Here is a 144,179-nt window from a genome sequence, read left to right as displayed (position 1 = left end):
GAAGGCAGGAGAGACTCTGCCTAGCCTGAAACTCTGACAGGCCTTGGACTCACAGAAGGGGTGAGATCGGAATAGGAACAGGGTAGTATCTAAGGACTTTTGTTATTCCTCAAAATCTGTAACTCTTTAATACTTTTTAAAAGTAAAGTGACTGTGGCTCAAAAATTCCTTGGCTAAGCCTTTCCTGTCACATTGTCCCCAAAGGGGTTAAACTAGAAGCCAGAATACTCACAGGTAGGTAGAACTCTAAGGGAGCATGTGAAAGCAAACGGGGGCTCAGGAGGTCTGAGCCACTGATTCCAGGGTCTAGGGAGGCTGGACTGCAGAGTCTTACTTCCCAAGAAATGGTACCGACACAGGGTCTGAGCCTGAGGGTACGTCTACACTACCCACCGGATCAGCGGGTAGTGATCGATCTATCGGGGATCGATTTATTTAGTGTAGACGGCAAGAGGCAGAGGCAGAAGTGGCAAGAGGCAGAAGTGGAGTTGACGGGGGAGCAGCAGTGGTTGACTCACTGCCGTCCTCATGGCCACGTAAATCGACCTAAGATACTCCGACTTCAGCTACACTATTTGCGTCGCTGAAGTTGCGTATCTTAGGTTGACCCCTGCCCCAGTGTAGACCTAGCCTGAGTGTGTGTCTTACAGACCCAAAGCTAGGAACAGTGACCAGACTAAGTCACCCAAGTCTGAGCTGAGAAACACGTGGGCATGAGAGCTGGTGGGTAGGTCCATTTACAACAGACTGGTGACTGTTCAGAGGGGAACTGGACCAGACTGTAACAAAGATATTGAATAGCATTGGGCTAAAAATGGATCCCTGAGGGACCCACAAGAAACACCTCCACAGGAAGATTATTCCCCTCTTACAAATACTTTGAGATCTGTCAGTTAACCAGTTTTTAATCCAGATTGAGACCAGGAGCTAGTGGAAACTGGCCAGTATGCTCTGGCTGCTTTGCATTGCTCCAGATTGGGGTGAAGCAGCCAGAGTGTACTGGAGAATCTAACACTAAAGTTACAATTAAAAAAATAAAAATAAAATTAAGACTGATAGCACCTATCTTCAGATCATTCTAAATATCAGAGTAACATTCTTTTGGGGTTTCTTGTTTAGCATTCATGTATGAAATTTGTACTTCCAACAACAAGGAAATTCCCACATTAAAGTTAGGTTAAAATGGAGTTATGGTTAAGAGTATATCAGAAATTCAGCATAAATGCACTACAGAGATACTATAATTATCCCAAAAATACATATTATGAAGCCAAGAAATGTAGAGATAAGGTAAGTTAGCTTTAAAAGAAATCCAGAGGTGTTGAGGTATGAAAATACAGTTAATACACAAAAACAACCTTAGTGATACTAGGAGGGCGGGGGAGAAAACAATCAAACTGTAATGTGTTTTAACAATCCATTTAATCTAAAGTGGCACCTCAATCTCTATTATACACTATCATAATTCTCTTGCTATTTCATGGTATTCCTACAGGGTGGAGTCAGTATTGTGTGAACACACCCACTGTGTATTTATCCCTTAACATGTTTGGATTTCATTTAATGTTGACCTTAACTCAGAATTTCCTGGGCTTATAACACTTGTTTTCAGGATAATTACAACATTCCTGTAATGTATTTTACCCTAAAGTATCGATACATACTCTCATTCTTAACTCCATCTTAACCTAGTTTTTATCTGGGAACTGTACTTGTATTTTTTGTAGTCTTATACATTGGGAAGCAACAAATAGTGATAATGAGTTAACACAACAATCTTCATCAACATCAGGTGCTTGCTAAATGCTGGAGCTTTGTCCCTCAAAGGGATTCTTCAACTCAGATGATTTAAGGAGAAACTGAGATGGATGAAATCCCCACTGCCACCACCCAAGTTGAAGTACTATTAAATACACAGCTCTGGCTACGCTAACTGAAAAACACATGCATTAAAACATTGTTTTGTCTGTTGGAAAACAAACAAACAAACAAACAAAAAAGCTCTGCTATGGAGGAGTGGAAAGCCATTGCTTAGATGTGATTGCAAATGCTGGAGCTGACCCATAGAACATTAATGGAGGGAGCATTATTTAAACCACTTTGGTAATAATAATTCACAAAAATATTTGAAGAAAAATAATACCTCTCTAATGACAGGGCTTTCTATTTACCCTAATAATAACGGAATATGAGATTTCACAGAGCTGGGTATCAGAGGAAAAACTACAAGAACTTTCAGTGGTAATGCTGCATATGTGTGAGGTCAAAAGTTTTTCAAAAGACTTCTGAAATACTCTCTTGTACAGAGGTGGAGTGGAAATGTGATCCCTCCTCTATGGGTGGTAAATAGGAGGTACAGGAAATTCTGGGGGAAATAAACGTTTGTTTAGGCCTCAACACTGCTTTCAGCAGCCAGAATTCCAGAGCATAAACTGAACATGTTTTGAAATTACTGTATGCACCCTCTATTTTTAATGACAAGGATGATGTCAGTTACTTTGGTCTAAATCAGTGTTTCCCAAACTTGGGACGCCGCTTGTATAGGGAAAGTCCCTGGCGGGCCAGACCGGTTTGCTTACCTGCCACGTCCGCAGGTCAGGCCGATCGCAGGTCCCTTTGGCCTGGAGCAGCGAACCCCGGCCAGTGGCAGCCGTGATCGGCCGGACCTGCGGACGCAGCAGGTAAACAAACTGGCTCAGCCCACCAGGGGCTTTCCCTACACAAGCGGCATCCCAAATTTGGGAAACACTGGTCGAAATAATGTTGATGGAAGAAATCCTGTCCTCACTGAAGTCAGTGCAAGTTTTGCCATTCACTGCAATGGGGCCAGTATATTACCCCATATTGATATGGTACAGTATTTTTTTTCCATTTAATAGGATACTAACATCCAGTAATAGTGGTGTACATCAGAGATAGATAAATTATACTTCAAAACATAGATAGAGGTTCATAGAACTTGAAAACTACATTCACTTTTGTCCTGGACAATTTAAATTATTGACATTAACCCTTTGGTGTCACCACAAATTGCTATGGCATAACTCCTGTATACCACCAGCATTTATTTCTTATGGCTTGTTTCTTCCTGTGTCTCTCTCCCCATTACATTTAAATTTTCTCTTCTAATTTTTTGGCTATACCAGTAATTATGATGGAGTTCTGGTGGAACCACACAAAAGGAATAAAAGGGACTTGTTTTGTCCAGACTAACTCCCAAATTTGTCTCAACCCTGAGCTGGAGAAATCACTTGTAACACTAAAAGAGTGTCACATTCTCCATGCTATTTTGTGTGATGCAGACATATATCCACTATGAAATGGCTCAGGCATCAGTTCCTCTCATATGGGTCACCAAAAATTTTAGTCACTACAAATCTGCCCTGTGGGTGCTCAGCATATTTGAAAATCAAGCCACTTTTAAGTACCTAAATATGAAATTAGGTTTCTAACTTAAATTTAGGGATGGCAGCATGGCCCAGTGGCTAGCACCCTGGACTGGTAGGCAACTAGGGTTCTAATCCTATTTCTACAACTCACTCATTGTTATACTTTGGACAAATGACTTCACTTCACCTCTCTATACCAGTTTCCCCTCCCATGCTTTCTCTTGTCCATTTAGACCAGTGGTTCTCAATCTGCAGCCCATGGGCCGCTTGCCATCCAATCAGCACACAGCTGCAGCCCATGTAACATCCTCAGGGCCATACAGGTAGTATATCTATTGCAGGGGTGGCCAACCTGAGCCTGAGAAGGAGCCAGAATTTACCAGTGTACATTGCCAAAGAGCCACAGTAATACGTCAGCTCCGCCCCCCCGCCCCGCTCCCAGCACCTCCTGTCCACTGGAAGCCCTGCTGATCAGCGCCTCCCCCTCCCTCCCTGCACCTCCAGATCAGCTGTTTGATGGCATGCAGGAGGCTCAGAGGGGGAGGAGCGAGGGCATAGCAGGCTCAGGGGAGGGGGTGGGAAGGGATGGAGTGGGGGAAAGGCCTGTGGCACAGCCAGGGGTTGAGCAGTGAGCAGCCCCCGGCACATTGGAAAGTTGGCGCCTGTAGCTCCAGTCCCGGAGTCGGTGCCCTGACAAGGAGCCACATATTAACTTATAAAGAGCCGCATGTGGCTCCGGAGCCGCAGGTTGGCCACCCCTGATCTATTGTATAGGTGCGGCCCACATAACGCATAGAGAGCTGCATATGCGCCCCACAATGATAAATAGGTTGACAACCACTGATTTAGACAAAGCTCTTCAGGACAGGGCGTGTCTCTCAGTGCATGATTGTACAGAGTCTAGCACAATGTAGCCCCAATAGGGCATCCTGTTGCACAAAGAACAACTTTACAAACAACATTTGAAAATGTTACCCTAGTTTAAGAGAGATTTTGTACAGCTTTTTCTAGAATAGTTTAATATTTTTGTATTGCTCAGATTCTTTTATAGTTTTCAAATCCGATTTCTTCTGTGAATGTTTTAATAAGGATTTTGAACAAGTATTTTTCCAAGAGCATTTCACACCACATACCACTGGAGGGCAGTGAAGCTTAAACAAAACTTCAAAGCTACAAAGTTACCGTGGCCAACAGAATCATTTTAAAAGAGGATGCGACATTTTGCAAAAATTCTGAAAGAGATTTCAGTGGTCAATTTCTATGACAAGGATAAGATAATTATATAAATAGGGATGTCATATAGTTGCTTACAAATCAGGCACTGCAGAATCCACTCACTGCTGAATCACTGTAGTAACAACAGGGTTTTTTTATGATTCAATGGACATGGAACCATTATCAACAGAATTTATTTAATCTTTCCTATATGCTAAGTATATGTGCAGACCAATAAGGAAACATTAAAAAACAAAAATTCTCTGAATGCAAAACCCACATGTAACAGGTCGGACTCACCCCCACGGCCAGGCCCTTCTTCCTCTTCAGGCAGAGGAAGACTGTCTTGGCTTCTGGCTTCCCTGGCCTTCTTATAAGGCCCTTGGCTCAGTTTGGGGCGTGGCCCCAGCTGCAGCCACTTCCCCCAATCAGCCCAGCCTAGAGGCTGTTTTCTCCTGCCACAGCCCTATCCCAGGGCTGTTTTTAACCCCTTTAGGGCAGGAGCAGGGTCCACCCTGCTACACCACAAAATAAATGTTTCTGAACCAAACTGTGTCCAGAAAGAGTTTAAAAAGTATGATCAGCTCCATTTAAAATGGAGGCAGCATTTTAAACTCAGAATGCTGATTCCCTTTCATGTCTATTCACATTATACTGGAATTTGATGTCAGCATTGTAACCACTCGTTGCCATTCCAGCAGGAAATACGAAATTACCCATCAACAGAGAACAAAAGGAGAGTGCTGTTTATTATAATCCTTTTAAGTAACATTAAAATAGTACAGGTTATAGTTCTTAACAAGAATGCTACCCTAGGATGTAATATGAAGACGTGAGGCTTCCTTAGCAAACGTACTGCCTTCAAGCAAACCAGTCAAAACGGAGGTGTAATGGCTCTATAACTGGCCGAAATGAAAGCTGACTGGTATTTGTTTAGGTTAAATTGTCAACTCTCTTTTGTTTCTGTTTTCTGCTGTCTCTGCTTAAAGAAATATTTGAAATCTAAAACCAAGAAGCTCTACTGTGGCTTTGATGAACACAAAACCCTTTTATGCAAAATATTTCAAATAGCTTAACTGCAATATACCGCTGGGATTGCATAGTGATTAGCACCAGGGATTGGGATATACCCAGAAGTCTTTTTGTGGCTCTACCACTGAAACGTGCATGATATTGAGCAAAGCGCTAGCCCAAACATTGTCCAATGTGGATCTCTAAAGTTAAACATACCACTGTATATTTGGATACCTACATTAAAAAAAAATGTATGGGCCAAGATTTTCAAGTGACTACTGATTTTGCATGCCTAAATTTGTATGCGCTCAATTTAACACAACTTTAAAAGAGTCTGATTTTCAGAAACTGCTGAGCATTCTTCCTACTCTAGTTATTCTATTTACTTTAATCTATTTAAGTATTTTCATAAAGCTCCCACAGTGTGTCATCTGGGCAATACTCCAACAGTTAAAACAACATAAATGTGCTGTTGACATGACCTTACAGTTGAATACATGTCAGGCACATACTCTTTCTGTTGCTCCAGCTGGCATGAAAGTTCTGAGTTATTCATCTTTTGAGTGAATCATGTATAATAGAATCTGGCTGGATAGATCTAAAACCTAGTTCAATAATTGAGCTTTTTATACACATTATAGACATGATTTCTTTGCAATCACATGATGGTTGATAGATTTGTGAAAAATAATATATGAACGAACACCAACAAGGTAGAGAAATGTTGGTGGGTGTTAAAAGAGGGCTATAACTAATAGTGGAGTGTAACCTTGTGTATCGACCCTTTAAGGCTGGTGAGGGAAGCCTCTGTGGCTAGCAGTACCCCATTGGTGGGTTTTACTTGGGGGACATAGCTGTGGGATATGGGACACAGCAATTGAAGGAGAGGAAGGTGTCTCAGTGTGATAACTTGTGATTAGGGAGGAACCCAGACTGCTGACTCTGATTAAAGCCAGACACTAGAGTTCCAGGTACAGTATAGGGTAGTCTGGGACTCTCCTCAATACTGAGGCATTTCTGCGGAATGTAGTTTGCTGTCAGACAGCTGTAGACTTGGTTTAGAACAAGGCATGTTAGTACATGAGGCTACATAAACCTGCCTTCTCTAAGAAGAGAGAATGAGACTAGGAAACAGCCTGAAGGGCTGAGACATCTCTCCTCAAAAAAAGGGCAAGTAACTCACTGTTTTGTTTGATTTTTGCTCGTTTGGATGCATGGAGGCTCATGGATTGCTCTGGTAGGTGGAGTTTTATGGCCAGGTATTTCTGGAGCAGTGAGTTCTAATGCAGAAATACCAGCACACACAGCATTGGTGAGGAAGATGGCTCCTGCCTGAGGAGAAAAGACATTAGCATCCATCAGTCAATTAGACAAGTCTGTTACATGATGGGCTTGACTTGAAGATGGAGAGGTTAGGTGTGGCTATTAATCGGGAAGGTGCCTTGGTGCCAGGTATAGTCAGAAGAAATGTTAAATGGGAAACAGATAATGGGCTGCCAGCAAAGACAACGATTGTAGATTTCCCGTTAGCATAGGGACAATTCTTTTCAGTTTGATGCAATGAAAGGTGCTATAGAGTTTACTGAGTTTACTCTTGCTGCCATGGTTGGTAATAGGGGAGAGAAGAGGTGGTTGAGGCTGCTCTGCCCTGTGGGCCCTAGGATGGGGGATGCACAGGGCCATGAAGGGCACAGGCATGGCCCCAATGGACACTGTTGGTACAAAAGATTCTGTTGGAACACATATGATGCACAAGCACACAAATAGAACTGACATGGACAAAGACTTGAAGAACTGGTAGTTCACAGAGTCTCTTTAATACAGGTTATGTCAGTCACCAACTAGAGGAAAAAAAAGGTATGTCCTACGTATTGTCATTGGTCTATTGGATGTATGATAATGCTGTACATTTTCTGACAAATTTATAAATGAGTAATGGTGAGAACTCCTAGATTTCAGTATAGTCTTATAGTAGTCATGGCCTAAACTCCATTGATATAGACTTTTAAAAGTGGATAGGACAAAGCAGCAGACCGCATATTGTAGGCAACAATCCTGTGTTGGCAACGGAGTGGATCAGAATACTTAGGAAGGCTTTTTTAATCTTTAAATTTGTAACTACAAAAACCTTTCTGAATTTAACTTCATCTCAAAAATAATTCCTCACAGCCTGGTATCTAAACAATAAAGTTAGCTAAGACATAGACCATGATCCAATAATGGATTTAAAGCACATGTAACTTTAAGCAAGTGAATCTATGGGGCTACCTGCATGCTTTACATTTCACTCTTTTTTACATGCTTTACTGGGTTAGGGCCTCTTAAACTTACTACATCAGAGACTAGAACAAACTACCTCAAAGCTATTCAAGGAGCAAAATAAATACCAGTGGAAAAGGTCAAAACCTAGGCAACAGCAGCTAGGAAGCTAACCATTATTATCTTTAACACTGCTGGAAAAACTCATTCCAGACTGGTATCTGGATTTTTACTTACATGAGGAGAATGATTACATTAAATTGTTTCTTAATATTGTAGTCTTTGTCTAAATGAAATGCAATGTTAAAATGTCACCTATATGAAAAAAAAAAGTGTAAGTGTATGTTAGGGGAACACATTGACAGAATGATATTTCCTGTCTGAAATCCCATGGGAATTCTATTATAACTGAAAGAAAATAAATAGGCAATTGTATGTTGGAAAAAACTCTTCAGTGTTTTTATTATTTTTAGGTGAGCTATTTTAATGGATAAAAGCGTATTAAAGGCTTTGATTGGCATAGAAAAGTGAGTCATTAGCTTATGTATTAGGTGTTTCTAGATTAAGAAACAACCAAACACTTAACACTCATTCTGTACACACTGCATTTATTTGTTTAAGAATTTGAGTGGTTTTAGGACGGTTAAAAAATGGGGCTGTGCTCCATGAAGTAATCTCCATTTTCCCATTGGGATTGGATGGTTTCCTTTGGATGCCCAGAGAAAAACCCCTAGTTCTGCCTACTACCCAAACTAGTTCTGCCTCACTTCCCAAGGTAAATTAAGTTCTCTACAATATGTCTATATAAAACAGGTTGAGTCTACATAGCTTCTAGACCCTTCTAGTGCCAGCAGTCCTGCTTCCTGTGTTGTTCCCAGTCAGCAAATTCTGCCAAATTCTCCCCTGGGACAACTCCACTGACATTAATGAGATGAGTCACCAGAGATTAATTTGGCCCACTGCTCCTACAATCTATGTGCTGCTGGCATTGAATAAATTGATAGCAGAGTAAGGAAAGCCGACACAAGGACAACTGGGAGTCAGACTGGTTATAACTGCTGGAGTCTAGGGATGATGTGGTTCATGCCAGTGGAACACTGCCTAGTTCTATTTGTGTATGAAGTAGTGCCAAGTCATCTTGATGGTATAATAAGGTACTGCTGCCATTAACAGAAGGCTGCCTTTTAGAGCTGGGAGTACCTGCAGAAACAGAACATGCTATTATGAAACAAGTGCTGTTGACCAGAAATCTATGGCAGGCTTTTCAGGAAAGTTTGCTAGAGTTTGAATGGGCGACAGCTGAAATATAAGGCTGCTTTAGCTTCTGGGGGTTGGTGAAAGCTTCCCAGGGAGGGTTATGTCAGCTAGAGATTCCTGGAGCACAACAGCACTCTTGGTGGAGTGAAAGAGAATTGGACTGGGATGAGGAGCCAGGGGTGGGAAAGACACAGGATTGGGAACAAGTTGAAGGGAACAAGAGAAGGGTATGTGTCCAGTTGGGCATACTCCCCTCTAGAGCCTGAAATGGAACCCAAGATTCCGAAGTTTCACCATTCCTTCTTCTGCTGCCAGCAGATACCTGTGAAACCCACTGAAAAATTATTTTATCCCCCTCGAGTGCTGTCCACATACTGTCTGCTGCTGTTAGTTACTCCCATTAGCTCAAATGGCAGATGTCTATGTGGTGGATCTGAAGGTTCCACCCTGCTGATGACTCACAGGGGTTTCAATATAATGCCACATGATGGAATTTCTACTTCTTCAGCTTGCTTGTAAAAAGCCTAGGAAATTACACATAAAATAACTGCCTTAAAAGAACTTGGTTGGACCTATTCTGGGGATGAATCAGGGCTGTGTCGTGAAGGAGGCTGTTGTCATTAGCACCCCTGCCTCATTTACTAGAGAAGTTGGAAGGTATGTAGTCAATGAGGCAGGGAATTGTAGAATGAGAAAGGAGGGCCTCATGGTTAAGGCAGTTGAATGCTGCCCAGGAGAACTGGATTCTACCCTGCCTCAGCCACACAATCCTATGTGATGCTGGACAATTAATTTAACCCGAACTTTTCACAAGTGGTCACTATTGTGTGTTCATCATTTTCTGGGTGCCTAAATTGAGACTCTGGGATCTGGTTGCAGAACTGGTGAGCATTGAACTGCAACTGAAAGTCAATGGGAGCTGTGTTTTGTACATATAACGTACTATATAGTGCTACAGACTCTGAAAAATCAAGTCCAAGGCATCACAAATTGGGCACCCAAAATAAGAGAATACTTGACCATGATCGCTCGCTCGCTCTCTCTCTCAGTTCTCCTTCTGTAGAATGGGGATAATACCCATTCATCCCACAGAGGTATTTTGAAAATAAATTCATTATTTTTTATGAAACACCAAGTGCTACAGTAGAAAAGCCCATGAGGAAATTAATAATTCTGTACTCACAGCAGCGTTTGAATATTGTGCAGACAATAAGGCATGGGGCTGCAGGCTGAACAATGAAAAGACAAAATACCAAATAACTGCTTGTTAAGTGAGCACTGTGGGAAAAATAGTATGCAATCATGTCATTAATGGTTGTTTAATAATAAATACACACAAAGCAGTGGAAGGGGGGTGGAGTCAAGTTTGCACAGGGAATCTTAATTCTGGCTTTTTCTAAATTTTGAGTGATTGACATTGCAACTGTAATTTGTTTTCATGCAGTTTTGTGTGTGTTTTATATATAAGGTTCATGAAGTGATAACAAAGGTGGGGAAACAATCAGCAATCTACAAATAGTTGAAGGATGTTATTAGCAAGTGGGAAAGGGAACAATCTATTGTAATACCTGGGGTATTGTAATGAGACTTAATGGAACAAAATCAAGAAAAGGAAAATTAGACTGAAGCTCTGCAGAACACCCTGAAATTGAGAATAGTCTCTTGAGAGAAGTGGTAGAAACCCAAAACTAACAGTGATCATATTTCCTAGTGTGTGTCCAGAAGTTAACTCAGAGAAGAACTCTTCTCTCTTAAGGGAACATTTAATTGTTTAGGAAGTAATAACATCCACTGCAAGGTCACAGTCTTTAAAAAAAAATCAGGATATTTTTAAAGAAAAAAAACTTTTGCTTTTTCCCCCCCAATTAAAAGGAAAAAACTTCAATGCAGTTAAAATGGTTGTTACAAGATCCTATTTCTATACACATCATGGTAAGCAAAATATGTACATAAAAAACCTAAACCACTACCACCAGTACATAAACATACAACAGTTCTGATCTCCGGTCATTAACAATCCATGCTGCCAGATGTATAGATGATAGTCATTAGATATAACCATGATCACTCAGTCCAGTTTGGAAAGTGATTAATGTGCATACCTCATCATATTCCCTCCCTCCATCCAAATTAGGGTGTTCAATTCTGTATTATTTCTTCTGCCCCATCTTCGTTTTTTTTTGTTTGTTTGTTTTTACAATGAGGGGCAGCGGTGAAGAGGGGAGGAGGGGAGCAGGAGGGGAGAAGATATGAAAGAGCAGGTAGAAAAAAAATTAAGCCTGCATGACAGTTTCTCTTTTAACATCTGGCTCTGTGGTTGTTCTTGAGAGGTGTCACTTCAGGATTCAGTATGGAGCTAAGTGGCTCCAAGGCTCAGAATTTCAGGGATCTCCAGTGCTTAATTTGTGCTTGGGCTGAGCCCCGGCACCTCTAGGCTTGATAGTTCATAGCCCCGGCACCTCTGGGCTCCTGGCCAGTAGCGATGCTGATGGTGGACGTGTCAAAGCTGGGTGGCCGGAGAGCAGTGACTGCTGGCTGGGCTTCCTGCTTTGAAGGTAGCATCACCGCCAGCAGCAGCAAAGAAGTAAGGGTGTGACCTTGTATGTACAGCATGTGAGAGGTCATGCTGTGTGGAGGATGCCATTTTGTTTTACCTGAGCCCAGCACCTCTTTTTATACAAATTAAGCACTGAGGATCTCTCAGCAGAAGGCATAAACATATGATAGCCCAGCCAAACTCTTAGATAGTATCCCAGCCAGTTTGCTTGTAGACAAGTAAGATAATATTGTGGATATCTGCAACCTCTCAGTCAAGTTGGATTTCAGGCCGGGCTTTTTTTTTCCTTTTTTTGTTTTTTAAACTAAAAAACGTGATTTGTAGGGGACAAACGTCTAAGTTCTCCTCTCATTTACATTTTTGGAGCCAATGTCCTTACACTGGTGTAAATCTGGCCCCAGGCACTCAAAACTGAAGTTTCAAGCTTCAGTAGCTGTGCAATAAACTTAAAATATTGCAAACATGTTACTGCAGATACAGAAAGTGATGCCTGTCTTTGGAGCAATTGCTATTTTTGGACTTTAACCAAGCAAGATATTGCATTTTGGAATTTGAATTACTGGAGAAAAGAAAAACAAAACAAAACCACTTTCCTTATATACACATGGCTTAATTCTGTTGTCATTTTCACCCATGCAACTTGTACTGAAGTCAGTAGGATTGAATAGGTATCAGCCAGCAGAAGTTGGCTCTTGGGGCTAATTAGTAGGCTAGATAGTTTAAAAGAACATCAGTTTTCCTTATTTCCACCTTCAGCCCTTAAAACTGGAAGCAATGACAGGCTGGCTGGCACCATCCCAGAGTACATTATGGTTGGTTTCCTCAATACGGAAATATGTGGCTAACTTTGCATTTTGTTTTTGCTTTTCAACATTGTCTTATTGTTCTCTCCCCTTACACTGAACCACATCTTGTTCAAACAAAATACATACAGTTTCCCAGTAGAAATAAACCCAAGCACACTCATGAAGAGAACTATTCATAGTATAGGCTTAGAAGTAATCAAAAAAAATGTCCATGTGTGTAACAGCAGTGACCCCTGAGTCATGAAATTACTGAAGGCTGATACTCCTTTCTTAAAGAGCTATACTTTTAGAGCTACATGGTTTAGCCCTGTGTTTCCCAGACTTGGGATGCCGCTTGTTGTAGGGAAAGCCCCTGGTGGGCCGGGCCAGTTTGTTTACCTGCTGCGTCCGCAGGTCCGGCTGATCGCGGCTCCCACTGGCCACAGTTCGCTGCTCCAGGCCAATGGGAGCTGCTGGAAGCGGCTCTCGGCCCGCACCATTTCCAGCCGCTCCCATTGGCCTGGAGCAGTGAACCGCAGCCAATGGGAGACACAATCGGCCAGACCTGCGGATGCGGCAGGTAAACAAGACTGACCCAGCCAGCCAGAGGCTTTCCCTGAACAAGCGGCATCCCAAGTTTGGGAAAAACTGGTTTAGACAATTAATTTTTCCCTTTAAATATTGACATGGACATTTATTTTTGCTCAGTTTGTTGCAATCCACAGAAACAAACTCACATGCTTCCACTGTTTTCATACTGACAGTCCAGCTATGTGTAGTTGGCTACTTGCTTTGAGAAGAGTAGTGGAAATATCCACTGATGGAGATGATGCCTGTGCTAATGTGTATTTTTTCACAGCATCGAGGTTTTGAGAAAGTACCACTAACAACAGGACTAAAACTGTGAAAAATACCCATATGTGGAAGCTACCAAAGTACTGATCAGTAATTCCTTTGACTATGTTAGCCTCAATGTCAGTGAAATGAAGCCATCCTTACACTGCCTAGTGTTCTACCTGGATTTCTGTCCTTTTGGTGAGGAACTTAAAACAAACAAAAAAAATCTGACTTATCCAAAACCTCAAACTGGGTTGTCTGACAAAAGAAAAAGGGGGGGGGGTCAACTATATATTTCAGTCAAATAATTAGCCCTGTGTACAATTCCCAAACTGATTTCTCATAATGGCTGAATGTAGGCTATGGAGCCAAAGAAGGCATTTATCTAAATAGCAGGAAAGCCATACGATTCATTAATTTCTGCTGCCATATAGCAGCAGTTCTCATTTTCAACCAGTTCAGACACTCTGGTCAAAAGGATTTTTACACGGGCAGTCATCAGCTTGTTTCAGGGGGTAATAAGTAATTCAAGTTTACCCTTCTGGACTGGATTGGTTGTGTGAGGCTTCCAGACACAAGTATTTTCCTGCCCAGATATCATTTCCAGCAGGCCACCCCATATGATTAAAGAAGTATGGCACCTGATAAAGAGGGCCCATTTAGAAGAACTGATGCAAAGATCACAATAATATGGACAAAAATGTGCCAGAACAGTAGGTGGTAGTGCAGAATGAAGCGTGAGATGGTAACAGCAGCTACTCAGCATGAGATCATTCAAACACATGCAGTCAAAGTGTGGAATTTGTGTTGGGCCAGATATCAGTGTTGAATTGAGTGACATCTGCAATAACCTCCTTGAGAAATTTAGAAGCTCATTTTCAGAATCTGATAAATCCCAGGTAGTATCAGTCTGAAAAAGCGGCTCAAAGAGATCTCAGACATCTAAAAAAATCATGACTCAATCACCAGAAAACATGCCTCACTACTGGGAGATACAGCAGATTCCAGAGTCACTCTCTCCTCACTTAGCTTTGTACGTACTTTGCCCTGCGGTTAGAAATGTACTTCGTTTTTTCCTGAAACAACTGTATGATGGAATTAGTTCCAAATATTGCTACTACAGCTGCGTGAAGAACAGGGACATTTTCCCATGAAATATATACATTTATAAATACGGCTGAGGCATGATGGTGATGGGTAATATCCTAGATCAGTGTTTCCCAAACTTGGGACACCACTTGTGTAGGGAAAGCCCCTGGCAGGCCGGGCCGGTTTGTTTACCTGCCGCGTGCGCAGGTCTGGCCAATCGCAGCTCCCACTGGCTGCGGTTCGCTGCTCCAGGCCAATGGGAGCTGCTGGAAGTGGCGGCCAGTATGTCCCTCGGCCCATGCCACTTCCAGCAGCTTCCATTGGCCTGGAGCAGCGAACCGCGGCCAGTGGGAGCCGCGATCGGCCTGATCTGCGGACGCGGCAGGTAAACAAACCGGCCCGACCCGCCAGGGGCTTTCCCTGAACAAGCGGCATCCCAAGTTTGGGAAACGCTGTCCTAGATCATGAATAATTGACATTTTGTTTGCATGAATGTTCATGAACAAATACAACAAGCAATCTGAAATTAATTTCAGGTTGAACAAAATTAGCTTTGGAATGAAAGCAGGCATCCCGTCGGAGTGCAAGTGATAGCAATCACATTATACAGCAATGGAATAATAAATAATGAAAAAAGTGAAACAACCAAAAGACTAAAAAAATTTTATATAGTTTTCCAGAAAAATTATGAAACTAAACCACCCCAAAAATAAAAATCGCAAATAACAGAATATTTTTCATGAACAGAAAAAGATGTGTTCTGAAAATTCTCCAAATCCTGATAGTTTACTCCAGCTTAATCTACTGAGCTGTGTTTGCTTTTTCTTTCTCCAAGTGACTGTGGCAGAGAGAAAAAGGGATTTGGTGGTGGTACTAATAAGGGACCAGAAGTAAGAATGTGGACTAGATTAACCTCCATTGCCTTTAATGGAATTACACGAGAAATGAATTTGACTTTGGTACATTTTCAATCAATGTGTACCAACAACAAATTTCTCAGTTGGAAAACATTGAAAGGAGTGGGGGGACTTTGCTACAAACAGAAGCTCTACACAAAAGACTGATGACCCATCCCAGCTGTGGATGTTCTCCAGAGATTTAATTTGAAACTGCAGTTTATTCTATCACTGCTACAAGCCTAAAGACAGAATAGCAAGTCATCCAACTCCCTCTGACTTTCAGTGACAACTGGCTGCTTGACTATCCTTTGTGCCTTTGAAAAATCTCTCTCAATGAAAGGAATAGAGTTGGTTGAGTATTTTTGTTTTCAAATAAATGTTCATTGAGAATGTCGGCATTTTTCACTGAATTGGCACTGAATAAGACTATTATTTGACTAACTTGTAGTGAAAAGTGGGTTTTTTGTCTTTCAAACTACTGGTAATAAAATTGGTTGGTTTTCTTTGAGAAAAAGTAGGGTACTAAAATAATGCAGGTAGAATTTCTTCATACAGAAAATAGTTAATGTATTAAAATGTGGCATCTATGGCTGCTGTAGCAACAACTAGCATAGCTTAAAAAAAGATCAGACAAATATTTGCAGGAAATACTCTTTCAGGATGCAGGCATTTACTCAAAAAGGTGAATCAGTCTAGACAGGTTCTGTGCCTCTTTCCACCAATAGGTTGGATTCCAGTGCCTCTTTTCTACAGCAAGAGTGAATCTAAGACAACAAATTTATAGAGTTTTCTTTTGAACTGAATGTGTGGGGAAATAGCGCATATGGACGAAAGTCTAAGATTAAAGCATGAATCTCATTCCACTTCAGTTGTGACTACGAGCAGGAGTTGAAATGAACTGAAGTCTCTAGACCACAGTGCCTTAATGCAATCATCCATATAGCAAATTACCTGGAATGATTAGATTGCTGAAGTGTACCCATGGGTCCCAACCATTATGTATGGAGGTACTGGAATCTCTGTTTCAGATCGGGATGAAAAGAGGAGCTAAAATTAGATAGGATATTACTATTGTGAAGAAAGCACCATGAACACTGCAGTATCTAATCCATGCTCTGCCGTTCCTCTGTTCCTTTTTTTTTTTTTTTAAGTGCTATGTGTCTGAAAGCCTTTTACTCATTCGTTGCACCGAAAGTAAACACAGCTGTAAGATTTTAATGGCCTGGAGATAAGCGCACATTTTTGTTGTTTTGGTATCACAGTCTGTTGACTGAATTTCAAAGAGAGCAACAGCAGCAAAACAGTGAGCAAATGTTCTGATGCAGGATGTACACTAATGCCCGGACCATTTTAGCAAACATACTGGTAGCATATTAAAGGGTACAATCTTCTGGATAATAAATTTATCACAATTTTTTTAACTATCTATGTACCACACACTCCTGTAGGCAGATGCCAATACCTAAAGTAAATGACCAAGGGCACAGGCACAGATTATACACATGCTTCGGGCCTTGAATATCCATTTACCAAATCAGATATTGCAGCTAGGTATAAAATGATTAGAGTAACAATAACCTCTGTTAAAGCTATATAAATGAATGTAATCATGACATGCTTATGCATGTGATTTTAGTGAGCACACACTATGTACTTTGCATTAATACTTTGTGTGTTGTAGAATGTTAACAATAGAAGGATAGAGACACCAGGTAGAGTTTGGACCCATGCAATCGAACTATTGAAGAGACAGTCATGTTGGTCCAGCTGCATTCCTTCTCTGCCATTGGACACCTGGTATGTGTAAAATGCAGGTCTAATTTCTGCACCAAATTGCTGAAAAGTTGTACATAAAACTGCGTAAGTGCTCCAACGATATAGTTGTGTGCCATAATTACTAGCTTAAGTGAGCTCAGAGTAGATGTGCAGTTGTCCAGGCATTTCATACTAGTAATTGCACAACAAACTTGATTGAAATTCAGGCCCATATAACAAATACAAGTTTAAAACATCAAACCAGAAAGGAGAAAGAGAACAGTTTGAACATATGAACACACCGTCATGGGTCTGGGATTCAGGACGGCCATGCCCTAGAATATTTTGTTGAGGAATATTGGAAATATCTCACCATGGATATTATTTGACTCACACTCCTATGACATGTTTACGAAAAAGGTTAAAAAACCTGAAGACTCAAATGTATATTCCGACCTATTTTTAAACAAATATTTCACAAGTTACCTTTATACTACAAATATCTTGCAAATTAGAGTTCCTTCAAAACTAATCCTTATATTTCGGGTTTTATCATTCTCAAAAGATTAGCATGTAGCAATTCATTGTCTTGTGAAGTTGGAAAGCCTGAGTCAACTTTAATTATGGTTTCACGACTGCTCCACTGTAATACAGAGGCCAATCCACCCAGAATACACTGAAACAAGTCAGCTCTTGATTGCAGTCTCTGTTTCTGCAGCCCTCATTCAGCTCTCCAGGTCCAGGCAGCTGCACTTACAGGAAAACCTCTCTTTGATGACTGAGCCATTGTCTTGACATACTTTTCCTGCCAAACGCTACCTCGAACTTCTTTGAAATGAAAAATTCATTATTCAAATTAGCTGAACTGAATCAAATTAATTTAATTGTTTTCCTAATAGGTAATATTCAGACATCGTGTAATTCCATACCCACAAATAATCCAATAGTCTGCATTCCCAGTGTTATTCTTGATATGGATTTTAGCATTAGCCCCAGGCAGGAGATATTCCTGACTGTTAACTTAAACATGCCAAAACTTTGAGGGAATTTGGATCTGGGAATAAATATCTGGTCCCTGTCTCCATACTGGGCTCAGCCAAACCCTGACCTGACCATATCTGAACTTTGGAGAAGTTCAGAACTGTGTCTGAGAGCCTCAGCTCTGGTCTTTCTCTAGATTAATCCTTCCCACTGAAATGTAACATGGTGGTTGAAGTCCTAGTTCTTGATAATTCACTGAATGTCAGGCCCAGCCAACCAGGGCCGCCCAGAGGATTCAGGGAGCCTGGGGCAAAGCAATTTCAGGGTCCCCTTCCATAAAAAAAGTTGCAATACCATAGAATACTGTATTCTCGTGGGGGCCCCTGCGGGGCCTGGGGCAAATTGCCCCACTTGCCCCCCCCTCTGGGCAGCTCTGCAGCCAACATTGACTTTAGTGGGAATTATGTAGATGTGAAGTCTGCAGTCTCAGTCCAAGTCCATAGCCAGGAATACTACCTATCCTAGAGAAATGATTTCCTGCGAGTTAATTTGTCGGAAGAAAATTAGAAAAACCAAATGCATTGACATCAATGCACAAACCACCTGAATGACAGTTAGAGAGACTAATAATAATCATGACCATTCCCTTTGAAAACCATTTCCATAACATCAAGATGAAGTAATTAGTTAATACAGTTGTAATTTCCTACAAACAATTTGAATAATCCCTTTTTGTTCTCCATGTCTAGAGTAACTAGAATGTGTTCTGAAGCATTTTATGGGTCTATAGAAGATTTTATAAAACAGACTTCTTATTACACATTATAAGATTCTCATTCAAATATTAAGGTGCACAGTATCTAGCTGGAGTCCTATCTTACTTAGCAATTCTCCTACTGGAGGGGCAAACATAATAATAGCAATTCAAGTGAGCAAACAGCAGGAACACTGAGCACACCAATCTGATTACAATAGAATTCCTGCTGGCAGGACAAAAGGAACACAACAAACAAGGCAGCAAAAAATAATGAGCTTTTAAATTATAAACAGACTGACAACGTTCTTCTTTAAACAATGTAAAAAGGTGGATATAGAAATTCAGTTATATACATTTTGAAAAAAGCTATGAATAAAAACACCTTAGACAAGTTATTATAAAATGAGAGCTGTTTGCTGCACGGTTGTCAATGAAAATGTATTGCTCTTATATTTTTTCCAAAATTCAAATGCTGCATCTGGAGACAGCTGTTGACTGATAAGGAGGGACTGCCTGGATTTCAGTAACGTTATTTCCTTGCAACGGCACGTAGAAATTAATTTGGTTAAAAGGAAAGACATCAACACAAAATGGAAATAGAATGAATTAAAAGATGTTTCCTCCAAAAACACAGGTTTTTCCATTATGTTTTATCCTTTATTTCCCTGCAGTTTCTGAGGCTGAAATGTGTATCTTTTAGACAATTCCCTCCTGTTGCAAATTCAGATAACTCAGATGTAATGACAGTTGGAGGCACTGGGAGAAATATTCTATATGTGTTTTGATGGAACATTTCACATTCTGCATCCTATCTTTAAAGGGTTTATATAAGTTGAGTGAATATCAGCCAATACAAGATTTGTCTGGAAATGGACCAATAGCCACACCTTTGCTGTCATTTGTGCACAATGCCTAGGGATTTAATGGAATGGAATACCTGCCGTATATAAAAATATCTCATTTTAAAACAAAATGAGATTTGGCTATTTTTGGCCACCTGGAATCAGAAAGCAAATCATAAACAAAACAATTTCCCTTATGTTACATCTGAGATAGCTCCTCAAATCTAGATTTGTTTTTTTCTGGGAAGAGAGTGTAGTTTTGTTTTGCTTTTGCTTTGATTTAACTCACTGAAACTCAATATCATTTATTTGAAATAGTCTCCTCATTAAACATTGCCTAAAATTCTGTGAGAACAGGGATTCATTCCCACCATTCCCAGAGGAAATCATAATTATATGTTGCCATGACAAGTTGAATTATTAAGACACTCATCACTTTATAATTCTACAACTTTCTGACTTCAGTTATACTGAATATAAAAAGCTTTGAGATTTGGCAAAGATCTGAAAAAAATATATATCAGGCATATAATAATTAACAAAAAACAATACATGTCTTTCCCATTCAGGAAGAGATCCCCAACTGTGATGGCTTTCATGAATTGTGACATTTGAGACTACCATACTCTAACTTGATCCAATTTCTAGACCTATGAAATGGCATTTATTATTAATTATAAATTATTTTATCTATAAAGCTCACCCCCATGCATCAAGGGGCTCAGGGGTTGACCCAAACCATTTCAAATGAGATTGTAACAATAAATATTTATAAACATGAGTTAAAACATTATACAATCTCTCACAGAAAAACTACTGTGACAAAGCTCCAAGCCTGTATTGGTGGGTCCCGCACTTCCTGGCGGATACAGTGGCCTCAGAAGCTCACTAAGGCCCTCAGTATGACTTCCCTTTCCCAGTATGGTGGCAAAGGTTACAGCTTATTGAGCTATTTTCATCACAGGCCGTTATGGGAGGTGGGAAGGTGGAATACCCACAGTCTCTATTGCTCCTTAGAGCTCCGTAGGCACCATTTGGTCTCTCACCTGGACCAAAGTCTGTTTCCCCTTTCAAAGGGATCTCTATAGATCATGCGGTGGGGAAGGGGGAAACCCGGGCCCGCCCTCTACTCCGAGTTCCAGCTCAGGGACCTTAATGACAGCAGCTATTAGCGGCTTCCCTCCTCCACTGACGCTGCTTTGATTCCCTGGGCCACTTCCCCGTGCTCCCCTTTTTCAAGCGTCACCCTTACCTCAGGGTTCAGTAATGCTTCCTCTCCTCCAGCTCCTTTCATCTGGGCTCCTCTGAGAGAACTGGAAGGGAGATCTTTTAAAGCAGTATAAGTGGGACCTTAATTGGTTCCAGCTGTCTCCATTAGCCTAACAGCCTTAACTGACCCTTTGTCAGTTAATTGAGGTCAGGTGCCGGCATTAGCCTAACGACCTTCACTGGTTAAATTGGCGTCAGGTGTCTTGATTGGCCTGGAGTAGCCCTTGTTTGGCTATCCAGGACCTGCTCATTCTGAGGCTAATATACCTGCCTTCCACTACCCTCTTATATCCTTCTGGCCTGAGTCTGTCACACTACATTAAAGGAACAATAAGATAGCAAACTGAAGCATTCACAAAGAATGATAGGAAATGACAAAGTTAAGGCATGGCCATGCTACTGTGACTACACTTTAGGGCACTAGGTCTCTGAGACCTAGTTGGACTATGTCTACTTGATCTGGGAATCACACCCTCAGCTCCAAGTGTAGACATAACCTAAGTGTATATTTCAGTTTTGTGTTTTTAAAGAAAAAACACTAATGCTACCACATGTGATTATTTGTTTGACAGCACAGAATGCTCTGATCAGCACAATATCTGCCATTAATAAAGCTGGGGCCTTTCCTTTCTATACATACAACCTGTAATGGTGCATAAAGAGGTAGGATGAGTCCTGCCTTCTTATCTAGCATCATGTACACACCTATGTGCAGCTTCAGTAGAATGTTGGCAAACTGCATAACTGTACAACAAAAACCAATGTGTGTGTGTGTGTGCATGCGTGCGCGTGTGCCTGTTTTAAACCACTGTAACTCAGATAAATCAAAATAGATTTTCATCAGACCACTAAAAAACTCACATCTATGATGTAAAATGTAGGTCCAAATTTCAATAATCTCTTCTTCTAAGAAGTTGCAAAAAATTTTACTTCAGCAAAAAGACATTTTTGCCCTCTCTTTCTGCAGCTGAAAGCAACTCAGCCATTTTTGGTAAAGCTTTCAGAATAAAACTTGCTCTCCAATCGACAGCAATCATGCCAAAACTCTGAGAAAGTTATAAGCAAGTGAAAGTGACACATTAGAAAGGAAAAGTGAAAAAGCTTGAGCAATCTGAACTAGAACATAAGAACGGCCATATTGGCTCAGAACAATGGTCCATGTGGCCCAGTATCCTGTCTTCTGACAGTAGTCAATGCCAGGTGCTTCAAAGGGAATGAGCAGAACAAGGCAATCATCAAGTGATCCATCCCCTGTCATTCAGTCCTTGCATGTGTCAGTCAGAGGCTCAGGAACACCCAGAGCATGGTGTTGCATCCCTGACCATTTTGGCTAATAACCACTAATGGACATATCCTCCATGAATTTATCCAATTCTTTTTTAATCCAGTTACAGTTTTGGCCTTCACAACATCCCCTGGCAATGAGTTCCACAGGTTGACTGTGCATTGTGTGAAGAAATATTTCCTTTTTTTGTTTTAAACCTGCTGCTTATTAATTTAATTGGGTGACCCCGGTTCTAATGTTACATGAAAGAGTAAATAACACTTCATTATTCACTTTCTCCACACCATTCATGATTTTATAGACTTCTATCATATCTCCCGTTAGTCACCTCTTTTTCCAAGCTGAATAGTCCCAGTCTTTTAAATCTCTCCTCATATGATAGTTTTTTCCACATTCGTAATAATTTGTGTTGTCCTTCTCTGTACTTTTTCCATTTCTAATAGATCTCCTTTTGAGATGGGGCAACCAGAACTGCACATAGTATTCAAGGTGTGGGCATACCATGGATTTATATAGTGGCATTATATTTCCTGTTTTATTACTTATCCCTTTTCTAATGGTTCCTAACATTCTGCTTGAACCCTGCTGCATGTGGAGTGGATGTTTTTAGAGAATTATCCACAATGATGCCAAGATCTTTCTTGAGTGGTAACTAATTTAGAACTAGTCATTTTCTACGTACAGTTGGGATTATGTATTCCAATATACATTACTTTGCATTTATCAACATTAAATTTCATCGGCCATTTTGTTGCCCAGTCACTTCGTTTTGTGAGATCCCTTTATACCTCTTCGCAGTCAGCTTTGGACTTAACTATTTTAATTATTTTAGTTTTGTCTGCAAACTTTGCTACCTCATTGTTCATCCCTTTTTCCAGATCATTTATATGTTGAACAACACTGGTCTCAGTACAGATCCCTGGGGAACATCACTATTTCCTTCTCTCCACTGTGAAAACTGACCAAATATTCCTATCCTTTGTTTCCTGTCTTTAACCAGTTACTGATCCATGAGAGGACCTTCCTTCTTATATCGACTGCTTAGTTTGCTTAAGAGCCTTTGGTGAGGGACCATGTCAAGGCTCTCTACAAGTACAAGTCCAGCTATAGGCATCACTTTACATTCTGCCTGTAACAGAAAACATAACATGTCAGATGCTAAGGTATTCACTGAAGGCCTGATTCCACACATACTTCCACAATAAGTTCTCTTATATGTTTAAGAGTTTTTGGACAGTAGGACTCCAGTCATGCAAAGAAATCTGCACAGTGGATCACCACACCCTCTGAAGTCAGTTGGGGTAGCCTACATAAATCCCTTTCAAGATTTGAACCTCAGTTTTACTCAACCCATGGAAACTTGCATCAGGATCAATGGGAGTCTATGGGGGTACAGGCTGAGTAAAAACCATCATTTGGCCCCACAAAGAGTAAAACCCAACTCTACCAGCATCACTGAGCAAAGCCAGAGAATCCTATAGGGCCAGATCCAAAGTCTACCATATTAACCTTGATTTAAAAACCACTTTCAAATAGGGGGTGCAGGTGTTATTTGGGATTGAGTAGGTGTGATGGGATGTTCACCCCATGCTAGCCCAAAAAGGGTTAATATAGTCCAAGCAGGGTTAAGTAACTTCATAGGACATACCTGAGAGAATTAGGCTTGATGACCAAGCACTGATTGAGCAGGCAGGACTAGTATAAAGCCAGAAAGTTTGCAGCAGAAAGGGGGGCTGCAGTCAGAAGCCTGTAGTCACTCTGGGTTGAGAGAAGGAAAGGAGGAAATCCACGGGGGAGCAGAAGCCCTGGGATCCTGGCCTGAGGGAAGGTTTTATCCAGAGGGGTGGTGGAGCAGAAGCCTGAAAGAGGCGGAATAGGAAAAGACTCAGAGAAACATCAGCAAGGGGCAGACGTTGGCCACTGATTCAACTGAACTGGAACCCAGAAGTGGGCAGGCCTGGGTTCTCCTACCAGCATTTGGGGAAGTGGCATTGCCTTGGATTGGAGGACTGCTGGGAATTATATATGGTCACCTGAGTGAGACTTTGGTACACCAGAAGGGGAAGATACAGTAACCTGGCCAGAGGGCCAAGCCATGAAGATGGATCTCCTTGGGTCACAAAGTGGAAGCACTGCAACTCCTGGAGCATGAGAGGGGTCGCAGTGCAAAGGAGACAGAAGGGGGCACCAGACTGGGCGGAGCTATTCCTCAGATGTAGTTACAAGGAGGTGCCCCAACGGTGAGCACAGGGCCCTGCAAGAGAAGGGATTGCCAGCAGCAGATGCCCAGAAGGATTGCATTCCACAGCATATATAAGAAAGTTTAGGCCATATCCTTGTCCCATAAAATCAATGAGGGCTTTGCCTTTGACTGCAGTGGGACAGGGACTTGTCTCTGTTTTTTAGGGGCAGGCTCAAAGTATAGTTTCTGGCCAAAACTGAAACACCAGAACTGCTATGAAGTGGCAGTGAGCTAACAGGGCATTTTGGGCAATGACTAGCATATCAAGCATCCTGCATGTCCATTACTTCAGAATCCCTATACACAGCTTTGGTTTTACATACTGCTTCAACATATTAGCTTCTTTGTAGTTCATTCTGACCAAAGTGTCAGTCAGCCCCTTCTTCACACATTGTCCTTGCAGAAATCTGTGCAGTAGAAGTACAGTTAGAGGTTTTTTTCCCCCAGTACTGCAGCTTTATGATCAAGAATAACTTTCACAACCATCTCAAACACAAATATTTAAATCCTGGGACATTTTCCTTTCTGCACAGAGAACAAAGTTAGCAAAATTATATATTCCATGACACACTCCCTACATACCAATATTGAAACACAGGAAAAGGAACGACTTCAGGACTTGACAGTTATTTCTTAACCTACTGTGCCACCGTGAGGCCAGAAAACAAAAATACAACTATAAAACACTAATTTTTGAGGCAGTGTTCTGTGGAAAAAATAAATATTTGTAGGTATGAGATTGTAAAAGTGCTTTCAATTTTCCAGAAGATAATATCTCAAATTCAAATATTTATAAAACAGAAGGAAAGAAATACTGTGACTGAAATCTCCCAACCAGCAGATTTCTGTGAAAAACACAATGTACATTTCAAACCGATTGCAAATATTGGCAAAATACATAAAGTTGTAGTGGCTTACAAATCTGCAAGGAAATGCAGCTAAGGAATGCCATAGAACTATAATCACCATGGGTTAAGTTTAGAAGTATATGTAAGTTAGACCCAGAACGAATTTAGATTCCCTTCAATTTACTTACACCCATTTACTGATATGTAAGGGAGTCTAAGTACCTACACACTGAGAAGCCAGTGAAAAGGTATAAGGAATAAATTAATGGAATAGGGGCTATATTAACTTGCAGCTCCTTCTAGTTCCCCTGAGAACACATTACACAAATGTAGACTCCTTTGCACGTAGCGCCTAAATAGGTCTAAACATTAACAAACAATAAACCAGTCATCTAAGACAATCCACACTGGAGCACTCATCTGATTCACGAAAACCTCCAAAACAGTGATTAGTGTTCCTCACATGCCCATTAATGCTCAGATTCAGATGAAAATGAGACCCTTTTCATTTCTTCTTTAAAGTGAAGAATCAATACTGCATGTGATGGTTAACCTGTGATCCACCACTCTGTTAATGTATAACGTTGAAGCCACAGTGGAACTGATAATGTTAATGATTCTGTGGCATTCCTTCAACACTGAGAAAGAAAACTTTGAAAAGAATACGAAATTTTCATTAGCAAATGCAGAGAATGAGCAAAGTGATGGTCAGGAACAAGAAAATATATACTGGCAGTACTGACAACCAGCAGGCACTGTGAGACTAGGGGAGGGATAGCTCAGTGGTTTGAGCATTAGCCTGCTAAACCCAGGGTGATGAGCCCTAATCCTTGAGGGGGCCACTTAGGGATCTGGGGCAAAAATCCATCTGGGGATTGGTCCTGCTTTGAGCAGGGGGTTGAACTAGGTGACCTCCTGAGATCCCTTCCAATTCTATGAACAGAAAGGAAAGAACCTTTGATGATACCACCTTACCTGTCAGTGCCCCATCATCTCAGCTAGATAATCAAATATATCTAGTTGCCATGGACTATAATTTGGATATTGCATGTTTGCCATAAGGATGAACCAATTGTTCTGTTACTCATCATGGAAGTCCAGAGTAACTATGTTTTACAGGACAAGACTCAAACTTCAAAGAAAGATATGGCCCAGATCTGAAAAGAGTATATTTATATTGACATCAATGGGATTATACCAGTTTACAGCAGCTGAGAACCTGGTCCACAGATTCCATCATATCAATATTAGCCCTCAATATACTCAGAAATGGAGAAGCTGGAAGAGCTGTGTAGACAGGAATCATACATCAGGAAGACCCATTTTTAATAGGGCTGACTGGAAATTTTCCATTGAAACTGTTCATCCAAAACAAACAAACAAACAAAAACCTGAAACAAAAATATTTTTATTTGGAAAGAATGCTGCAGGGCCTCATAGGAGTAAAGGTTTGGTTGCTTCATCAGATACTATGGTGATAAAGTGCAGCATAAGAACTTATACATAATTTAATAGTGTGTTTTGAGAAGACATTTCTCTCTTTCCTCTTATGCTTATTTGCAGTACATCATTCACAGCCAGTAGATGTTTCACTGTGCTGTTTTGAATTCCAGACAGAGTGTAGTCCCTTGTAAACAAAGGAAAGAAAGCTGGAATTCAAGCTGTGTGATAGTCTATTTGTTTATGTCTATAGTTGCAGCTGCTTTCTTTAAATGTCTCCAGTTTCAGATGGACTCTAATTCCTTGTATTATGACAACTACACTTCAAGGTGTAGCGTGAACTGTGAAGAGAGATGCCTTCCCCTGGAAACATTAAGACCTATGTACTATTCCTCCTCCCAGCAATGAAATGGCCTTTGAGAAAGAAGCCGAAAGGGCCATTTGCCAAATCCACTTACAATAAGTGGAAATTGGCTTTGTTTTAAGTGGAGTTGGCCTGTATTTCCCACCGGAGAGCATGAGTGGCTCCCAGGCCCCGAGCCCGGCCAATCAGTGATTGGCTCCCAGTTGCACAATCAGTTAAAAAAAACCTAAAAGCTTTATAAGCTGCTGCCGCAGCTGCGTAAAATTCATCACTGAGTGCCAGTCCTTGCTTGATGTCAGACTGTTTTCTGCAGTTTTCACACCGAACAGTCTCCCCCCTGTACTGATTGGCTAATTCTTCCAAGCCTCCTGCCCCATCCTCACTTATTTCAACCCCATCCTGCTGAAGTAACAGTAGCCAAAGGAGTCAACACTACCACATGTTTCTAACGCGCCGGGGGGGATCCAGACAGAGCCTGAGTGGTCTTTTTTGTGGTAGAGCTCATCTTGCCACCACGGTCTCCTGTCGGTATCAATGGTCTCTTGGAGCCCAATATTTTAGGGTCTCTACGCTTAGGGTCTCAGTGTCTGAGTCACCAGCGGCCTCACGGGTACCATGTCAGAGATCGAAGGGAGCTGGGGGAGCTGACATCTTTGACTTTTTTGAGGTAGATTCCCTAACCTGGAGAACTCAGGGCAGAGTCTTTGGAAGACTTATGAGGAGAATCTCGGGTCTTCCTTTTAGATGCCCCTGCAGATTGTGGTTCAGAGATAACAGAAACAGACAATTTACTTGGAGACCAGCGAACGGGGTGCTGGGTCAGAAGCTAGACACAGCGAGCTCTCCATCATAAGGAATCAAAGTTTTATCTCCCTGTTCTTTCTGGCTCTAGATTTTAACAACAGACAGAAGTTGCACTTTGGGAAAATATGAGATTCTCCAAAGTTGCAGCTGCAACAGGCATGGCCGTCGCTTACTGAGATCACCTCCCAGCACAACAGGCAACACTTAAATCCAGGAGAACCAGGCATACCCTCAGAGAGGGCAATACCTCCCTAGAGTGGTGTGAGGGGGAGGGGAGGAGGGGACTAAAAGCTATGTCTGTAAACCCTTTTTTTAAAGAAGAAAACCTAACACAGCTAATGCTTACGAACTACAATAATATATCAGAGGGGTAGCTGTGTTAGTCTATAAGGTGCCACAGGACTCTCTGTTGCTTTTTACAATAATATACTAACTACAAAAGCTAAGAACACAACTGAGGCAAAAAACTCATCTCGAACTAAGCGGAGGCTCTGTCTCTAGCCAGGGTGGTTGAGAAGGAAGTGAGGATGGTTAGCTCACACAGTGCTATACAGCAATGGCCTGGGGCAAGAGGCAGAGTAACACGCGTGCACAGGCTGAACGACACTGCTGTGCAAAATCTCCAACTGAAGGCACAGGGAGCACATGCACAAGTAGAATGGAGCACCCACGGGGACACTACTTGAAGATCACAATGTTACTACCTATCACTTTCCGAATGGTTCCTAAAACAGAAAAGATCATATTGCCACTACATAAATCCCTGGTACACCCACACATTGAATACTGCATGCAGTTCCTGTCACTCTATTTCAAAAGGGATATTAGAATTGGAGAAAAGTTGTAAAGAAGGGCAACAAAAGTGATTAGGGACATGGAACAGCTTTCATATGAGAGGAAATTAAAAGACCAGGACTGGTCAGCTTTGAAAAGAGACGACCGAGGGGCGATATGATAGAGGTCTAAAATCATGACTGGTGTGGAGAAAGTGAACAGGGAAATGTTATTTACTCATTCACAAAAACTAAGGGTCATCTGAAGAAATTAATAGGCAGCAGGTTTTTTTTAAAAAAAAAAGAAGTACTTCTTCACACAACGCACAACCAACCCATGCAACTCATTCCTACAAGATGTTGTGAAGGCCAAAAGTATAACTATGTTCAAAAAAGAATACGATAAGTCCATGGAGAATAGATCCATCAATGGCTATTAGCCAAGATGATCAGGGACACAGCCCCATACTCTGGATATCCCTAAATCTCCAACTGCCTGAAGCTGGGACTGGAGGCCAGGGATGGATCACTTGAAGTTATCCTGTTCTGTTCATTCCCTCTGAAACATCCAACACTGGCTACTGTCAAAAGACAGGATACTGGGCTAGATGGATCACTGGTCTGACCCAGTATGGCCATTCTTATTTTCTTATGTAAATTGTGGTCCAGTGATGGACTCTCTGTGATAAGGCAGCCTGATACAGCAGGTGGAGGAACATGAAAATGAGTGCAGATGCTATTTTAAAAAATTCTGAAGTATTTCTAGCTTAGTTTTCCTGTATATGATAGTGGGCTGTGGTATTACATTTGTTCTTACACCCATTTGGGATGACCTGCACTTTTGGATTTACAGCTGCAGAGTCATCCCAGACAAATGCTGATAAGATACCAAACCATCCTGCAGTCACACGTTCATACATACATACACACTTAGTTGTTCAGCTGTTAAGGACATGCTCTCTTCTCCTCCACTTGCAGGCCCTCTAGGTATTACTACCACAATAACTCTATTCAACATATCAGAACCTTAACTCTGTCTCTCTTTCCTGCCTTTCTATACTTGTTGCCCCCTTTTCAAGCTACCCCTCCCACCACTATTAGCAGTGGGTGATGGATGCAGCAGTTGTAAGAGGAGGGGGATCATTTGGTACAGGGGGTGACAAAGTTAGTATCCTGGAAAGGTTCTTTTGTTTAACGTTTGAAACCTTCAACCCCACTGTATGAATGCTGTGTTTTGGTTCCAAGAGGTCTATCCTTAACGTGCAGCTACTGACAGAAAAGACTTCATCAGCAACTGCATATAAAACTTTGTTGCTGTAGGATAAAAATCTAACAAAAATGTGCAGCCATTGATGAAGATTTTATCTGTTGACTGCCTGCTACACAAACTCTCAGTTATTAGGATTAATGGATAAAAGGATGATATATATAAGATATACATTTAGGATTTATTTGTTGCATCAGACCTCCTCAAGAGTCTCCTCTCTCACTTTTGGAGTAGTTAGACAATTTTTTAAAACGGTATCAACTGACAGAAAAAGGTCTGATTGCCACAGTTAAATTTAATCTCCCAATACATCAGCTTATTTTCAAACACCTGTTATTAAACATTTACATAAAGAAATCCAATTTGAACAGAAAATTCAAAGGAGAGAACAAATACTGTATGAAATTTCAGATTGAAAAGCTACCTACCTTAGGGAAATCCAACCTCCCTCCCCCTCCCCCCAAAAATATGTCCATTTTAAGTCCATTTCAGAGCTATATATGGAGCTGCAACCTGCACCCTCTATAAGATCACAAAAAGATAACTGAAAAAAGTTGCTTTCAAATGTACTCAGATTTATCTATACCAGCAGCATTGTTAGAGAAAACATTTCACCACATGAGGGCAGTGGCTACAAATTAAAACACTGAAGTTTAGAAGTCATTTTGTACAGTTGCTCTGAGTTACACAGAGTCTTTCAATGTCATACATAAAAAGAATAATTAAACAAATGGACAAATATTTGTCCTGGAGGGAGCCTGATTCAAAGCCCATCAAAATCAACATTAGGAGTCTGCCCATTGACTAATGAAGTTAGATCAGACCCAGAATCCAGATTAATATTCTTGACTTGCATTTTTTTCTGAGCAGCAGTAGTTTTCATTATTGAGCTGAAATAAAGAATATAAACATATTACTTAAGCTCTAGAACATCATGAATCCTTAGCTTGAAAGTAGGCAAGCCAATATGAAATTCAGAAAACCCAGATAAAGCCAGGGTTATTGGAGTGTCCTGTGTGGGGCTGACGAATGAAATCCACTCCATCTCCAGTTTGCTGCAGGCATTTCCTCTTGGCATTCCCAGTGAAAATGTTCTTTTTGAAAGATTTGTATATCTCAGTCAAACTCCTTCAAGCAGGGCCCTGGCTCCAGCTTTTCTGCTGCCCCAAGCAGGAAAAAAAGAGCGGTGGCACTTCACATTTCTTCTGCAGCAGTTTAGCGGCGGGTCCTCCCTCTCTTCCTGTTCAGTGGCAATTCGGCGGTAGCTCAAAGAGGAAGAGAGGGAATGAGGGTCCCGCCGCCGAATTCCCGCCGAAGACCCAGACGTGCCGCCCCTTTGAATTGGCCGCCCCAAGCACCTGCTTCCTATGCTGGTGCCTGGAGCCAATCCTGCCTTCCAGGCACCATATTAATCTGCCCCTTCCTTGTCAAGTTTCACATTGCCCCTACTACCTCTGCTTTACTTACGTTCCTACCTTCACTGCCCGTTCAATTCTCTCCAGCAGTGGCCTCCAAGATTTCATAGCTTGCACAGAGGCCATCTGGATGATCTCCCTGAACTCACCCCAAGATCTCTACCATCTCCACTGTTAAGTTCCTCTTAAAATCTCATGTCTGACCCTAGATTCGCCTAGAGTGAATCTATTTGTTGCCCCCTTTTCCTCGACCATTTTGTTGATCCTTATTAGATTGTGAGCACCTCAGGGCATGGATCATTGCTTCTTGTATGTCTGGATAGTGCCTAGCTAATTGCAGGTGCTACTGTAACAAATAGTTAATTATAATTAAATATTGGTTTGGCCCCAGCTTCTACCCCATGACTTTTCTTAACAAAAATTAAATCTTATCTCAAGTATCCATTTGTACTTTTACATAGGAAGCCATACAAATATTTTTTTCAGGTTATCCTTATTTTACTCATAATTTGATGATATACTGCCACAGTTGCAGTGAGTGGGGGCATGGATGTTAGATCCCCCTTGATACAATGAGAAGTTGCCTGGCAGCTTGTTCTCCATATGGCTCCAGGGCTCTTGAATGCCTTCCTGCCTCTGATCTGAAATAACCCAGACTTGTTGACACTAGAGGCCCACTTTTTTTTCTTCCCACCTGGCCTTTGAGGAGAATTTCAGAGGCTGAAGTATTGGCCAGTGTGCTAGGTTTTATTTGTATTTAGAGCTACTGTGTAGTAGGATATGGTGAGATGATTAAAATTTGCATTTGGATTTGCTATTTTAAGTAATTGGCAGGGTGCCCAGAACCTCTGTACAAGGGATTTTTGTTGTCCTGAATCAAAATAAAATGTAAAAATACTTACAGGTTATCTAGTCCAAAGGCTAAGTGATAAATTAGGGCTCTTCAGCCATTGCCATGGTAGGAGGCCAAAGAGGTCAATCATCCCAACAAGCTCTTTTGCACCAGCCAGCAAGGTTGCTGCCACCATATTTTGAAAGAGCAGAGTGTGCCCCTGTCTCTATATTGACCCAGCTGTCCAGGCTATTGCAAACAGAATATATGGCCATAGTCCCACTCTTTGGTTGAACTAGCTTCCAGCATTCCTTGTGACCAGAGAAAGTAAGGGCAGGTCTACACTACGGGGGAAAATCGATATAAGATACGCAACTTCAGCTACGTGAATAACGTAGCTGAAGTCGAAGTATCTTATATCGAATTACTTACCGTCCTCACGGCGCAGGATTGATGTCCGCGGCTCCCCATGTCGACTCCGCTACCGCCGTTCGCGTTGGTGGAGTTACGGAGTCGACATGAGCGCGTTCGGGGATCGATATATCGCGTCTAATCGATTGCTACCTGCCGATATGGCGGGTAGTGAAGACGTACCCTAAGTGATGCAATTTTGACTGACCCCATGGCAAGCACTCAGAGGGAAGGCTTTTTGAACATAGCTCTGTAGACTAGTCACAATCTAGCCCTTATTCCTCAGACTGTCCCAATTTAATGATACAGTTGAGTAATGCAGCAGTGATGTGTCCTTATGTGTTTTTGTGCAACACTGAGCACAATGGGTGAGATCCATGAATATAAACAAGTAGCATTTGCCAATAATTATTCTAACAGTATCTTACATTAAACATAGCATCTTTTATCCCAAAATATTCCCAGTCATGTTACAAATTATAGTCTGATCCATTAGCTCTTTGCACCAACAATTTTTCATGTCTCATTTTGCCCTAGTATGCATATCCATACAAATTTCACTTGCCACTGAGGTGGAACATGTTGGCTGTCCACTGCAAACCTAATTCACAACAGGTGATAAGAGCCTTCTCACCCTGAAAACGGGGAAATGGATGTGATGGGACCTTACAACAACTATGACTATTTTGAAAGATGATACACACACACACACACATATCACAATTTTGGGGGATACAATGTGGTTGATTCACATTCCCAGCTGATGTACGTTTATCCCAATTGATGATCTGGCCCACTAATTCTCTGAGGTATGCATACATGATTTCAATATTAAACAAACCCAACTACTGAATAAAGTAATTCTAAATTGCTTAAAGAAGGTTCTAGCTTTAGCTATCGGCACATGATTATATGTTTCTTTATAAAAGGCAAGCAAAAACACTGATTTCAACAAGAAAAATAATGGTTATAACAATAAACCTAATGGTTCACAAATGAAGAACCTACTATGAAAGAACAAGAAAGGAAATAAATTATAACATTCATTATGTTGAGGTGAAAGGAAAATTACAGGTCATCATATACTATAAAAGACTAATCAGTTTCTAACTTTAAATCCCACTCCAAAAGTAGAATTTGAAGTTGGGACACACACAAAAAAATAAAAACAAAAAAAAACAAAACAAAACAAAAAAAACCCTGCAAGGTTCTATATCATATTTCATACATTTGTCAGTCATCCTGCTTGTTTTAGCAAAGCCTAGCTATTTAATGAGAGTAATGGCGATATTTATAAGTGAATTTGCATTGTATAGAGGAAATTAACTGATTTTTAAAAGATCCCATTGGTGTTAAGCCCATAGTTCTTTTATGGATTTGGTGGTTGAAATCACAAGTATTTAATCTTTCCAAATTTTAACCCAATTTTCATAATTAACACAATTTACTAGAGATCTGTAATCAGTTCTGGGGACAAAAAGAAACTGGCCGAACAGAAAAGAAAGGGAAAGAAATTAAATCAACTCAGTCTCAGAAAGGTGAATGAACAACAACTCTGTCCTTCTCCTCTTGGGTTTCTGATGACTAGACAACAGCTTTCGCAGATATTGACCAGCAGATTCCTATTAGGCTTTAGCAACACTGTGAAACATCTACCATGCTGTTGGCTCTTGCTACAACATGACATGCAGCTTGGTTAAGACATTTCACACTTACCAAGTGGACAAACAACTGTATTATCACATGAGTTCCTGGAATATGCTTCAGCCTTTCATCTTTGATGGAACTATGTATATATATATTTTGGACGTTTTTCTACATTTTCAGATATATTGATTTCAATTACAACACAATATAAAGTGTACATTGCTCACTTTATATTATTTTTATTACAAATGTAACTTTAGCGCCCTCGTGGCCAAGATGGAGTCTGCTCTGCAGGCAGCTCTGGCGAAGAGAAAGTGCGCGTAGGAATGCAGCAGGAAAAATCCCTTCCACCCCAGGGGCACCTGTTCCAAACCCCCCAGAGTGAACACACACACCCACAGGAAAAGTACAATGGATATAAGAAAGAGAAATATTTATTTACAGAGGGATGAGAGGAGAGAAACAACAAGGGGAAATACAGGGGGAGCAGTAAAACAGGGCTGCATCCAAGCCAAGGCCCCACGGGCCCAGTGGTAGCACAGTCTGGAAGGGCAGACACTGAGCAATGTGTCTGCACACAGAGTTCAGGAGTGATGAGCAAAGTTCCAGTCCAGTGGTGAGTCTTGGGTACTCCTGGTCGTCTTTGGCACTAGTGAACTTTCCCCCAACAAACTCCTGCGGTGCCCTCTTCTGCCGCTCTCTGCAAAGCCACACAGAGCGACCACGGTCTAGCAACCTCCCTCCTTGTTCCCATTATGCAGAGTCACAAGCCCCAGTACTCACAGCTCCATGCAGCTCTGGGCAGCCGTGATACTGGGTCCAGATCCGGCCTGTCCTTCTCGGGCGATTCCTCCCTGGCACAGTGCTCCTCCTGGCTCCTGTCCTGGGGTGTCCCCGATTGGCTGCCCTGTCCTTCCCAGGCTTCAGGCAAGTTCTCTGCTGCTTCCTTTGCAAGGGCCTGCGGACTGCTGCCTCTCTCTCTCTTTGAGCTTCAGAGCACCCCCTGGAGTTTCCCTCCTTTTTCCTCACTCTCCCCCTTCCCCCTAGGAAAAAGATTTAAAGGGGCCATTCTCTCTAAACCCCAAAGGGTTTACACAAATATTTGCACTGTAAAAATGATAACCAAAAGAAAAAGTATTTTTCCAATTCACCTCATACAAGTACTGTAGTGCAATCTCTTTATCGTGAAAGTGCAACTTACAAATGTAGATTTGGTTTGTTACAGAACTGCACTCAAAAACAAAACAATGCAAATCTTTAGAACATACAAGTCCACTCAATCCTATTTCTTATTCAGCCAATCATTCAGACAAACAAGTTTGTTTACATTTACAATAGATAATGCTGTCTACTTCTTATTTACAATGTCACCAGAAAGAGAGAACAGGTGTTTGCATGGTGAGTTTTGTAGCCAGCATCATAAGGTATCTATGTGCCAGATATGCTAAACATTTGTATGCCTCTTCATTCTTTGGCCACCATTCTTGAGGACATGCTTCCATGCTGATGATGCTCATTAAAAATTGTGTTAATTAAATTTGTGACTGAACTCTTTGGGGGAGAATTGCATGTCTCCAGCTCTATTTTACCCTCATTCTGTCATATATTTCATGTTATAGCAGTCTCGGATGATGACTCAGCACATGTTGTTCATTTTAAGAACATTTTCACTGCAGATCTGACAAAACGCAAAGAAGGTACCAATTTGAAATTTCTAAAGATAGCTACAGCACTCAACCCAAGGTTTAAGAATCTGAAGTGCCCTCCAATATCTGAGAGGGTTGAGGTGTGGAGCATGCTTTCAGAAGTCTTAAAAGAGCAAGTATCAGAGGGGTAGCCGTGTTAGTCTGGATCTGTAAAAGCAGCAAAGAATCCTGTGGCATCTTATAGACTAACAGACGTTTTGCAGCATGAGCTTTTGTGGGTGAATACCCACTTCGTCAGATGCAAGAGTCAGATTAAAAGAGCAACACTCCAATGTGGAAACTAGAGAATCCAAACCACCATAAAGAAAATCAACCTTCTGTTGATAGCATTTGACTAGGATGATGAAAATGAACATGTGTCAGTCCACACTGCTTTGGATTGTTATCAAGCAGAACCCATTGTCAGCATGGACACATGTCTTCTGGAATGGTGGATGAAGCATGAAGGGACATATGAATCTTTAGCGCATCTGGCATGTAAATATCTTGCAACGCTGACTACAACAATGCCATGCGTACACCTATTCTCACTTTTAGGTGACATTGGAAACAAGAAGCGGGCAGTATTATCTCCTGCAAATGTAAACAAACTTGCTTGTCTGAGCGATTGGCTGAATAAAAAATAGGACTGAGTGGACTTGTAGGCGCTAAAGTTGTGCATTGTTATTTGCACTTATTTTTGTACATAATTCTACATTTGTTAGTTCAACTTTGATGATAAAGAGATTGTATTACAGTACTTGTATGAGGTGAAATGAAAAATACAATTCTTTTGTTTTTTACAGCACAACTATTTGTAATCAAAAATATAAAGTGAGCACAGTACACTTTGTATTCTGTGTTGTAATTTAAATCAATATATTTGAAAACTCCCAAAAATATTTAAATAAATGGTAATCTATTATTGTTTAGCAGTGTGATTAATCACACAATTAATTTTTTTAATCACTTGCCAGCCCTACTTGAAACTGATGCAGTGTAAGAGGGATTCAAAGCACCATGGGAGTGTGACATGCTCAGGATGGCAAAAACATGATCATAGAATCTGTGCTTTGTATGAACTGGAAATGACACCATCAGGTAAGTCAGAGAGGACGACATTGAAATGATCAGGACCTGAAGATTTTTAGCTGAAGGGGTAGAGAGAAAAGTGTGGAGCTTAGATGTTGAGGAGAAAAAGTCTGGATAGAATTAGTACATGTGAGAGATACAGAGGAGTCAAAGATAACTCCCAAGTTATAGTACTTGTGGTTATCATGTGTGATCAGCATTGATGGGAAATGGAGAGTTTCAAAAGAATAATCAGAAATTGAGTTTTGGCCACGTTAAAATAAACTGTGGCAAACCATCCAGATCTTGTGAGTATATCATACATTTTACCTTTCCTTAGACTAAAGGAAAATATTGTCTGAAATTTTAAGTGACTTTGGCACTTGTGGAAGATTTCAGACTGACAACCCAAAAGACTAAAGTAGTATTTTTAGCCACAAAAGAAATTCAGTTTTAGCAGCAAAAATGTAAACTTGCCCTTCCAGTTCAGCGTTGGAGCTTGTCTAGGTGTCAAAGGCTAGCTCAGGCTTTGTATCCATTTAGGACTTTTTGCTGAAACTGTGAACAGGAATATAATTTATTGCTATTTACTGTTTGAATGGTCTTGTGGTTAAAGTGTTAGATAGAGATTTAGCAGATCTGGGTTCAGATCTCAACTCTACCACAGACTTCCTATGTGAACTTGGGCAAGTCACTTACTCTCTCTGACTCAACTGCCCATCGATAAAATGGGGATAATACTTCCATTACCTAACCATTGCTTATCTTAGCTATTTAGACTGTAATCTCTTTGAGTCAAGAACTCTCCCTTGCTATGTGTTTATAGCATGTCCAATCTTTGTTGGGGCCTTTGGATACTACTGTAACATGTACATAATTACAGCCCTATGTAATTTACAATATTGCAGAAATTATGATCCCTCAACATTAGGCTTCCACGGCAGTTTTGATATTAGCTTGCTTTGCACAGTCCCCAATTTTGCATACATTTTGAGGTTTGCAACATACTTTTTTCACCATTAGTACAGTAGAATCCCAATTATCCAAGCTGATAAAGGCTGGGGCTTGGACTGTCAGCGCCACGCACGGCAGGGCTCTCGCTAGCAGCCCCATGCATAACTGTAATATACTTGCAGCAAAAGTTAGCATGCATTACATAATACTTGAGTGTTTATATTGTTCAAGCATTTTTTTCTTAAACAAATAGGTCTTCTCTGGCTTTTCCAAATTACTTCAATTGATAAAGGTCCACTATTACTTTTCCACAAATTTTCCATGTCTTGTCCGCAACTCAGATGCAATTATTTGACAATCATCCTGCAATTCAAGTAGGGCCTTTATATATAATAAAATCTTAACGGTAGCAAAAAGCTCTGCCTATAATATTAATTTGTGATGGTGGTTTTATGATGTAGACTTCTGTCCACTAGGAAATGGCCTGAGACAACCAAGTCATTTCACATAGGTCATGGAACAGACCTGAAATATTAAAGTTAATGCTTTGCTGTAACTTTCTTATGACCAATTACATTTCACTCAGTATTATGATAGTCAAGAGTTCTGACATTCCTTTAAATAGAGAAACAAGGTGGGTGCACCAACTTCTGTTAGTATGAGAGAAAAGCTTTCAAGCTTACACACAGCTCTTCAGTTGGTCCAATAAAATGTGTTACCTCACCCACCTTGTCGCTCAAATATTGTCTGGACCTACCCAGCAAGAACACTGCATTGCTTTAAATTGTAATACAAAAAACTAATGTATTGTTCATGTTTTTTTTCTTACACAACATTTTTCATAGCCTACTACTAGGCCAGCCAAATCAATCTTAGTTATCCTGTAACTAGTAGGCAATTAATAGGCTATGATTACTGCTGCATATTATACAAAGTATCTCACAGTTACCTTGTTCTTCCCTTATTTGTTTATTGCACCTAGTTGTGGTCTTTCATCATGTGCTAAGATTGTAAGGCAGGGATCAGAGCTTGGTAAAACTGGGGGGGTGCAGTGGTCGGTCATGAAATCTTTGGTTTTCAGCTTATTCTTAAAAAAAAAAATCCCCCCCCCCCAGATGATTTTGTTTTTTAAAATATTTGGTTTGAATTTCAGGGGTTGTCATCCTTTCCCCCTATTAATTCCCCTCCCCCAGAGTGAAAAAAAACCAGATTTTAAGAAGTGAGAGGGGTCACTTTCTCTCGTTTCTTTTTGTTTTAAAAAAGAAACAAAAAACCACTTCCAATAGAAATATGGGCAGGAAAGTAAAAACAGTTGAGAATGTTTTTTCCCCTCCAACAGTACCTTTTAATTACCCCTTGAAGAAAGATTCCAGTGGGTAAAAAATGTCCCCCACCTTTTCTTTATTTTTTGCCTTCTCCCCGTCCCTCCCCCCCCCCCTTTCAAGCGGACGAAGGGTGAGGGGACAGAAGAGGGAAAAAAAGGAAAAAGAAAACACCGAGAAAGTAGAATTTCCCCATAATTTCAAAACAAAAAAGTTGCTTTGTCTCCCATGAATAATTTTGTTTTCAACAAAGTCCTGTTTTTGCCTAAAAAGATTTCTACCAGAACTATCAAGAACTGTTTATTGCATGTCTGTACAGAACACAGCACAATGGGACCTTGATGAAAACCTCCAGCTGCTACTACAACACCAGTACATAATACTCATAATTTTCTCTGCTTGATTATAAGAGATTATTACAAAAGACTGTATTGCACATCAGTCCTTTAATTTTATTTTCCCCACATACGCGTGCAATAATGTTATTTGAGTTGCTCTGGTGTTTGGATTCTACAAAATAGAGATTTCATTTAATTTTGGCTACACCCATTTTTAATTACTAGTATAGTTAATAGCACTTTGATTCATGGATATGTTGTAATCCCAGAGGCGAGAGAAAACGTTGGTTGGAGAAGATACACCAGTTTGGTAAATCCTACCTATCTAGCATTGGCTTTAAATGTGAAAGGAGGTCCAGAAAGGTTGACATCTGCCTCATTTCTCTGCTGTTCACATAGCAGGAGATTGGGAAATGGGGGCACTGTGAAATGAGTTTATTAAATATACCTATATTTGAAATTGTATTGTGACATTGGTAGGGAGATATAAAGACAGCAATAGAAAACCAGGCATAAATCAGAAGTTTATCCAGTGGACTTCACTGTTTACGAAAGAATTGCAATTTTCCATTTACTTTACACAGAGATCTTGCTTACAGTCAATGGCCCTGGTCATGTACATCTGGAGGCATTTCTTCAGCAGAGATTTACTGTCTTGATTATGCAAAGCTGTCTTGCAGTTAAGGATGGTCAAACTCACTTAGCTTGATTTTCAAGCCCATTCTAAAATCTTGGATTTGAAACTAAGAACAGAATTCAAACATTTTGATGTGCCAATCCCATATGGAGCTAGCAAAATACCAGCTGCTATGTGTGCCTGCCAGTGCTCTCTGCACCTGCACTTAGCAAGTAAAGGCAGCATTTAGGCTCCTCCATTAGCAGTGTTTTATTTAATATTTATTTTAGAGGAAAAAGCAGCTTGAACAGTGGGGGAAGAGCTGACTTGAAATATCGTAGCAGGTCTTGCACTCCTCACTCACTCCCACTATCTCTACTGTATTCCATTCTTTACTCCTAATTCCTCCCCTATGCTGTCTTTTCTCATTTCAGGCCTCTCAGAATAATCTTAAGCAATGGATATTCTCCCTCTATCACAACTGACAGGGTAGGAAGTGAGGCTGCAGAAGCAGATCTTGCCAGGACTTGGAGGGATTGTCAAGAGTGGATTTTAATTCTACATTCTTCAGAAGAGAAAAAGGTGGCTCTGCAGTGCTCCATCATTTACATTACACCCTTTAAAAAACCTTATTGGTTGCTCATGCCCCAATTCTGTTACTGCATCTAAAAAAAATGAATAAAACACATTAGTTGGATGGTTCTGCTACAGTGATCAGAAGCTGTCATATAAATTTAGCTTCTTTTCATATGTCTCAGAGAAGTAGTCCAGAAGAGATGACAATTACTCCCAGCTAGGGAAATCACGCTTAATTACCAGGTAGTATTAACTAGCTACCCTCCTTTGAAGCTTGGATGATCCACGGGAGGAAGTCCTGTGTAACTCCAACAATGAAACCCAGACTACTGAGACATCTCGTAGCAGGAAAAACTACAAGAAAGTCTGGAATTGGGTGTGCATAGAAATATTCATATCCCTTTTCAGGGACTTTGCTGGATCAAAAATCCTCTCCTCTATTGGAAGGCCACTCTGCCATTGTGCTTTGTGTAAAAGATGCACTCAAATAACGGACCTTCCTTAAAAGCAGAAGGAAAGAAGGTACAAGGAGATTTATTAGTTCCTGGAAATTTATTTTATGAGGGTTTTGGTTCTTTTTTTAAGCCACTTCGTTTATTTGGTGTAAAATTGGTGAATCCCTCCCACCCTCCGCCAACTCATTTTCATTTAAAAACCTTTTAAAAGCAGATTCTCAAAATGTGTCCCAGACTTTTTCTCATATTGTGTATTATTTTGGGTTATGTCACTTTGACATTTTCCTGTTTTATTGCTGAAATTTCTGACTGGGCTTCCAGTTTAAACAACTGACAGACCAACATTGTTCCTGATTTATCCTTCTTGCTCTTCCTGAATCACATAACTCCCACCCAATAACATTTCCATGGTGTACAGCTCACAATACAACTTTGGAGTAAGTACATTTCAATTCAGACTGGAAGGCAGACTAAAGCAAGGTTCCTTAAAAACAATTAATGACATCAGTAAGTTAGCCACTGCTCTCCCCAGATACAATATCTGAATATGGTTGGTTTCTCAGAAACTGCTACATACCAAAAACATTAAGTAGCATGATTATTGTGCTGCTTCTGATCTCATTCTTGTTTTAAAATCTTGGTGCTCCAGAAAAAAAAAAAAAAAAAAGATAAATTCCTTCCCAAAATAGGTCTTCTAACCTGCCGATTTTGTAGAGTCTCTACAAATGGGATTTGATTTCAAAATATAATCTGCTCATTTTAATGAACTTTTTTATAATGAACCGGTAACAAAAATATATATAGATGGTGGTACAAGTCAGTCCTTTACAATGGAAAACATTGGATCTACAGAGTTCAAGACAATACGTGTACTGTAAGGACATTCACGCAGTGTCTTGACAATATACACATTGTAAAGAAAACAAAGGAGAAAAGAAATAGAGCTCCTCAGCCCACTTTAAAAAGGAAACAAACTGAAAGCTGTTGGGTTTATATAGCTTTGCTGAGACAAGGAATGCTGAGTAAGTAATAAACTTAGTCTTGGAGTAACTAAGTGCTTCAGCTGTATTCCCAAATTTAGAGTCATTGGCTGATTTTCAGTACCTTTGAATAAAATATTTGCCATAATTGGTGTTTTCCCACATTGTGATGATTCAAATATCTGAAGATAACAGCTGTCTAACCTATAATGAGTGTTTTTTCATATCACACTGAACATGAGAGAACATGAGTCACCAAAATGTTACTGACAACACATCATAAACACAACACAAAACATCCATAAAAGATGTAAGTGCTCTCCAAGTGCTGTTATTTATTTCTGGAACTGCCCATAATGTTCTGGGACTTTCCAGACATAAAAAGGAGATATAGGCCACTGAAATGACAAACAAAACAAACAGATAAACGGTAGGACAAAAAGGGATACACACAGCCAATTCTTATCAACTAAACTAAAATTTATTAAAAAAGAAAAGAGAGTTGGTTAAAAGATCAGCATACATACAGACATGAGCACAATTCTTGAGGTTCGGATTCATAGCAGAAACGGTGAGCTTTGTAGTTGCAAAGAGTTCTTGCAGAAATAGTTCACAGGTTATAGTCCAATGTTTATATTCAGGGTGGTCCAGTCAGGACTGGGATCTCAATCCTTATGGCTTAGGCTTTCCCTGCATGAAGCCTCAAGGAGATCTGAGATGACAGGACAGGACCTCGAGGTCTTTTATACAGTTTTCTAGCAGCCACTTGACCATACAGCCCTGGGGAAACAATTGGCTTCTGATGTAATCTTCTGTTTCCTAACTAACTACATGGATTAACATAAGATAATTTATCCACTAAGCAATTTATCACAAACCTTAAAAAGACATATAGACAATGACATTATTGCATTCAAGATTCATCTAAATGTTAATATTCCCTTTTGATCTCTGAATTAATAGCTTTAGTGTCTACATGGCTAGTATCTATAAATAAACACACACAATTAGTATCACCTCTAATTCTCTAACAATACAGGATTGCACTTCAAAGTTCTAGCCTATCTAGCATCGAATAGCCCTAATTGTCATTCACATACTTTCTTACAGCTCTTTAAAGGTTGGCTTTGGGTTAGTTAACCTGCAAGCTGTTTAACCCTTTCTGGCCATGTGTTACACTTTGAATAAGGTTTGTTGCAATTATATATCAGTGGTAGCAACACTGGTTTGCATGGTTATATTTTAATTAGACAAATGTCACAGGCACCTGCAGAAAGAGTTAAGAACAGCCAGGCTCGGGTTTATGTTTGGTTGTTACCACTTGAGTTAGCAATAAAACCAAACCCCAGAAACTGGGTAAATTTGGATTATATACATTGAGTATATTCTGTTTAGAGCATCATGAAAACTGTAGGTGCCCAATGAGAACAAAACAGTAGGTTTGGGATAACAGCCTCAGTTGTCTGAATTATCAAAATTAATGGTCCAGTACACTTAGCTCAGAATTGGGGGTTCCAAATCTATTTCTCTACCACTTAATGAATCCTTTATTGCCTTAGGATAGTTAGCATAGGCTATTCTATGGCCTTTAGAAATACTGTACACTCTCTGCCCTGCAGCTCCACTGACATGCAATGAAAAGTAAAAGGCTCACCTTTAGAGGACATGCCCTGGATGTGCACATAGATAAGAGCCACAAGGGGCTTAATTGTACATACTCTTGCCTTTTAGAATGTGTGGTATGACAGCTCTAATTGTGTATTTGAATGTGATATTTTATATGACCTACATTAAGAAAACACTGAAGTTGTACACATCACAAGTTGTCAAAGTTCTGTCTGTCTTAGGATTTCATATTTCTGCCCACCCTTGTAGTACAAGAACTTTCCACATTTTAAAAAAAAGCCTTCATAGATTCTCTGGCATTTTTCCCTCTCTGGGTTCTAAAAATTGTTCAGGGTAGGATTTTCTTTAGGGTTAGGTGAGGGGGGTTGAGCTGAGGGAAAGGTTTGTATAGGGGTAGGTGTTGGTGTTGTGGCTATCATGGTTATGCTAGGAAAGCTTTATAAAAAGGAGGAAGGCTTAATTATATGATCACAGACTGGTTCTTAATTATACACACAATAGCACATCACACAGTGTTTTCTATAATCTTAGATATGCATTAATGTGTAGGCCAGGTAGAATCAATGAAAGTCCTTTAACATAGCAAGCAGCCATCTCACAGAACTTACCTTGCCTATAAAAGGCTTGACAACGATCACTGCTTTTTGGGCTGACCAGTATCACCTCATTGTTTCCTTGTGCTTCCCCCTTCTCCATCTCTCTACTGCATCCGCTTATATCAGTTTATCCTTAGACTGTAAACTCTTTGGGGTAGGGACTGTCATTTGTTCTGTGTTTGTATAGCACCTAGAACAATAAGGCCCTAATCCATTACTAGGGCTCCTAGGCACTAATGGGATACAAATAACATTGATGAACTAACAATGTAGAGCAGTGGTTCCCAAACTTTAACAACCTGTGACCCCCTTTCACTAAAACATCAAGTCTTACAAACCCCCTCCTAAAAATGAATATTTCAAGGGATTTTCTTCACCTGAGTATAAATTATAAAAGCAGTGAACTTGGAAACATAAAATTTGTTTTTATGACATGCTTATTGCACACTATTTATTATTATTATTAATCATTACAGTATTTTTTATTACATTGTGAAAACGGCGACACTTCCAAGATCTCACATTCGTAGCTTGTATCATTTTGAATAAGCCTGTTATAAGATAAGGCTCCTAAGTTTCATCAAGGGGTATCAAATGTGAAACATGAAGGTATTTAAGAAGCCAATTCAAAGAGTTCCTCCTATACAAACATTCAAGTCTTGAGCAGTCCAGGCAAACAACGCACATTACAACAAAGCTTAAACTTGTTCTTCATAATAATTTTAAAAACAATACTAGCTGCCTGTTTAATTTCAAAAACAGCAAAAAATATCCACTTCCCTTCCCATTTCTTATAAGGAGTCTTGAAGTTTAAATCTTGAAGTGTGATAGATCTGCTTGCTTTGATCTGCTTAGCTCTTGGAAGTCCAGAGGCTGCTGGCCCAGTGCTGCCCTGGGTTTCTAGGGACAGCTCTGTCTGCCATTAGGGAATCCCGAACCCCCTGTAACATTTCACAAAAACCCAGGGGTTCACAAACCCCATCCTGGGAATCACTGATGTAGAGCAATAATGAAAGTGTTGAAGTATTTCCTGCAGAGGAAATAAAAGCATGGATCCAAAACTTCTGCATCACAAAAAGAACAAGATGAATTGTGAAATGTTTCACAAGACATCTAGAAGGTTGACTTTCCACTGAAGAAACAAGCCTCAAAAAAACACCCCAAAAAACAAACAAACAAACAAACAAACCCCCCTAGGAATTCCATTAGAATTGTAATGGCTCTGTTCTGCCCTCACTTGCTCAGGTATAACATCAACTGACTTCAGTAGGGGTTGAACCTTTATAACTAGGCTTGGAAGGATTTAATTTTTAATCCGTAAATGTCAGTGAACACTAATTACACTGTACACACAAAGTATTTCTATAGATGATAATCAAAATTTACATATAGGCAAAGTAGGAAAAATATTACTTGATAACTTAGAGCTTGATTTAAGGATATTTGCTTTATACATTTTGATGTGATTCTGATCATTTGTATTTTAACAGCTATAAAACTTTAAATTTTTTAATCTTAAATTTGTGATTTAAATAATTATTTTTGGACCTGGCTCCCATAATTTCCTGCAACTGTGAAAATTTAAAGATAAAAAAAAGTATTTAAAAATAAATATCTAAATAAAATCAAATTCTGCCAAGCTTATTTATAAGAGAGGGGAGGACTGAGTACTAAGGCCAAAATACTCAGTTGGGTGCCCAAAGCTAGGCTACCAAATCTATATTTGGACACCGAAATAAGACTTTTGAAAATCAAAGAATCCACCAATCCCAGTGAAATCAGTGGGAGCTGCATGTGCTCAGTACTTTTAAAAAAGCCATATTTATTTAGGAGCCTAACTTAAACGACCACTCCTGTGTGAAAGTTTTGGCCTTTAAATCTTAACTATAGTAGATTTGTTGTTCTGGAATACATGACGAAAGAAAAAAGGATAAAAAGGTAACATCTAGAACCAAATATTTAAATAAAGTATGTCATCCACGCCTCAGCATTAAGATAAGCAGAGAAAAAAAAGACAAAAACTAAACTTAAAATAAATCTGTGCTATCTGCATAAGAATAGAAATCGAATCCTAAGAACAATGTACAGTAAATGCTGACTCATCACAGAGCTCTAGAGAATACCAGAGAACATGACAGAAAGGGAACATTTAAAGAGCAAAAGAAGCTAACTGCACACAAATGTATTTTAGGGTAGGCTGGTAAGGATGCCCAACATTTCCCATTAAAACACTCGGTTTTCAATTTCTTGTAACTTTGCAAACTTCAACCTTTTGGGCTGAAACTTTCCATGCTGGGTATCTGCCTCAGACTGAATATTTTGGGAAAAATTCATTCAAAATGGTCTACCCATTTCTGAGAATGAGGAGGAAATATGTTGCTTACTCATGTTAAAATAATTCTAGTGTGGCCTTATCTTTAGCGTTTTGGAGTAGGGACTTGAAATTTGGCAGAGGGAGACCTTTGTATCAATGATGTGCCTTTTACAGTCCCAGAGAAAATTTAGCCATGTTATGAGCCTTCCAAAAAAAACCCAACAAACAAACAAACAAACAAACCCATTTGCACATGCTCAGTAGAGACTGATTTTAATCAACTAAATTCCCCTAAAATGCCATCTGCACTGGGCATGCTGAAGCCAGGGTGAACTGTGAGAAGGAAAACTCTTCTTCCCTGTGCAATCAATAACACCCTGCTGGGAGACTCAGGCAACTGGGAGAAGGAAGCTGCCTGATTTGACTGCAGGGGAGCCAAGAGGCTGCTGGGGGCAGAATGGGTTGCGGGGGGGAGGGGAGGAAAGAGGACTGACAGCCTTAATTCTGGCATTTCCTACCTTTCAGGGTTCAACATCACAACCTCCATAATGTCCTTTTAATGTAGTTTGCAGGTGTAATACAAGGAGTACACTTCCTGTAAAGCTTAGTGTGTACCACTCTGTGATGAAGCAAGCAGCTGCTGGGGGTGAGAGAGCCCAAGGAGTATAGCCATTAAAGGATTAATAACTAAGTCTGATTTTTATTAAAATTGAACAATTTATAAAGTCTCCACAAGAAAAAAAGAGGAGGGGACCTAACTGCAGAGCAGCTTCCTACTTCCATTTGCCCTGACAGTACCAGAAGTAGAGACAAGGGCACTCTTACCTTAGACTAGGATCTTCTTATCTGGACTGAGTTTTCTCTGGCCTCAGAAAAGGCCAGCATCATTTATTGGTGAACACCATTTTGGGTCACATGAGGAGTGTTTGTGAATGTAACCTAACACAGCTCAACCTACTCCTAGGGCTGCAAGTTAACACAACAACTTCCCACTGAGGAATAGGAACCTGCTAAATATTTGTTGTGGTTGGTTCTAATTCAGGTTTGTTTTGAGAGTTCATGGGCAGGAAACTGGTATCCAGGCTTTTTTATTGCCCCTGTCCAGAGGAAGCTAGAGTAGCAAGCTGTTTTAGTGGTTAAAACAACAAAACATACACTTTGTAACAAATTAGTTAGATGAGAGTAGGAGGAAAGGGTTTTCTGAGCCTGGGTGTTGGGAAAGTGGGGAACCTTGAGGATTAGGTGCATTTGAGAGAAAGTCAGTCCTGACACAGAAACAAAGAGGGACTTATTTATAGCTAGGGTTGACCAAGACCACATGACACATTTTTAAAGATGTTAAACATGGTGTACACTAGGTGCGAAGTGGTGTTTAAAGTGTATTAGAACCTATTTTCCTCTCCAGACACAACCCGTCTCTGCTTTCAGTACATCACTAGCCCCAAATGCAGACCTCCCAGCAGGGAGGGGAAGCCTGTCACACCTGCTGCCTATTTACCGTTGTTCCCGTTGACATCAGGAGAATAAGGGAATAAATTGTATTCTTATTCATGTGCAACTTCCATTAGGGCACATGTTGCTCCAGCTGAAGTTAAGAGAAGAATCTGGCCTTATGGAAAGAGGCAGGACATCGTAGGAGCAACCTGAGCCATTATTGTTGTGTTGTATTAGTGCACAAACCCAGAGGATGACATCTTGGATCTTACATCCTAGTTTAGGACAAGATGCAATGAATGGGTTTGACAAACCGTAAGAAGGAGGATAAGGGAAACAGTAATGCATTCATGCAGTGCCATAGGCTGGTTATGTACAGAACTTGATGGTTCCACTTGGTTCTATTGTTTACACAAATCACCTGTGATATTACTTGGAAGTTCTTGTTCTTGAAGATTAGAGCTTGATGTGACCTACGTTAGGCAAGTGTAGTGTGTCCTTGTTTACTTTTTGGTAGTTTGAGTGCTGTACAGACTGGATAAGTACCAGGGGTAATGCTGCAGCAAATTCCTATCAGTCCCAGTTGTAAGTTAAAGTTTATAATTTAAAAAAAAAAAGTCACCTTTGTCTAAAATATATTTGAAAGGCATATTAGGACACTTATTTCCTTTGGATTGAGGGACTTCATATAGTAGGGTTTGTTCTGTAGATTAAAAAACCCTTTTCAAATAACTGAATTCAATCTGCTGAGATTATTCAAGATGAACTTCTGTTTACCTTTGACAACTTCCCTAGGTTTAGTATAAAAAAGTGTGTGTGTGTGTGTGTAGAAATATCCAATTTTTCTCTTGATTTGCCACCTTATGTAATTACACTACATTATACCGATACAGAATACCAATCAAAACAAACAGAACTTATGTGAGTGTTCTAAACAACTAACAGTAATAATTGCAGTGACTAGTGCCTGTGCTTTTATGATTACATTCTCCTCCCCCACTCCCCAACCGGTTTGGAATCTAATACAGATGTATGTTTTCCTGGTTACAAAAAACAGTGTTAAAGTATTGTTGTCATTTTGGCCATTTCAGGAAAGTCTGTACCTTGCATTCAGACTTTATTATACTTCCTCATAATTGACGCTTTCAATAGGCAACTTACATAGATTCTGTATACATTGAGGGGTCATAATTTAACTCAGGGAACTGATTTTTTTTCATCCCATTCAGGACAAGTCTACATTTAACAATAGTAAAGAACAGATTTAACTTCTAGATGTTAAAAATACTTTTAATTAAGTGACCATGAAACAAACCCAGAAGTCATGGTGCCTCTAGCAATAAACAACTATTTAAAGTCACTTGCACTACTAACAGTATTCTTTTGTGAGAGTTTGTCTTTGAGAGTTTCATTTTCTTTGGTGGAGGCAAAAATAATTATAGACGTTATTTTTGCCTAAAAGGTATCAAAAGGATAAAATAAGTTTGAGTCCACTTGAACACTTTCTGCTTCCATCACAAGCACACAGTCTGTATCGTGCAATGTATGCATGGGGGCAAAGGCAGGGGGGAGAAAGAGTTCCAGGGAGAGAGGATGCTAGGGGATGCGTCTCCTCATCAGTCTGACCCCACTGAGCCCTTTAGCAAGTGATGGCAATTTGGCATTCAGTGAAAGTCATTTCATTTGGATTATGATGAATTTTCTATGGGTGCTGCTAAAACCCACCTCTTGACATTATTCTGCAAGCTGTTCAAGCTCTTGAATCAGAGACTGTCTGAAATTTTCAGAGTAGAGAAGAACCGACTACAGAGTCAAAATAACAATGAACACTCTCTGTTCTACAAGCTGAAATTGATGGTGCCACATAGCATTAATAAGAGTTCTTAGAAAAGGCAATGTACTCTTGCACAGCACTTCAAAATATAACCGTGACAGTGTCTTGCTGTCCAGTATGAATTGTACTTGCTATGCAAACCTTGGGTGTGTTCTGTGCCTTACAGTGTACTGTAGATGACTGGAGAAGACTCACTCGCCAGCCAGTGCATCTCATCATGGCCAAGTCTGGTGTAGCAGCTTCTTCAGCTCTGGCATCCCATGATAATGGACAATTCAAGTGTGGGACAGCTTACCCCTTTTCACAACTCATTCCTCCAGCTAGATCACTTGTAGTTCCACACATTCCAGGGTAATAAAGAGTTCAATAAAAATAGAAGTCTAACAAATCTGGCCTTCAGCCCCACCATAGGCTCAACAGCCCTTATCCTGCTTTGTGTCAGGGTTTATTTTACCTCTCTTTCTTTGGGATGCAGTAAGGGAACCCACGACCTCCCTCTGCTCTGGATTCCAGCCAAGGACCTTGTATTAAATAGCCAGGCTCTGCTTCCATAGACTTACTGCTGCTTCTCTAGTCTAGACCACTTTTACCTTCAGGCTGATGCAGAGTCCCCTAAGGCTCCCTAGCAGCATATAACCCTTTACAGGCAAGACTTCCTCCAATTCTGTAGAAAGTCTCTCCCTAAGTAGCTCTTCCTGAGAGCTCTTCTTCTGGGGAAGGGATGAAGAGGGAGGAGGGGCCCCTCTCTCTCTCTCTCTCTCTCTCCCCGGCTTCTCTCAGCTGTTGTGGGTCAGCAACTTTACCACAGATGGGGCTGTAACTGTCTGCCGTTTAACCTTTTTGTGCCTGCTATAGTTTCTTGCTTGTTCTATATGCATCTGATGTACTAGTTCTCTGTTTGTAGACTTCATAGAAAATATTCTGACAATGCATTTGCCTCTGCCCTCTCTGCTTGTATTTCTGTTATCATGTTTGTTTCTTTGTTTTTATTTAATATAGATTTATGAAATACCTCATAAAAAGTGGCTTAAAAAGAATTTAGTAAAACCCAGAACCAAGTGGTCTGGCTGAGAGACCAAGTTTTCCTCAGCAGACGACCTCAGATCAGGTTTGGAACTGACCAAAGCCAGGATTTCCCACACTTTCAAATTCCTTTGAAGTGGGCATGGTGTTTCCTGACCTTTTAATGCAGAAAAGGTATTACCCTTCAAGGACTGACCTAGACAAGACTTCCAATATCCCTGATAGAGCTTTCCTAAATATGAACGCAGATGTACTTTCCCTGGCCCGGACAGGCCAAAATAATAATAAATAGACAAAATAAATAACCCACAAAGCAAATAACAATGCAAGTGTAGAGAACCAAGGCAAACACCACACACATAGGGCATTTCTGGAGAGAAAAATTTGAATCAGGACACATACACATGAATAAAATATGTCAGAGAAGGCCCAGTATGAAATGAAGCAGTGCAAAAAGCAAAGCAAAAATAATAGGTGGGACTGAGATCTTGTTCTAGGTGTTTGTAGGTCACTGATAACTCAAGGCAAAAATAGACTCAATCCAGACCTCTACTGGTTAATAGGTGCTTATATACTGCCAGGACAAGCTCATTGCAAATGCCATAGGTAAACTAGACTATAAAGATCATTTACGCCTGTATAACATATTTACTTTTAAAAACCCATATGTTTTCTAAAATTCTATATTGCTGTCTCAGCACCAGATTCTGTCACCCTTCCTCACAGTAATACTGCAACCAGCTCCATGAAGGTGGACCCCAATGCTCATTGCAGGATCAGGGCCCTACTTCAAAAGTACAGTAGTTCAATTGAAATCAATAAGGCTACTTGCAAAGATACTTCTTATTCTATGTGAGCAAGAGTGACAGATTCTGACCCTTAGCTATTTTGTGTGTGTAGGTCAGGTTTTCTCAGCTATTTACTAATCCAGTAGTTTATATGTCATTTATAGTTTTAAAATTTGCAGTGTACCACGAGCATGCAAGGTCAGCACTTATGACAGACCAGATTTTCAAAAGGGCTCAGCAACCAGCAGCTCTCATTGTGACACTTGTGGCCAGATTTTCCAAAGAACGGTGCACCTAACATACTCAGATCCTTCGTGCAGAAATCTGACCACTTATTTCGGTGCCCAGTGGGAGCGGAGCTCTTTGGAAAGTCAAGCCGTGAATGTGGTGGTTGAGCTCTTTTAAAGGGCTTGTCTGGCCTGTAATTGCTACAGTGACTGGATCTCTGAATATCTTTAATTGATACCAATAAAGCCATTTTTCCTGTAAATGACTTAAATTAGGCAGGTCTCCCCTCCACCACCACTTTCTTTTTTTTTTGCTAATGGTGTATTTTAATATTAACATTTTGGGCCAGGAACTTTTTCTTTTTTTCTGTTTGGAAAGAGCCAAGTATTTCCATGCAAATAGAAAAATAACAAGAATATGTTACATTTGAATAGCCCCTCTCACTTATAGTGTTCTAAAGCACTCTATGAATTGTTAATTGAAATGCAGTCACTTCTAGGGTGTGGCAGGCATTCTGCTCTGCACTGGAAATAGTTCACAACAGTCTTCAGGCAAGGGCTGAAGAATAACTGCCCCAAAGGGAACATCAGTGGGAATTTCTAGGAATGCAGAATGTAATTACACAAAATGGATTTTAGCCAGGGTTAAACCCTGTATCCTTGCAAAGAGATGAGATGGAATTTTTAACAACTTGGGAAATATGGGTCTCAAAGTTACATTTCCTCTGAAAGATCTGGAGTCAAAGTGAAGGAGAGCTAGAGGGCAGGAGAAGCAGGGATACAGCTCTGCCATCCTCTGCCAAAAGCAGAGACAGATCTCCCACTTCTAGCTTGGAGGGGGAAGCAGTTCCCCCTCCTGTTTCAATCTACTTTAACCACTGTGAAAGATGGCACCTCCAGTGGCATGTTCCCTTCCAAAAATCCTGTTGGAGCATTGAGTAGCTACTGACTCAATGCCAACCAGTGTAATGCCTGCACTTGCAGCACTTGTGTTTTCCTGGGACCTCTCCCAGCAAAATACTGACCAGATATGTTTCTGCTTAGCCTGTGAAACCTGAAGAGCTCACATACCAAGATGATGTGGCCACACACATATTTGAATAGGACAGCCTGTTGTAATTTTTATAGCACCACAGTGGTGCTTGTTGAACTGTTCTTCTGCATATGGGATCTGTTCATGTGATCCTAAGCTCTCTGTGGCAGGAACCAGGTCTTTTTGATGAGTTTGTCATTTGCCATGTAATGATATGGTGCTCTATAAATAACAAAAATAGAAGCCCCACCTGCTTGTGGATCATAACATTCCCAGGCCACTTTTATGAAGAGGGGAGGTTTGTCCTGGTGACCTTGACCACAATGCCTCTTCACCACTCCCCACTCCCATTGTGCAAGGAAAGGAATGTTGGTAAAACTTCCACCCCAGAAACAGCTGCATTTTTAGCTAGGATGCTTTATTAAATGCTTGGGCATCCTTTTGGATGAATAGTGCTGCACATGAAGCAATATAGGCGATGTTCCTTCAAAACAAAATTCCCTTCCCGGGAGACGGTGAGGCTTTCCATGGGGCTGGCCTCACAAACTGTAAAACAGTGGCACACAAAGCAATGCTGTGCCTCACTCCCAATTCGTGCCTAGCAGTGGTCCCAAGCTTGCAGCTCGATAGACGACCACAATCACTTTCCAGCATAGGGGAGAAGAGTCCCGTTTGGCAGGAGGGCAGGTGCGGCTCCCCCTGGATCCGCACTATTGAAACGCAGCTGGTAGGAACCTCCCCCGCCCCGGCAATCCCCAGCTGCAGGGCAGCTCCAGGGCCAGGAAAGGGGAATTCAGGAGGACAGCGTTCTCGCGGCACGGAACAGCCCATCCAGCAGCGCAAGCCGGGGTGGAGGCTCGCAACTGCTAGGCACCGCCGCCACCCCCTGCGAGCCTGCACCCGCCCGCGGCCGGCTCCCGGGGCCTTGGCTGCGCGCGCGCGCCACCGCACCCGCCGGGGAGGGGGAGGAGCGAGCCCCACACCCGTCTGTGGGCAGAGCCAGCCCGCCGCCCCTCCCCGCGGAGTGCGGCGGTCCGGGCGGGGGGAGGGAGGAGGCGGAGGATGACTTCATGCCGCCGGAGCGCTGAGAATTTGGGAGCTTCAGCTGGCGCTGGGATGCGGGGAGCGGAGTGACAGCGTGAGCCGCGGACACCGACCCCCCGCTCCCGCACTGAGCTTCGGCCGCCCGAGGGGTCCCCAACGCAGCAGCGGGGCGCGGGGGAGGACGATGCACTGAGTCGGTCGCTGGGCAGGTGAGTCGCGTAGCGCGTCCGCGGCAGCGGGGCGTCGAGCCGCCGGGAGCTGGGGGACGGAGACTTTCCGACAGCAGCGAGCGCGCAAGCCGGGGGAAGCCCGCGGCTCGCTGGGAGAGGCTGCAGCCGCATGGCCGTGGGGCCCGGCCGGGCGGAGGGTGCTCCTTTCAGCTCGGATAAGCAGCGGTCCAAGCCGGGGTCCCCCGCACTGGGTGTGTGACCCGGAGCGTGGGAGGCTCAGCTGAGCTCGGGACTCTCTGTTGCGCGCGGGGAGGCGGCCCCAGTAGCTCCCGGCCGAAAGCTCAGAGCAGCTGCGAGGTGCCGGGCCTGGGGCTTCCCTGGGAGGCGGCCGAAGAAGCCTCCTCACCCCCCCAGAGAAGCTGCCAGGCGTCAGCCCCCGGATTCCCTGCAGTGCCTCCAACACTGGGAGCGTTTGGCTGGAGATACGCAGGCTGGCAAGTGTCTGGAGCTGTGTTTGGTTAATTTGTCACTTCCCTCCAGCAACAGAAAATCCCTCCAGCTGAAACATGGATTCTTTTGCGCCAGAATGTGGGATGTTTGATGCCAATTCTCTGCTTCACAGCAGGGCTGCTTCCCTTCAGCTTGTCACAAGCCAAGTAAACAATGGGAATTATATTTCCCATTTATTGAACAAAGAAATTTAAAGTGGGAAGACCTATTGGATCATCTAGTCCATGCCTGCCACAGGTGCAGGATTGTTCCCTGTAGCTGTTTTATTTTCTAGTGCTTTCTCCAGGCTACTTTTAAATTTCCCCAGTGATAGGAAACAACATCTTAAGGTAGAAAGGTTTGACTGGAAAGGAACCATATTAAATAGAAGTTGGTCTCTTGGTTTACATCCCTAATTCTGGAAAGCATCTATAACCGAAAGCCAATGTAGTAGAAGTTACAGGAGTAGAAGTAGTGCCTAAAATGGATTCTGCTGCTGCTCCGTGTTCTTTTATCTTATGTTTCGATCCAGAGCATCAAGGTAAAATGTCCGATACCACTAACAGTTCCTAGGTTCAGTAGAACAGAAGGCTTGGTGAACCACTGATTGATGGTATATATTTTGGAAGAGTAAGAGGAGCCAGTTCTGCTCCCATTAGTACAGCCATATTACAACTTGGCTATTGATGCTGTATCTTGCTTATGGAATACACCCAGGAGTTCGTGTTTCCTTGATGAGAGAGATTTTTAAGAGTTGAGCCAAGGGAGGAAATCCACCTGGCGTGTGTGTGTGTGTGTATATATATATATGTATATATATGTGTGTATATATATAATTTGTTCTGTTCTAATACCCCAAACAGGCTTCTCTGTACAAGAAAGGGACTAAGACTGGCATGCAGAGACAGATCATTAAACTGGGAACTGATTATAGGAGCTACTGATTAGCAACTCTACATGGGTTGAAAGAGAAAATAAAAGATGCTTGTGGGAGGACAAGGAGGGGGCGTGAGTTTATATTGAAAGAAAGAGGTACTACTGAGAAGAGGATAGTAGAAGTTTAAACAGCTGTTTTATTTATATTTTCAAGTGAAAGTGTCCTGACTTGGCTTGTCTCCTTTTACGTGTCGGTCAAACGAATGGCACGACTGAGGCCTCTAGATGCTACTGTAATTAGATGAAATGCAGATAAGAAAGTAACTCTGGTGGTTTCCGCTCTTTCTGGGAAGATGTGGCTTAGCAGTGTTGTGGAGATTAGAGCAGAAGGCAGAGGAGATGATGTCAGTAGAATCAGGGAGTTATAGGACATCTAAGTGTGTTCACTGGTTTGGAAAGATACTAACAAAGAACGATTGGTTAATGACCGTATTAAAGATGAATTCAGCTGACACAAGTATTGGCTCTGAAGAATCTCCATTAAACATGACAATTAATTTTAGTTTCTAAGGTATCCCTTTTGGAACACTCATAATAGTAGAGCATTGGTCTATGTCTCCATTTCAACCCGATGAAGTTGTATTATTTTTTCAATCAAACTATGGCTTAAAATTCATTAAAAGTCTTGGAAGTCTATTATGACACTTTTACATGTTGTTCTGGTTAACAAAGATCATGCTTGATCTTTGTTAATTCCAAAGGTGCACCTGCTAGTATCATATGTACTGGTTTCTCTCATAGCTGTCCCTTAGTGGCTCACACTCCTGTGTCAGGCCATATAGTCTATATTCTAGAGTTCATCCGTCTGCTGAAGAGAACAGGTGATATTTTTCCATTTTATGTTAAAATATATAGTGTCAAATGGCATAAGTAATCATTTACATTGACATAGCATTAGTGCAGTAAATAGAACTATTTGTGTTTTCTAGGAAAAGAAAGTAATGCTTCTAACTAGTGTTTTAACTAACAGCTAATAAAGCTGGGGTGGTGGAGGTGGGGATCTAGTGAGACTCTAGCATTATTGAGTAACAGACCAAACACGTACATTCACATCCGTGAGGATGTCGATATTATTAGTTTAGTTTAAATGGAAACTTCAATTGCTTTTATTTGGGTCCTTGGTGCACCTTGCAGATGCATGCACAGTGTAATTAAATAAAGTGCACAGAGAGGTAATATTTGACTATTAAAAAGAACTCTAATGCACTTGAAACTGCAGAGATACAATTTAATTTGTGTTAGTGCCCTATGGTTGAATTTAAGCAACTCAGTCAGTTTATTCCGTTATCTTAGATTTAAAGAGATTGCAGTGAATATTGTTTCATGTTTCCAAATGTTGGATTGAACTGACAGAAGTGCCACATTTCAGAGTAAGCACATAATCTTTCAATTATGCTTTTATTTTGTTACTGTCTTTTGAATCTGCTAATTTTCCTAAATTAAGCAATCTTCCATTCCTCATGTCATGTCAAAGAAAGGCCTGAGCTAGGTATAAATCAGCATTTCTCAAATGCGGTCACATGTGGCCACCAGGGGCTTTTCTTGCAGTCACAGCTTCCTGGGGTAGGGGTGGGTGGCAAAATAGTGGCTCCTCCCCCTCCGTGTTGCTCCCGGATGCACCGTCTTGGTGTTAGCTGCTGGGACTGCCAGCAGGGGTTGCGCTCTGCCCCCCGCTGGAGACACCAGCGGCACAATGCGGGAGGGGCAGGCAGCCAGTGAATTCCCCACCTTCTTGGGGGAGCGGGGCTCAGGCTTTGAGGTGGTGCAGTGGCAGATTCTGGCCGACGGGCTTCAGGCTCTAGCTCCAGGCTCTGGCTGTGCGGTGGCAGGCCCCAGGCTTTGGCCACAGGGCTTCAGGCTCCAGCTCCCCGCTGCCTCCCTCAGCCCCCACCCACCAATCCCCAATGCCCCTGGCCCCCGTTGCCTCCCCTGACTCCCCATCCGGGGCTTAATTTGTCCCCATACTTGGCAGGGCTGTGAAAAGTGATACTTGTATGTTAATATCACTTTTCACAACAGACTTACTAGCTAACAATAAATTAAATTACAATGATTTGGCTTTGTATAAATATGCATATTTATTTGTTTTTCCTAAAGCTAAGATCTTTACAAATAGCTGCTTCAGCCCCTGTAAACATGTTTTTCAATTATATTTACAATTCACTTTATCATCCTGAAGGAATACTTTACTAACCTTGATGAGTTGCATACTCTAAAGATTGCATTATTGTACTTTCCACACCAAAAAAGTTAGCATAACATTTCTCATACACCTAATTTTATAAGAAATAGTCGTTATTTGCAAATATAGAGGGGAAACTTCCCTCTGCGATTCAAATGGCACCTGTCAACTTTCATATCTCCCTCTTTCTGTGTAAGCAGATCTCTTACTAAAGTCTGTTTTTAGTAATTATTGTCAATCGAAGACCTGTGTGTGCACAGATGAGTATTGAAGTTGATTACTGCAGTACAGATTTGAGAGAATATCCACTGTTAATAAACCGTGATGGGTACATGATATATCTTCATACCCACAGCCAATTAAGTATGTCAAAACATTTTGCATTTCAAAAATTGGATGCTGAGACCCTGAAACTAACACATAATTAGGCTAGGCAGAATACATATTTTTGTAATTTTGCCAAATAATAATATTTTAAGCTTTTTAAAATTTATATCTTTTTAAATGTTTATGGTTTTAGGAAATTATGTAGTGAGTAAGTAATAGGGATCAGACAATAATTATTTAACAATGGTAGAAGTTGATATTTCCCTGACCTGCTTGCTTGATGTTCCAATAAAGGATATACATTTTAAACAGAATGACAAATTTTTTTTGTACTGTTAGCATGATTTTTGTATTTCACTTTATTGGGAGAAATGTGACTTCTCCTATGGAACTATGGTATAGTAAAATATGGTCTGTCCTTGTAATGGATAAACATTCACATCAAGTACATACACAACAGAAATGACAAAAGAAGATAGGTATTTAGAAATGTGGTCACCCTTTTCAGCGTACTCAGAGGAAAAGGGTTCCCCAACCAGCAAGCCAGAATCTTTAGCCAGGCTCTTTGAATATTAACCTTGTGCTTAGTAAGTAACTTATGACGTTGTATGTTAATGTTTTATTGTAACTTTGCCTTAATAAAAAGTTTAAAAAAATATAAAGATCTTTAAATCACAGTCTGGTAGGTTCTGAAGCAGCAGTTTTCTTACTTTTGCCTGTCTGTAAATTTAGATGATTATCCTTTGTGTATGTGCAGGGAAATTGACATTTACTGATTATGCATAAGCTTGGAAGGATTAGATTTTTAATGTGCAGAGAAACGGACACACAAGGCTAGATCCACAAAGGGAATTTAGGCTCAGTGTTGCCGTGTCTAGGGACTGGCCTACACTACAATATCAGGTCGGCATAAGTATGTCGCTTAGGGTTGTGAAAAATTTCAGGCACTGGGCAATGTAATTAAGCCAACCTAGACCCCACATGAAAACACTGCTAGGTCCACAGAAAAATGCATCTGTCAACCTAGCTACTGCCTCTCAGAGAGGTGGATTTACTACAGTGACTATTTATACACAGTGGAACAGCTTCAAGAGGAGACATTAAGACATATCACAGAGCTTAGTGGTTAGAGCACTCACCAACACTGTGGGAGACCTGGGTTGAAATTCTTGCTCCACATTGGGCAGAGGGGCTGGATTTGTACCTGAAACTCCCAGATCCTGAGTGGATGCTCTAAGAAATATAAAAGGGGTGGCAGAACTCCTCCCCCAGCTCTGGTTTCAGTGAGGCCCAATCCAGTAGTCATGCTGTGAGTAGTCCTACAGGATCAGGCCCCACAGGTAAGATAGGCAGGGCAATGCCTAGTTTGAGGATCCCTCTGAGGCTAAGGCATGAGCTAGGCAGAGTTTAGGTAGCTGTGCACATGCCCGCTGGTAGATTTGCAGATTTTAGGTGCTATGGAACTTTATCAGCAGAAATACAGGCACATATGGCTTTAGGCAGCAACTGAGTAGGGGTTTTGAAGATCTAAATTTTAGATTTAGGTGCATAAAGTCACAGTTAGGCCCCTAAATCCTTTTGTGGCTCTAAACCAATATCACATACATTTCTCCCAAATGCAAAATGAATTTGTAACCTTTTAAAAAAGAGGATTGTTTATGCTGCTGCCACATCTGCTGTGTTTCAGTTCAGGAGCACATGCAGATCAGATCAATCTTCTTAATTTGTCATGTCATAGCATGATTAAAGGAAAGACCAGTTCTGGCAAATTATCCTTTTTATGGCCTCTCTGTGAAACAACTCCACTAAGGTAACACAACTTAAAAAAAAAACCTGTATATTAAGGAACTTCCTTTATTAAAAAAACAAAACCAAAAAGCTTACAAAGGAGTTTATATAAAGATATCAGGAACAATAGAGCAATAATTAAACTGATAAATATCTCAGTTAGGGGTGTTTAATCCTAGTGTCTTGGCCTCCAGTAATTGCATTCTGCATCCTTAAATTCTTCTTGTGGTTTCAATAAGATACAGTATTCATATTTTCCCCTAGATTAATGTAGTTGCTGCATTACGCTACATTTCTGAGGTGGCGAAAATGGTTCCTTACATGTCCCTAATCTACTTCCTGGGTTAAACTGAGTTTTTCTAAAACTGTTCTCCACAACCCTTCTCGAATAATTAAAGACAAGAAATAAATTCCCACCTCACTTTCTGTATGCATTTCAGTGTGTCACAGGTACTCTGGTCCTTCCCATTGTTACTTTCCTTTCAAGTCTTCCCTAAAAGAATCTTTAGAGATGTTGCCTCTATGATGCTGGCAGACCAGGTGCCTCACTGAACACTTACAAATGCATTTTGAAATTATTAATATGGGAAATCACCAAACACCATTTTAACCGTAAGTTTATTTATTAAGTCCAAAGGCCAAGTGCTTTATGTAGTTGCTCTAAACATGCCTAAAAAGCCTAAATAATAAGCAGGTTACTACATCCAAACAGTAACAAAATATTTATAAGCATTTGATCAAGATACTTACAAACGGGCTAAACCCAGGGATGCTTAGACTCATATTGGTCAGCTCCAGCGATGAACCCTTGAAGAGTTTACTTTTTATACCCTTTAACAAACAAATGATGTTACTGACTTCAGCTAAAAACCTACTTGGAGACAGTTCTCCCTTATTTCCAGTCTTAATCCAGATAAGATTTATAATTTCCTTTCCTCCCCTCCTTGCTGCCCAACAGTATTCCTGTTGCACCTGGGTTTATGCAGGCTTTAACACTGGTGCGTGGAAGTTGGGGAAGGGCTATGTTGGCTTATTTTGAGACAGATTCTGTTAGATTTAAAACCATCTGCAGTCAGAGACCTTCTTTTTTAGAAACTTCCCCTTATCTCATTAGTTATTCTTTGAACCAGACATCCTCCCTTCTTCATTCCTTTTGGCCTTAAAACTCGTTATTTCCAAGGCCTTCCTCCTACTTGCTAGTCAGAGCCTTTATTTACAACACACACACATATATATTTCCTTAACCAAACTTAAGATAACTATAATTCTTGAATTTTATACTTATCCTACAGCTGGAAACCAGTCTTGCTCAGCTGTATGTTAGCACTATCAAAATAAATATTAGATGTTAAGTCTAAACACATTTTTATCAACTTTATAGAACGCTTATATGGTGCTGTGTGTATTGATCTCTCTTACAACCTCTATAGCCTGTGGTGCAAATTTATGTTTGCATTGTACACAACCACAGAGGTTTAACTCCCCAAACAGGAAAAGAGGCTTTAATTAAGGGAAAGGGCTTGTCCTACTACAAGATTGCCCATGGAAGGTAAATAAGGTATTGCATAGCATCAAAGCAGAGAGGCCCTGTTGATGCATTTCTAATTCCCTTCAGGAAGGAGAGATCTATGCATGAATTCATCCCATCAGTTTGGACTCTGGAGTGGAGGGGATAAAAATCCCTCACAAGGAGAAATGGAATCTCTCTAATGCTGTTTGGACTCTGAGGGGCATAGATTCTTAAACATAAGCAAAGAGATCCTCATGCTGCTTGGTATGGGTTAGCCCTGGAAGACATTTTGAGCTGACAGGTTTCTACAGCTCTGTTACCTTTTGGATTACAGACTGAAACTCATTTGCGTATTATATGCTTGCCTGTTTTAATCTGTAAATAATAATTCTCATTTCTTTTTCCTAGTTAATAAACCTTTAGTTAGTTTATTACAGGATTGGCTACAAGCATTATCTTTTGTGCGAGATCTAAGGTGCAAATTGACCTGGGATAAGTGTCTGGTCTCTTGGGACTGGGAGCAACCTGAATACTTTGTCATCTTTGGTGTAAGTGACTAAGTCCAGCTTGCTTGGATGGCAAGATAAACTAGAGTCAGTGCTTAATTTGTGCCAGAGCTTGCCAGGACTGAGCCCTGGCACCTCTAGTCTTGAGAGCCCTGCCGCCTCTGGGCTTGCTGCATCATTTATGAATGTAAAAAAATTGCTTGTGGCCTGGCACCTCTTTTATTACAAATTAAACACTGACTGAAGTGCCTAAGGGGACTGTCTGTGACTCCATGGTAAGACTGTCAAATAGTGCTCCAAGATTTCCCCAACCCAGTAACAAATGTCAAATCTAGTTATAGAACGTACCACCAGTTTGGGGTGTCTGCCCTGCTTTTCGACAGTCTTCCCGGAGGTTGGCACACATGGTCATAAACCACTCCAGACATTGTGACAGCATCTCTGGTTTTGCAGGGTTTATAGGGTGCTAAATCTTCACTATTTCCATTGAGTGCTTTAAACTGAGTAGCAGGTTCTAAACAAAACTATGGGAGGTGAGGTGAAATTGCATCTCAAGCTGTAAGCAAGCATGCCCTCTTCCAGCAGCGTTCTCTCTTTGGTTGTCCTAACCTTGATGGCTCTTTCCTGTTGGCTCTTGTTCTAAAACCTATTCTAAAAGATTCCTGACTGCATCTATCTAAGTTACCGTGGCAACCCCTTAGATATCCTGTAGAATGTCTCAAAGCTACAGTTCCTCAGATGGTTATACATTTTTTTTTTAATTTTATATTTATTTTAAACAGTTGCTTATCTATTTAGTATACCCCTACAGGAATCACCATTTTAAACTTAAGGTGAGCACATAACCATTGAGAAAAGAGCTCACCACATGCTGTTTTAAAATCACACAAATGCTTGTTAACTCTCCTCCCCCACACTCCTCCTTCCTTCTTTGATTCTCTTTTTAGCACTGTTAAACCTCATTTGAACTATCATGTATCATATTGGTCAGAGCTTCCAAGAAAGGATATTATTACCTCAGATGGATACAGCAGAGGTAAAGCCTTAAATACGGCCCAGGTTCAAGAACTCCATTTACCTGTTGGTCCTTTGGAAGAAACTTCTTAGGCAAATCTTGGCTTTTCTAGGCTCTGATCCTGCAATGAGTTCCATATGGCAGTTGAAGTCAGTGGAGCTCCCTGTGGTTGTAAGAGATCTGCCCATCTGAGTTCACTGCAAAATAAGGGCATATTGTTTTATTTCTTAAAAAAAATTATGATGCAGCATGGCTGACAGTGGAAGAATGCCAGGAGCACAAAGCAGTAAAGTTGATACTAAGCTTTCATAAAGCTGCATCTGGCAAATATATGAAAGCACCAAATATGACCATATATGGACTGGGAGACCAAGAGGAAAGTTCTGTCTGATATCTTTTTATAGCTTCATATCGCTTCAGATGTAGTACAATTAGTGGATGATGGCATTCTTACCAAGCTGAGTTAGTGTTTGTGTGTTGAAATGTGGTGAGAGGAAATACTAAATGGAGCAAGATTGGTTAATTCATAGATTCCAAGGCCAGAAGGGGGACTCTGTGATCATCTGATCCAGGGATCAGCAACCTTTGGCATGCGGACCATCCGGGAAATCCGCTGGCAGGCCGGGATGGTTTGTTTACCTGCAGCGTCTGCAGGTTCAACCAATCAGAGCTCCCACTGGCTGTGGGTCGCCGTTCCAGGCCAATGGGGGCTGCGGGAAGTGGCAGCAAGCACATCCCTCGGTCCACGCCGCCTCCCACAGCCCCTATTGGCCTGGAACGGTGAACCGCGGCCAGTGGGAGCTCTAATCGGTCGAACCTGCAGACGCTGCAGGTAAACAAACCATCCCAGCCTGCCAGCGGATTTCCTGGACGGTCCGCATGCCAAAGGTGCTGATCCCTGATCTAGTCTGACCTCGTGTCTAACACATGCCATAGAACTATTTATGAAATAATTATCACACATCTTTTAGAGAAACATCCAATCTTAATTTAAAATTTTCTGATGGTGGAGAATCCACCACAACCCTTGGTAATTTGTTCCAATAATTAATTAAATAACTGTTAAAAATGTACACCTTATTTCCAGCCTGAATTTGTCTAGCTTCTGCATCCTACCATTTGATCATATTACACCTTTCTCTGCTAGACTGAAGAACCCATTATCAAATATCTGTTTCCACATGTAGGTATTTATAGACTGTAACCAAAGTCACCCCTTAACCTTCTCTTTGTTAAGCTACGTAGACTGAGCTCCTTGAGTCTATCACTCCATGTGAGAAATGGAGCATGTGAAAATTTCAGACTCTTAAGGGGCTGACTTAGTGTGTAACACTAAAAGAAAGCATCACGTCTAAATATAGAATACTGAATTTTAAGTAACCTTTATTTGTAAAGCTTTGTGGAGCCAAAGTCTGACATGAGATGTGCATGGATAATATGTGATCTGAGGAGGCAGCATGGCTTGAAAAATGGGTGTGATTTCTATAAAAATAGAGATGGCATGCATTGGAAGCATAAGGGCACCACAGTTCATCACCTAGGTAGGTTAATTGTACACTGTAACACAGTACTGCCCAAACTTTTCCTGTTGTACCCCCACCCTCACCAGTAATGGAATCTGTCTGCACCACCCCTCCATTACTGCACAGTTGGTTCAGCAGAGGATTGTGGGCTGGGGGCGAAGCTGGGGCCGGGAGCTGGACTGAGTGGCGCTCCCTCCCCAACCCCTGTGGGGCTGGCTCGGCCCTGCTGCACCCTCCGAACTTTCCTCCGTGCCCCCTTGCTGTAACATATCAATCACTTTATATAATAAGTATTTGTGTAGGTTAAACTACTAAAACCAAAACCTCAAACCTCACTCCAAGCAAAGAGTTTTTGGGTTTTTTAACCTCAAATTGGAAGAGGTTCCAGAGACTTGATGAAGCCCATTGGAGACTGCACTGTTGGTATTAATTTTACATGCAAGGTGGTGTGGTGATGGGGAGCAGTATAACAACATAAGGTGAAAGAGATAGGAGCCACAGGATGCTGGTATTATCTAAGAGTAAATGGTGATGTGTGTAAGAAATATGAAACTTCCTAGCACACAGGTCTGATGGCTGTACTAAGTGTGGTGGTACCAGAGCATGCTCAGAGGCAATGCCGTGGTTCAGCTGGCTTGGTGAAACACAGTAAGGCAAAAACTGACAATCGGAGACTAGGATATGCATATCCTCCATCAGAAATGCTGCACGCCCTGTCATCTCCACATCAAGCCACTATATGCATGAGAAATATGAATGCCCAGAAGTACTGCCACGGTTACTTGGTAGATATGTACCAGCAGCAAACAGTGGAACCCCAGATATTATGTAATTTTGGAACATACATGTGACATCTGCCTCGCTGTGCTACAGACACTCAGTACGCAAAGACTTCCAAACAGACTAGTAGGTCTTATACAGATGACTCTCCACATGTCATAAGCCTCCAGTATTGGGAATCTGATTACATGGGTACAGGATATGAGAGTGGGGATTAACAGAGATGTTATATACCATGCAGTAACTGATTGATTGCCACTCTGTGCCTCGGAGGTGGATGCATTTCGGTTGTACTCTGTATGTGTGTTTATGTAATTGCTTTAAAGACTGCAGATCAAGGACACACATTTCTGTTAGCTTCCACTTTACATTTTTGGGGAATTTTAATATTTATATAACATCTATAATCTTGGAAGATCTGAGAACAATTTCCAGCACTTTGTTTAATGCACAGCATTTTTCGTATCTGGGTTAAAAGGTGCTATGTAAATATATTCCCACAGTTGTACAGTCAGTAGCACAAATGACTGTCCTTTGATCTGTAGCCCTAATCTCAAGTGGAAGATACAGGTTTCTAAATATGCTACAGGACATTGACCCACGCTGTTCAAAAATGTCTCTCGTCCATGACTGCTGTGCCTCATAAAGGCTACACTTTAAGGCCATTCATTTATTGTAGAATGCAGCTGTCTGCCTCTGATGCTAGATTCCAGTGGGGAGCATGCATACATGTGCCCTGTCCTGACTAGTAGTTCATTTCCAGATTAAGTCTGAAGTGTTAGCTCTAAATGGGTCCCTCTCTGCCTATTTTAGAGGCTGTCTCATTCCTTTTGTGATTCCACAGCACTTATGCTCAGCCAAGATGCTTGAGATAATGGTACCAGGTTTAACAAGAGATGCAGCTGATAGCAGGTTGTTCTCATTGGCTTTAGAATTTATTTCCCCCATGATCACTTGGTCTGCCAGAGCCTGACTTTGATGATCCTGCTGAAAGATCCATTTATTTTCCCAGGCTTTTCTGGAGGGAGGTATTAAGCAGGGGTTTCAAGTGGGTAGCCAGGAGAGTCTTTTGTTGGCAATAAGCCATTTTATAAATCAGGTTCTTTTAAAATTAGTGTCTCAAAATTGTATACATTTGCTTACAGAGAATTGATTAACGTGTCTGAAACAAATCTAAAATAAACGTCTGGATATTTATGGAGAAAACTTACACTTAAGTAGCTTCCATGCTGAGTTTACTATAACTGAATCACAGAAGATGAAAAGGAAGGCATGAATAAAACCATTCTTGGCAAGACTTATTCAAGTCAGAGAGGTAACATTCAAATAGTTAAAAGTAAGCCAACAGAAAAGGACATTGACTATGGATGCTCAAATGCAAGATGGAAATTAGGAAGGCTAAGAGGGAGTTGGAATAGTAAACTACTGAAGACCTAAAATGAGACACGGGCTTCAGAATGTTGCTGAAAACCAGGGTACAATACTCTATCCCAACTCAGGAGTCCTTGTGGGCCATTTTACACAACCCCATGCTCTGAGTAACTCTAAACCTCCAACTACCAGAAGCTGGAACTGGACAACAGGGAATAGGTCACTTGATAATTGCCTGTTCTGTTAATTCCATCTGAAGCATTTGGTACTGGCCACTGTCAGACAGGATACTGGGCTAGATGGACCATTGGTCTGACCCAGTTTGGCCGTTCTTATGTCTTACTTGCCTCCCACAAAAAAAAAATGCCGCTTTTATCTGTCTGAGTCAAACTAGAAAACTAGCTCCTTCCAAGTACATCTGTCAGCTGTTTGAGCAAATTCGGCAAAGATTTCTGCAGCTTCTTGTCGTCATCAGTTTTATTTGGGGCTTCTGAAAACCCCACATTAATATGGACCCAACAAAACTGCCAAAAACTTATTTTGAACCACTCATTTCTTGTCATTTCCTGTCTGCAGTGACTTCACAGCGAGCGAGCTTTAGAGACTAATTCACTTTATACCAAGCTTTTCAAGGATAAGTTAGCTTTAAGAATCTCTCTGAGATTGATTTTTGAAGGTGAGATCAGAGTTCAGCCTTCACAACCCTATTTATGGCTCCTTGGTGGGACACTTTTTGAACGTTTACAGTGTCTTCAGATATACACACTAAAAGCACCACTTTTTTACCTACTTCTTGTTTATTACTGATGAAAGTTGTTGAAATAACAGAACTGTGTAGTTCCATGCATTTTTGTTTGGCTTGTCATATGACTTACCACTTTCCTCACTTTACTTAAACCCTTTACACCTTATTAAATGCCTGTGATTATATTTTTGTGCCTTGGTTCTTCCAACTATTCCAGCTTTTTGTGTGGGACAATAACAACTTTGTTTGGTCTCTTTATACTGTCGGCACTGAACTTCAGTACAAATTTGTCTATTCTGAGTTCAGAGTATTTACCAAATTCTTTGTTAGAAACCCCACATTAGTATAATGATCTTTCAACATTTGTCCATATGTTACCTGAAATTCAAGGGATGATTAAAGTTGCACTATCTACCCAATTTTTCTGAAGACTAGAATTTCACTATTCTGAAATCTGTCTAGGATCAGAACAGCTCAGTCTGGGTACTGTGTCTGATAGTGTGAAGAGATAATACACACTTAAATAGGATGCAGTCAGAGAATGATTACTGTCTCTATTTATTAAATCTCAAATCACAGAGTATGAGACACACAAAATGAAAGTGGAACAAACAGCAACAATTATAATTTGAAGTTTAAAAAAGGCTCTGAAAAAAAAACACAGCTTTCCGCAATAAGAAGGTATAGATACCCATAATTTTTAGCAAAATGGGTAAATTGCTATTCTTTATCAGAGGGATAGCCATGTTAGTCTGGATCTGTAAAAGCAGCAGAGTCCCGTGGCATCTTGTAGACTAACAGACGTATTGGAGCATGAGCTTTCGTGGGTGAATACCCACTTCGTCGGATGCATGTGACCAATATGTCTCTTAGTCTATAAGGTGCCACAGGACTCTTTGCTGCTTCTGCTATTCTTTGACGTCATGACGCATTTAGCATCTCTGGCTTAGACTTCTCCACCCCTTTTTTCCCCCCAAAGGACTGAGAAGAAAGTCAGGCCCACACCATGTGTAGAGGGGGTGTGTGTGTGTGTGCTACATATTCATATCTATGGCCTATCTTCTTGATTCCTTTCAAAACTATGTTAAACTAAATAGCAAAGGCTTTGCAATATCCTATAAAGAAGATCCCGATGGGAAAACATGGGTTTTATTTAGCTTCCTCCCACTTAAGCAGTTGTCGTCTTTTCTTCTAATTTCTTCTCGTATCTTGATGGAATTTCTGCACTGTTTTTTACAACCTGAACATTTTTTTTTAAATTTGGATCATTGTTCATTTTGTGTCTTTATGTAGGAAGGCTTCAATTAAATACATAAAAATAGGCTCACAGACCGATATGCACTTAGCCTTAAAACGTACACATGGCATCTCCTAATCTCATTTACATTGGCACACATCACCCTGTGTCTCAAGTTTGACTCAGGTTATGGACTCTGTGTGTATCAAGATGCACAGCCATGTCTCTCAATCTCTTAAGGCCAAAGTTTTCTTTGTGAAATTGGCAGTTAAATATACAAGCTCCTCCCCAAAACATGAGTATGTGGGTAGAGGCTAATGAGAACTTAGTTCCTGGACTTGATGCATTTAAGGTAATTGAAGGTGATGTCTTGAGAGACAGCCAAAAGCCTTGGGGTGGTTTATTTCATGTGAGACTGATATCTGTTATACGTTGTGGCCTTAATTTATCAAATATTAGTGATCACTAAAATGTGAGGCCTTGTTTTGAACCAAAAAAGCAAGGCAGTTTTTAATAAACTTGTCCAATATATGCACAACATTCAAAAACAATAAATCTGATTCTGGTCTTCTACAACAGAATAAATCCAAAGATAACTACATCAACTTCAGTGTAGTTACATGAATATAAAACTAGTATGAGATCAAAATCAATACCAAGATGTAGTCCAGGGATCGGCAACCTTTCAGAAGCGGTGTGCCGAGTCTTCATTTATTCACTCTAATTTATGGTTTCAGGTGCGGTAATATATTTTAATGTTTTTTAGAAGCTCTCTCTCTATAAGTCTGTATATTATATAACTAAACTAGTGTTGTATGTAAAATAAACAAGGTTTTCAAAATGTTTAAGCTTCATTTAAAATGAAATTAAAATGTTGCTCTTACGCTGCCGGCCCACTCAGCCCACTGCTGGCCTGGAGTTCTGTTCACCTAGGTCAGCAGCGGGCTGAGCGAGGCCTGTGGCCGGGACCCCAGCTGGCAAGGGACCGTCAGCCAGAACCCAAGACCAGCAGCAGGCTGTGCGGGGCCGGGACTCAGAGGGCTGGAGTCAGGGCTGGGGACTGGGTATGTGGGGGGGTGTAGGTGTCAGGGCAGAGAGGGGCCTGGGTATGGGTGGGGGTGCCGGTGTCAGGGCTAGGGTTGGGGGGGGGATGAAGGAGTCAGGCAGAGGGCTGGGTGTGTATGAGGGAGGTACAGGGCTCAGGGCAGGGGTCTGGGGTGTGTGTGGGGCTCAGGGCAGAGGGTGTGGTGTATGTGTGGGGGTCAGGGCTCAGGGGAGAGGGCTGGGTGACTGCCCCCCTAAGAACTCCCAACCCCGCTGCTCCTTGTCCCCTGACTACCCTGTCCTGGGACCCCTGCTCCCAACTGCCCCCCAGGACCCCACCCCCTATCTAAGCCTCCCTGTTCCTTGTCCTCAGACTGGACCCTATCCCCTACCTATCCCCTGACTGCTCCGACCCTTATCCGCACTCCAGTCCCCAGCCAGACCCCCGGGACTCCCATGCCTATCCAACCACTCCCCGCCCCTGACAGGACCCCCAGAACTCCCAACTCATACAAACCCCCCAGCTCCTTGTCCCCTGACCACCCCCTCCAGAGACCCCTCCCCACCCTAACTGCCCCCGCCCCAGGACCCTCCTTGCTCCCGGTCCCCTGACTGCCCTGACCCCTATCCACCCCCTACCCCCTCACAAACCCCAGGACTCCCATGCCCCATCCAACCCCCCCTGCTCCCTGACTGCCCCCTCTAGAGTCCCCATCCAACCCACCCTGCATCCTGTCCCCTGACTGCCCCCACCCCTTATCCAACCCCCCCAGCCCTGGGCCCTTTACCTTGAGGCTCCACGCCGAGCCAGACACGCTGCTCCGGCCCTCAGAGCGCTGCAGAGCTCCAGTTGAGCGGGGAGCATGTCTGCCTCCCTGCGGAGCCAAACGCTGCCCCGCAGGAGCGCACAGCCCCAACCCCCAGAGCCCTGCAGGCGGCGGCAGGGCTCCAGGGGAGGGGCCGGCAGCTTGCTGCGCTCGGCCGGGAGCGTGGATCCCGCGGCTTGCCGTGCTGGGAGAGTGGGGCCATTTGCCCACACCGTGTACACGGCTATGCTTCTGCTCCCGCGGGGGGAGCAGAGGGCAGAGGAGAGCGGGCCAGGCTGGGCAGGATTTTTAATGGCACGCTGGAGTCCGGACAGGCTCCAGCGTGCCATTAAAAATTGGCTCGCGTGCCGTCTTTGGCACGCGTGCCATAGGTTGCCGACCCCTGATGTAGTCAAATGAATAAATGTACAAGCAGTCCTTGGACTTGCGACACAATTGGTTCCTGAAAATTGCATCGTGAGTCAAAACATCGTAACTCGGAACCGCAATCTGCTCCATTGCAGGACCGAGCGTCATAAGTCGAATAAGGGTGTCAATTCAGAAACGTTGTAAGTGCCATTCGTCGTAAGTGGAACATAAAGTCAAGGACTGCCTGTATCTTTTTAGAAAAACCTAAATAGATACCTCACAAGTATCCCAGTGGAAGATGAGAGATTTTACTCTGTGCCTAGAGGGCCAGCAAACTTTGACTTTCAGATTAGTGGAGATAGCAAATTGTAGAGTCAGGAGAAATTATTTGAGATATCCATGAAAGCAGGATAAATCTAAGAACTTATAGCAGAGGCTACACTGCTGAACTGGGCATCTGGATTGGCAGGCTAAGTAGAGAAGCAGTCCATCAGATAATTAGAACCGTAACCATATATATGTATGTGTGCACAATTATCTGCAGCAGTCCAAGTAATATAGAAGAGAGACCAATTGTGGGACATCTTTTAAGAATGCCCAATGATAGGCTACCTAAGCATTTCTTTGGCCACCGCAGGGCAAGAGACAGGCTGATCTAGAGGCACACTCAATAGCACAGTAATGGCTGAAGTGGCATTATTGCATTTGAATATAAAAGGCCTGGAAAAACAAGCCCAGGATAGGGATGGTTAGTTCTGTTTGACTTCTGCCTCTGTACCTGGTGGTGTCGGAAGAATGATGATGAACTAACTATGACTAAATTTTTGAATTGCCCCAGCACACAAATGAGAGTCTGGTTCAGTCTTAACCCCTTCTATGATCTCTCAGACAAGGCAAGCACAACAAAATCAGGTCTTGGAAGTTCTGTGCAAATAACATAATCACCTTCCTGAGCTGCTCTCTTGTTGCACGGAGTACCTGTCCAGAGCAAGCCTAGTTAAAGCAGAGCCAGCTGAACTAGCTGAATCCTCCTACCAGGACTCCGATAGACAAAATTGAAGGCTGTATCTATGATTCGGTGTAGATAATGATAACCTCACTCGCCACCAACCATGGGTTAAACAGCATAAACTGAAGAGTAGTGTCCCTATCTGCCAATGCCCTTTGCATTGGCAGTGTTTCTACAAGACTCTGTACTAATATCTGAGTATGAAATATTATTGTCCAATTTCCCATCCCTAACTTTAAGACAAATACAGTGTTCCTTTCCCAATAGAAAAGGCAAACTGCAAAAGTCCAGCAGAAGGTGAAGGCACCATTAAGAACCTTGCATCCTCAAGGACACCTACACTAGAAATAAAATGCTGGAAAAAAATAATCTTCTCCTCCTCAGCCTTTAAAACCTGGCGGTGGTAAGGACGCTTGCTTTTAAGGCTGTCCCCATTTCCCCACTCCAGTGGATAGTGTGAGCTGACGTCAGGGAGCAGCCTCTGCTTGACAGTATCAGTAAGTTCGCTTATTTGCCTAACAAGTCTCTTCAGTAATGGTCCCAAGCTTTGTACGCTGTCTTGTCCTTGAGAACTGGTATAAATGTCTGTTTCACTTAAATTTATTTGGCTTATGCCCAAATAAATTTGTTAGTCTCTACGGTGCCACAAGGACAACTCCTTGTTTTTGTTGATACAGACTAACACAACTACCAATCTGAAAAATGTTTTCACTCTAAGTCCATCAATGAGAACCAGAAGAGAGGGCACGTTTGCCCACACTCTTCTGCTTTCACACTATGTCCCCAAGCTACATTACCATGCAATTGCTTTATATTAAGAAGAACTTTTTGAAATAGGTGTGACTTTCATTCTGATCTTGATGTTCTCCTGTACACAAAAACTCTTTCACTAAACTGAAGTTCTTTTTAGTTTTACAGCAAATGCTATAAAATTACCATGCAAAGTGTTTCTGTGTGGTTTTCTCATGAGGAAATCAATCCAGGATTATAATAACTAGCTCCTATTGTTACTAAACATTTACCCTCTTAACTATAAATTACACTTTATAATACAACAAGACTTTTCTTGTTCCTAGGAAATGCAAGATGTCTCTAGTTCAGGATTCTTGTAACAGACTGGTGTATTTTGTTAAAGGGAAAAGATGCATTACAGAGCTGGATGAAATGTTACGATGAGAAGCACTTCTTTTGATGTATAGACTGAATTATATTTAAAAATTACTTTTTACTTTCAAATATATCTTACCAGGCTTTTACAGCATTGGTTGAAAACTCTTTGGGGCAAGGATCATCTTTGTAATGTGCCTAGCATGGTGGTGTCCTGGTCCATGATTGATATTCCCGTGTGCTCTGATGATACAAATAAATAATAAATACACAAGACCAACAGGTGTTATGAAGGATAAGCATGAAATATAATGAGAAGCTTAGTAGAGAATGGCATTTCTGAACCAATTGCAGTAGTGATCAGGGGTCTGAGAGAGATCGTATGCTACCCTGGCTGCATGGAAACTCAATGTAAAAATAGAAAATAATTTCTAACCCGTTCTCCTAATACTTATTTAACAGTCAGACTTTAACAGTTTTCCCTCTGATTTGAGTAAATCAGGTGATTAGTTTCTCAATGGTGGCAGTCATGTTCGGGTTTGTTTTTTATGTGGCTCTGAAAAGCTAACCATAACTGAAAGTGTTACCATGAAAAATGTTCAGAACAAGTTCTTGTGATGTGGGTGTTTTTAACCTTTTGTACTCTGATTGCTAGGCTGAACTCAGTGACTGTTTCATTGAAATTATTGAGGTTAGCATGAAGAGGGCATTATTTTTAGGATTTCACCCATGCTTCCAAAGAGCGTCCTCATTGCATTGTCAGGCTTTGTCAGGACCTGAAAGTTTGTACACACCCAGCTACCACTCTTGTCTTCAGAGAGCAAAAGAAAACCACCATCTTTGTGTTTGTGGTGAATCTGAGTCAAGCTATACATATTGCTTCTGTGGAGGATCCCAGGAGGGGGTGGTTGGGGGGACAAGGAGCAGGGGGGGTTGGATGGGTCAGGGTTCTGAGGGAGGCAATCAGGGAATGGGAACTGTTTGAGGAGGCACAGCCTTCCCTACCTGGCTCTCCGTACAGTTTTGGAACCCTGATGTGGCCCTCAGGCCAAAAAGTTTGCCCACCCCTGGCGTAGCAACTGAGTTCCAAGTACCACTCGAAGGGACATTTTTCACTGATGTGAGTGACCTGAGCAGTATCTTTCTGATTCCACCTCCTTCCCCCAGTATAACATACAGAGGCTAACAGTGGATCGAAACAGGAAGATGAGCTTTCAGGCCAAGAGGATGGGGAGTGGGGTGGAAGCACTGTTTACCCAAGCCAATGAGAAGAAGGAAAGCTCTCCTTATGCTTTTCACTTGTATCTTTACATGGCAAAGAATTAGAAACCATTTTTTGTTGTTGTTTATCGTAAAGCTGAGATTAGCCTTGACATTTCTAGGTTTGCCACATCTGAGAAAGGTGGAAGGGATACATGCCAATTTTGCAGGCCTCACAGGCTACTTCTGAAGCAGTTTACACTAAGTAAAGATATCATAACATCTTTCATATCACACCAGATTAGGAGCCAGGATTTCACTCACTCTGAAGAAACAACACTGCACGGTGCAGGAGAAGGAAAAGACTTAATCCGTTTTTCTCTCTGTGTTACTAGAAAGTTACAGGCCAAGTTTCCAAACATAAGATCATAGAAATGTAGGGCTGCAAGGGACCTCAAGAGGTCATCAAGTCCAACCCTCTGTGCTGAGGCAGGACCAAGTCAACCTAGACCATCCTTGACAGGTGCATGTCCCACTTGTTCTTAAAAACCTCCAACAGTCAAATTTCAAAACCTCTCTTGGGGTACGTCTTCACTACCTGCCGTATCAGCGGGTAGCAATCAATTTCTCGGGGATCGATATATCGCATCTCATCTAGACGCGATATATCGATCCCTGAATGAGCTCCTGTCGACTCCGGAACTCCACCAACCCGAACGGCGGTAGCGGAGTCGACATAGGGAGCCACGGACATCGATCCCGCGCAGTGAGGACGGTAGGTAATTCGATCTAAGATACTTTGAAGTTGTGTATCTTAGATCGATTTCCCCCCGTAGTGTAGACCAGCCCTTGGAAGCCTATTCCAGAGTTTTACCATCCCTACAGTTAGGAAAAACTTTCTACTATCTAACCTGAATCTTCTTGGCTGCAGATTAAGTCCGTTACTTCTTGTCCTGCCATCAATAGACACTGAGAACAATTGATAACTGTCCTCTATATAACAGCCCTTAACATATTTGAAGACTGTTATCAGGTCCCTTCTCAGTCTTGTTTTCTGAAGACTAAATATGCCCAGTTTTTTTAACCTTTCCTCGTAGGTCAAGTTTTTTCTAAACCTTTCATCATTTTTGTTGCTCTACTCTAGACTCTCTCCAGTTTGTCTCTTTCTTAAAGTGTGGAGCCCAACATGGAACTGACTGTCTACATCAGGGTTTGGCAACCTTTCAGAAGTGGTGTGCTGAGTCTTCATTTATTCACTCTAATTTAAGGGTTCGCATCCCAGTAATACATGTTAACATTTTTAGAAGGTCTCTTTCTATAAGTCTATAATATACAACTAAACTATTGTTGTATGTAAAGTAAATAAGGTTTTTAAAATGTTTAAGAAGCTTCATTTACAATTAAATTAAAATGCAGAGCCCCCCGGACTGGTGGCCAGGACCCGGGCAGTGTGAGTGCCATTGAATATCAGCTCGTGTGTCGCCTTTGGCATGTATGCCATAGGTTGCCTACCCCTAGTCTACATAGTGTGCACATGTGTTTTGCAGTCATAGCTGCAATTAAAACTTACCATCACAGGCACACACCTATTCTTCTACTAATTCCTACCATAATAGCTAATATAGTGACCGGTCTACAAAATTAACAAACTGTAACTACACTCTTCCCCCCCCCGCCCCAAAATAAATAAATAAATTGCACAGCAGACAGAATTTTACAAGGTTGTTGCTTTGTATTTCAAAGTCTCTTCCAAATGTACGTTGAAGAGTTACCTGTATTTTCAATGAAAAACAGTGACAAAAAGGAGGGACTGATACTTTAATGACGTATGGAATATCATTTGTTTACTCCTCAACTATAGACACCAACATAGCTCATGGTTAAGCCACGACTAAAATTCATCCCTAGAGTTTCTGAACTCCTAGAATGGGATCTGAGGACAATGTGGGTGAAACAGAGCTCAGAAAACAGTGTTCTAGAAATTTTAGTCTGAACAGCTTCACATTCACGTCTTTTGTAATTCTTCCTTTTTGAGAAGAGCAGGCAATTTGCACACAATGCCTATTAATTTATTTCAAATTAGAGAAATATTTAATTATGACCTTCAGCATTTAGCAACCCCTTCTTTCTCCTGTATTCTGCCATCCTCCCTCCGACCCCCAAAAGCCAGCATGTTGCATTAAATTAAAATGCAGAGCCCCCCTTTTTGGCCTGAGGGCCACGTCAGGTTTCCGAAATTGTATGGAGGGCCAGTTAGGGACAGGCTGTGCCTCCCCAAACAGCCAGGTGTGGTCTGGCCCCCGCCCCCATCTGACCTCCCCTGCTTCTCGCCCCCGATGCCCCCCCCAGGACTCCTGCCCCATCATATCCCCCCATTCCCTGTCCCCTGATGGCCCCTCCAGGACCCCTGCCCCATCCACCCCTCCCTGTCCCCTGACCTCCCCCAGACCCCTGACTGCCCCCCACTGCCCCATCAACCTCTCCTCTCATTCCTGACCACCCCCCTGAGACTCCTGCCCCATCCAACCACCCCTTCTCCCTGACCACCCCTGGAACCCCTGCCCTTGCTGCCCCTGCCTCTCCTTCCTGCCTTCCCCCCGGGACCCCTGCCCCAATCAACTGCCCTCTTCCCCACCCTCTGACCACCCCAAACCCTATCCCCACACCGACGCTGACCACCCCCCGAACTCCTCTGCCGTCTATCCAACTCCCCCTGCTCCCTGCCCCCTTACCGCGCTGCCTGGAGCACTGGTGGCTGGCAGCTGTGCTGCCCAGGTGGAGCGAGCCATGCTACCACGCAGCACAGAGCACCAGGTCAGGCTTCGGCTCTGCAGCTGCGCTGCCCGGCCTCCCAGAGCATTGCACCCGTGGCACAGTGAGCTGAGGCTGCGGTAGAGGGAGAACAGCCAGGGGCAAGCCTCCCGGGCCAGGAGCTTGGGCCGGGCAGGAGGGTCCCGTGGGCCAGATGTGGCCCGCAGGCCATAGTTTGCCCACCTCTGTCCTTGGTGGTTTTTAAATAAAAAAGATAAAAACTAATTGTGTTATGTACACTTGTAACAACCCCTCCTCTTGCCCCCTGCAGGACTTGAACCCTGAACATTCATCATTATACAGTCTTTTCTTACTGAGGCTACAGGACTATATTAACTGGCAATGAATAGAAGAAGGCCGTTATCCCAAAGGGGTGAGGGGTGTGGGAGGCTGGTGCTATGAACTGGGTTGAGGAGATTGTTGAGGGAGGCCTGGTTCTCTTCTTGATAAGGGGAGTTGGAGGAGCTCCTGCCCCATAAGGTGCCTGAGGGGGTGAGGAGTGGATATTGGGTCTGAGGGAGTGAAGTTGCAGGGGATTACAAAGCCAAGCTCTCAAAACCTAAGAAATGCCTGATTTATGGTTGCCTGGGCAACCTTAATTCTACTGCCTTGTGGTTATGTAATGATAGTCTTTTTAGTTATGTGCTCTCAGACAGTTTTTCCACAGGTTCTGTCTTATTCAGTGTTCAGGATGGACACACAATGAGGCAAAATTAAAGATGCATGGGAAACTGTACATTTCCTAACTTTCATGTGCTTAATTGTGTGTCCTGAATAACTAGTTTTTTTAACACCGATTTTTTTTTAACATAAAATAAAATGAGGGAAGGTTTATTGTGTGTCATCTTGTGGTGTTTTCAGTTTTAAACTGTTCTTAACTTTCCAAGGTGAAGATAATCAATTGATGGCATGATCCTTGATAATGAGAGAGAGCTGCTACAAGGAATTTCTTGCTACTTTTTAAGGAATGGTGTTGCAGTTCATTAAACTAATCCGTGAACAATCAGTATTCCCTTTAGCTCTCTGAAGGCCACTGATGAGAAAGGAGGTTGGTGGAGGATTGGAGATGAGCCCAGAATACTGTGTTGCGGATGGTGGGGTGCTGAGATAGAGGGAAGAGTTGCAGCCAGGAAGAGAGAGATTACAAGATTCATTGTGCATGGCTTTGTGTCTGAAAATTTGCACACAGGGTCACTTCTATGATGGAACTGGGATGGCAGCTGCCTAGAGCAGTAAGTTCTCCAAAGCTAATGTTAGACCAGGGGTTCTCAAACTGGGGGTCAGGACCCCTCAGGGGGTCACGAGGTTATTACATGGGATGTCGCGAGCTGTCAGCCTCCACCCTGACCCCCGCTTTGCCGCTAGCATTTATAATAGTGTTAAATATATTAAAAAGTGTTTTTCATTTATATAGGGGGGTTGTACTCAGAGGCTTGGTATATGAAAGGGGTCACCAGTACAAAAGTCTGAGAACCACTGTGTGAGACCTATCTGTGTGAAAAACTGGAGCCTTGGGACCAAGTTGAGCCCTGATCAATGCCTGCTGAAATCAATACAAGTTGCACTCCCTTAGTTCAGGGCTGAATTTGGCACAAACTATATTTTTGTCTTTTTCAAAAAAAGATCTGTTCTTGGCTATAGTTTATGGTGCAGGATAAATTCTGCTTATTTCCAACAACCTTTATTCTTTGAAATGGGAAACCTCTTATTAGGGTTGGTCAAACAGTTTGCGCCAAGCTTGAAACCCATGTGATTTGGGTGTATTTGAGCCTTCTGAACTATAGCCATAATTTACGAGTTCAGGTTCAGCAGGATCCTAGAGAGCTAGTGCTATTGTCTAAGTGAATCCATCCAGAAGACACAATCTCCAAGTGAGACAGCTCAAAAGAATTCTTCAATCCTTGTTTGGCTGGAAAAGAGCCCTAAAGGAGTCATACTGACTTTAACAAATTAAAAAAGCAACTAATAGTACTTTGGTTTTTTAATCTGGTCGGTCCACTACACCCTCAAATCCTGTTGCCAGTATCCTCTGGTGAGTCAGGTAGCCAGCTTCTTATGCAGCAGTGGGGCCCAGAAATTCTCTGCTGTAACCCTTCCATTTGGTAGGGCTCTGACTCTGAAACCCCAGAGTGCAAAGTATATTAGGAAATCTTCCTCCCACAAACACACTTTTTTGGACCAAATTAAGTAGTATCTTCCTTACCACTCTGAAACATTATGGAGCGGAGGGATAGGCTGCTAACCCTTCCTGTCCATATCCTGCCGTAGAAGGAAGGACTGTGGTATTTCAGTTCTTTGATAAATTGGTGCAAGCAATTAACCACAAGGTCTAACCACATTAATCCTCTTATTTAGGAACTGTAAATCTAACCCCTAGTCTCTATGGGCCACATTTTCAAAGTTTCCCTAACCCAGTCTCCATTTGCACATGTGCAATTTCTTGTGTGTGTGTGGGGGGGGGGACGGTTACCCATCATCTGTGTGTACAAGTTATTGCATATGCTATTTCATACATACAGCTAATGACTGAATTTTCAAAATCTGACCCTCTGAGACTGCCCAGCAAAAAAAAATCAGCCCACAAAGTTTCTTCAGCTAATTCTTGTTGTTGTTGTAATGCACCTTTGAAAGGAAGCTTCAGGGGCCAGGATGGAGAACGTGGCCTGTATAAAGATTTTGGGTAACTGTTTTCTTGGCATGAGTACAAAACACAGTTGTGCACAGATGCTATTTTAAATAGCCCATCTTTTAAAATGATTGAGAAGTTATATCATGCTTGTCAGAGACCAGGGTGCTATGTGAGAATCAAGGAAGTATGTGCTGTGTTTTGGTTTATTTCCTTCCTTGCACCATGCTATCTCCCTGCTTCCTGGCCACCCTCCTCTTGTCTTCTAAATGAAACATTACAAAAACTATCCTGTTGGAAAAAAACAATAGGCCTTGAATTTTTGCTGAAAAGTGGGACGATAGCCATACTTGAAACTCAGTCTTCAAAGCACAAAACTAGCACTGATTCTCTGTAGTTCTCTAGAATCACACAAGCTCTTGTTTGCAGTGATCTAAAGGGGCCTCTTTCCATTATCTAAGGTGCTGATGTATGAGTGCTTGTGTTTGCTGAATAAAATTTATCTGTCGAAAACTAGGAGTAAAATCCACAGACTCTGTGTAATATGGTGCAACCACTCATTAAACATTTGTGTATGCAAGTCATTTCTTGGTTTCCATCTGTTGTCAGCACACAGAAACTTGTCAGTATTGTTAATGAGACAGCTTGGATTAATACCACTTGTACAATGTAGGATTGCCAAAAGTCTTGTATCAGGCCCTCAAAACAATACGATTAGCTTAAAAAACATGAGATTTTTTTTTAAAAATAAAGAATATTGGGTTCTTTATTTGCCTTGTTTTTGAGCTTTTCAGATTCATGCTTCCAAGTTTCTCTTCAAACATTGACTAGATTTCTTTTAAATATTATTATTTATTATCTGAAAGCTGAAATTCTCATGTAATCATGTAGCAAAGGATCTGGGACTTGAAGAATAACAGATTTCACAAGCCTCGTGATAAAATTGTAGGAGTTCACAATATTGAAAATGTCTTAATCAAAGCTGCAATTTGAGTGGCTAGCTGAAGAGGATTCAGTTTCAAACCATGTAATTCTCTCCCAAGGAATGCACGCATCTGAATTGTAAAGCTTCTACCCCAGTCAGATTGTTACACAACATTGAAACTTTCCACTCAGCTGAGCAATGGGGACTGTGTTTTAAGTCCCTGTGCCCTTTCTTTCCCAGATGATCTGGGGACAGAACTCCGAGATGAAACTGCTAGCCTGTCCAGTTGTATGGGCCTTGTTTGAAGGCTTCTGCCTGCTGCCGTAATAAGGAGAAATTACAAAACTGATGAGTCTGATTCACAATTAAAAAAATATCCCACTTTTAGTATGAATATTTTTTTTAGGATAAATACTTTAAGTACACTGCTAGTTTTAAGAATTATTTTCCCCTTCTTGGGGAATCTATTAGAGTGGGACCAGATTATTGGGTAACCACATCTACTTGCATTTGCCGAGTCTGCTCACTGGATAGATTTTTGGTATCCAAATGATGCCCTCTGTAAGACTGGGAATGCCACCACAAGCCTAGTGTTCTGTCTTCGTTTGGCTGAAGCAGCTCACTATACACTATAAGGAGTTTGAGGCACAAGTGGTGTTCTCATCCATCCTACCTGTGCAGGCCTGGGTAGAGACCGTCGAATTGTGGAAGTCAACAAATGGCTATGCAGGTAGTGTTGGAGAGAAGGCTTTGGATTCTTCGACCATGGGATGGTGTTCCAAGAAGGAGGAGTGCTAAACAGAGATGGGCTCCACCTAATGAAGAGAGAGAAGAGCATCTTCGCAAGCAGGCTGCCTAACCTAGTGAGGAGGGCTTTAAACTAGGTTCACCGGGGAAAGGAGACCAAAGCCCTGCGGTAAGTGGGGAAATGGGATACCAGGAGGAAGCACGAGCAGGAGACTGCAAGAGGGGAGAACGCCCGTCTCAGACTGAGAGAGCGGGACAATCAGTGAGTTATCTGAGGGTATGGCTACACTGGCGATTTGCAGCACTGGAAAGCCTCCACCAGCGCTGCAATTAGTAAGTGGCCACACGTGCAGGGCACTTCCAGCGCTGCAACTCCCTGGCTGCAGCGCTGGCCGTACACCTCACTCAGCATGGGGAATAAGGATTCCAGCGCTGGTCATCAAGTGTGGCCACACACCAGCGCTGTGATTGGCCTCCAGGGTATAAGGATGTATCCCAGAATGCTTTTATAAATTACTCTCTTTGTTTTGTTATGCAGCCTCTCTTTGTTTTGTTGTGAACGAGCTCCGTGCGGAGCTCCGTTGCCGCTGCTTATCTAAAAAACAAACAGAGCTCCTGTTTGCTGTGATCATCTGTACCTGGCTGTAAACAATCAAATGAGATTGCAGGCAGGGAGTGAATGAAACAGCGGGGAGTCGTGTTGGCTGCAGGCTGTTTGCAATTAAGAGTTAAGACTAAGGGGTTGGAAACATGTTCTGATTTTTCAAGGCAGGAAGCTAAACACACAGTGTTGGCTCCAAAAATCCACTCTCTCTCTCCCCCCGCTCCCTGTCACACTAGACCCCACTCCACCCCCCTCTTTTGAAAAGCACGTTGCGGCCACTTGAATGCTGGGATAGCTGCCCATAATGCATCACTCCCAGCAGCGCTGCTAATGCTGCAAATGTGGCCACACACCAGCGCTGGTAGCTGTGAGTGTGGCCACACACCAGCGCTGCTCCTACACAGCTGGATGACCAGCGCTGCAAACCGTAAGTGTAGCCATACCCTTAAATGCCTATACACAAATGCAAGAAGCATGGGAAACAAGCAGGGAGAACTGGAAGTCCTGGCACAGTCAAGGAACTATGATGTGATTGGAATAACAGAGACTTGGTGGGATAACTCACATGACTGGAGTACTGTCATGGGTGGATATAAACTGTTCAGGAAGGACAGGCAGGGCAGAAAAGGTGAGGGAGTTGCATTGTATGTAAGAGAGGAGTATGACTGCTCAGAGCTCCGGTATGAAACTGCAGAAAAACCTGACCGTCTCTGGATTAAGTTTAGAAGTGTGAGCAACAAGGGTGATGTCGTGGTGGGAGTCTGCTATAGACCACTAGACCAGGGGGATGAGGTGGACAAGGCTTTCTTCTGGCAACTGGCAGAAGTTATTAGATCGCAGGCCCTGGTTCTCATTGGAGACTTCAATCACCCTGATATCTCCTGGGAGATCAATACAGCAGTGCACAGACAATCCAGGAAGGTTTTTGGAAAGTGTAGGGGACAATTTCCTGGTGCAAGTGCTGGAGGAACCAACTAGGGGCAGAGCTCTTCTTGACCTGCTGCTCACAAACCGGGATGAATTGGTAGGGGAAGCAAAAGTGGATGGGAACCTGGGAGGCAGTGACCATGAGATGGTCGAGTTCAGGATCCTGACACAAGGAAAAAGGGAAAACAGTAGAACAGAGACCCTGGACTTCAGAAAAGCAGACTTTGACTCCCTCAGGGAACTGATGGGCAAGGTCCCTTGGGAGAATAACATGACGGGGAAAGGAGTCGAGGGAAGCTGGCTGTATTTCAAAGAAACCTTATTGAGGTTGCAGGAACAAACCATCCCGATGTGTAGGAAGAGAAGTAAATATGGCAGGCGACCAGCTTGGCTTAACAGTGAAATCCTTGCTCGTCTTAAACACAAAAGAACAGCTTACAAGAAGTGGAAGATTGGACAAATGACCAGGGAGGAGTATAAAAATATTGCTCAGGCATGCAGGAATGAAATCAGGAAGGCTAAATCATGCTTGGAGTTGCAGCTAGCAAGAGAAGTTGAGAGTAACAAGAAGGGTTTCTACAGGTATGTTAGCAATAAGAAGAAAGTCAAGGAAAGCGTGGGCCCCTTACTGAATGAGGGAGGCAACCTAGTGACAGAGAATGTGGAAAAAGCTAAAGTACTCAGTGCTTTTTTTGCCTCTGTCTTCGCGAACAAGGTCAGCCACCAGACTGCTGCATTGGGCAGCATGGTATGGGGAGGAGGTGACCAGCCCTTTGTGGAGAAAGAAGTGGTTCGGGACTATTTAGAAAAACTGGATGAGCACAAGTCCATGGGGCTGGATGCACTGCATCTGAGGATGCTAAAGAAGTTGGCGGATGTGATTGCAGAGCCATTGGCCATTATCTTTGAAAACCCATGGCGATTGGGGGAGGTCCCGGATGACTGGAAAAAGGCTAATGTAGTTCACATCTTTTTAAAAAAAGGGAAGGAGGAGGATCCGGGGAACTACAGGCCAGTCAGCCTCACTTCAGACCCTGGAAAAATCATGGAGCAGGTCCTCAAGGAATCAATTCTGAAACACTTAGAGGAGAGGAAAGTGATCAGGAACAGTCAGCATGGATTCACCAAGGGCAAGTCATGCCTGACTAACCTAATTGCCTTCTATGAGGAGATAACTGGCTCTGTGGATGAGGGGAAAGCAGTGGATGTGTTATTCTTTGACTTTAGCAAAGCTTTTGATATGGTCTCCCACAGTATTCTTGCCAGCAAGTTAAAGAAGTATGGGCTGGATGAATGGACGGTAAGGTGGATAGAAAGCTGGCTAGATCGTCGGGGTCAACAGGTAGTGATCAATGGCTCCATGTCTAGTTGGCAGCCGGTTTCAAGCGGAGTGCCCCAGGGGTTGGTCCTGGGGCCTGTTTTGCTCAATATCTTCATTTAATGATCTGGAGGATGGCATGGACTGCACTCTCAGCAAGTTTGCAGATGACACTAAACTGGGAGGAGTGGTAGATAGGATACAGCTTGACCTAGACAAATTAGAGGATTGGGCCAAAAGAAACCTGATGAGGTTCAGCAAGGACAAGTGCAGAGTCCTGCACTTAGGACGGAAAAATCCCATTCACTATTACAGACTAGGGACTGAATGGCTAGGAAGCAGTTCTGTAGAAAAGGACCTAGGGGTTACAGTGGATGAGAAGCTGGATATGAGTCAACAGTGTGCCCTTGTTGCCAAGAAGGCATAAGTAGGGACGTTGCCAACAGATGGAGGGATGTGATCATTCCCCTCTATTTGATATTGGTGAGGCCTCATCTGGAGTACCATGTCCAGTTTTCGGTCCCACACTACAGGAAGGATGTGGAGAAATTGGAAAGAGTCCAGCGGAGGACAACAAAAATGATTAGGGGGTTGGAGCACATGACTTGTGAGGAGAGGCTGAGGGAACTGGGATTGTTTAGTCTGCAGAAGAGAAGAATGAGGGGGGATTTGATAGCTGCTTTCCACTACCTGAAAGGGGGTTCCAAAGAGAATGGATCTAGACTGTCCTCAGTGGTAGCAGATGACAGAACAAGGAGTAATGGTCTCAAGTTGCCGTGGGGGAGGTTTAGGTTGGATATTAAGAAAAACTTTTTCACTAGGAAGGTGGTGGAGCACTGGAATGGGTTAGGGAGGTGGTGGAATCTCCTTCTTTACAGGTTTTTAAGGTCAGACTTGACAAAGCCCTGGCTGGGATGATTTAGTTGTGAATTGGTCCTGCTTTGAGCAGGGGGTTGGACTAGATGACCTCCTGAGGTCTCTTCCAACCCTGATATTCTATGATACACACTGCCTGCTCTTCTCAGAGAAGGCCTAAGACTTTGGTTCTTGCAGACAGTGTGAAACCCCTTCTCTCTGCCTTTCCTTTCTTTGGCAGGCTGCAGATCAATTAACCTGAGCAGGGTATTTGGAGTATAACTGGAGTCACTGAGTCCTGCCCTGCATTTCACTTCCTCTGGCTGTGGAAAACATCTGTGCCCTCTGTCTCAGTTCTGTGCTGACACCTGACTCTCCACAAGAACACCAGGCAGTGACACACATTAAAAGGAATGACCAAAGAAAAAAGACAGACTGGGGAATGCCAATAAGACTTTAAGGCTATGGATGTTCATTTCTGTCTCCATTATGGCCTAATAGTCGGTCGGTGTCTCTCTCTCTCTCTCTCTCTCTGTTTTGTCATTCCTTTTAATATGTTTCACTTCTGGTGTCAGACCTTCCTATATTGTTCCTGGCCGCAGCGGGCATTGTGGGATTTGGCCTCCGGCTTCAATCTTCAGGTTCTCTGACCTGGAACAACAGTGAGATGGGTCAGCAGCGGAGCCTTGTATTTCTATAGCTGCCATGTACTACAGCATTGAATTAGCTTAAACAAAACAAGAAAAAACACATATGCACACCCCTGCCCTCCCAGATAGCAGCACTAAAAGGTCATGGTGAACAAAGCACCGTATGTGGGGGGAGGGGGGAGGGGAGAGGGAGGATGAACAACTGACAAGGCAGTGCTTCTCAAGAGCTATATGAAGGAGGTTGCCTCAGAAAGCAAACACAGCTGGGACAGGAGGGAGTAGTGGTTAATGACACTTTAACTGGTGCTTTGTAATGAAAGGAGGAGATAAAATATGTTAAGCTCTATGTCCCAGATCACTGAAACCAACATATTCTATGTTGATTCGCAGCATGGGGTAGTTGCAGAAGGAATTGGTCTGCCCTATAGTTCTTTGTTTTTGTTGGTTTTGTTTTGTTTTTTTAAATCTTCAACCAGGGATTTTTTTCTGATGGTGGTATGATTCTCTGCTAGGCAGTGTTTAGGAGAACAACAGACTATAATAAAAAGACCCCACCCCCTTCTCTTTTGAATAGAAATATGTGGTGCTCCTACTTACACTTGCCAGCTTTCCTCTAGAGCAGGGGTCGGCAACCTACGGCACACGTGCCAAAGGTGGCACGCAAGCTGATTTTTGATGGCATGCAGCGTGGGCTGAGCCTCCCAGCCCGCCCCCGCACTCTGGGGTTTCCACCGCCAGCTCCTGCCAGCTGAGGTCCCACTCAGCACCCGCTGCTGGCCTGGGTGAAGGAACCCCAGGCTGGAAGCAGGCTGAGACCTTGGCTGGCAGGAGCCAGCGGCCGAAACCCCAGAGGGGTGGCGGGTTGAGCCGCTCAGTTGCTGCTCTGGGATTCCAGCTGCTGGCCCCTTGCCAGCCTGGGTCTTCCCCCGCTGCCGCCGCAGCCTCACTCACCTTGCGCAGGCCTCCTGCCAGACAGGGTCCAGGCCTCCGGCCCTGCTCAGCCCTACCAGCCGCCAGTTCCACTCACCTCAGCTGCTGATCTGGGGTTCCAGCCACTGATCACCTGCAAGTATCAGAGGGGTAGCCGTGTTAGTCTGGTTCTGCAGAAGCAGCAAAGAATCCTGTGGCACCTTATAGACTAACAGATGTTTTTGCAGCATGAGCTTTTCGTGGGTGAATACCCACTTCTTCGGATGCAACTTGCATCCGAAGAAGTGGGTATTCACCCACGAAAAGCTCATGCTGCAAAAACATCTGTTAGTCTATAAGGTGCCACAGGATTCTTTGCTGATCACCTGCAGTGGGTTCTGGATCTCCAGCCTAGCTCAGCCTGCTTTCCGGCCTGGAGTCCCAGCAGGCCACCCTGGGCTCTGCTCCTGGCCTTGGATCGCTCCTCTGCAGCCTCCCCACTGTGGCCCACTGGCCCTAGCCTGGGACAGTGAGGGTTGCACACAAGGCAAGAGGGGGTGCAGCTTAGCACCCCCATCTTAAAATTGCTAATATCAGACCATTCTGCGTTTGACCCTGTGCCTGCCTTCTATCGCGATTTTTTTTCCTCACTGAGAGTTGAAGGGAACATTTGACACAATGGCAGCTCCTAAGAAAGCGAAGCTAGATGTCCGATCGTTTCAGCCTGCTTGGACAGACACATTTGGATTTATTGAAATAAAGGACCGTGCTATTTGTACTTTCTGTTATGAAAGTGTTGTTTGTCACACATCAAGTGTTCGACATTTTGAAACGAAGCACAAGAAAATCTTTCTTGACGAAGCAGACAAGACTGAATCAATTAAAAAGGCAGTAGCAGCCTATGAGAAGCAAAGCAGTGTTTTTAAAAGCTTAAGTGTAAGTAAAAATCAAGCTACAGAAGGAAGTTACAAGATTGCACAGTGCATTGCAAAAAACGGAAAGCCGTTTACAGATGGGAATATATAAAAAGTTTTTCTCAGCAGTTCAGAGATTTTGTTCAATGATTTGCCAAATAAAGATACAATCATATCTAGAATAAAAGAACTTCCCATCTCTGCCAGAACAGTTGAGAGACGCATAAGTGAAATGGCAGAAAATGTTAAGGAAAAGTAGACTGCTGCATTGAAAGACACAGCAGTGTTTAGTGTTGCAGTGGATGAGAGCATGGATATAAACGACATTCCACGTTTGGCAGTTGTTGCAAGATACTGTGCTTCCAATGAAATCCAAGAGGAACTTTGTTGCCTAAAACCCCTGCATGGCACAATAAAGGGAGAAGATATACTGGAAAGTTTTGTAAACCATTTTGAAGAACGAGGAGTTGACATCAGAAAAATATTTTGTGTGACAACAGATGGTGCTCCTGCCATGGTTGGAAAACAGAAGGGATTTGTAAAGTTACTTGAAGATCAAATTGGCCATCCAAAAGTCAAATTTCACTATATCATCCATCAAGAAAACCTGTGTGCTAAAATTTCTAATTCAGAGCTTAATAATGTGGTGAATACAGTGGTGCGAATTGTGTATTTCCTTGTTGCTCGATCTGCTTTGACTCAGGGCTTGGCTACACTTGCAAGTTGCAGCGCTGGTAGAGGCTTTCCAGCGCTGCAATTAGTAACCGTCCACACCTGCAAGGCACATCCAGCGCTGCAACTCCCTGGCTGCAGCGCTGGCTGTACACCTGGTCAGGTTGGGGTGTAGCGATTGCAGCGCTGGTGATCCAGCGCTGTTCATCAAGTGTGGAGACACACCAGCGCTTTTATTGGCCTCCAGGGAATAAGGAGATATCCCAGAATGCTTTTAACTAAATTACTTTCTTTGTTTTGTTATGCAGCCTCTCTTTGTTTTGTTGTGAACTCCGATCGGAGCTCGTTGAACTGCTTATCTAAAAAAACAAACGCTGATCACAGCAAACAGGAGCTATCTGTACCTGGCTGTGAACGATCAAATGAGAGGCAGGGAGTGAATGTTTGCTTGACAGAGAAACAGCGTTGAATGCAGACTGTTTGCAATTAAGACTAAGGGTTCGCGAACATTTTGTGATTTTTCAATCCAGGAAGCTAACACACAGTGTTGGCTCCAAAAATCCACTCTCTCTATCTTCCCCACTCCCTGTCACAGTACACCACCCTCCATCCCCCTCTTTTGAAAAGCACGTTGTTGCCACTTGAATGCTGGGATAGCTGCCCATAATGCAGCACTCCCAACAGCGCTGCAAATGTGGCCACACACCAGCGCTGTTCCTGCACATCTGCATGACCAGCACTGTAACTCCCAGCGCTGCAACTTGCAAGTGTAGCCAAGCCCTCAGACAGTTTCAAGCACTGCTAGACGAGATGGACAGTGCTTATAACGACATCCCACTTCACAGCAACATTCAGTGGCTAAGTCGTGGCAAGGTTTTGGTGCGCTTTGTAAACTGTTTTGATGCAATCATGGCCTTTTTGTCGGGGGAAAAAAAACAAAACTACCCCGAACTGGATGATGACAAATGGCTGTGTAAGCTCATGTTTCTAACAGATATCACTGCTCACTTAAATGAACTCAACCTCTGACTCCAGGGTGCAGGGCAAACAGTTTTAGATCTTTATGAAGCCTGGAAAGCATTTGTTGTGAAACTAGCAGCTTATTCCAGGGATATTCAAACTTCTACTTTCCACTACTTCCAACTCATAAAAGAGCTATCGACACTGTTAGTGTCGATGAGATTGGAATGTACATGCAAGAACTGGAATCAGAATTTTCAGACCAGTGATTTCCCTACACCCGGGTGTACACCCCCTCTGAATTTTCCCAACACCCCCCCGCCCCCAGTTTTGTGAGCTAGTTACATACCCATTTAGTGACTGTTTGGAAATCTGAATTTAAACTGAAACATTAATACACACTTTAAAAGCTTACACATATTTTATCATACACTGTATATCTGAAAAAGTATAATAGATTTGAAAAGTATGAACATAGACTAGCTTCCTTGCTTCCTTATACAGCTGTTTTTTATGATGTCAGTGCATTCATTTCGGTGATGTTGGCCAACCTAATAATTTCAAATGATAATTTGTAAGCAAAATCTAAATGAGCTCTCCCTGACAGCTAGTGATGAGCTGGGGGCTAAGGCTTCAGGGCCAGATTATATTTACATTCACACCTAATCAACCTAGGGATCCAGCAAACAGAGCTGTGTTGTCCAAGTGATAGATTTTGGCTGGGGTTGGGTTACAAACCACTTGAATGTGGGGGGAAGGGTGGATGAAATGTTTGTTCTTATTGTATGAGTAAAGGGCAGTAGAACTGTACTTAGCCTGTGATGGTTTGAAGGCATCAAGAGAGAGGGTGGGGACCTGTCCCTCTCCACTGTTTAAAGACAGAGCTGATTAGGCTCCATAGATAGTCTTTTGTTCTGTTAAGTGACCACTGCAGCTGAAATCACTGACAATCAGGTCTAAGTGCTTAGTCCTGTTGTGGGGACAGTGTTCCTGTGGGTACAGTGTTTTTGTGTAAGAGACAGCCCAGACTGCACTAGCAGCGAGGTTCCCACACTGAGAGCTCAGCTGAAATCACTGAGAGCTGGTGGAACCTCAAGAGACCAACTCGCAGAGGTCACAGTGGTAGGTGACAGCAGAAGGTGACTGTGCAGGGCCATTGGCAACAGAGCGGTGGAGTGAACGGTGGCACAATGAACAGCCATGGCCAGAGCGAACTGTGCCTTTTTGTCCCCCACCTGGAAGGTGAACTCACGTGAAAGCACTTCTGAACTCTGAGTCTCCACTGACCAAGGACAACACCGGTGAGTGGAGTGCGGTGGAGGGAAAAGTGAGGGGTATGTTAAATAAACATTTGTTTGTTGGACTATATTTTAGTCACTTTGCTCCAGAATGCTAGATTTGTGACTGGGAATGGAAACTTATATAAATATGTTTCCCAGTAGGCCAAGATTTTTAAAATGCATTATTTTCCAAGGTTATCATCTCACATTGTTGCTATCTTGGGAGGTCATTATGTTGGGGAGTTTCTGTACTAAACATTTTTATTATAATTAATTTTTACATAAGAATGGTCATACTGGGTCAGACCAATGGTCCATATAGCCCAGTACCCTGTCTTACAACAGTGGTCAAGGCGAGGTGCTTCAGAGGGAATGAACAGAACAGGTAATCATCAAGTGATCCATCCCCTGTTGCCCATTCCCAGCTTCTGGCAAACAGTCTAGGGACACTCAGAGCATGGCGTTGCATCCCTCTCCTGGCTAATAGCCACAGATGGACCTGTTCTCCAGGAATTTATCTAGTTCTTTTTATAATCCTGTTATAGTTTTGGTCTTCACAGCATCCCCTGGCAAAGAGTTCCCTGGGTTGACTTTATATTGTGTGAAGAAACACTTCCTTTTGTTTTTTTAAAACCTGCTGCCTATTAATTTCATTGGGTGACTGCTAGTTCTTGTGTTGTGTGAAGGATTAAATAAAATTTCCTTATTCACTTTCTTCGCACCAGTCAAGATTTTGTAGACCTCTATCATATCCCCATTAGTCATCTCTTTTCTAAGCTGAAAATTCCCAGTTACTTTAATCTCTCCTCCTGTTTCATACCCCTCATCATTTTAGTTGCCCATCTCTGTACCTTTTCCAATTCCAATATATATTTTTTAGGATGGGTGACCAGATCTGCACACAGTATTCAAGGTGTGCACGTACCATGGATTTATATAGAGGCAATATGATATTTTCTGTCTTATTATCTATCCCTTTCTTAATGATTCCCAACATTGTTTGCTTTTGTGACTGTTGCTGCACATGGAGTGGATGTTTTCAGAGATCTATCCACAATGACTCCAAGATCTCTTCTTTGAGTGTTAACAGCTAATTCAGCTCCCATCATTTTGTATGTATAGTTGAGATTGCTTTCCAATGTGCATTACTTTGCATTTATCAACATGGAATTTAATTTGCCATTTTGCTGCCCAGTCACCCAGTTTTGTGAGATCCCTTTGTAGCTCTTCACAGTCTGCCTGGGACTTAACTATCTTGAATAGTTTTGTATCATCTGCAAATTTTTCCACCTCACTGTTTATCCGTTTTTCCAGATGACTATGTTGAATAGGACTGGTCCCAGTACTGACCCCTCAAGGATACCACTATTTATCTCTCTACATTCTGAAAACTGATAATTTATTCCTACCCTTTGTTTCCCATCTTTTAACCAGTTACTGATCCATGAGAGGACCTTCCCTCTTACCCCATGATGGCTTACTTTTCAAAAGTCAATTTAAATTAAATACATTTTTTTTAAATTATATATTTTTTTTAGAAATCTAGATCTGTTATGTGTTTTGGTGTAACTTGCATTTTCCTTATGTTAAATTTGCATTATCCTAACAAAATATTTACTTTATTCACTTTCTTCACATCAGTCAAGATTTTATAGACCTCTAGCATATCCCCCCTTAGTCGTCTCTTTTCTAAGCTGAAAATTCTCAGTCATTTTAATTTCTTCTCCTGTTTTATACCCCTAATCATTTTAGTTGCCCATCTCTGTACCTTTTGCATTTCCAGTATGTCTTTTTTGGGATGGGGTAACCAGATCTGCACACAGTATTCAAGGTGTACATGTGCCATGGATTTATATAGAGGCAATATGATATTTTCTGTCTTATTATCTATCCCTTTCTTAAAAAAGCAAAGGTTTCAGAGTAGCAGCCATGTTATTCTGTATTGCAAAAAGAACATAAGCTTTCGTGGGCTACATCCAATGAAGTGGACTGTAGCCCACGAAAGCTTATGCTCAAATAAATTTGTTAGTCTCTAAGGTGCCACAAGTGCTCCTGTTCTTTTTAAAAAAGCAAACAGAATGTTGGGAATCACTGACTGCCGCTGCACACTGAGTGGATGTTTTCAGAGAACTATCCACAATGACTGCAAGATCTTTCCTGAGTGTTAACAGCTAATTCAGACTCCTTCATTTTGTATGTATAGTTGAGATTGTTTTCCAATGTACATTACTTTGCATTTATCAACATTAAATTTCATCTGCCATTTTTGTTGCCCAGTCACCCAGTTTTATGAGATCCTTCTGTAATTCTTCGCAGTCTGCCTGGGACTTAACTATCATGAATAGTTTTGTATCATCTGCAAATTTTGCCACCTCACTGTTTACCCATTTTTCCAGATCATTTATGAATATGTTGAACAGCGCTGGTCCCAGTACCGACCCCTCAGGGATACCACTATTTATCTCTCTCCATTCTGAAAACTGATAATTTATTCCTACCTTTGTTTCCCATCTTTTAACCAGTTACTGATCCATGAGAGGACTTTCCTCTTACCCCATGATGGCTTACTTTTCAAAAGTCAATTTAAATTAAATACTTTTTTTTTAAATGTATATTTTTTTAGAAATCTAGACCTGTTATGTGTTTTGGTGTAACTTGCATTATTCTTACGTTAAATTTGCATAATCCTAACAAAACATTTACTTTATTCATCTCTCTTTTATATATCGCATTGGTCCTGACACCCCCCCCTGTAAATTCGAACACCCCCCCTAATTTCAATTCCTGGGGAAACCACTGTTTCAGACAGGTCAAATCACTGGAAATCTTGAAATCTAATGCTTTCTTTTCTAATTAAACCTGAAAAGTTCAACGAAAGCAACTTGGATTTGTCTGTATTTCAGTGGATGGGTGTTGAAGATTTTTAAATGCAACTCATTCAGTTAAAAAACTCAGAATTGTGGACATCAAAGTTTGTGGATCTACGGAGCGCACTTGAAGCTACCGAGAGAGATCATGGGGCCTCTATTCTGACCTGCTGGATGTCCCTGCCAGTGAAATTTAACTGTTTGAAGAAAATTGCGTTTGCAATGCTTTCAGCATTTGGATCCACATACCTATGTGAACAGGGGTATTTTTCACACATGAAACCTGTCCTCTGTCCCTCTCGGAGCTGGTTAACAAGTGATCGCTCAGAAGCCTGTGTGCAGCTTAAAGTATCCAAATACGTGCCAGACATTGGAAAACTCGGCGAGGATCACACTAAACTGATAAAATCTGCATTTTAATTTTAATTTTAAATAAAGCTTCTGAAACATTTTGAAAACCTTATATAACAGTAGTTTGGTTATATATTATAGACTTATAGAGAGACCTTCTAAAATCATTAAAATGTATTACCGGCATGTAAAGCCTTAAATTAGAGTGTATACATGAAGACTCGGCACACCACTGCTGAAAGGTTGCCGACCCCTGCTCTAAAGAGATGTGGTTACTGGGGTTATGTACTTCTCTGAGCTTACAGTAGAAGGAATACCTTCAATTTTGCAAATGTGGGATCATTATTTTGTTATCTAGGGTAACTGGCAAGATTTTCAGGGTGACTACTGCCTACTATTATAGTGGGAACATTAATGTTCCATTAAGTGGTAAAATATTCTTGCTAGAAATGGACCTAAAACCCAGGCATGTTCTAGACAATTATTATTTCATCAGGAAGTGCTAACTAGGCTAAACTGTTGCTTAGCAACAGAACCAGGCAGACTTTAGAATTTAAAGCAGCCGGTGAACACATAGGAACAAAAGGCAAAAATAATTGAAACCTTGCAAATGTAAGACTCAGACTAACGGAAGTCTGAGTTAGTGTGTGCACAGTGTTTATATATTATATATTTATCATAAGAAGATCCTGGATTGAAGAGCTGTTACTAAGTGACATAAAAACTAAAATACTGTCAAATTGTATCCTTTTATAATTTCTAAAGAATATTTAGAACAAAATCAGATTATCTAGTGGCTGGGGAAACTAATGCAAATGTGAAGTAGAAGTTAAGCCTGCCACAGAAAAATTGCTTAAGAAACTGAGTTATTAATGATCTGAACATTCACCAAATAATTCATAAATGAAACATTTATGAAAATGTATGGAAGGATTGTGGTTTAGTGACTTAAATATAGTCTCATAACCTTTTAATTTTGGTTTTAAAAACTACATGTCTCCATTCACCAAAATTATACTTGTAGAGAAATAACTTAATTTTATGGATTTCCAAGTAGTACTTCTCTTTGTAAAAGCTGGAAATATGCAAATCCTCCTGAGTGTATTCTTGGGAAACTCCATATTAGCATGTCAAATATGAACACAAGAAACATGTCTGCATAAAGTGTCTGCATCTTATGTCTGCATGAAGTGATGGAGAATTTCCTTGCTCCAAGTTGTAATTTATTTTCATTCAAAGGGGTGTGAGGAAGCAAATGAAATGCCTCCTTTTTGGAACCCACAGCGGCTGATTATTTTGCTGGCAAACAAGCATACTGTCTCCCATCCTAGTAGTTTTTGCCATTGTTCCTTTCACTGCCCCAGATGAAACAGAGCTCTTCAGCTCTGGGTATTGCTACACATACTTGAATGATGAATCAAAGGGCTGATCTGTGTTTTTAAAAGGTCACCAAATGCTATCAGTTGCTTTATGGCACTGGAGTGTTAAGGGGGAACCTGTCCCAAAGACATTTGGTATGGAACAAATCCTGTGCTTCTGTAATAGCCCAGTATATAGTGTGTGTATATATACATGAAGGAAAATGTAAAACACCAAGAAACTGGAGTGTTCTTCATATTGGATCAATGAAGGTGTTCAAGAGGCCATGCTTTAATAATGAAGAACCATTGCAGCTGACATTTTAAGATATCTGCAGAATATATCTCTAACCACTCAGTGACAGACTTGAAGGTGGCAGTTTTGCAACAAAAAAACTTCAAAAACAGACTCCAAAGATAGACTGATGAACTTGAATTAATATGCAAATTAGATACAATTAAATCAGGCCTAAACAGAGACTGGGAATGGTTGGGTCATTACACTAATTGAATCTATTTCCCTATGTTAAGTTCTCCTCACACCTTCTATGGGTCATCTTAATTATCACTTCAAAAGTTTGTTTTTTTTCTCCTCCTGATGATAGCTCATCTCAATTGATTAGACTCTTCCTGTTGGTATGCATACTTCGATCTTTTCATGTTCTCTGTATGTATAAATATCTCCTGTCTGTGTGTTCCATTCTGTGCATCCGAAGAAGTGAGCTGTAGCTCATGAAAGCTCATGCTGAAATAAATTTTAGTCTCTAAGGTGCCACAAGTACTCCTGTTCTTTTTGCGGATACAGACAAAGGCCTGGTCTACACTGGGAGGGGGGGGGGTTCGAACTAAGGTACGCAAGTTCAGCTACGCTACTCGAAGTACCTTAGTTCGAAGTATTTACCCGTCCTCACGGCGCGGGATCGAAGTCCGCGGCTCCCCGTCGACTCCGCCACCGCCGTTCGCGGTGGTGGAGTTCCGGAGTCGACGGGAGCACGTTCGGAGTTTGATATATCGCGTCTAGATGAGACGCGATATATCGAACTCTGAGAAGTCGATCGCTACCCGCCAACCCGGGCAGGTAGTATGGACGTACCCTAACACGGCTGCTACTCTGAAACCTGCAGAATATATGTCAGTTACAAAATTACTTCCTGCACCCAATGGGGTTGAAACTGTGCTGGAAACAAAACTGTGGCTAGCATGGCTTCCGTGACCACTAGGAACAGGTCTTGTATGTCTGAAAATAAACTATAATTATAGAAGTTCTAGATAAGCATCCAATGGTGCATTTAAGGTACCAGGGAGGGAGAGTGGAATTCTGTAGCATGGTTTTCACTCTAGACAAAGAAACTGTGCAGGAACCTTGCTAGTCACAAGTGTATTTAAATATGGTTATGGTGCTATAATTTCAACCCTGCAGATTACAAACCCTAATTGTTGTTGTGGACTGTTCTAACTTGCACATTTTCCCCTTCTTAAAATCCTCGTCAATTTCTTCATGAATTGACCTTTTAGATACTGCACGCCTACAGTCCCCTTTGTCAATCTTTGCACCATTTTTAGCACACGCCCCCCTATTGACTTTGCCACTTTTCTGATGCACTGTGGGCCAATTTCACAGAATGCAGGCATCTGGCTTTGTTCTCCTCCTTATGCTGGTGTAATTTGTGAGTAACTCCACTGAATTTAATGCACTCGTGAGAGTTGCTTAGAAATAACACCAGTGCAAGTGTGAAAGAGTCAGGCCCATTATATGTTACAGAAAACCTGCATTGTGGTGACTTTAGTTTTCCTTGTGCATAGCTGGAAAGAAAACTGAGTGAAAGGAAAATATATTCTATTAGTGCCAAATCTCAGTCCCAGGGCCCTCAGTGGAAAACCTCCTTTACAATTTCAGTGGAAACAAGATTTGGCTCTTAGGACTAGATTGCCTGTTCTAGGCAGAGGCCGTATTAAGGGCCAGGCAGAATCTGATTTTTAATAAATAAGGTCCAGGATGTTGTTGCAACCTTTTAATATAATTGTAATTTGTAAATTTAGTGATGTGTAACCTTAAAATGATTTTCTATGGTATTAGACTTCTAAATGAGTCCTCTACACAGTTTACCTCCTCTGTTTGGCATGATACATAGTTAAGAAACGAAGAGTCTCAGCAGTATTGTCTAATTTATTTTCATTAGCTGTTAGCTTTATTGACATTTTAAGCCAATGGAAAACATTAGCAAGACTCTCTCATATTGATTAAAATAAGATCACACAATTAATGCATGCTAAATCTCTGATAAGGTATCTGTAACTGGATTTTACGGGAGTGAGAGAATGAAAGATTGTGTACATTCCTTGGGTTGTCAACAGCTTAAAGAACCTGAATTAGAACTCTTCATTCATACAAGGTGCATTTGTCTTTAGAAACTATGGCAACTATAGGAAAGCACTGAGGCCATGGCTACACTTGCAAATTTGCAGCGCTGCAGCAGGGTGTGAAAACACACCCTCTCCAGTGCTGCAAATTGCGGCGCTGCAAAGCGCCAGTGTGGTCAAAGCCCCAGCGCTGGGAGCGCGGCTCCCAGCGCTGTACGTTATTCCCCACAGGGAGGTGGAGTACGGACAGCGCTGGGAGAGCTCTCTCCCAGTGCTGGCGCTTTGACTACACTTAGCGCTTCAAAGCGGCAGCGCTTTGAAGTGCAAGTGTAGCCATAGCCTGAGAGATGTTCAGCCAGCATATCCCTTAATTCTGCTGAACAGAAATTGTCCTGCACCATGGTGCTGTTTCTTTACCTATCCCCTTCCCCCCAAAAAAGTACAAAATGTACTATATATCTTTCATGTGCATCTTTATTTTAATTATTCTGTCACCTGTTCACTCATAAAAATAAAACTGTTTCTCTTTACTTGTTGCCTAAACCAGTGATTCCAACCTCTGTAGACTACCTTTCAGGAGTCTGATTTTGTCTTTTGTACCTCAAGATTCACCTTGCTTAAAAACTACTTGCTTACAAAATCAGACATAAAAATACAAAAGTGTCACAGCGCACTGTTACTGAAAAATTGCTTGCTTTCTAATTTTTACTATATAATTATAAAACAATTGAATATAAATATTATACTTATATTTCAGTTTTTTCAATTGTGGCCTTGCCTGAAGCCCGAGCCCCAGATGGTGGGGCTGAAGCATGTCATTTAGTGTTGTAGCGCCCCCTGTGGCGTGGCGCTCTGGGCAGTTGCCTTGCTTGCCAGCCCCTAATGCTGGCCCTGCACGTGCGATTCCCCCTAAACTCATCCCATGACCTCTGGGGCTTGAACCCCCAGGTTGAGAAACACTGATCTAGATGAGTCGAATACCCACTGGAAGACCGCTGCATACCCCCAGACATGTATCCCAGTTGAGAACCACTGGCCTGAAAAGTACTAACACCCGTGCATTATATAGAAGAGCAATATGCATCTACAATTACAAAGATGTAGACCAAAGTAGGGGGAAAGGTTTATTGTAGATAAGTATCCATTTGCAGAATAGTGGAAATCCAAGATGAGACAGGAGTAAGATCTATTAGGTTATCTAGTCCCTTCTGGTGCAGAATGACTCCACGGTAAGAATGGAAAATTCAGATGGCAGCAGTTGATCCAGGCAGCTGTTTCATTGCTGTTCTAAGATTCCCTTTGGTAAAAAGCATTTAGAAACTGTCATGCATGGTAGTGGCTTGAGACGATTTGGTTGTCTGCTGCAATTTACAAAAATATTTATTGTAATGTTCTTACAACCAAGGTTCTGGGGTCTTTTTAAGGGTTAGGTTTTGTACCACAGAACTTGCCTTGGTCTAGTTCCTAGAGAGTAGTTAGAATACCCATTATGACGCTCCCCAGGTTTGTGAGGCGTCCTGGTACCACCTACTCTTAGCATGGGGGAGCCTTGTCTGTGCCTGCTGTGTCTCAGCTCCCTGACTCCACTGGCCATGGGCAACACAAGCACTCTCCTCTTAGCCTGCACTGGTTCTGCTGTTTCTCTGCAGGTTAGTGATAGGCACGCTCCAACCCCTGAGCCCTCTGGAGTGTCCGGGCCCTGGTCAACTGGAGATTCACAGAATCATTGCTCCCAAAGGAACAGTACCCCCATAGCTTACCAGTTCCACCATAGTTCTGCTTAACACGCAGCGCCTAAATAGGTTTATAGAGAAAACAAGCAAATCTTTTATTTAAGAAAGAGCAGTAGAAAGTAGAAATACTGGTAACAAAATGGTTACATATAAAATAAAAACATAACTCACATTCTAAAACCTAGACTTCATTAACTAGTTCCTGTCATGTCTTATAGAGCCAAAGCTCAGCCAAAATCCTTCCAGAATATTAGTGTCAGGCTTTGCTGTGATCTTCTGTTCGTAAGACAAGTCACGCTGTCCTCTTGCCTCCTCAGTGGAAAGATGCATTGGTGGTACACTGGTCTCCCAGATATACTCCAACCATCCACTGTCTTTATTTTAAAACAGGATCCCCTCCTGCTGTTTTATTTCTTTCTGTACGTTTTCTTTCTTGAAGATTTCACAGTCTCTTGATTAGCATTTGGCTCAGTCTGTAGATAAGCTTCCTTTGTGAAGCAGACAGTACACACTTGACCAGCCAGAGAGAGGTAAGTGTCTACCTGACAGGAACATTTTTTTCATCTTCTGGTGACCTGTCTTAACTTACATACCTAAAGTGCCTAATTTTTCAGTATAGACCCACAATTCCTTAAATATTATTCATACATCAATCTTGCAAAGATTATGATGACCAGTGAGCTATGCTACTAACTCTCTGCAGAGACCTGGTGAATTATTGTACATCTATTTGATTTAGGGGATCCCTGTTACAATGTATGGAAACCAAAAACTGATTACAACTGAAAAAAAGAGACCCTTTTTTTTTATTCCGGTACAGGTTCGTTCATGTAGACAACTAAGTAGCCTCCATCTTACACCTTTCCGCCCCTGCCCCCCCCCCCCGAAATCCTCTGGAGTATCCTCAATAATAACCTTAGGGCTTCTAACAATAAATAGCTATTGTCACATTGGCCACCAGTGGCAATATGCATAACAAATACCTGCAATATTACACTTCTCCCCCTTTAAATTATTAGTGATAAACTTAAAGCATTAATATTAGGGCTGTCAAGTGGTTAATTTTGAAAATGTAGAAAAACATCCACAAATATTTAATAAATTTCAATTGGTATTCTGTTGTTTAACAGTGTGATTTTAAAACTGTGATTAATCACGATTAATTTTTATCTCAATTTTTTGAGTTAATTGCATGAGTTAACTGCGATTAACCAACAGCCCTAATTAACATTATAACAAAACGTCCTAACTAAGAGGTTTGGATGGACTACCTAATCTTCAGGCAATTGCAAGGGATTATTCTGCCCTTTTCTAGCGTAATTGCCTTATTACTACAAGTCCAGTCTGTCTCTAAGTTTGGGAGATCTTCTGGAATGGTACAGTGGAAACACCTGTGGTCTTTGATCACTAGCAGGTGCAGAAGAGCTTTTTGTTGATAAAACTGTCTCTGCAGGCTTAACTTCCAAGTCCGCTGTAGTGGTTGGTACAGGGTCCTGAGCAATCTCACTATTTCTGGATGCAGCAGTTGGATAGTCTAATGACTCCATAACACCTCATACCTTAATCTATCTGAATGAGAATTCCTAACGCCTCATGGTGCTGCAGACAACCCTTATTGTGATGTCTCCCATCTAGTAAATCAGTCACCCAAGAAAGTGGTCCTGCCTGTGCTACAATGTGACCTGATAATTTTTGCAGTGGCCTTCACTAGTTAAGAATATATACTGCATTACCCACACCTCATACATCATAATATAACTCTTGTATTGCCTGCTTTTCCCTCGTGTTAGCAGCTTGAGCGGAGTGTAGAGTCCAGGTTGTATTCTTAGTTTCCTTCCTTCTGAAGGTAACTTTTCTGTTGTGGTTTGTGGTGTCATGCAATACTGGAAAAGAAGCCTTGTCGGCTTGGCTTCTATGCTATCATATGCCATCGTCTTCATTCCCGTTTCTATGATTTGCACATCCTGCTCCATTAAATCAGTGGTTCTCAAACTGGATCAGCACCCCAAAGTGGGTGGCGACCCCATTTTAATGAGTTGCCAGGGCTGGCTTAGACTTGTTGGGGCCCAGGGCCAAAGCTAAAACACCAGGCCCAAGGCCAAAGCCTGAGAGCTTCAGCCTGGGGCAGCAGGGCTCAGGTTATAGGACCCTTGCCTGAGGCTGAACAAGCCCTTGGGCTTTGGCACCCCTGCCCCGGGGCAGTGGGGCTGTAGTGGGATCAGGCTTCAGTCTCCACTCCTGGGGTCATGGAGTAGTTTTTGTTATCAGAAGGGGATCGTGGTGCAATGACATTTGAGAATCCCTGCGCTAGGCCATTGAAAGAAGGGTGGTATGGGGCAGTTCTATTGTGTGTGCGGTTTTTTTGTTTTAATAAATTCCTGAAATACAGCACTACTGAATAACAAGTTTTTAGCACCACTGGTTTACTTACTGGAGGTATGATTATCTGGGACCCTAATAATAAGTACGCATCCTGGACATTTATAGACTCCTTTCGGTTGTAATAAAGTTGGATTTCTGTGCTTACCCTCTTTGTCTAGTGATTTCTAATCATTCTCTGCACTCAAGACAATAATGAATCTCTGTCTTTTTATCTGTGCTGTGTTGATTAGAGAAGTAAAGAGGATGGTTTCTGTAGACTATCTGACAAAGGAAATCTACTCAGAGTATGCACATTACCCAATGCTTTTCCAGGTTTTATAATCAAATTCATAGCCACAAACTGATATGTTGAGATACCATCTCTGAATTCTGGCAGATGCCATAGGTAAGGATATGTTTTAGTCACAGGTATTTTTAGAAAAAGTCATGGACGGGTCACGGGCGCTAATCAAATATTCACAACCCCATGACCTGCCCTTGACTTGTACTATATACCCCTGACTAAATCTTGGGGGGTGGGGGAGGGGTGGCGTGGAGGTGCTGCAGGTGCTCAGTCGAAAAGGGACCCTGTTGGCTCCGGTCAGCACTGCTGATGGGACCGTTAAAGGTCTGGTCAGCAGCACTAAGGCAGGCTAAACCCTATTTGTCTTGGCACCGCGCTGCATCGCGGAAGCAGCCAGCAGGCCCAGCTCCTAGGCAGGTGGTCCACGGGGCTCCGCATGCTGCCCCTGCCCTGAGTACTGGCTCCGCACTCTGGGAAGCGGCCAATGGGAGCTGGGGGGGGGCAGTGCCTGTGGGCGAAAGCAGCATGCAGAGCCTCCTTATTCCATCTCCCCCTGCCTACTAGCGCTGGACCTGTCATATAGGTAAGAGTGTGAATACTAAATGTGTGAATACTAAATGTGAATACTTTTTTTTTTCTGCTGGAACTAGTGACCTTGATATATAATTGATAGGACACTCAGATCCATCTGACATTCGGTGAGCTAATACCACTTTTTTCCCCCCCCTACTCCCGCGACATGGTGAGACATCACAAAACAGTACTACTTCTAATAAATTAAACAGTTTTGATGACATTAGCGATTTCTTTGCTTCTGCAAAAACTATTTTTTTGTTTTTGAGCCCACTGGAATTTTATCCCTTCTGTAACAGTTTGTGTAATGGAGCCAATACTGATACTAAGTTGGATAAAATTTTACCATAATAATTTAGCAGGCCTAGAAAGGATTTCAGTTTGGACACTGACTTTGGTGACCTTGGTAATCACCTGTGCCTACTGTACTTTCGGTAATGGCCTGTACCTTCTCCTCTACCGGGTGTAAGCCAGTTGCATTAATGTTGTGTCCCAGATAAATGATATCAGCAGCCTGAAAAATACACTTTTCCCTCTTAAGACGCATACCTGTGTCAGTCAATTTTTGCAGTACCCAGTTGAAGTTCCTACATATCACAACTCCCTATCTCGTTCTGATGAGGTCCCCTTGTCTGGGCTGTCCCTTTTGAGACTCTTCCAAGTCTCCATAGTGCACCCTTTTCAAGTGGCAGGCTTGTGCCTCGTGCCTCCATTTCTCTTTGAGGTAGGATCCAACTGTTTTTCAAGTGGATCTCCCAGGTTACATCAAGCAGTCCCAGCAGGCTTGACAAATGCAAGAGTTTCCCTTTGGGAGCCTGTGGACAGTAACAGTATGCAGTGACACAGAAGCAGTTGCATCAAAAACAAAGTTTGATTTATTTGCCATAAGGTGCATAGCACTCTGCAAAATGGATTTAAAACAGAGGTTCCTCTGACATTTTGCTTTAACTCCTTAGCAAACCCTTCATCAATGCTGTTTAACGTTTTTACCAATGACCTGGAAGAGAACGTAAAATCATCACTGATAAAGTTTGCAGATGACACACAAATTGCAGGAGTGGTCAATAATGAAGAGGACAGGTCACTGATTCAGGGCGACCTGGATCACCTGGTAAGCTAGGTGCAAGCAAACAATATGTGTTTTAACATGAGTAAATACAAATTTATACATCTGGGAACAAAGAATGTACAAAGAGTGGAAAGGAGTAACTCCCAAAAAGATTTGGGAGTTACTCCTTTCCACTCTTTGTACATTCTTTGTTCCCAGATGTATAAATTTGAAAAAAGATTTGGGAGTTAGGGTGGAAAATCAGCTGAACATGTGTTCCCAATGTGATACTGTGGCCAAAATTGCTAATGTGATCCTGGAATACATAAACGGGGGAATCTTGAGTAGGAATAAAGAGGTTATTTTATGTCTGTATTTGGCACTGGTGTGACTGCTGCTGGAATAAAGTGTCCAGTTCTGGTGCCCACAGTTCAAGAAGCGTGTTGATAAATAAGAGAGGGCTCAGAAAAGAGCCATGAGGATGATTAAAGGATTTGAAAACGTGTCTTATAGTGATAGACTCAAAGAACTCAATCTATTTAGCTTAACAAAGAGAAGATTGTGGGGCGACTTGATTACAGTCTAAAAGTACTAATTGGGAAAACAAATATTTAATGATGAGTCCTTCAATCTAACTGAGAAAGATATAACATAATCTAATGGCTGGAAGTTGAAGCTAGACAAATTCTGACTGGAAATAAGGCATACATTTTTAATGGTGAGAGTAATTAACCATTGGAACAATTTACCAAGGGTCGTAGTGGATTCTCCATCACTGACAATTTTAAAATCAAGATTGGATGATTTTCTAGAAGCTCTGCTCTAGGAATTCTTTTGAAGAAGTTCTATGGCCTGAGCCATATGTGATCTCAGGGATCCCAGCTAGCCTTAGAATCTATTAGTTCATGTGGGAAATATAGTCACAGAGACTTCCTGTTGACTGGAAAGAGCTTACAGGAAAGCTGAATCTTCACTGAATTTTATTTTTAAAACATAATTGTACAACTCCTCTCTTGCTGGCATAGCATTAAGGGTAGGGTTTTATGTTCCTGTATGAAAGCTGAATATAGATCATTATTTTTCAATGATGCTCCGATCATGACACAGTTTACCTTCCAGCCCCTGAGAATTTTTTTTAATAAAGCTGAAAAATCCACTCTTAATTCTCAGCTGTGTGTGGAGGGGGAGAGCAGGGAGGATTGTGTCTCGTAAAGTTTTATATTACAGTAATTTTTAGTGCAAACAAAACTACCTCTTACTGCTGCCGGTAACACATGCCAAATCCTACACTGAAGACACTCTTCACAGGCTTGTTGTATTTTTGCCTTCATTTTGTTTCTTTTCTTTGTGATAGTACAGTAATGGAAACACTGACAAAACATGGATGTGAGGCAATGACAGGTTAAAAACAATAGACTTTCCAACAGAGGGGCCAGTCCCTGAAAAGGGTTTAATTCAAGCACCAGGTATACTACTGGTCTGGTTAGCTTCTGGGCATTAATTTTTAATGTGCATTGAAAAGTTCAGTGTTATGTGGCATAATTTTATGCTTTCACTTCCAGATTCTTGAGAACAGCAGTAAAGTCCTTTAAAGTCAATAGAAGCTTTTGTCATTGACTTCAGTGGAGTCAGGATTTTACACTACAGTCTAACTAAATGCCAGGCTGTGTTCCAGTTTTTCTAGTAGAACCAGATTGCATTGGAGAAAGAAATGTAACACACATTGCTAGGAAATCTTGGGGATACAATAAACTGTATATAAAAGGGTGATGAATATTAACCCATAAATTGGGCTAGTGAGATCAAAGGATGGAAGCAGAGAGACTTGTCAAGAAGGTATTTGAAGGAACAGCAGTGAAGCACCTATTCTGTGCACCTGCTAACGTGTGTTGTAATGGAGCTCCTCTTCTGTTCCCCCAGCAGATCTTAGGAAGTCTCCTCTTCTGCCTGAATTCCTGGGGGTCTGATTCGTGTGTGTGTGTGTGGTGTTTCCAGAATTTCAGGTGACAGTATGTGAGCATTCTTTGTTTGTAGTTTTTTTATCTCCATCAGATTCACTAGACTTGTGCAGTAGTCTTAATTTAATGAGTTTTAGTTCCCCACCCCAATAACAAAACCTATAAAAAGTACAATTAGATACATTATGCCCCATCAAATCTTGAGCTGTAACTTGATCCTACTATGGAGAAGAATGGAAGAAAGATCACAAAATCTAAGCTTGGTTCAGAGAGGTCATCTTTAAATTAAACATTTTGTAACTGTTAGTGTTTTCAGGAAGTATGGGGTATGGAGGAGGGGAATTAATTAAAATATTGCATTGTAAGAGTTAATCTGGAACCATGAAAATCTGAATTTGAAATGGCCTTTGAAAGATCCCCTGGTTGCAACTGTAATGATAGTCATTACTAGTCTTTCCATGCTAAATATTAGTGCTATCAAATACTTTAATTATATTTTTATTATGTTTTCAATATTTTGTTGTTGAATTGAGTCCAGCACAAAATGTTACTGAAAAATGTCAGGAAATTATTCAATAACACTTGGTAGCAGGCTATTCATAAACATTTCATTTTTTTAAAGAACCTTTAAAGTTAAGGGATGAAATTTTGGCCCTATTGAAGGCAATGGGAGTAGAATCAGGATTTTATCCAAGGAGACCAGGTTAATGCAGTTAGGTAAGAAATTAAGATCATGTTTCATGAAATATTAATGTATATACTAAAAGCCAGATTCCACTCATTCCAAAGAGAATGAAAAAAGGGTTTTTAAGAAGGAATGGTAATTGCTTGGTGGTTGCACTAAATAAATCAGACTTCCAGTCATTAAGCAATCACCGTGAAAGGGGATTTCTGTAGTGATGTCACTGAAATTCCTTATTTAAGGAATAACATCTCATGATTCTGCCTAAAATGCCAACACACAACAAAATTGTGTTTAGCGACACTAAGGAGATTATACAGGCACAAAAATTAGAAGTTGTCAATAAATATTGCAGCATATGTATTAGGAAACCAAGCCTATTGATCAAAGACTTCATTTCTGTCGGGTTTAAAAAAAAATCTTCTCAGGAGATTTCTTTATTACTAGTTTATACACAAGAAATATATTTTCAGTATAATACAGTAACTCCTCACTTAACATCATCCTGGTTAACATTGTTTTGTTACGTTGCTGATCATTTAGAGAACACGATTGTTTAAAGTTGCACAATGCTCCCTTATAATGTTGTTTGGCAGCTGCCTGCTTTGTCCACTGCTTGCAGAAAGAGCAGCCCATTGGAGCTAGCTGGTGGAGGCTTGAAACCAAGGTGGACTGGCAGCCCTCCTACCAGCTCCCCTAAGTTCCCTGTGCGCAGCTGCCGAGCAGGTTATCAATTGCAGGCAGTTCAGCTGTCCCTCCCCCCGCTGCCATGTGCTGCTCCTGCCCTCTGCCTTAGAGCTGCTCCTGGAAGCATCCTGATTGCTGTGTGGAGGATGGGGAGGAAGAAGGGTGCTAATGTCAGGGTATCCCCTCTCCCCCTGCTTCTGCCCCCTGCTCCTTTACCACATCGCCACAGGGCGGGGGAGGAGGAGGACATGAAATGGATGGAAGAACCTTGCTGGCAGCAGCTTCTGTCTGAACTTGCTGATCTACTTAAAAAGGCAATGTACTTAGAGTGGGGTAAGCATACTTAAAGGGGCAATGCGCATCTCTCTCACACTGTGTGTGTCTGTCTCACACTCATACTCATATACATACACACACACACACACACACACGGTGTGTGTCTCTGTTTCTCTCTGCCATGCTATGTTTCCTCCCTCCATTCGTGTTGTCTTGTAGAGTGTGAGGCTACATTAACAACAATGTGTTAACTCTTGAGGGCTCAGCGGAGTGCTAGTTCATCATTTAGCAGTAAGGCATTCCCTGGGAAATATCTCTCCCTCTTCCACCTTCTGATTTCACCACCTCAGCCAAGCTTCTTACTCATCATTACTCTGTACAGTATTAAATTGTTTGTTTAAAACTTGTGTGTGTGTGTGTAGTCTTTTGTCTAGGAAAAAAAATTTCCCTGGAACCTAACCCCCTCATTTACATTAATTCTTATGGGGAAATTGGATTTGCTTAACATTGTTTTGCTTAAAGTAGCATTTTTCAGGAACATAACTACAACGTTAAGCAAGGAGTTGTATGTGTACATTTTAAAATAAGAATTCAGAAGTGTTCATGTTATATGCCTTGTGAGATACTCCTGATGAGAGAATCCAAAAGGAGTTTATATTCTTTTGTTACTCTAGAATAACATGGAAAACACTCCTGAATTCTCTGTAATATAGTATGCATTTATTTTATTTATATCGATATATAAAAAAGAATGTGATGTAGTCATTACTTGAAGGTTCGCTAGGAAAGCTTTGAGCAGCCCACTACTGTTCTGCGTCCTGATAGCATGCAACATTCCCCTACATACCAGGGGATTTTTTTTAATTTCACTTGCTGCCAAACCCCATTAATATCTGAACATGTGAAATAACCCAATACCTGCCATCAGAAAAGAGGTCTCGTCACAGTGTGAGCTCAGCATATATGGGGTTGAAGCCACAAGCTCTCACCAGCACCTGAGTCAGGAGTCACCCGAATGCCACCTGGAGGCAGTGCCTCCTAGAAGTGGGACTGCTTGCTCACAGCTGGGAGAGAGCTGCTGAGAGCAGAAGGGCTCTCTGGCAGTACAGCCAGGATGGTGGCAGGCTAGAGAAGCTTGCCAGACTTTAGGCAAAGTCCCTCGAAAGAGGGAAGTAGAGAACCCTATACCAAGGGCAGCCGTGCTGCAGTCCCTGGAACAAAGGCTGTAGGAACCCTAGTATCTAGGGGAGAAAAAGACCTAAGCCTGTCAGGGCAGAGGGGGATTATTTATGATGCCCCACTGATCAGGGAGGGAACCTTAGTATTTGGGAGCACAAGCAAACTTAGGCGATAGAACTAGAATGACTTAATAAAACAGATCTGGGAGGGGAAGCATTAAATAAACTCCTGGGTTTATGTGAATTGATGGAGAACCAGGAGAAGAAACTGAGGTTAGGGTGACAGCTGCCATGATGTGGGAGTGGCCTGTTCTAACTGTACTCAACAATTGGCCTGGTGTTTCAGGGTTACTGAGTGCTTTCCACTCCTGTTTTGTTTAGGAGTGCTGAGTATCCACAGCCCCTACTGAATAACTATTTTATGGAGAGTTATGGAGGTGAAATAAAGACTGTCTCTATGTATCTCCTGACACCTAATTCCTGGAGTGGTATGGGTATTCATGTTGGAGAAAACCACCTCCCTGTTTGTTGTCATCTAGTAGATCTGGTGGATAAAGGCCCTCTGAAGGAAGGAAATGGAGATCCTTGGATTCTGGCAGTATGAGCTGTAGATCAGTAAATCCGTCGAGGCAGGAGGTGCTAGAGTAGTACACTGTGAAAGATGGCCACTTGTCACTAATTTCTTCCCATGACAGACAAATCATCCTAGTTTCTAAATTCTGAGGGAAAGTTAAGGGTAGCCCTTTAAAACTATGAGCCATGTTTGCTCTAGAAATTGCCATAACTGGTATGGGGAGTGAGGGTATTGCAAACACCTGGGGCAAAACACAGTTGAAAACATTCTAAATGAAATTGAGCAATAGTGTGTACTTCATCAATTTTGTGAGCAAATCCACTCTGATCAGCAAAGTGATGTACAGCTTTCTGCAGAATGAAAGAATGCTCCTTCTGGCAGTGTGCTGCTGCTGCATTTAACAGATTAAGGCAACATCCTGGCAAGAAACAATTGCTGTGTAGACTTGGGACTGATGCTATATTAGCATCAAACTTCAAGCTATTTGTTCTTGAGGAGCGGTTCCTGTGGGCTAGATACTTACTTACTTATTCATTGGCTTTGCACTTAGTCTTCTTGAAACCTGCCCTAAATAAAAGAACCAAACAGTTATTACTTAAGGTGCATTAAAATCAAGTAGTAAATCTCTGTCTTGTCATGTCAAGTTTGACATGTTTTGGAGGAAAGCACAGGTAAGTCTGAAGTCTTGTGTTGGATTTTAACCTGGCCTTTGGCTAATAATGACACCATTATCCTCATTCTCTCATCCCCACCTTATATGCTTTTAATCCATTTATTTATTTTGTTTAAAAAAATATTTGCAGATTGGGGCTGAACTAAATAGTAAATTCAATAAGTTATTAAACGGCTTCAGTGTTTCACATTGTTATGAGGAGACAACATATTACAGGAATCAGTACATATATCCTAGCCTGGATTAATGTGAAGCCCAAGAAAGCTTTGGTTAACTGAAAGGCACAGCACCGTTCTGTGTATACCAGACAAGCTTTTGGTCACTGCTGACCTCTTTTAATTCCCTCTTTCTTCACAGCAGGTTTCTTGTTTCATGGGTCTCATTCCCAGGAGTGAAATTATGTCAGCCATTCAGCATTTGGCGTGTGACACAGTGTCACTAGTTCATTCTCAGAAGCATCATAGTCTTGAAATTCTTTGTGGATAAGTCACTCTTACAATGATATTCAAGATGGCTATATTTAGCCAGATAAAATATTGTTCATGGGCCCCCTTTCCCTGGCTTCTCAAATAGCTCGTCAGTAGATTCCAATATGGCAGACTAGGCTGATTAACTGACTCTGGCTGTGCGAAGATGGAGGGAGCTAAGGAATGAAAACAAAAGCAGGGTGGGAATGGACAAGATTTGTGAGGATAGTGTTTGTTTGTCTTAAATGCCCATTCGTTTTAAAAACAATGAAAATACAGGATTTGTTAGAGGAGAAGTCGTTGAATCTCTTTTTGTATTCTAAAGGATTGCTTAATATTGGTATTGGCTTGTAGGAAATACTTCATAGTATGCAGTAGTAACAGATGCTTTAGGTTAACAGTAATATGTCAATGAAGATTCTGTACGTACTTGAGAACCGTTGGCATCAGCTGCTGTAACTTCAGCTACTGGTAGTTAAATCTTACCACTGCGTGTGAATATTTTTACAGAGAGGGAGCGTACGCTGTTTCCTTTTTAACAATGTCATTTTTCTGCAATATACTAACCCAGTGAAGCTCAGCTCATACTTATCACCTGTTCTTCATAGCTTCTTCAGCACAAGGCAGTCAAGTGAAATGCCTGTGGTCCCAAAGAGTCAGTTGCATTTAAGATCTTCCAGGTATATGATTTTTGTGCAACCACTGAACTACACCACCTGATTCAATCTGAGTGTTTTCTTTTAAGTCTATAGCAGCCAGGGAGGTGGCTGTAAAAGGAAACATCTACAGTTACGCTGTTACCTGCACACTCTAGGGCAGCAGTTCTCAATCTTTAGCAACCCAAGGACCCCCCATTTTGATTTAAATTTTTTCAGGGACCCCCAAGCTCCCCTCTCAGCCCTTGCCCTGCCCCTTCTCTGAGGCCCTGCCTCCACTCACTCTATCCCCCCTCCCTTCCTCCCTCACTGTCCCCCACCCTTGCTCACTTTCACCAGGCTGGAGCAGGGGGTTGGAGTGCAGGCTCTGGGAGGGAGTTTGGGTATGGGCTCTGGGCTGGGGTAGGGGGTTGGGGTGCAGGAGGGGCTGAGGGGGGCAGCGCTTACCTTGGGTGGCTCCCACCCGGCACATCCTTCTGACAGAGGCTCCTAGGCGGAGGATAGCAGGGGGAGCTGTGGAGTCGGCACTTGGGGCAGGGGCAGCACGCAGAGACGTTGCTGCCTGCTTCCAGGAGGGGCAAAGAGACAAAGGCCCTACTCCTTCCCCTCCTTCTCAGCGTCTCCTTCACAGCTGTTCCCTGGCAGGAAGAGGAGTTTCTCAGCGGGACCCGCAGACCCCCTGGGGGACCCGCAGGGGTCCGCAGACCCCAGTTTGAAAAATGCTGCTCTAGGGCACCTACAGTTACCCTTCCATAGGCTCAAGACGTAGCCTTACACTCTGTGGGTTTGCAGGGTCTTTGACCAGCGAAAGTGCCTAACACAGTAATATCCTTAATCTCTATTAACAATCACCAAAACCGAATGCACACGCTAAGCATACCATGCTCACTACTCCCAATAAGGCAGACAAACTTTTCCTGCTGGCCAGTCAGGATTAGGTTGTCTGGGGACTCCAGCTTGTGCACAATATAGCTGGCAAGGTGTTGGGGTCTGGCAGCTCTGATCTTGGGCTGTGTTCTGAGTCAGTTCCAAAGAACTTCCTTTTGGATCCCAGTTTATATAGTGAAACTTGAGTCCTGCTTAACTATACCTTTAATCAATCGTTTTAGTAAAGTATTACAAAATAATTCTTTGACTAATCCTAGCATATTGCGAAACAATTCTTCAGCCAATCATACCCACCACCATAGTTGATTTATACCTTGAAAAATTAGTTATGTAATAGACAGAAACAATCAAAGAAGCAGGCATAAGCCATAGAGATGAAACAATAGAGAAGTAGGGATCATAAAGGGCAAAAGAATAAAATAGTAGAGATTTCACACCCACAACTGTTTGATAGCATTCTGTCTGGTAAGGAATCGCTTATCAAACAAAGTTTCTTTAAACATCTTAAGATTTGTTTCTTTTTCTGGTGATGGTGGGTGCTATTAGGACAGGATCTCCTTCTTAACAGCCCAATATTACATTATTTTAATGTGAGGATGAGACTTTCTGGTTCTTGGCTCCTGGCTGCTGCTCTCTTAATATGGCTGCAGAAAAAGGCCTCAGACCTTACATGTTTTTTTCCTTCTCTGCACTGTATGCTGTGACAATAGTGTTCAGCCCTGTGCAAGACACAGAAGGTAGTCCCTAACATAAACACATTGTGATAGCTAGAGAAAGGGTCTCTCTTTAGGGCATTATTTACCCCCCAAAAAAGTCTTGGTAATGGATGAAAGTATTTTTTGCTGTATACATTTTCACTAAGTAACCCTTTGCTCAGTCCTGTGGAATTGTTGATATACTTTCACCCACTTAGCCAGGTTTAAATTGGCATCAGGGACCAAATTCTTCCCTTGGTGGCTTCACTGGAATAGCACTCATGTAAATGAGGGCAGAATTTGGCCCCATGTGCACTGCCTTTGGTCAAAGCATACTCTATTCCTGAGGGCATTCTGCACCAAAAAACTTAAAATTCTGCAAAATTCTGCTTATTTTATTTGTCAAATGTGGAGGTTCCAGCATGGCATTGGGGAGCACAGGCCACTGGCTGCACGGTGGTGGTGCACAGTGGTGAGGCTGCACCCCACCCTGGCACAGTACAAGGACTGGGCCTGCCCCAGAAACACCCAGGGCCCTACTCCTCTGTACCAGGTTCACCAGCTGTGGGCAGGCAGGCTCAGCAAGGCAGGATCCAAGTGTGGAGAGGTTTAGTGTGGGGGATCCAGGTGTGGGTTGAGAGGGTTCTGTGTGGGGCAGTCTGGGTGCAGGTGGTTCAGTGGGGGATCTGGATGCAGGGGGAGGGAGGATCTGGATGCACAAGGGCTTGTTGGGGGGGTTCTGGATGCAATGGTAATGGGACTCTGCAAGGGGGTGTGGGTGGGATAGAGCTCAGCAGGGAGGTCTCGGTGTGGGGAGTTCAGTGGGGGGGTCCAAATGCTGGGGAAGTGGGGCTCAGTGGGGTTGGAATCCAGATGCAGCTGGTGGGGCTCAGTGATTCGTTAAGATGTTCCAGATGCAGGGGGAGTGGGCTTGCAAGGGAGGTTCTGGGTACGGGTGGAGGTGAGACTTGGCGGGAGGGTCTGGGTATGAGGGAATCTGAATGCATGGGGTTGGGCGGATGGGGGAGCAGCTCCCTCCTGCTGCAGCTGAGGAGTGATGGGTGCAGGAATCTTGTGGGGGTGGGAGTGAGGGAGTTTGCAAAGCTTCCTAAAGTGAGGGGAGACATCTAGGGATGGGTCTGACATGGCCCTGCAGGGAAAGAGGAAGTCCCGTCTTCCCCAGCCCAGCCGGGACCAGCAGCTGAGCCCGGTGTAGGGTAGGAGCCAGCAGTTGGGTGTTCCCCAGTGTCCTACCCACTGCCCCACAGTGATTTGCTTCTCTGCTGGCTGTCCTAAGTACCCAAAACATACTTCTTGGGGAAGTTCGCATGATGGCTCTTGTGGCTTCCCTTTGCTTTCCTGTCAGAAAGTCATTTTTCTGCAGGGAAGCAGTCAAATCTGTGGAGGACATAAATTCTGTGCATGTGCAGTGGCACAGAATTCCCCCAGGAGTAATGCTCCTTCCCTCTTCTTTGTGGATCTTCGTGTTCCCTTTTCTGTCGAGTACTGGTGTAGCAGACTTGACTTAGCTAGGTTTCATTAAAGAAATTTCAGACATCTAGATCTCTGCAGGAAGCTTTAGGTGAGCATGCTAATGGAGTTTGGGCATGTAAAAGAAATATGATTGTCAGAAGGAAGCCTACAAAATTTAATGATTTTTCAAGAACATTCTCCCATAAAGGGAAAGGAGAGGAGAGGTACTGAACCACGAGGAGATGATGCAGATCAGATCTTCAGCAGGTGTAAATCAACATGGCTCTACTGACTTCAGTGGGTTTATTGCAATGCATTGACTTTGAAGCCGATACCTCAGCAAGGCAAATTAACTTATGAAGCCCTAGTGGTATATACAGTACCAACATTATCAAAGCACAACCTCTGCACTGCAGGGAAGAACATTAAACATGCAGAAACAAAGCAGAACTTCACTAATTCAAACTGTTAATTCATGTGCCTTGTATTTCATGCAGAAAAGAACTCTTTCCAACTCCCACTTTCCTCCCACTTCCCAGCAAACACTAAATAGCAGAGTTCTTATGGTACTAAATTTTTCATTAAAAAATACACTTGTGAATGTATTATGAAATATTATTTCAAATATTTAAACTACAGTTGTCAAAATAGTTTAATAAAGAACATTTGTTGTACAACATCCTTGCTCTTTTTATTTTTGTTCATTTTATTCTCTTAATTTGCCAACTTCAGTAGTTTGAGGGGGTCTCTGTGTTACTACTGTAAATCCAGCACATTTTAAAGATTTCATTCTTCATGATCAGAGGCATCTAGTTATCCTCTTCTGCCTCCCTGTCCTTTTTTGTCTTTCCCATGTTTTAAATATGGACCTTTTTTTCTGCTCCATGTTTAGGTACTGCTATGTGGATATTTGTTAGCAATGACTGATGTGGAATCTACATATGCAGATTTTATTGCTTCGGGAAGAACTGGTAGAAGAAATGCAATACATGATATCCTGGTGTCCTCTACAAGTGGGAACTCTAGTGAACTATCCCTAAAGTTATCAGAACTTGATATAAACAAAAGAGGTAAGCACTTGTATTCTTTTATTTCAGCTGTTTACAAAAGAGAAAACAAAAGAAATTTAGTAAATCTGGTTGGCATACACACACTGCTTCCCACGGGTGAATGGTTAAACTCCAACCCTTCATCTGATGTTGCAGAATCAGTGGGTTTTGCTACTCATACAGAAGCTCAGATTTAAAAATGGCTTCTCTTCCCAAACTTGACACAACAGAAATGAGTAGTGACTTTCTACAATGTGTTGGAGCTGGCGACCTATATAAGGATTTTGCTTATGGAAGATAAAATGTTCTTTTCACTGTGAAAGAATAAGAAGGTTAAAAGTCAGTTCAGAAGGTCATTGTAAATGCCCTTATGGTTGGTTTTTAATGTGGGTTTTTGTGTTTTGTTGTTTTTGGTGGGGAGGCTTAGTCTCCAGTGTTCAATTATACACCTACTCTTGCCTCTTTGGAGGCTATGGGGTAGGCTAGTGGACACAGCCTAGGAGCCAGGCATGTCTGAATTGTTCAGTTGTGTGTGTTTGTCTTTGTGCTTTTTAATCTTGGCTCTGCCACTAGTACTTTGGGTGGGCTTGCACCAACTCATTTAAGCTTTCTCTCTGTTTTCTGTTCCCAACTGGATAATGGGAATGAGGGCTTGGCTACACTGGAGAGTTGCAGCGCTGGTGGTGGGTTTATAGCGCTGCAACTTACTCACCGTCCACACTTGCAAGGCACATACAGCGCTGCATCTCCCTGGCTGCAGCGCTGGTTGTACTCCTGCTCTGCCTCGAGTATAACTATTGCAGCGCTGGTGATGCAGTGCTGCTCCGCCAGTGTGGCCACCAAAAGCGCTGTAATTGGCCTCCAGAATTTTCCCATAATGCTTTTAACTAAAGAACTCTTTGTTTTGTTATGATGCCTCTCTTTGTTTTGTTGTAAACTCGGGGCTCTCGGAGCTGCTTATCTAAAAAACAAACACAGCTCCTGTTTGCTGTGAATGAGGCAGGCAGGGGGATGAATGTCTACAGCTAGTGTTTGCTTGAGGAGAGAAACAGCACGGCGGGGGGCGGGGGAAAGGGAGTCCATCGGAGCAGCTGCTTATCTGGTCTGCAGGCTGTTTGCATTTAAGAGTGAATGAGGGGTCGGGGAAATGGTCAGAATTTGCAAGGCAGGGAGCTGACACAGTGTCGGCTCCAAAAATCCCCTCTCTCTCTCTCTCTCTCTCTCCTTTCTCTCTCTCCCTCCCCTACGCTCCCTGTCACACTCCACCCCACTCCCCTCTTTTGAAAAGCACGTTGCAGCCACTTGAACGCTGGGATAGCTGCCCATAATGCACCACTCCCAACACCGCTGCAAATGCTGCAAATGTGGCCACACTGCAGCGCTGGTAGCTATCAGTGTGGCCACACTCCAGCGCTTTCCCTACACAGCTGTATGAAGACAGCTGTAACTCCCAGCGCTGCACACCTGCAAGTGTAGCCAAGCCCTAAGACATCCCTATCTAAAAGGTTACGCTGAGGAGTAATTACTATTTGTACAGCAGTTAAGACAGTGATACTCGTGATTATTATTATTTTGTTTTATTTGAAGCTTCTTTTCCTATTGATTTTTTTCCCCCATGCACACCTGTAGTAAATATTCACATTTTCTCCTTCGATTCTAATGGCTCTGACATAAATCTATACTTACTCCATCTGCAGCAGATTGTTTGGCCCTAATTGGAGGAGAAAACAGTGGGTCTGAGAAAGGACAGGCCAGCAGCTAGCTTGTAGGGCCACATATGCACTTTCAGTGGGGACAAAGAGATCTGAGAGTTTCTCTCTCCGCTGAACAGATCAGAGCATAGAGATTGTGGAGTTTTGTTTGTTTATCTTCCTGGACTTGTGTACAAGCCAACTTGTATCCTTAGTTGATCCACCTCCAATGCGATCACTATTTACAGCCTTCTGGGGCTGTATACTCAAAATTCCTACAGATAAGATTCAACATATCCCTTTAAACTTTTTTCCTACCATAAATTTACATTTTACAAAACTGCAGTTACACAGTCAGACTTCAGTGTTTTGACTACATTCAGTATCTCTTAATGATGAAGGAGCAATTACTAGCAAGAGTGACTTTCTCTTGTGATCGTTCAAAGGAATTTGATTTAATTTGTGTTAGCATATTTATCACATAGATGCAGTAGGCTTTGCCGTGATGAGAAGAAGACTTAAGATCTTGAATCTTCATAAATCCTGGGAATGGTTTAATAATGATTAGCCTAAATTTGATACATGGTTCAAGATTATATTTAGTTTGTTTGAGACCTCTCTTGCAGCTTACGTAAATGCTAATAATTTCAGACAAGTTTTCAGGGCAGCCCATAAAATCTTATAAGGTCAGTAAGGTACATGGAAATACCATCCTACCTCCTCTTAAACTACATAGTTGGATATATTGTTAACCTTCCAGATTGGGAATGGTCTGGATTTTTTGAAATGTTGTTCTCCTCCTCCCTTCAAACCCTCCCCCTCCCCCAACTGACTTTGCATAGTGAATGTAGTTCTTTTAAAGGTGCTAAATCAAAAGTCTCAGAAACTGAGGTCTTCTGCAGTGTCCCTAGCACTGTTACACCAATGGCAGAAAAGGATGCCCCACCAAACCTGTGTCAGGGTAAGAGAGTAGATTGCCCTCCAGGCCTGTCCAATACCTGGTGCTGCTTTTCAGTTTTGGCAGCTTTCTGATGTAAACGCCTGGTGCTGAGGAACAGACTGATTTTGCCAATGTACATGCTGCCGAAAAGGTATCAGATTATTTATGCTGAAAAGTGCTCTTTTATTAGTTAAATTGCACCACTATAGTGACAAACTCAACTAAGTTGGTAGGTCCAAAATTTGACTCATCTTCTACTTCAAATTTGTTTGCAAAAGTACAAGTAATTATGTATAAGGCTATTCCTTCAAAACAAGTACTCCAGTACTCTCTAGTCAAAATCAATTAGCTGTAATGAGCAGCTTCCTAATAACTACAAAGTGGGCACATTTAATTAATCGTGTATTTAAAATAAATACATAGTATCATTTTTTGCAGCAATGTGACTTTTATTCCTATGGGAGAATTGCTTTTCAGATTGGATAAGTAGGGAATCCACAACAGGAAACTTGAGACATCTGTGCCCTCAGTAATGCCTGACAACAGAGAGCAGGGTTTTGTGCTCATAGAGAAGTTGTTAGCTCTGAGCTGAGCTTTCACCTTGTCAAAATAGACCATGAAACCCAATTTGAAGTATTTGTTTATTTCAGAATTCAGCACAGACTAGCCCAGCACCTGACTTAACTAAAGTGACCTATGTACCAAAGTTAAAAAGTACAGTGAGGGATGTTGGCTTATGAGATTAGATTGATACAAATTGCTCAAGAGGAAGAAAAAAAGTTACAGGTGCAGTATATGCAGTTGCATCATAGAGAGTAGTGAAAACAGAGGGTCCAGGCATCTCAGAGTAAAGCAGGACTGTTTATTTAGGCAGAGCAATACGGAATTGGTGTCATAGGTTTCTCCCCCACTTGGAGCTGTTGGGTTTCAAGATGGGGACCTGCATGGACTTCTCTAAACTAAAATTCTAGTTTAGATCTGGTTCTCGCTGCCACCAGTCAGTTTTCTAAGTGTCTGACACACTGCCTGTCCCCCAAGCTTTCCCTGGGGAACCCAGATTCAAACCCCTTGAATCTCACCAGAGAGAGAGAAACAGCCAGTTCCCCTCCCCCCCCCCTCCTCTCTCCAGCCTGCTCCGGAGAGATTACACACCGAGTCAAATCCTTGACTCAACACAAAGAGGGACTCACCTCCCCCTCCCATTCCCTAGTCCTGGAGAGAGATACCTTGATTCAAACTCCTTGAATCAAACAAAGAGGGATTCACTTTCCCCCCTCCCCTCTCCTGAAAATCCAAACAAGGGAAGAAATCAATCATGTTCTAAAAAAGAAATGATTTTATTAAAGAAAAAAAGTACACTATCTTTGTATTACCAGGATGCAAAAATACAGGGTTTAACTTATAAAAACTGGAGAGACTTCCCCTCCCTCCTCCTCAGCATAATCAAAGTAACAGCAAACAGGAATAAAGAATTTCTCCAGCAAACACACAATTGCAAATGTAGAAATCAAATTATAAGACTAATTCGCCTTTTTAATTAATACTCACTATTGGATAGTAGGAACTACTCCAGGAGAACTTGGAGACATGTCTGGCCTCTCTTAGATTCAAAGAGAGAACACAGAGCAAACAAGGAACACAGACAAAGGCTTCCCTCCACAGAGATTTGAAATTATTCTGTCCCTTGATTGGTCCTCTGGTCAGGTGTTTTTCAGGTTACTGAGCTTGTTAACCCTTTCCAGGTAAAAGAGACCTTCACCCGGATCTGTTTGTTTATGACAATTGGAATGATAGCTGAAGTTTGGATCAGTAAAAATGAGTAGAGGAGAAGATAAATTTTGATAGGATTAAGTCAGTGATGTGACCTCTGGGAGAGTTGATGGACCATAAAAGGCCAAGAATATCTGGAAGGAAAAATAAATTAGAGATTGATCAGAGAGGTCATTAACAGCGATATTTAAAGTATTTCTAGTGTTGCCAACTCTCACGATTTTATTGCAAGTCTTGCGATATTTCATTTCTTAAAACCCACCTGCTGGAATCAAAACATTGCATGAGAATCTGTTTCTGCCCCCCCAATAAGATTCTAGCCCTCATGGTTTCAGGAAAAAGGCTTGAAAACATGGCCCCCAAGAGCACCATGGAATCTCAGAAACCAGAAAGTAAATAGAAAGAACCTAACATTTATTTTTTAAGCCAATCATGATTTTTAGATGTAATACTATATCTCACTCAATGAGTCTCAAAGAGCAAACGTCAGTGGCAGCAAATGCAAGACAACTGGTATTGTAGATTGGTCAGTGGTGGAATGAGTTGAGAAGAATCCTTAAAGGAAAATTCGCTCCTGGAGCCTTAACATTGCACCTGTGCTCCGGAAGCATGTGCAGGAAGTTATTACTCACCACAGTTCTCCCTACAGGACAAGAGAAATGTTAAAGCTCCAGAACTGTTCAGTGTGTGTGGAGTGGGATGAGCCAGAGAGGGCACTGAAAATCGGATTTTACAGCCACTTTTGTAAATATATACTAGAGTGTTCAAAAAGATAACAAACATGGGAGAATTTGAGGTGAGGAAAGAGTTCACAGCTTTCAGCTGGGAAAAGGAGACTTACTTTATCTTCAAGTAGGAGGTGTCCATATGCCAATAGAATGCCTATTAATTGTTGGGTCATTGATAATGGTGGGTTGGGGAAGAGGGGACTGCAGGATCTGAGGAGTTGGTGCAATGCAGATATTGACAGGTGTTCAGAGAAAAAGGATGGCAACAAAATATTTTTTTTAAAAGTGTTATCTACAAGTCAGCCCGTAATGAATAGAATAAGCATCGGTGTTAGTGAATGCATCCAAATAGCAACCTCCCATGCTTACCCTTTGTGTAATGTTGTTCTCCAGGAAAGAGGGGAACAGGGAGCAGTTACGCTATGAGAAGCTTTAAGCCAGGTATGATCATAGATCATCAGATCATACCTGGAACTACTTATTTGGAACCTCAAATGTGTAAGTAGATCAGGAATGTTTAGAAAGACGTGATTAGGTTTATTTCTGTTTATTTCTTATGGCTAGTGGACTCCTCTGTGCTAACCCCAAATGCTTTTGTTTTAGTGTAACCTTTAAGCTGGACCTCAAGAAGGTTATTCTTGTAAGTGGGTTTTTTAAATGTAACAAAAGCCTAAATTCCAGGTGTATTTTTTTTGTTTTTAATAAAATTTAATCTTTTTAAAAACAGGATTGGATTTTTGATGTCCAAAGAGGTTTGTGCATGTTCTTTTTAATTAGCTGGTGACAACAGCTGATTTCTTTATTTTCTTTTCTCAGCTCTTCCCCAGAGTGGGAGTGAAAGGGCTTGAGAATTCCCAAGTGCGCCTTCCTGGATTTCAGTGGGATTTTGCATTTGGGTGGTGGCAGCGTTTACCAGTCCCAGGTCAGAGAAAAACTGTAACCTTGGGAGTTTAATACAAGCCTGGAGTGGCAAGCATTAATTTTTAAAATCCTTGCAGGCCCCCACCTTCCAAGTGCCAGAGTGGGGAATCAGCCTTGACGCACCCTGTGACAATGTTTAGATGTTCAAGGCCAGAAGGCCTTATGATCCTCTAATCTGACCTCAGCATGACTCATTCCATAGAATTTCACCCAGTAATTCATGCATCAAGACCTATAATTTATGCTGTAATTCAAATATCCATTTTTAGGAGACATTCAATCTTTAGAGTACAAGTGATGAATAATCCACCACTTTGTTTGGTAAACTGTTTCAATGGTTAATTACCTTCTTATTCCAAATTGAAGGTGTCTAGCTTCAACTTCCAACCATTGGATCTTATCTAGCTGCTAAAAGAGCCCTTTACTATCAGATGTGTTCTGCTCGTGTAGGTACTTATAGGCCATTATGAAGTCACTCTTAACCTTCTTTTAGATTAACTACATTGACTGACCTCCTTAAGTCTATTGCTGTAAGACATACTTTTCCAGTCTGCAGATCATTCATGTGGCTTATAATGAGACAGCAGAAGTAGTGGCATATGTGGAGTGTACTCCGTGGAGAAAGTACTACACACATTGAATGAATTTAAAAAGTAATTGTACCAATATTGTTCAATATGGTACTTGTCTACCATAATTGTGTAGCCCACCAGATAGCTGTATTTAGGCACAATATAAATAATGATTTTCTTATATAGTCAAATTAACATAGTAAAGAAACCTGGAAAACTGTTAACATCTTTCAGTTTTAGTAATCTTAATGGTACTTGCAATGATAGATGATAACTGTTCAGCCAGAAATAGGTTTGTCAAGGTGTGTCTTTCAATATGCAGTCTTGATATTTCATCAATATAAGGTTTCTTTAAAGCATATTGGAATTAAATGCACTATTATTTTGTCAGCATAGTAGTTTTCTTTTTGGCTTTATTTCTCAGATACCTTCAGACACCTCAAATTTGAGAGACCTTAGGGGTGAGGCAGTATCTTTTATTGGAACAACTTCTGAAAGCTTGTCTCTTACCAACAGAAGTTGGTGCAATAAAAGATATTACCGCACCTATCTTATCTCTCTAATATCCTGGGACCAACACAGCTACAGTAACACTGCAAAATTCTTAAATTTGGCAAAGGATAAAATTTTATTCCAGGAGCAAAATACAGATCTAGACTGGATCAGTCTGAAAATGGGTTGTTTTTTTCCCCAATCATTCCCCTCCTTTGTTCATTCCTTGCAGAAGGTGAAGGAGATGCACAAAGAAACCCAACTGAACAAGCTGGGGAGACCCAGGGGGAAGCAGAGAAACAAGAAAGCTGACATCCAACTTTGACCGACAGGAGCAGCTGCTGGATGTTTTCAGACTGCAGGAGTTTACTGGAACAAATTTGTTTCCATGAGTAAGCTAGGTGAAAAGAAAATGGATGCGTTTCACTGCTGGAACCTGCTCAACGTAATGCTAAAAATGGGGGTGCGGGCTGTGACAGCAGACAGAGTTTGTTCTACCTCTGTCATTAGCAATGGTTGAAACATTACTAATCGTGGGACATTGTCATTCGATGGATCTTTTCATAACCACTTGGTGGGAATGCTTGTAGAAAGTAGAACAAAATAGATAATTCTTGTAGCAAATGGTCTTTGAACCATCAGAGGATTTAATTGTGTTCTGTGGCAAAGGTTTGAGTGATCCTCAGAGTTTAAAATTCTCTGGCCAAAGTGATCACCTAGTAAAAGAACTATATAGAAAGCACTGGTTTTAGAACTCCGCATCTGTGATTTACAGCTCTGTTATTTACAATGTTTTGTATTGTACTACTTATAAGCTCCACCCTGCCCTGTCTCAAATGCTTATGAAGAATATTTCTGTTACTGTGAATTTTTCTACCACTTGTTTGAAAGGGCTGTTTTTTTGCATAATGTGGTGGTGTGCACATGACAAATTAAAATGTCAACAGCTAAATTGATTATGCCTAAAACTATTGACTCATCAGCACTCCAATTTATTACTAGATGAGCCTTCAGAGTGATTCACTAATGTGAATATTCCCTCAGTTGGGTATGTTTTGTGTCTGTGGTACAGGTCAGCTACTTGACTGTAGTTACTTGCAGATCAGGGATTTGAGCTGAATCTTTACATTTTGTTTTTTCCTTGTATTTTTTCCTCTGATTTATTAATTTTTCTCTGGGACTTTTTAAAATAAAATAAAGTCCAGTCATTTTATTATTGTTTGAGTAAATGTATAACCTGGATGGTTTGAAAAACATTGATTTGAAAATAATGAAGCCAGTCTTGCTGGTGAAGCTGTGGTTCCTGCTGTTAAACCTAGCTCTTGTCTCCATGAGAGGAATTGACCAGGCTGGCTGTTCCAGAACAACCATTCTGGAATAACTCCCCTCTGTGGACTTTCGGTTCTGGAATGAAAGTGATTTTATTCCAAAATATCTCCTCTGCTTTTCTGAGATTTAATTATTTTGGAATAAAGTCACTCTGATTCCAGAATATGTACACCTGGGTAAATTACTTTGGAATATCTATTCTCTAATAAAGTGTTCTGCAATAGCTATGATGGTCAATTTTCCCCTGGGCAAAAAAGGCCATAGATTTACACTAGTGCTTAGTCTTGAGGCAATCCCACATCTCCCTGATCTAGGTGAGTGAGAAGGATGACTACTACTGTGGCAACTGCATAGGCACCAATCACAGAGTAAAAAAGAAATGAAGCCTTTTTTTTTTTTAAATTGACAGTGATGTCACTTTTTTCCTTTGGTTTCAAATGTTATGCACTTTTTAATGTTTGTAAATTCTTACTAATTACTAGTGTGATTGCTTTCTGGTATATTAGTCATCAGTTAATGAAACATTCTTTACTGTTATGGCCACGGCTGTTGTTTCTACAATATGTATCATGATACTTGTCACATGAAATTTTTTGTGAGATGTGTAAACTCTCTGATCAGTATTGAGCTCATTTATTAGTGTTAATAAATAACAAACCAGCAGTTTTCCTGTGGTTCATTAGCACAATCTGGCCCCTTTTACCTCCTGTTATCTGAAAGTTGGATACCTAGCTGTCAAACTCACAGCATTCCTGGGGCCTGCAGGAATACCCTGTTTCCTTTCAAGCTAACATCTGATAAGCTCATACTAATTGTGCCTTGATTAGTTTCCCTTGGAGTCCCTTTGAAGGAAACTAAACTGTTGTTCAAAGGTTTCCCTTCACTTCTGCATCAGGGGGTGGGGGCATGATTTTCCACTGTGGCATGAAAGTTATCCCAGCACTAACAGTGCAAAGTAGTAATACTCTAGTCCCCAACAAAACATTTTGCTAGTCTCTTCCTCTGGATTTACAGCTCTGTTGGATATTTGCCTGGAAAATGCCATTAAGAAGGAGTACGAACAGGAATAAATACAATGCATTAGCCCAAGTGTTTGTCCTTGCCTATTTTCTCCTTCAGGCTCCTAGTTCATGGACTAGAATTCCATTTTCTCCTTCCATCTCTAACTAGTATGTGTTCTTTCCCCTTTATTCCCATCTTGCTGTGCTTCCTACTCTCCTCTTTCATAAGGGAAAAGTGATACCTTTTCCTAAGAACCTAGTTCTGCTGCTTCTACACCGAGATGGCACTTTACGCTGTTTTATAGTGAGAATTCTACATACAAGTTGCTTGTCTTCCTAGTGTCAGCATGCCTCAGTTCAAGTCACCACTAAATTGGGCCCTAAATATGCAATTTTGTCCCTTCTTGGCAGTCTCTAAAGCCCCACCCTCTGTCCTTTCCCTATGCCTTATTGTCTCCTCTCTTGTGGGAAAAGTGCTAGAGAGTTTGGTAATTTTAATACAATATGATTCTATAGAAATTACTCTAAAAACCTATAGGATGTAACTAACATAGACTTAGTAGGGTGACTTAAATGTAGCTACCAAAACCTTAAAAGCATGGAAATCTGAAATTTAGGGAAATACTTGTGTATTCCTTTCCACCTTCATCTTACCTGTGCTATTGATAACACACATATAAGGCCTTCACTTTCATCTCCAACAGATACCAGAAAAGCAGTAAGAACCCTTATTTCATCAAACTTGCACTCTGTCAAATCTTTGCAATGATCCTTTAATGCTTTTAAATCAACAGATCAGCACATCTGACTTGCACACATTCCATGCATCTGAGTGGTTGTGCCATAAGTATGCTAGCAGTATTGTTGCAGGCAACGTTAAGGAATTGCTCTAATTAATTTCCATGCTTTTAAGTTTGTGGATGGAGTGTGTTCTGCCACAAAGGCCACATCCCAGGGTGTTTTAGATTTCTTGCAGAAGAACAAAAGGAAAGTGAGGCAATCCAGTAGGAATAAAATGCCCAAAAGGGGTGATTTTAAAACACTAATATTCTCATGGTGTCAATTCATTTATCCGACCAGCATGAAAATACTACTCAGTTTCTATTCTGTATTTTGGTATTTGCCATTTCAATGAGTGTTCAAAATAAAGGTTTAAAGCTCCTGTTAAAACTGAACTCTAGCACAGCATTAACTATGGTGCAGTCACTGTTTCACCTTAATATTGGTCTCATGGGTTCTGCCTCCCTTACCTGGGTATGCTTCATTAAGGTTTCTGGCCCTTTTTTGCTCCCTTGTTCTGTTCTATTATGGTCTCCTTCCTGTCTGGGGTTTTGTTTTTTCCATGATTCCCCTCCATCTCCCTCTTAAATAGGAAACTGATGCATTGGTAGATATGGGGGCTCGATGACTGTTGGTCTCTAATGGATTCTCCACCTTCTTTGTAGTAGGAGAATGCTGTACCTCCTCCTTCCTGTGGCCTGTACACCAGAAGACATGCTTTGAAGTATACCCACAGGCTGTGGATATGAAGGAGCTGGAACTCAGGAGCATGAGGTCAAGTAATACAGATGCTGCTGTGGCCACCAAAGAGCACACACCAGCAGCTGGTAGGAAGGCACTGCCTCTTTATGGTATCTGTATTAGTTATATTCCTCAGAGGCATCGTGGATAGTCAGTGTGACAGACTGACACCATGTAGTATCCTGAACTGGAATTAAGATTAATTTACCTCACTAAAAAGTTTACCCTTCTTGAATAAGGCAGTGGTTCTCAAGCAGGGGTACAGGCTACATAGAAACCACTAGTGAAGCCAGTGTAAACAAAAATTTCATACAGACAATGACTTTATACTGCTCTATATATTATAGACTGAAAAGTATGTATGAGGTATAAGGGTTAACAGCTTCAGGGTACATCATATTCAAAATGCAATTGTGTATGTGGTGTATTTATTTGTTCAAAATGGATTCTTCAGAGACCAACAGACAAAAGAAAAGACTTTTGGATAAAAGCTTAGGTTGTAAACTGACCTTCTTCCTGATCCAGCAAACAGACAGGACTCCTACTAGAGGGCTTTAATCTTTTGAAGAGGATTGGAAAGGACTTGGCCTACTGAGGCCTGTTGTATTCATTTAGTTGGAAGAAGCAGGCCAAAAGGTGTTAACATAACCAATCGCTCTCCAACAGTCAACAGTTGGAAACAAGGTCTGGGGGTTGGTTGACAGCAACTTCAGGCTGTTTAGTACTATGGCAAACACACCATTAAAAATCCCTTTAACCTTGTATTAAAGATACAGAAAAGGACCACTTACTATTTGAAAGGCTTTAATTTTAACAGTTCTTGTTTCCTTTAGCTTTGACCATCTTAGTTGGTAACATCTCTCTGGGGGAAAGAAAAGTTGAGATGAGCTGGAGGAGTTGCTGCTGCTATTAAAGTCTGATACCATTTCATCTGAGATGGTGTTTGGGATTCAGCTGTAGCCAGTGGAGTGGCAGAGTTATCTGAGTCCCTCTCCTTGGCATGTTCTGGTTAGAAACTCATCTCAGCATTAGGATGACAAAGGCTTAGGGTCACAGGAGATGAGTGGCATTTTGCTTCAGTAGCCTCAGTCAGTTCTCTTCCATCTTCAAGGGGGAAAAGTCTCTGTAAGGACCCAAAAAGGGAGGGAGGGTGGAAGAGCTTGTGTCATTTGTCCACCAGTTAGGCCAATATACATTTATTTGGTTCATTAATTTCTGATCCACATCATCTGTTTTTAACAAGGATCATTTCAACATAGTCTTAAAGAAGTCCTGCTGATTAGTTCAATGGGTCTCCCTTACCTATCTTTTCCCCCCATCAACACTTGTTATAGGTTGTGACATTTTATGAAGTTTCATATACTTTATACTTCTGAGCTCACAATGAGAGTGAATTTGTAGGCCAATCACCACAACAGGCCCCTTAAGACTGAGCTGAAGCTCTGATGAACTCGTAACCACAAAGAAACCCCTACGGTGATGTGATGTTCACTAAGCTTATTAGCATGGATGTAGGTTCTTTTATTATTTTAATATGTTTCATCTGTAGTGCTTTTTACCTTAAGAATAAAGTAGAAACTTGCATAGGAAGTAACTTACAACTGGTTAAAAATAAATCACTCAGTCTGAGGGGAAAGGAAGCAGACTGGTCAGCAGGGAGAGAAACAGGCCTCCACCCAGAAAGGCAACAGATGGGGAGCTGCAAGCAAACAGTAGGCGCCCTTTCTGAACCCCTGAGGGGAATACAGATGCAGTTGCCCTGAACTGTGACAGGGATGTGGCAATAGGGGGTGAGGGGACACCTTACATGACCTAGCTGATATCTGGACCTCAGACTAGTTCTAGGTTTAACCAAACTGATGTGCTTCATAAGAAAAGCTTCACTTCAACAGCAGGAGCATGATGCATTGCAAGGAAGAATGAGATACTGTGGCTAGATACCCTTAAATCCTTAGGTTTTAAATTAGATCAAACAAGAATATGCAGTAAATTAGAATTGTAGCTGGAAACTTTTCTTCAATTCCTGCATGCTTGCTGACCAAATACCAAACAGTCCTGTTTGCCTTCATCCTGAATTTAAAAAGAAAAAAAAAAACCACACAAACCACACACAACCCTCACCACACACCCACAAACAGACCTTTGGTCAGGTGATTCTAAATAAAAAAGGAAAAATTAAAAAGACAGATTGTGAACGTGTGTAATACATATTCCACTTATGTTTATTCATGCTAATTGCTACAACTATCTTACTGTACATATTGAGGGTCATGTAAATAGCAATATTCAAAACAAAAACTATGGGATAGTGCATTAATAATAACTGTTGTACATGATCATCTTTCACAGGATCTTACAACTACTTTGTATTTCAACAGCTCTTTGAACAGGAATCTAATCGCTCTAAATTAACTATTAGATAAGCAAATAATTAAACAAAGGTTGAAAATTGTACAGCTGCTGTGGTGAAACCAGCATCTTTTGGAAGCAGCAATATTTGGTCCTTGTGCAATATGTTCTATGCACATGGTGGAAAGATGGGGTGAGGAAAAGAAAAGGCTACTCAGGGTTTGTCTACACCACGACTTGGGGTCGATGTAAGATATGCAACTTCAGCTATGTGAATAGCATAGCTGAAGTCAACATACTTGAGCGGTGTCTTCACTGCACTAAGTTGACAGCTGACGCTCTGTCAACTCTATTTGCGCTCCTTGTTCTGGTGGAGTACCAGAGTCGACGGGAGCATGTTCAGCAGTTGATTTATCACATCTATACTAGATGTGATAAAATTGACCCCTGCTGGATCGATCGCTGCCTGCCAATCCGGTGGGTAGTGTAGACAAGCCCTCAGGGACATTGAGAGCTTTGCAAATGAGTATCAGGATTTTAACCTCTGTTATGCAGGTGAGTGGCAGTGGGGCTATCAGATGGATGTTCTCTGGACAGCCTGTGTGTGTGTTAGCCAGGGCTTACTCCCCTGTACATCAGTTAGAGAGTTTCTTTAGCATCTGAATCGACTCCCATTGCACTCATCAGGCCTGGAGCTCACAAACATGGATCAATGGTTTGTGTGTGAGCTGAGGGATTAGAGTTCCTGCCTAGTCAAACAGAAAAATATTGGTCTAACTGATATAATTTCTAGAGCTACACATTAAGAAAGTGCTTTCTGGAAACCTGAGAGCTATCATTTAATTTTAAATTTATTCTTAATCTGTGTAATTATCTGGATACCGGTAGTCCCTCTAAAGACAGAAACTAGCACAAAGATTGTACATGTTAGCAAAAAATGTTTTTTGCTCCAATGATGATTCATGGAGGTTTTTAATTGTTACTTTGAAGTTAAAATAACTAACATACAGACAAGAATTGTAGCCATATCTACCTGCCTTGGAGTCTATATGACCACTCATTTTCACCATCCCTCATGTTTCCCATTAGTACCACCAGGATATCACCCTTTGCCTCATAAAATAAATTTAATTATGATTTCTGCAGTCTACCCTCTATCTATACCATTTCCTCAAATTGCCAGCATTTTATCCACGGTAACACTTCCTGTGGGATATGTAAATTAATGCCGCAAGTGTACTCATATACTTTACACTGGCTTCATTATACCACCTGAGGAACTGACCCAAACCTACAAAAACACAAGCAATTTTGCACGGACATTTCTGGTGCAGATGCAACATAGGCCCTTCTCTGCTAGCTGTGCAAATCTGAGAAGTGCTTGTCTGGTCATTAACACTGATCAGTAACAAAGTGACCCACCCTATCAAGTCCAAATGGTATTAAATACATACATCTATTATAAGAGGGGGTACTCAGTGCTCAAGTGATATATCAACATGCCCAACATTGCTTTAAATCTAGACTTTTTGAGAGGGAGGGGGGAGAATATATCTTAGTTGTTAGTGCTTTCCACTGGGCCACCAAAGGACTTGTACAAACAAAAGACCCATCACTGTCTAGGAGGATTTACAATCTAAATATAACATCTATACAATGCCCAGCCAAACAGGGCCCCAATCCTAGTTGTGGCCTTTTGATGCTACCACAATATAAACTGTTATATTCCTAACAGATAATCCTATCATAATAGGATATTTAATCTTGTAGCAAAGGGGTGTGGCCTCCCTCAGACAGACAGCAAGGGAAAGTCAGATGCCCCCTGGTGGTTGGATCCAGGATGATCTAGGCTCCATGCCAGAAGCAAAAGGGTGGAACAGGAACAGGAAGTATAAGAGGTGGGCCCTGCAGCTCAGTTGAGTGAGAGATAGATGCTTCCAGCATCTGTGGAAGATTTCTGTTGTCTCAAGGACACATGCCAGGTCTGCTAGACGTGCTGAGGAGCTAGTGGCAATGTATCCTAGGGAGATGGAGGATGACCCTGGGGGTTCAGGTATACCCTAAAGGGAGGGGACGAAGTGGCCCGTGGCACCTGATTACTGTTTGGCTATGGTGCTGGCTGATTCTAGGTCAGCGTGTTGTGGCCAGATCCCTGCTGACCCAGTGGCTCTACCACTGTTAGGGCCCTGGGCTGGGATGTGGAGTCAGGTGGGCCTGTGTCCCTCAACACCCTGCCACCCTACCCCTGGGGTGGCAGCCTCCCCACCTCAGGCCAGGAGGCCTGGCCTAGTCTGCTGAGCTAGGTGTCTGCTCAACACCTGCTGATGCCCTAGATTCTTTATTTGGTGCCCTGCCCTGGTTGAGGGCCTGGGCCCCTGAACTACCGGTACTTGTGGCTATACCCTGCCTAAGGGTTGGAGCCAGAGACTCCTAACTTCCTTCTTTACGTAAACTGTTTCAGGAGTGTCAAAAGGGGCCTCTCTCAGATGGACAGTGAGGGAGAGACACCTGTCTAAATGCTTACAAATCTATATAGCCTTTTATATTGCTGCTTACTCATTTTACTGATAAAAGGTTGTTACACATAAATAAGATGTTTATGTTTCAATGAGCTTCTCCCCCCCCATCCTCCAACTCTATATCTAATCCTGAAATGAAGTCAAAATGTAGTCTTTGTAACTTCTCATTATATTCATCATTTGCCTAGCAGCAAACTGATGTCTTCAATACCTTATAAAATGTACTTCAGGGAACAATGCATGTTGTCAGGGCAAGGAATGCACAAGTTGATTTAATAAGTCTTTCCATCTGTAATTTCTAAGATTCTTCCAGCTAATTATGACTTCACTCTGAGAACAAGCAGAAGAACAAGCTGACCTGTAACAGGAAGAATATAGAAAATTAGCACAGGAGTTTTCTATTTTTTAGAAAATCTTCCCCACCTTAATTTAAATAAAAAAGGGGGGCGAGGACAAGAATACATTTCTCCTGAAGTGTTGACCTAAACAAATCTGAAGATTATACAAATTGTTTTATTACTGATTTAAACACAATTTAAGTAATCTGGAAACTAATAATTGATTAACACAACACATCTGCCTCCTGGTGGCCATCTGTAATTTGAGAGAGAATTTAGAAATAAAATCCATCTGATGCTGGAAAGGGATGCCTGAACTAGAAAGGAGGAGCCAGGGAGTTGGGAAGAGGGAGAAGAGAGGAACTATCAAGACTTCTTAAAACCATAAGAACAAAATATTGTAAGCCATTTGTCTCTTGTATGTATTTCTTTACCTGGGTCTGATGCCTCACCCAGAGTTGGGTTTTTTTTAAAATAAATTAAAAGAAAAGATGTATTCTGTCTCAGACCATTCTTAAAAGTTTTACTTATTTCCTCAAAGGAAGAAACCTTTGCATCTAGTTTAGGTAGCTGTGCTAAGCCAGTATCCTGTACGATTCCAGAACTGCCAAAAGGGATGCCCACAGAATTCCATCCTGGATTCTCACATCTAACAGCAGCGCTACTCAAATTGCTTTCTTTCTTTGCCACTCTCCCAGCAATCCTGTAGGCTTTATGTACAATGCTAATAGCAAGTTAGGAGCTGGTTTTGCAACGTAGGTAGATCTGAAAACCTCAAAGGCTTAAAATAAAAGTTTACCATTGCAATAGTTGGGAGTAATGAGACTTGCCATTGGCAGGTAGTTTAATCCCTGACTTCTGATAAATACAGGGTACCATGAGAAATTCCAAATAGCAAGCCCAGAAGACAGGAGTATTATTACAAGAGGATACACAAGGGTGCTGATAATGGACTCATCTCTATTGCCTTATCCTAGTCACAGGACCAGGATCCAGGTTACAAAAGGGTACATATATTCCAGACATAAAGTAGAGGCCAGTATCTGTTGACTCCAGTGACTTCAGGGGCACAATGCCCACAAGAAAGCAGCTACAGTTGGGGAAATGAAGTAGAAAGGGAGGTATGTGAGTGCAGAACAAGAAACAAGGTCATTATAGTCATTGATTTAAATGTGCCATTGTATCAGAGGTGCTCAGTACTACAGGATTTAAGAGAAGCAAAATGTGCCATTAATTGGCTTATAAAGAAAACTATATCAATAGTTTCCAAACATGTCCCAACAACATGAGAACAGCAATTGGGTACTTGTCATTGTGCAATGTAAATGCAAAAGTCTCTGCCAAACTATTTATTTCCCCCAGTCTGAACCAAGTCATCCAAACTAATACTAACATCTACTTTGGATCCCTTCCACTTTCTCCACCTGCCTTGCCAAAACATCTGTTGCTGACTCATGCACTCACTTCAGGATCAGCCAGGTGTCTTGCCTTTTCCCTCTGCACAGAAGAGGAAGAGGCATTTATTCTATTTACATGACAAAGACCATGGGTCCTGAGCTTGAATGTAGACCTCAAGTGGCAGAAACAATTTGTACAGGACAAGAAATCCAAAATGAAGCTTCTTTAATATATGTTGACCACCATCAACTCTCAGGGAGCATCTGGACTCAGACAGAAGTTTTCCATTGTTTGTCTCCAGTCACACACAGTTTGAGGGCCACTCTTAGGCCATAGTATAATACCAGTACTTCTCCCTTTGTTCAGGTGTGGGCCTCTTGCATTTCATCAAGATTCTGATGATAGTGACTGCAGCTCTGGAAAAGTTTAGGATTCCAGGTGAGCACCTCTAGATGACTAGCTAGTGAAGGGGGTGTTTGCATGGAAGAGGGAGATAATGTACCTTTATTGTAACTCACAACCAGTATTTCCTCAGCTCTGGTGTTTTAATGTGCATCTGATACACATGCTTTTACTTATGTTAGAAAATGTCTGGTCTTGTCAAAAGTTCTGTCTAGCACCCCTAAGGAATCCCTCCTTACACTATGTGTAATGTGACCCTATTTTCAAAAGCTGGACACTTTTGTGGGGACATGTCCAAGATTTGAATGATCATTCAAAAGAGAAAAGAATTAGTCAGAATGGAGAAATGAGCTTTATGTGGCAGCCACTGTAAACTTAAATTCAGAGTCCCCAAAGGTTAAAAGACTGCAGTTTGACAGTAATGGTTATGCCTTCTATAAGAGTGTCCCCAGATGTTATGCTTTGCCTATTTTCTTGGAAGATAAATGTCTTTTTGAACTGTTACCAAAAAATAGGCACCAGTTCAGCAAGGTATTTGAGTATGTGCTTAATGTTATACGATGGAATTGTTCATACCAAAAACGATGCACATATTTAAGTACCTTGCTGATTTGGGACCCTGGCTATTTTTTTTGACACACTTCAATAATCTAGAATATATTGTATGTAAATACAGAAAGCTGAACACTAAGTAAAAACTCCCAGATATTTTGACAGTGTGACAAATAATGGATTTTAAATAGTTCAAGATCTTCTGCTTAAGTAGTAAATTTAATACTCAAGGACTCACTGGAAAAAGTAGACATTCACCATGTGTGCTGGCCTTGGTTCAAAGTCATCCCACATACTTCACTATAACACAAAAACAGCAGCAAAAACATTTAATGTCACAGCAGGAAACTCTGCAAAATGTTATCAAATATTCTGCTGAAAATGTCATGGGTTCTGCTCCTTTGGGGAATTAACCAGCATCATACTTCCCTAGAGATTTTTTCAAGACTAAATGCCTTGTTTGCTCTTGCATACAATTGTATGCAAGGCAATTGTGCTGATGTAGGAATTGTACAAATATAACCTAACATGCTGCTTCTATCATTATTAGACCTGCAGATACCTACTTTCATGTCAAGTATTCAAGCCACCATAGAGAATCCTACTAAACACAGCCTTGTTGGCCTCTCCTTAAGAGTATATTAAATAGCTTTTCTCTGGAGTTTTGTTCTCCTCTAAAAATACTTCAGTCCATGTCATGTGGGGGACTGAAGTCAGAAAACATTTGCACTTTATCATTTTCATGTAAAATGGACTGCTTTGGTGCTGAGGATTTCAGTGCATAACTAGCAGTAATGTGTAGTGGATTTACCTTAACATTTCAAGCAGCAAAGAGTCTTGTGGCACCTTATAGACTAACAGATGTTTTGGAGCATGAGCTTTTGTGGTGAATACCCACTTCGTCGGATGCATGTAGTGGAAATTTCCAGGGGCAGGTATATATAAGCAAGCAAGAAGCAGGATACTTAACATTTCAGTAACCTCAGTGCCTGATTCATCACGGCATTATTCCAGTTCTACATAAGTGGAATTCCAGTGAAAGATGTTTCAGTGGTGATTTGGACTCTTGGTGTTTATGGACTCATACCTGCCAACCTTTATTTACACGCCAGGTCCATAAGACTACAGTGTTTTACTTGTTTCACCATTTTACTTGTTTCATCATTATATGTAAAGGAGATATTGCTCAAACTGGTATGAACATTTAAGGTTTGACCACTATATTTAGTGCTCATGTGAGTAAGGACTTGCACATTGGGGTCCAATCCTATAATTTTGTCTGAAGTTTTGTTGGATAAATTATGCCAGGATGGCTATTTTCAACAGTGAGAAACTTCTGACCTTAGGGACATTTGGACACTTCCTCCTGCAGCCCAGGTGAGTGCCGCAACCACCAGGCTAAAGGTTATAAGTCACAGCTGCTCTTCTGGCCATTATGCAACTACCCTCCCCCCCCACCCAAAAAAGTCAATGTTTCAGTAATATCAAAATGAACCATCTTTTGTTTCAACTTTACTGAAACATTTTGATTGAATCAAAGCTATTTGGTGCACTCAACATGAATTGGCCAATAGTTTTGGATCAACTGAAACTGCATTTTTCAGCTGACAAACTAGTCCCTGAAATTTTTTTTGCCTAGCTCCACTGCCATAGTGGATTAGACTACCAGGGTAATCCAAACTAAATGCATTACAGGTGAGTGTCCGTCAGTTAACATAATGACACAAATTTTCATTTTCCATCCCATGCTTTATACAGACTAATCTCCCCCCCCCATTTTGATTGGTGCAATGATGCACCTTGAATGGGTGGAGCAGGGGGAAAGTGATCACCCCAGGTCCTACCTGTGCCCCTACCCAATCCCAGGCATTGCAGCAACTGCTCCAGCTCCTGCTTTCACCTCCAACATCCCACACATGTGCAGTTAGTGCCTCCCTATTGGCAGAGGCATGCCCTGCCCCCACCACTGGCCAGGACCTGATTGGCTGTTTGGGAGATGAAAGCCAATGGGAAGGCTGTAACTTGAGCTGGGTGGCAATATTCTGTTTTCCAAATCACTTGTTTTAGACAGCACCTGTCCTGTTACTGATATTGTGACCATCCCACTGTTAGCCCCTTGCTCTGTTCATTCATAGTCATTATTTTGTACACCATGGTAGAACTTTCCTTTTCATCCCTTCACTACATAGGGCCAGATGTTGGTCCTCGTTAAGTCCTCTTTGCATTACTACAGCTGGACAAGGGGAGACTTAAAGCTGCCTATATCAAGCAGTTGAGGACTTCTTTAGCATGGCAGTTGAAGAGGTTGTTATATCAGAAGACTTGTAACTCAAGATCCTTTAAATATTAAAAAAAAACACCACAAGATCCCATAACAAGATGGTAGAGTTCATTCTCAGCATTAGAGGCCAGTGTGAGCTTAAGGTCATTTGCTCACCCCACTCTCAGTGTAATGGGGATTCCAGGCCAAGGAGGGTCTATGAAGATATTAGGGAAAGACTTGGAGCATATTGTGCCCTAGCAATCCTGGGCCAGGTAGCATATTTTAAGAGCAGACCTCTTGCCACTCAAACCAGCCACAGAACGGGTAGGACAGTAGTTGTCCTCAGGATCAAAAGGGATGGAAAGGTAGTTTAGAGGCACCTTTTCTTCCTCCTCTCCCTCAACTGGAGGGAACACGAGTTCAGCAAACCCAAATCTAACTCTTGGTTTCCATAATACCCTCTTGTCACAGATTCTCCCAGGTAAATCAATTCTCCTTTATTCACTATGTTGTGGACATTCTCAAGGAATCCTAGTAGACTGAATGTGTGTGTGTGGTTCCCCGCCCCCCACTTCCTCTGTAAAAAGCTGTGCTCCCTTCTCTTTTGACTGCTCAGCTCATCTTTATTACCCAGCATTTTCTTGATGAAAATGCTGCAAAGAAATCACTTAATTTCTTTGTGGTGTCCTTGGTATCTAATTCCTCCTAGGTAGCACAGTAGATCTACAAGTTTTCACTTCTCTGTTACACTTTTTTTTTTTTTAAAAGAATCAGAATGTTTATCTTTTTCTTTTCAAATGTCCTCATCACCCCATTTTTCTATCTTGTATGTTACCTGCCAGAGTTTACACTTCTTTCTCTTGGCCTCCTCACTTGGATTTCCATTTTTGAAGGATACCTGCTGAGCTCAAACATCTTCCTCATCATTTAACCATCTAGGTGGGGTGGTGTAGCCTTCCTCATGCCACTCTGATATGTTACGCTTAAATTACCTTCCGACTTCAAGAAGTTTAATTTCATTGCTATTGATTTCAAAGTCTTCCTGGCCTGTTTACTTGCTTTTGTTTAATGATCCCCTTTTCTAATGTCCTCTATTTATCTAACAAACAAGTATAGTGCAGAAAGGGTCAGCACATGCTTGGTCTGACCCCCTAAGCGAGAGCTCAAACATACAGGTCAGATTCCATTACCATTCTATTCTCAATTTATTCCAACTACATTCAATGGTGGTGGTGGTATTTTGTGATGTGGAAGCTTGTCTGTTGGGACAACCAACCCATTCCACTAAACAGGCAGGGTTTTGGTCACCATCACAGCATGACTGGGCCCTGGGATTAAAGTAGGTCCAATGCCCTTGTGTCAGAGCAGGCACTCCCACTTGAGATAGGAGATGGAACGTGATGCACAGACTGAAGCTGCAGGGAGAGGTGGTCTCCTGCAGTGGTCCCTGAGGAAGTGAGTTAGGTAAGAAGACTCAGCTGAAATTTTTTAGGGTTTTTTAGGGAGAAGGCAAAGAAGGTGGGACAGGCCATGCACCTTCCTGCTGTTTGAGCAGCTGGAGAAGGAACAGTACCTCAGAGAGGAGTAGCTATGCCCAACTTTAAGACAAGGTGGAAGATGTGTGGGTTTTTTTTTTTTTTTGGTAACTGTGTTACAGAACAAGATACCAATGAGTCTCATCCAATCACAGGCCTCAAGTTATTAAAGAACGAGGTAACCTCTGGCCACAAGGTGGTGTACAGGAGGCTGCTACAGTGACTAATGGCCTGTATTAGATATTAAGAACCAGTAAACTGTTAGTGAAAAACTTCCTCCCATTGCTACTCTGGAGCCATCCAGTCCTTCACTAAGATGATATTTTGAATGGAATGGTACAATCTCACATGGAAAATTGGTCCAGTCAGTAACTACAAAGCACGCAACAAATGACTCAGTCCTTATTTTTTCATGTTCTACAACAGAAAAACAGGATAAAATTATGTTTAGACATTGAGTGACAGTATTAGCCTTAAACTCTGTCTTTTTTTAGTTAAGTGTATATGCTTGAATAAATATACCCTGTGAAGATGATATGGGATGTTGAGCCCTTGATTTCACATATACATTGCAGTAGGTATTATACAATCATACCAGCCTAATGCTGGTACATTAATGGTGGAGGCGGCAATTTTGTTTTTAAAATCTTTCCAAGCTGTCAAATCACAGCATGAGAATGAAATCTGTGATTTCTATGAACTGTTCTGTGAGGCTGTACCCCTAGGAAATAGGATTGTTAAACAATTAAAAATCAGTTTTAATCAAATTGTTAAATTTCAATTGGTATTCTATTTGTTAAAGATTTTTGGATGTTTTCAAATATGTATTGTGTAATTGAAATCAAAAGTGTACAGTGATCACACTGATGCTCATTTTAAAAGATGTTTAAATTTGTGACTCAACTCCTTGGGGGAGAATTGTATGTCTCCTGCTCAGTGTTTAACCCACATTCTGCATATTTTTCAGGTTATAGCAGTCTCAGATGATGACCCAGCACATGTTTGTTTTTAGGAACACTTTCACTGCAGATGTGACAAGAGGCAAAGAGGGTACCAATGTGAGATTTCTAAAGATAGCTACAGCAAGGTTTAAGAATCTGAAGTGCCTCCCAAAATCTGAGAGGGATTAGATGTGGAACATGCTGTCAGAAGTCTTAAAAGAGCAACACTATGATGCAGAAACGATAGAACCTAAACCACCAAAAAAGAAAATAAATCTTCTGTTGGTGGCATCTGACTCAGATGATGAAAATGAATGTGCATCAGTCTGCACTGCTTTGGATAATTATCAAGCAGAACAGGTCATCAGCATGGAAATACGTCCTTCGAATGGTGGCCAAAGCATGCTAGACATTCAGATGCCCCTTCATATCTGACATGTAAATATCTTGGAACATTAGCTACAAACATGCCATGTGAACATCTATTCTCACTTTCAGGTGACGTAAATAAGTGGGCAGCATTATCTCTCGTATATGTAAACAAACTTGTTTGTCTTCGCGATTGGCTGAACAAGAAGTGGGACTGAGTGGACTTTTAGGCTCAGTTTGACATTGTTTTTGAGTGCAGTTATGTAACAAAGAATCTACATTTTTAAGTTGCACTACAGTACTTGTATGAGATTAATTGAAATACCATTTTTATAGTGGAAATATTTAATAAAAATATAAAGTGAGCACTATATACTTTATTGTGTTGTAATTAAAATCAATATTTGAAAATTTAGAAAAAAATACAAAACTATTTAGAATTTCAATTAGTATTGTTTAACAGGGCAAATAACTGATTAATGGTGATTAACTGTGTTAGTGAGTTAACTGACAGCCCTACTCAGAAATATAAATATATTGTATGTTAAGTGAAGATGTTGCATGCAGCCTTAATTGGGCCAAAAGAAATATGATGAGGTTCAACAAGGACAAGTGCAGAGTCCTGCACTTAGGACGGAAGAATCCCATGCACTGCTACAGACGAGGGACCAAATGGCTGGGCAGCAGTTCTGCAGAAAAGGACCTAGGGGTTAAGTTGGACGAAAAGCTGAATATGAGTCAACAGTGTGCCCTTGTTGCCAAGAAGGCTAATGGCATTTTGGGTTGTATAAGTAGGGGCATTTCCAGCAGATCAAGGGATGTGATTATTCCCCTCTACTCAGCACTGGTGAGGCCTCATTTGGAGTACTGTGTCCAGTTTTGGGCCCCACACTACAAGAAGGATGTGGATAAATTGGAGAGAGTCCAGCGGAGGGCAACAAAAATGATTAGGGGGCTGGAGCACATGACTTATGAGGAGAGGCTGAGGGAACTGGGATTGTTTAGTCTGCAGAAGAGAAGAATGAGGGGGGATTTGATAGCTGCTTTCAACTACCTGAAAGGGGGTTCCAAAGAGGATGGATCTAGACTGTTCTCAGTGGTAGAAGATGACAGAACAAGGAGTAATGGTCTCAAGTTGCAGAGGGGGAGGTTTAGGCTGGATATTAGGAAAAACTTTTTCACTAGTAGGGTGGTGAAGAACTGGAATGGGTTACCTAGGGAGGTAGTGGAATCTCCTTCCTTAGAGGTTTTTAAGGTCAGGCTTGACAAAGCCCTGGCTGGGATGATTTAGTTGGGTTTGGTCCTGCTTTGAGCAGGGGGTTGGACTAGATGACCTCCTGAGGTCCCTTCCAACCCTGAGATTCTATGATTCTATGATTCCACAAACACCAAAACATTAGGGTAAACTCTTTTGCTACAACTTGCTTACTTGTAACCTCACCTACCACAATCAGAATTTGTTTGTAACCTAGTTGACTTTGCCAGGGCCTGATTATTTTTGGTTACTTTATTATTTACAGGAGTGAAATGAGTGCTTGTGATCTAAGGCTCTAAGCCCCTATTGAGCAAAGCACTTCAGCTTTGATCCAACCTCCCTTGAAGCCAATGAGAATCTTTGTTGACTTCAGATCAGCTTAGTGTAAGGCCCTTAAGCAGTTGTTTAAGTCCTATTGAAGTTAAAAATTGCAGAACCACAAAAAGGCCAGAAAAACCCTGGAGATCAGGGTTGGAGTTCTAAGAGCAACTTAAAAGCAGTAACTTGTATGTGTTTTAGTGTGGGTCACAACCCTGTGGGTCACAAACTGTGGGTCACAACCCCCTTTTAATGGAGTTGCCAAAGCTTGTGTTGGCCCTGGGCACTAGCAAGTCTGAAGCCCAAGCCCCACTGCTCCGGGATAAGGTTACATGCTCCCTCAGCCAGGACAGAAGCCCTTGGACTTCAGCTTTGTTTCCCCCCCGCCCCCCAGGGCAGCAGTGCTTGGATAGACTCAGTCATTGGTGTCCACCCCTCCACCACCACACACTCACCCATTGTGGGGTCATGTAATTTGTTAGAAGGGGGTCATAGTGCAATGAAGTTTCAGAACTGCTCTTTTAGTGTATTGTGGTCTTGAAGCCAGTATGCTCTAGTGTGTTGGAGCTGCTCTTTGGGCCTGGACAAAGCGGGGGGGGGGGGGGGAGATGTGGCCATAGCCTAGTCTTCCCACTCCCATTAAGGTGTCTCGTGCTAGAGGGATGTGAATGAAAGGAGTTGCCTCCTCATGACACTACAGTTGTGCCTAACTACTGTGCATCTGTACAGCAGATGCGTACAACCTGGTCCTAAGCCAAAAGGTCCTCTCAGCAATCTTTGAGTGTCGAGGAGATTTGCTACTTACTTAGCACTGCTTTTTAGGGCCCGAAGCAAAAGCAGCAGCGTAGGCTTGCTTCCAAAGCCCTCCGGGTATGTCTACGCTGCAGGTGGGAGTAGGCTTCCCAGCCCAGGGGCATGGGCATGTGGTAGCTCTGCTGGCGGTAGCATGCTAAAAATAACAGTGTGGATGTTGACCAGAGGTGGCTCAGTAACCACCCAAATGAAAGCCTGCCTGTCCCCCTGGGTCCTTACTCAGAGGGCTGGCCCATGCCACAATACCCACACTTCTATTTTTAGTGTTAAAATAAGCAGGGCTAGTGCATTTCTGTCTATCAGTCCGGGAGGCACACTCCCAGATGCAGTGTAGACATCCATATTGTCTTCTTGCAGACTCCCTTTCCACAAAGCAGGTGGGCTCCCATGCCCTCAAGCAGTGGCCTTTGGAAAACGAAGAATGGATCTCTTTAAGTGAACATTAAAGCCTTCAACAAGCTGGCTAAATGACCAGCATCTCTGAGCCCTCTCTTTTTAGGGTGAATTGAAAGCCTGTTAAAATAGGCTGGAATTCACAAAAGCCTCAGTGCTTTTCTTCCTTCAGAGAAAGTGCTCTAAACAGATTTGAAATAATGGTTACGGTTTCTTCTTCCCCCAGGAGAGAGATCCCAAAGCAGCCTCAAAGGGTGTGAGCAACCAACCCATTCTTATAGGGCACTCTATTCCCTCTAGTAGCTTGGCTGTCTAGCCACTCCAGCGATCCCTAGCTGCTTTCCTCACAAATAATCCAGGCAGGGTTTCTAGGAGGCTGATTGACAGAGCTCAGAAACAGCTGAGGTTCGTTAACCCTTGCTTCCCCAGCCTGGAGTCCTGTGTCTTTGTAACTCAACTACACTCCTCACTGTGCCAGCAGCCTCTGATGGATAATACATCCAATCACACACACCAGGAAAAAAATAGAGAAACAAAAACTACAAAACAAAGGGAGTTAGTCAGTCCTCTGGGATGGAGAGTTATAAATTCAACATATTATAAAAGTTTGAGTAGTTAATTTTCTAAATCTTATTTTTCTACCACGTGTTTATACAGACAGAGGGAAAATGGAGAGTTTACACACATTCCCCACAACAGGAATATACATGTATTGATAGCTATTGTGGACCCATTAAAATTAATTGGTCATCGAAATTGTGAATTTCAAGTGAGGATTCTCCTTTAACTGCTTATCTCTGCACTGTTCGGTAGTTGAGTAGGTATCAGGTTAGAAGGACAAATCCTGCTGTCAGTGGTGTAAATCCAGAGCAGCAGCACTGAAGAGAATGTTTCATAGCCCTACGCTACGAGTTTGTCGAATTTAGCAGCGTTAGTTCGATTTAACCCTGCACCCATCCACATAACAAAGCCATTTTTGTCAACTTAAAGGGCTCTTAAAATTGATTTCTGTACTCCTTCCTGAGGAGGGGATTAGCACTGAAATCAACCCTGCTGGGTCAAATTTGGGGTAGTGTGGGTGCAATTCAACAGCATTGGCCTCTGGGAGCTATCCCAGAGTGCTCCATTGTGACCGCTCTGGACAGCGCTCTCAACTCAGATGCACTGGCCAGGTAGACAAGAAAAGCCCCACAAACTTTTGAATTTCATTTCCTGTTTGGCCAGCACAGCAAGCTCATTCAGCACAGATGGCCATGGAGTCCCAGAATCACAAAAGAGCTCCAGCATGGACCAAGTGGGAGGTACTGCATCTGATGGCCATATGGGGAGACAAATCCATGCTATCCGAACTCTGTTCCAAAAAGACAAAATGCTGGAATATTTGAAAAAAATTTCCCAGGGCATGAAGGACAGAGGTTATAACAGGGACTGGCAGCAGTGCCACATGAAACTTAAGGAGCTCAGGCAAGCCTACCAAAGAACCAGAGAGGTAAATGGCCACTCTGGATCAGAGCCCCAGACATGCAACTTCTATGATGAGCTGCATGCCATTCTAGGGAGTGCCCTTACAAGTACCCCACCCCTGTGCTTCCTTCTTCCCCTACCCCTCCCAGGCTACCTTGGCAGTTATCCCCCCCATTTTGTGTGACAAATTAATAAAGAATGCATGAATTTGACACAACGACTATTGCCTCTGCAAGCAGAGATCAAAGGGGGGAGGGGAGGGCAGTTGGCTTACAGAGAAGTAGAGTGAACCAAGGGGGCAGGTTTTCATCAAGGAGATGAAAACAGAGCTGACACACCATAGCCTGGTCAGTCATGAAACTGGTTTTCAAAGCTTCTCTGATGCACAGCATGCCCTGCTGTGCTCTTCTAACCGCCCTGGTGTCTGGCTGCCTGTAATCAGCGGCCAGGAGATTTGCCTCAACCTCCCACCCCGCCATAAATGTCTCCCCCTTACTCTCACAGATATTGTGGAGCACACAGCAAGCAGTAATATTGAGAATATTGGTTTCGCTGAGGTCTAACTGAGTCAATTGCGCCAGCGAGCTTTTAAACATCCAAAGGCACATTCTACCACCATTCTGCACTTACTCCGCCTACACTTGAACTGCTCCTTACTACTGTCCAGGCTTCATGAGCCATGGGAGCAAGGGGTTGGCGCGACCGCGCGGTGCTGCTGACTGGAAGAGCAGCCTGAGGCAGAAGCCTCCAGCTGGCATGATATTCCAGGCAGGACTGAATCTCCATTAGATGAAACTTAAAGAGAATGACCTGGAGTCATTCCCATTTTTGTCCAGGAGTCCCCGACCGACCTCACAGAGGCCAGCCAGGAGTACCCACATCTGTCCAGGCACCCCTGACCAACCTAACCGAGGTGGGAGGGATAGCTCAGTGGTTTGAGCATTGGCCTGCTAAACCCAGGGTTGTGAGTTCAATCCTTGAGGAGGCCACTTAAGGATCTGGGGCAAAAATTGGTCCTGCTAGTGAAGGCAGGGGGCTGGACTCGATGACCTTTCGAGGTCCCTTCCAGTTCTAGGAGATTGGTATATCTCCAATTATTACCTTTTTTTTATTACCAGCCAGGAGCACCCATAGAACGCCGATGATGGTTAGCAGTCGTATTGCACCATCTGCCGTCTGCAAGGCAAAGCAAGGGGATGCTGCTGTGTAGCACTGCAGTACCATGTTTGCCAGCAGCACCCAGGAGACACACAGTGACAGTGAGCTGAGCGGGCTCCATGCTTGCTGTGGTATGTCATCTGCACAGGTAACCCTGGAAAAAAGGCAAGAAACTATTTTTTGCTATTGCTTTCACGGAGGGGGGAAGGGAGGGGGACCTGATGACATGTACCCAGAACCACCCGTTACAATGTTTTTGCCCCATCAGGCATTGGGAGCTCAACCCAGAATTCCAATGGGCGGGGAGACTGCAGGAACTGTGGGATAGTTACCACAGTGCAACACGCTGAAAGTCAACGCTAGCCTCGGTACTGTGGACTCACACAGCTGACTTAATGCGCTTAGTGGGGACACACAATGGACTGTATCAAATTGATTTCTAAAAAGTCAACTTCTATTAAAATCGACCTAATT

At 42.0% G+C, this 144,179-nt stretch overlaps 1 protein-coding gene and 1 long non-coding RNA gene across 2 annotated transcripts; one reads left to right on the top strand and one right to left on the bottom strand.

Annotated features, from left to right (window-relative positions):
* Window positions 1-54,127: 54,127 nt before the first annotated feature.
* Window positions 54,128-123,779, top strand: PKIA (cAMP-dependent protein kinase inhibitor alpha). Its single transcript, XM_045007406.1, has 3 exons — window positions 54,128-54,358; window positions 114,517-114,694; window positions 122,020-123,779. The coding sequence occupies exons 2-3, from the start codon at window positions 114,544-114,546 to the stop codon at window positions 122,097-122,099; spliced, it is 231 nt and encodes a 76-aa protein (XP_044863341.1). The 5' UTR covers window positions 54,128-54,358; window positions 114,517-114,543; the 3' UTR covers window positions 122,100-123,779.
* On the bottom strand, window positions 119,005-130,832 carry LOC123364910. Its single transcript, XR_006577350.1, has 3 exons — window positions 130,718-130,832; window positions 126,430-126,761; window positions 119,005-119,208 (listed from the first exon to the last, which is right to left on the bottom strand). It is a non-coding gene; the product is annotated as an uncharacterized LOC123364910 (long non-coding RNA).
* Window positions 130,833-144,179: the final 13,347 nt, after the last annotated feature.

This window comes from Mauremys mutica, chromosome 2 (genome assembly GCF_020497125.1).
Source record: "Mauremys mutica isolate MM-2020 ecotype Southern chromosome 2, ASM2049712v1, whole genome shotgun sequence".
Lineage (NCBI taxonomy): Eukaryota > Metazoa > Chordata > Testudines > Geoemydidae > Mauremys > Mauremys mutica.
This window is presented reverse-complemented; position numbering and strand designations above follow the sequence as displayed.

Excerpts from the sequence above, each read along its gene's own strand:
- PKIA (XM_045007406.1), top strand. The coding sequence starts at position 114,544 with ATGACTGATGTGGAATCTACATATGCAGATTTTATTGCTTCGGGAAGA. Across the intron at positions 114,695-122,019 it reads ACTTGATATAAACAAAAGAG|AAGGTGAAGGAGATGCACAA; the intron begins GTAAGCACTTGT and ends CATTCCTTGCAG.